At 39.0% G+C, this 121,896-nt stretch overlaps 3 protein-coding genes and 1 long non-coding RNA gene across 5 annotated transcripts in view; all 4 read left to right on the forward strand.

Annotated features, from left to right (window-relative positions):
* pold1 (polymerase (DNA directed), delta 1, catalytic subunit) overlaps positions 1-55,163 on the forward strand; it is a 118,865-nt gene extending 63,702 nt beyond the window's left edge. Inside the window, exons 19-27 of the mRNA XM_028813535.2 lie at positions 1,296-1,433; positions 2,349-2,524; positions 2,917-3,069; positions 19,579-19,681; positions 27,014-27,146; positions 43,468-43,581; positions 44,099-44,151; positions 46,351-46,448; positions 54,876-55,163. Of these exons, the coding sequence (XP_028669368.1) occupies positions 1,296-1,433; positions 2,349-2,524; positions 2,917-3,069; positions 19,579-19,681; positions 27,014-27,146; positions 43,468-43,581; positions 44,099-44,151; positions 46,351-46,448; positions 54,876-54,972 (1,065 nt within the window). The 3' untranslated portion in view covers positions 54,973-55,163. The remainder of the gene's footprint in view (positions 1-1,295; positions 1,434-2,348; positions 2,525-2,916; positions 3,070-19,578; positions 19,682-27,013; positions 27,147-43,467; positions 43,582-44,098; positions 44,152-46,350; positions 46,449-54,875) is intronic.
* A 6,193-nt stretch (positions 55,164-61,356) lies between these two features.
* Positions 61,357-116,544, forward strand: LOC127529649 (uncharacterized). Its single transcript, XR_007936268.1, has 2 exons — positions 61,357-61,465; positions 115,338-116,544. It is a non-coding gene; the product is annotated as an uncharacterized LOC127529649 (long non-coding RNA).
* On the forward strand, positions 71,782-85,420 carry LOC114660682 (transcription factor Spi-B-like). Its single transcript, XM_028813536.2, has 6 exons — positions 71,782-72,054; positions 73,905-73,932; positions 79,257-79,347; positions 83,679-83,875; positions 83,992-84,148; positions 84,285-85,420. Exons 1-6 carry the CDS (start codon positions 72,032-72,034, stop codon positions 84,602-84,604), a joined length of 816 nt encoding a protein of 271 aa, XP_028669369.1. The 5' UTR covers positions 71,782-72,031; the 3' UTR covers positions 84,605-85,420.
* LOC114661337 (uncharacterized) lies at positions 102,294-116,544 on the forward strand. Of its 2 annotated transcripts, none has more exons than XM_051933885.1 (3): positions 102,294-102,936; positions 112,723-113,301; positions 113,504-116,544. In XM_051933885.1, exons 1-3 carry the CDS (start codon positions 102,510-102,512, stop codon positions 113,848-113,850), a joined length of 1,353 nt encoding a protein of 450 aa, XP_051789845.1. In that variant the 5' UTR covers positions 102,294-102,509; the 3' UTR covers positions 113,851-116,544. The 2 variants fall into 2 exon arrangements, with proteins under 2 accessions (XP_051789845.1, XP_051789844.1); XM_051933884.1 differs by having other exon boundaries at positions 102,295-102,996.
* Positions 116,545-121,896: the final 5,352 nt, after the last annotated feature.

The raw sequence follows: 121,896 nt of genomic DNA on the forward strand, positions 1-121,896 counted from the left end.
ATCTGATAATGAATATATGATCTGTTCTTGATTGGTTATGATGACGTCTGCACTGATATTCTCTGAGAATTTTCTTAATGTTGTCCTCTAAGTAACTGATTAGTTCTTTCAAGAAAATCTTATGTACAGTGCAGGGAGGGTATATCATGTTAAATTGAAAAGCCTAGTTTTGACCTCTTTTTGTTGAATGGAGCACCAAGGATAACTCTTGATTTGTCCATAATATTTTTCCCCACTCATAATCTACTTAATAGCTTGTTTAGACTGTTCATCATTTGGGTAATTCCATGTTAAATCATCACACTTTTTGACCTTGTTGTCACAGATTTTAGCGAAACTTGGCTTGCTGATATTGTCATATGACTAACCCACGGAACCTATGGGGTTTGAGTGGGGATTATGACTTAGACTGGCTATATCTCCCTAAAAATATATTGCACAGAAGTGGGTCTCATATCGTTTAAGTTATTTTCCAACTCTATATTTTGCATAAATACTATGCTATCCCCACAATCAAAAATTACCATGTTATGAGTGATTACAATATTAAATATTGAATAGCGAAAAAAGCTGTTTTTTAAAATTGGTCAGTTTTTCCCTAAAGCTAGCATATAAAGTCATGAACATCTCCAGAAAATTTGGTCTTTGGTTTTTGAGTTGTTGCTGAGATATCATTACTTATCTAAAGTGTGCATCAAAACCACAATTCCTTACAATGCTGTTGAATATCATTGATCAGTTGGCACCACTTCAGAGCATGCTTGTTACTTTTCACCAGACGTATGACTTTACTTATTAGAAAAAAATCTCACTGTCATTATTTTGGGATACTTGTCTGTACTACATTTTGAATAGCTTACCATTCATTGTAGAATACTAGACTTTCACTGAGTTTTAGAGGATTATTTAGTAGAATATCAGATCATCTGTGTTTAAGGTAATCCTAAATTGCACCTGGGTTGTGCAGCAAGACAATGTGCCAAAACATGCATCTAAGTCTACTTTAGAAGAAGAAAATTTTTCTACCACATATAGATGGATGTATCAATGATTTCAGCAACTGTGTGGGTGCAGTTATTACTGCTCCAAAACCCGCATAAGCAATTGTTGAATCAAATGTGATAATTGTTTAACACATTTTTTTAATGTTGCATCAATGTATTTAATATATTCATGTAATAAGTATCAGTTTTGTGTTATTTATTTGCTTAAGTTTATGGTGTTTAATATTTTGTGTTCAGTTTAATCTCGGGCACAAGAATTTGCCATAACAATTGTGGATTGTATTCTTGCAGGTGATCTATGGCGATACAGATTCAGTCATGTGTAATTTAGGAGTAGAGACTGTTCAAGAAGCTATGAAGCTGGGAAGGGAAGCTGCAGAGTGGGTGTCTGGTCATTTTGTCCCTCCCATTAAACTTGAATTTGAAAAGGTTTGTAATGCAATCTTCCCTTTTTTCCCACATGAGCTTTTTCATTAATTCTACAGTATTAGATCTGAGTGGCTACATTTCATTTTTATACACACATGTATAGCATCAACAAGCTTAACCAGATCAAAATTAACAAAATAGCAGATGTACAAAAATTAAATGTAGCCACTCGAATCTAGTATTGTAGAATTAATGAAAAAGCTCATATATGTGTGTGTGTGTATGTATGTATGTGTGTGTAACCTCTTTCCTTTACTGTCTTTTATAGAAAAGTTCCTCAGCACAGTTTGAATTCTGTTGTTGTGTGGGAGATTACATAAACCTGGCCTTGGCCTACAGTATTACATGTTTTGGAAATTTTCCAGAGTTACATTTTCATGATTGTTGACTTTGCTTTGGTGACATCAGTTTCTAATGCAGGTGATGCAAGAGATACTGCTGAATCCTGCTTCTCTAATTTAATTACTGCATGTCCTCTGGTCTTGAATGTTTATTTCTTAGCACACCAAACTGTATTCAGACTTAACAAAGGAATATGGAATGTTGCAGTTGCTTGGCTGTAATCCTTTTTGCATAGACTGTCAGTTGTAGTACACACTAACTCTTCTTTCAGTTAAGTTGCATGATCCTCACAGGCTTTGGGTAGTTCTTTCTCCAGTATGATTTTCTGGAAACTATGAGATCTGTTTGCTGTTAGACAGTTGCAGTTTACCTGTGTATTTCCATTGCAGTGCATTTGTTGTTTGGAAAACTAGAGAACATCCAGATGATGGCTGAGACTTTTTCAATCAGTAATTTAAGTTCAGTTCTTAAATTTGTTTAGAAGTAATAATGACAAGGTATATATTGAAATAAAATTAACTTCATTTCCTCCCCTTTTCCAAGGTAACTCACGTTGAGCCTTTGTGTTTTTAGGTTTATTTCCCCTATCTTCTTATCAACAAGAAGCGCTATGCTGGCCTGTATTTTTCCTCAAGTGCTAACATGCATGATAAAATGGACTGTAAGGGAATTGAAACTGTGAGGAGGGACAACTGTCCACTGGTGGCCAATCTTATCAATACATGTCTTCAGAAGATCTTGATTAACAAGTAAGGTCCAAATTGAGATGTTTTATAAATATTGCACTTGTGCTGTCTTTTGTACTTTTTAAATTTTGGTGAGCACTGAGTAGTCTCTTTACTGTGACTTTATTGTAGTTTTGCTGTCCATTATTTTCTTGCCATTTTTTATCATTAAAATAAGATTACAAAATCATTCTAATACTCTTATTGCTTTTTATTATATTTTATGGCAAACGTAGAATTCTTCTGAATTCTTATGTATTTTACGTTCAAAAAACCTTGTAGACATTCTAGTCCCTGGAACAGCTGTAAAAATTGTGAATATTTTGTTTATAGCTAGTTTGTGGTATTCCATGTCACTAAATATAATTAAGATTCACTCACATTTTCTGTGTTGGATGTGCCTCCTGTCTCTACAGAGATCCAATGGGAGCAGTAGAACATGCAAAAGAAGTAATTTCTGACCTGCTCTGCAATCGAATTGATATCTCTCAACTGGTGATCACTAAAGAGCTAACACGCACTGCTGATGAATATGCAGGAAAGCAGGCACATGTTGAGCTGGCAGAAAGGTACATGAGGAAATGCCATTGTCTAATTATTTTTAATTGTGTTTTTGTCCAGTAGGGGGAAGTAGCAGGTTATTTAGAAAAAAAATGAAGCACCAATAATGGTAGCAATCACCTTCCCTCCCCGAACCCCCACGTATAGTTTTAGTATTGTAGTTCTGCTTTCAGTGCTGATGATTAGCTGTACATGTATTGAGGAAGGAAATCACATGATTCCTTACACCAGTTTAAAATTAAGCTTTACTAAAATGAAATATTTTTACAGGAAATAGCAGAAAGGGAGAAACTTGTTATGTCCGTTAGACCTTAAGATTGATCCTTTTACTTGATTCTATTTGCTCCCTTTTATATTACCTTTTCTGCAATCCAGTTAATATTTCACAAAGTGTGGGTAAAACATTCTATAGCCATACAGAAATAGTCCTGGATTTTTTAATTTTTTTGTTGCACATTATTTTAGTAAGCTATGGTTTATGGCAGCAGCATAGACTCCTATGGGGCAGAGAAATAACACTCTTTTGTGACGCATCTTTAGGTTTTCACAGGGGTAGCATGTGTTTATGTTGGAGGCGTTTTGTGCAGCTGCTAAACCTCAGTTATCGTCATGGAGACGAGCATTTATTAATATTACACTTCCTGTGATCTTTCTGTTTTTCACTGTCTATTGACCAACCATACATAGCAAATGGAGCTGAAACCTCAAAATATGCCAGTTTATCCATGCACAATTATAGCTGATTGAGCATCTTGACTTGTCTCATGGACTGTAGCAGCGTTGCCTGTAAATAATTGTTACTGTGTGCATTGTTAATTTTTGAGGTCCTTTGAACTGATACTGTGCCTTTTCAAAGTAGGTTCAAGAATATACAACTGTATTCTGAACTTAACATGCATTTCCCATTTCTAATTATTTTGCTGCTGTGTCATACAAACATACTTGGCTGTAAAATGGCTATTAAATGGCACAAGTTACGCAAAGTGAGAGGTATTCATTATTTATGTAGACACTCTGGGTGAATAATTTGCAAGTGTCAACTTCTCAACTAGTAGGGTTATTTCTTTTTTAATTTCTTTACAATGGGTTTCCTCTGCAGCTGCAGATTTCTGTTTTTCTGAGGTGGGGGGACGGGGGGGGGGGCAATCCAATGGATCATTATTGCTTCTTCACACATGATGAAGCACTATTGATGAACAGGCTTCTGTATTTCTTCTTTTCCTCATTGTAGCTGCTGGTAAGTAAGGCAGGATCAAGCATGGGTCAGATGCTTACCAAAAGAAATCTCTCAGTCCAGAAAGGATTCGTTTTAAAAAGGTTTAGTGAAAATTCAAGCAAAAAGTCCACACAAGAATAGAGAGAAGTTTTTACACGCCCAGAATAAAAGGCAAAATAAGGAAACATGTTTCTTATTTTTAAACTTCAATTGTTTCTATACTTAAGGATTAATTATTTCACTAGGCTTTACTTCACATTCAGTACTTTCTAAACTTAAAACTCTGCACATACAACTGTGCATGTTAAGGCACGGTTTGAAACCGTGTGCCTTCCATGCCTTACACAAACTAACGCAGGTCACTAACTGAGACTAATCTACGGAAAAGAAATAGAATATATCAATTCAGTTCAGCTTGTGGGATTATAAGAACCTCCCATAGACTATGCACTAATATATAGGCAAACATTTAATATAACTGAAATAACTAGCAAATGGCTCTTACACTCATTATTATGTTTTGATTTTCTCTCACCCATTTTAAACCAGGTCTTTGGGTTGAAAAATGAGCTAGAGTGAGCGAGAAAACTTCATTGTCATTATACTTAAAACTTTATTTGACACCTCTGCCTTTACTGCCAAGTACCGTATATCTATCTATCTCTCTCTCTCTCTCTCTCTCTCGCGCGCACGTGTGTGCGTGTCTCTCTCTCTTGCGCGCCTGTCTGTCTGTCTGTGTCTCTCTCTTTCTCGCGCGCTCTCTCGCTCACAGGGGGCCCTGACTCGAATATAAGCCGAGGGTGACGTTTTTCAGCACATTTTGGGTGCTGAAAAACTCGCCTTATATTCGAGTATATAAGGTATATGTAAAAAGTTGTTATACAAATAGAAATTGAAATAGACCTAAGCATTACAAGCAATAAAGAGAGATTCCAATAAAATGGCTATTGAAAAGAGATATTTCCAAAGTATAAGTAACAATGTACAATAAGGTGCTTACTCAAATATACAGTATTTATTAAAAAGCAGCATTTTTGGCAGTTGAGTATGATGTAGACTTCTAAGTCCTTACGAAAATATTAGTCTGCTGCTTTGCTGTTCATTTCCTTCCTTATTTCTAAGCTTTAGTTTTCCTTTTAAGATCATACTGTTACCTTGTTCTGTTTTCTCACATCCAACATCATCCCATTTATGCTCTTTCAACAACTTCTTCATGTACCGCTTCCAGGTGTTCTCCATTACATTAGTCAGTCACAATATTTTTCTATCCTAAATCATTTCACACCCACTTTACCCTTTCCTGAACAGTCTGTTTTACTATTCTGAACAGTTTATTTTTTGCTTTCTAATTATTAGCTCAGTTGAAAATTCCTGCCCATTGGCTTTTTACATTGGTACTACTACAGTGATCCCTCCTCGATCGCGGGAGTTGTGTTCCAGAGCCCCCCGCGAAAGGTGAAAATCCATGAAGTAGAAACCATATGTTTATATGGTTATTTTTATATTGTCACACACAGAAACACAGGAGGTTGTAGAGAGACAGGAACTTTATTCAAACACTGCAAACAAACATTTGTTTCTTTTTCAAAAGTTTAAACGTGGTCCATGACAAGACAGAGATGACAGTTCCGTCTCACAATTAAAAGAATACAAACATATCTTCCTCTTCAAAGGACTGTGCGTCAGGAGCAGAGAATGTGAGAGAGAGAGAGAGAGAGAGACAAACAATCAGAAATCAATAGGTGCTTTTTGGGCTTTTAAGCATGTCGCTTGACAAAGCAGATGCAAGGAAGGTAGTCTTTCAGCATTTTTTAGACGAGCGTCTGTATCCTCTAGAGGTGCAAACGGACCCCTGCTCACACCCCCTCCACCAGGAGCAGAGAATGTCAGAGCGAGAGAGAGAGAAAAGCAAACAATCAAAAATCAATAGGGCTGTTTGAGCTTTTAAGTATGCGAAGTACCGTGCGCGAAGCATATCGCGTAACAAAGTAACTACAAGTAAGCCCAGCAAGGAAGGGAGCAATGTAAAGGTAGTCTTTCAGCGTTTTTTAGATGAGCAGCCGTATCCTCTAGGGGTGCGAACAGCCCCCGTGCTCACAATATATTTGAGGAGTTTTATTTAATATGTAATACGTGCTCTGATTGGGTAGCTTCTCAGCCATCTGCTAATAGCGTCCATTGTATGAAATCAGCTGGGCAAGCCAACTGAGGAAGCATGTACCAGAAATTAAAAGACCCATTGTCCACTGAAACCACACGAACCAGCGAAAAATCCGTGATATATATTTAAATCTGCTTACATATAAAATCCGCGATAGAGTGAAGCCGCGAAAGTCGAAGCACGATATAGTGAGGGATTACTGTATTTTGCACTTACGTAAGTGCATAACTGTAAATTACCTTTGCCTTTTTAACTTTTTGCTTTTTTCTTAAAGCATCTTTGCATTTGTTTACTTTCCCCTCCCTTTGTTAGCATGTTGCTATCAGTCACAATCTCCGCTATATTTTTATTTAACCACCAAACTACTCCTTATTTTAACCAGCTATTCATTACTTTCCAATTATGCCTAATTCTTATAAAACCTCAGCATCTCTGCAGATTTATTTCTCATACTGTCCTAAATAATATATCAAACTATTACCATCTTCTGTATGTTTATATCCTCTTACTTTTTCACATATTTCTGACAGAAGGCTTACTCAGTATGAGCAGCTGCTGTGACAGACATCCTGCTGTAGGAAATATTTTAACATTTTTCGTTAGACCTCGATCAGTTCCTCTCAGTAAATCATTTTTGTCATGCTTTTTCATAGACTGTATATTTTTACAGGTGTATTCCAAAGGCTATGTTTCGTAAATCTAGTTAGTGCTCCCAGCCAGGGCACTACATAGGACCCCTACTAGTAATTAAATACATTTTAAGCATATAGAGACATTGTAGTGCCAGTGGAGATGCACCGATCAGGTGTTTTATTTTTTTTTTCTTTCTTTTTTTATAATGTATTTTTTGCCGAAACCAATCACCAACATCATGTACGTGAATTGGCCAATACTGATTCAGAATTTTTTTTTTATTTTTGTGGGGTTTTTTTTCTCTCTTTAAAAAAAAAAAAAAAAAACTTTTACATTAAGATCTTGCATAGCCTGATGCAGAGAAGCCTAGTGTTCTATATTAATGCTGATATTTTTATAATTTAGCTATAGACCACAGGTGCTACCTATTCATTTTTAATTAACAAAATTGAATTCTATAGGTTTATTGTTCGGTGACCATAAAAATACTAAAATAAATAAAATTACTTTAAAATACATACTTTCTTGACTAATAAAATATAGAGAAAAAATAGTTATCCATAATACATATAGTATTAAAGAAAATAAAATGCTTCTCATAATTACAAACTGTCATATTGCTTCATTTTTTTATGTAATTTACATATGTGAGCCAAAGCTTGATTTAAAAAAAAAAAAAAAAAAAAGTCATTTTCACCATTTCTATAACTAAAAACATACTTACACATTGATCCATTTATTTGATATTGGCAGTTAAACACTACTTAGACATAAATATACAAGGATTTATACATTTTGATTATTTTTAATCATTAATTGAACTCAAGCTTTTTTGCTGGTAAAATATATTACTATATTTATGTACTTTTTTCAGTGTAGTATGCAGATATTACTAATTTTTGAGATGTAATTATAAATATGGATTACCGTATTTTATTATGCAGTACTTGTTTTTTTACCAAAACCATTACTGTATGACACTGTAGCAAGAAGATTATTTTCTGCCAATGTATTTTGTGAAATTTATTTCAAAGCCATGTAATTCATCTGAGAGAGACAGATTGGTAGAAAACAGGTAAAAGACACACAATCTGATTAATTTAAATAGTGCTGATAGACCAAAACAGAGCCACCGTCTGCAGAAGCCATAAATGATAAGAACGGGTAAAGATGTTATTTTGGCAAACAGCCCTTCTGGTAGTTGCCTATATCTGACATGAATTCTATGAATACTGTATATAATTATGTAAGTGTTTATAATGACGTGAATCCAGCACGATGTCAGAAGCATCTCACTGTACTGTCGACATTCCTTGCTGTTGTAAGGAACATCTGATTTGTAAGCATTCTCCCACTTGGCTATGATTTCCCTTTGCTATTCGCTGGCCTGATTATATATGTATACAGGATTTGCATAATAATCTTGATATGAATGTTATCTTTTAAAGTAAGTTAAATACATATATCACTTTTTGTACCATATTTCTCTCGTGTAATTATTTTCCGCCATGGTTACAAAAGGGATGGTATTGGTTCTAGTCAGTTCTACATCAAGAAACACATCCCAGGGAGAAAGAACACCCCCTGCTGGATACAGACACACACAGATAAACAAATAAATGCAGTACAGTGATCCCTCACTATATCGCGCTTCGCCTTTCGCGGCTTCACTCCATCGCGGATTTTATATGTAAGCATATTTAAATATATATCGCGGATTTTTCGCTGCTTCGCGGGTTTCTGCGGACAATAGGTCTTTTAATTTCTGGTGCATGCTTCCTCAGTTGGTTTGCCCAGTTGATTTCATACAAGGGACGCTATTGGCAGATGGCTGAGAAGCTATCCAGCTTACTTTCTCTCTCTCTCTCTCTTGCGCTGACGTAGGGGGGTGTGAGCAGGGGGGCTGTGTGCAGCTGCTTCCTGAAAGGACATGCTGCACGGAGCTTCGCATACTTAAAAGCTCAAAGGGCACGTATTGATTTTTTTATCTGTCTCTCTATCTCGCTCTATCTCTCTCTCTCTCTCTCTCTCTCTCTTCCTCTCTCTTCCTGCTCCTGACAGAGGGGGTGTGAGCTGCCGCCTTCAACAGCTTTGTACCGGCGGTGCTTCGCATACTTAAAAGCCAAAAAGCCCTATTGATTTTTTTTTTGACTGCTTGCTTTGCACTCCTTTGAAAAGGAAGATATGTTTGCATTCTTTTAATTGTGAGACAGAACTGTCATCTCTGTCTTGTCATGGAGCACAGTTTAAACTTTTGAAAAAGAGACAAATGTTTGTTTGCAGTGTTTGAATAACGTTCCTGTCTCTCTACAACCTCCTGTGTTTCTGCGCAAATCTGTGACCCAAGCATGACATTCTAAAAATAACCATATAAACATATGGTTTCTACTTCGCGGATTTTCTTATTTCGCGGGTGGCTCTGGAACGCAACCCCCGCGATGGAGGAGGGATTACTGTACAAACTTTTAAAAAAGCAGCAAATCTATCAAATCTTAATAATAAGTTTATTAAGAAGATACAAGGCTAACATGTTTACAAGTAAAATACACTAATGTTGCTGTTAACACTAAAAAACCTATTGTTTAGTAAGCAGCAATTTCAAATTCCTTTTTATCTTGTCTTTTTCTAATTGAACATGTGAGCTTCTGTATTTAATACAAGCTCCCTCACTGTCTGAACACAGACAGGCAGTTTTCGTTTGAATTAAAAAATAAAAGAAACAGGTCTGAATTCATTAAAGTAGCTTTTCTTGTTATTCGGCTAATTGCACAGGATGACTTCACAGATTGCTTTTTCTCAGTTTATTACTCCACTTTCTTTAAAGGCTAATACTCCAATCTTCTCTCTCTAGTAAAGTCTGACTTACTGCTCTCTGTTTAAAGGAGGTTCCATGCAAAAAAGAGCTGTGCTAGTTCTGCCACAGTATTACTTGTGTAAAGGTGTACTAAAAGTAAATTACTGTAAAGCTTAGAAAAGCAGATGCTGAAAAGTGTTTTTGTGATTGACCAATTTACTGCTCACTGATCGAGCATCTTGCAGTGAGATATTGGCTGATTTAGATCAGTGGACAATTGATCGAACAATTGATCCCTGAGCACCAAGATGAAGAAATGTTGTAATGGTACTCAGTATTGTGATGCTGTTTGTGTTTCCTTACAATGAAGTTTACTTTGCTTTCCTGGTGGGTGCTTTTGAATATATTTTTCCTAGTCTTTCTTTGAAAGCTCTTTGGTCTTTACAATGTAGAATTGATTTTGTTAGAGTTGTAGAATGTTAAGAGAACTGGAGTACATCTGAAACACTGTAACTACATTCAGATGGATTCATTTCAAAAAGTGTTTAATATCTAACCACATCTATTAGCAGAATAGCTGATTTAGTTTATAATTATTGTAATACTCTCAACAGTACTATTAAAGTCCACCTGGATTGCATACAGAAAATTGAATAGAATAGACTAAACAATTGGCAGGAGAAAAGAAAAGCATCTTGTATGCCAAAAAAGCATGATGGTCTTCATGGAATGAGAGGGACTGAGGTGCTTATATACAAAACCTGTTCATGGTATGTTCTAAATATTGGAACCATCTAAAAACTTGTTTTCACTTTGTCATTGTGGGTTAGTGGTGGTTGATTAATGGGCAAAATGGCAAATTTGTCCATTTTATATAACTCTATAATACAAAGTGCGTAGAAAGTGAAGGAATCTGAATGCTTTCTGAATCCACAGAAGAAATTGAAATGTGCATGTTCTAAATATTTAATTTTCTTTCACATTTTCATTCAACACATGCAAGAACTGACCAATTAAATGTCCTTTAATTGAGAAACTTATGGCAAAGTCAATGTGTGGTTTTTCAGATAACTTGCACATATCGACACTATGAAAGATCATGAAAAATATGGCCCTCAGATAATGAACAGCTCAGCATTTCCTGCAAAGAAACAACATTTGTAAAAACTCTAGTTTTGTATAGCACAGTCCCCAGTAATGCTGTTGATAACATGGTTGACATGGTTTTGATATAACATTTTAATGTGTGTGATTGGTGGTTTGAACCCTTCGCATTTTTTTTATATTATAGTGTAGCAAGGCTACATAACGGACAGTCGGGTTAGCCTTCTGGATTGTCCGTCACTTTATAATGTTGGCTGGGATGGTGTTTTAAATAGCCCTTCAGGCACCTTTGGTGACGTCCCAGTCTGGGAGGATCCCGCCCGAGTAACTTTTCCAGCTGCCTGTTGCCGGCATGAGGTTTCCATAACAACCGAGAGGGGCAAGGATTTTCGGCAGGGAAACTTTTTCTTTTTAAGGGGAATGGCGGATCAAGGAGGAGAGAGAAAAAAGGAAGGATAAGGCTGAAGGCAACGCAGCGACTATCCATGCTCAAAGAATTATTCAGGATCTTACTTCACCCAGAGACGTCTGCTATTTATGAGTGGCCACCCCGAAGAAATAATCAAGTGACGAATCCCAGAGAAGAGGCCAGGTACTGGTGTTCTCCGGGTGCTCCCGTCTGGTGAGTCGGATCCCTGAGTTTGCATTTTTCGTGATAGTCCGCGGAGAAGCCGTTTCGCCAAAGGACTGTTGTGTTTCCTCCTGCCATACAGGAGGAACTGAACTGCAGGGTTTCTTGTTTTCTTATATTGTGGACTAAATTAAATCTTTCTTTTGCGTTCTCAAAGAACAGTTTTTTTTTATTATTTACTTTTTTTTTTATATTGTCTGTGTCAAACCGGGGGTTAGGATTTGGGCGCTAGGGAGGGCGTCTGGGGAAGGGGTTCACTAATGAGCACTCAGGCACCGGGCAAGTAAATATAAACAGCAAATGTTAATATATTTATCAGTCCCACTTCCTGTTGCGTTTTATTTTTTGCCAATTATTTAAGGGGGCAAGAGGGAACGAGGACCAAATATGGTAATGCTATTGTAATCTTCAAACATCGTCCACTCCCCTGTTGGGTTTTGAAGTGTAGGAATCGCGTTCCCATATTTTGCGGTTGCTACAATAGATAGATACTTTATTAAGTACCAAGGGGAAATTTACTGAAAGCAGTGTTAACATGGTAAAAAGTAAAACTGTGTTCATATACCAGAATTGTAGCAGATAATTCAGTAATATGAAAAACAAAAACTGCTTAAACAGCCTTATAAGCTAAACAGTTACAACACCTTTCCCCATTTCTGCACCCTAATTAAAAGCTAAGCTGTGAAACCAATGAACTTTGTTAACTGAATGGTTCACATATACAAGAGAATGTAACAAGAACTAGGAGCAATGATTAGTAGCTCATGGGTGTTTGCACCATGATTAAGTCAAAATGTTCAAAAAAATCTGCTGATAATTAAGTATTGTAACTAGATGTATTGAAGATCTTTCACAGTATATTGCATAGTAGCAAAAGTATAATAGTTTAATGACTATTTCTTAGAGACTCTTAAGTGTTTGATGGAAGTGTTCTGTCATACCTTTCAGTGAAGCTGATGGTTTGTTGCTCACTTTGCGTCACCTTGCTTGAGTGCTTTTTTGGAAAAAACTGATTCATTGCTGACACATAACATATTTGTCAATTTGCTCTTTTAAAACTAGTTAAAATGTGAATCTGTTTTGATATATTTTCAAACAGTGTCTAGAAATTTTTAAATGGGCAGAAAGAGCTCAACCACCCATACAACCACCCAACCTTCTAAACCATATCACCCCCACACCAGCCCCATAAACCACCAAAATCTTGCTTAAGTTAACCCTAGTAAATTACATTTAGGCTACCTATGGACCAGAAGCATTATGCACTTTTGGGATAACCTGAATGAGTGTTGCTTATACAGTAGTTTCAATAACATAAATGAGGTTGACTTCTGAAAATCTAAATGATTGCATTAGGTTTTAATCTCATTTGCATGTTATTCCACATTTGTAAATTAATTTAAAGTTGGAAAATCCATCCATCCATTTTCCAACCCGCTGAATCCGAACACAGGGTCACGGGGGGTCTGCTGGAGCCAATCCCAGCCAACACAGGGCACAAGGCAGGAACCAATCCCAGGCAGGGTGCCAACCCACCGCAGGACACACACAAACACACCCACACACCAAGCACACATTAGGACCAATTTCGAATCGGCAATCCACCTAACCTGCATGTCTTTGGACTGTGGGAGGAAACCGGAGCGCCCGGAGGAAACCCACGCAGACACGGGGAGAACATGCAAACTCCAAGCAGGGAGGACCCAGGAAGCGAACCCAGATCTCCTAACTGCGAGGCAGCAGTGCTACCACTGCGCCACCGTGCCGCCCAGTTGGAAAATCATTAATCAGAAATAAAAAAAAAACAAGAACCCTGGAAATGTTAAGTATTAGGATTGTGATTTAACATTTTTTGTTGCTTGAAGTTGGTTATGTCTCTTACATATTTATGGGTCCGATATTCTCATGAAAAAATGCATAATGGGAAAATGTGCTTCTGAATGGCAAGGTAACTTGGAACAGAAAATTTAACATGAACAAATCCCTTTTTTTTTTTTTTCTTGAAATACTTACAAAGCATAATTGAATATATTAAATGCACAACCAAGAAAATGATAATCTGATTATTTTTAAACCATACACCCCCCTTTTTTAAGTAGCAAATTCACATTTAATTATTTTAATGTCCATGGATCTTAATAAATGTTTTGAATATGTACTGGGCATCATGCAGATGATTCCCTTATATACAGTGCATATATAGAAGTAAGAGTTTTCTGTGTTTTTTTAAAATGGAGTAATGTAATGTAGTAATCTGATAATATTTCCTTTTTGAATCTGGCTTATTTGAATTTTGGACTTTTGCATTACTGAGTCATGAGTCCATTTTGTAAGTTAATTTTTCCATTTTGTGTCTGTGCAAGGCAGACTAGGCAATCTGGGAAGCATACATTTCAAAGACTGAATGGCAAGCAATGCAATTTAACTTGTTGGAATGTGTAACAAATTAGCCGAGCAGCATATTTAATGAGTCTGTGATTTTCATCACTCTGTAATGTTGACAATATTAGAGTAATGATCCAAGCTGACATATTTAATATTGAAAGTGCATAATTCTAATAGTACTGAATTTAGTAGCTCTCTCTGCATAGAATAAAAACAGTCATTTTCTTTTTCCTTCTAAAGTTTAAATGCAGTAATCTGGTTTTTGAAATAATTTACATTATAAACTAGAAATTGTTTTAGCCCTGTTTTCTAGAATTCATCAGCAAGTTGCCAAGTTTAATAGTTAAAGATGTTGCCTAGCTTTTGAAATGGATGCTTGTTTTAATTTAGAATGCCACAGTGATTTTAACAGACAACCTATTCTGTTCCTCAATTCTAGCTGTGCAGTACTTTTTGGAAAAAAAACAGAGGTCTAAGAAATCTGTTTCTTTTGAATGTATTGAATGTTGCTAAGAAGCACCATACATTCTTAATGATAAAGTCCACATCAATATTTAGTGTTTTGTCATGTTATAATGTATGCTGCTTTTGTATTTTTTGTTTTTATTATCATATGTTTCTATTCTCTCACATTGTGATACAAACTAACATTCCCCGAACAATGTCAGGCATTGGAGAGATATTATGCAATTTTTTGCAATTTTTATAGATGTCCTTGGTTTTGTTTTTCCAGGGGCCTCATGTATAAATGGTGCGTACGCACAAAAATGTAGCGTAAGAATGTTTCCACTTTCAAATCGCGATGTATAAAACCTAAACTTGGCATAAAGCCACACACATTTCCATGGTAGCTCAAACTCTGTCGTACGCAAATTCTGCGTTCGGTTTTGCAGACTGGCGGCATTCAGCGTCAAAGCAGTGCTACTGTTCCTGTGTGGTTACCCTTTCTTTTTTAGATCCACATCCCTGACGCGGCTTTATAAATACACTGAAATTAACCGCATATTGTTTATTAGTTTAATGCATCTGATTGTAATTAACCTGTAACAATATAATGGTCCACAGAATGGTCAAACTATTCCAAATACCATAACTTCTTTAGTGTTGTTACTCTCACTGCACCTTCTTTTTCTTCTTTCAGCTGCTCCCGTTAAGGGTTGCCACATTGGATCATCTTTTTCCATATTACTCTCACTGCACCACTCAGAGTATTTATATCACTGTATCTGAGTGTGAATCACAGCTGTACAGCGGCTGATTGGAAAGAGAATTATCGGTATACAGCATCAAGCACAAGCTGCCTCAGCCATACGCTATTTGAACTGCTCTCATCCGACAAACGCTTCAGAGCCCCTCCTGTACGGAACTCGCGGTTCACAAACAACAGTTTCATACCAATAACTATAAACACATTCAATCAGTCCATCAAGTGCTCCTTGTAGAACTGTTTGTACTTTTAAGTACAATTACCTCACTGTAAACTTGCGATACAGTTATAATATTGTACAACCTGAGCCACTTTATAAAGTGCATATTTACATATGATGACGATATCATTTTTAAGAAGAAATGCAGCAAAATATGTTTATTATTATTATACGGTGCTGCAGTGCTAGCGAGGAGCTGGAGCTTCGTTCACGGATTGTTCCTGCCTTGCACTGTATTCTTGCTGGTGCTAGATGGATAGAATAATTAAACATATACTATGAAGATATTTCAATGTTTCTTAAAAGTTTTGAAGAATCGGCGTTCTAAGCTTACAGCTGGCTTAATGTCTATTACAGAGCTGATTGTGTGGCGATTGGTATTTGAAGAAAGAAAAGTAAGGACAGGAATTCGGGGTTAGTACGTTTGAAAGAGACAGTACTTCTGTAATAAAGTATTTCATCGAAGGTCGCACATGGCGCAGCAAACATCTTGAGTGAGACATGAACAGTCACTGCACCACTGTGTTCCCATGTTTAATAACATGCTTTAACTCGTATCATCATGAAAATTATATCACGTATACTTCTCAGTATTTTATTTATTCAGAGAGCTGTAAAATTACGAATGTAATGGATTCTGTGTCCTGTCAGAGGAAGACAAAGCCTGGAAGCACATAGTGATTCACGCATATAGAGCACATAGAAGATCAAACACAAAACAAAGCATTTAACGTGCTACTTTAGTTACGATGGGATTTGAGAAACTAGTAAATTAAATGATTTTAAGATGAAGTTTATGATGTTGTACTTTAATGACAAAATAAACTGATTAAAGTTGACATTTTGTGCTTTTTTCCCACTCTGTGCCTTTTTTTTTTTTCTCTGTACCCTAATAAGCTTTCATGTAACACTCAGACGGTGGGCTACGACTCACCTTTTCACAGCGACTTTGATATGTGACAACTTCTTTTTTTATTTCGGGCACTGTGCGACTTTGTGTACTTGAACTTTTGAGTTTCTCCAACACGCTATGTCACTCGATCAACTTCCTTTTGTTGTTTATACCACTGTTTAAACCAACAAAAAGTAAGTTTTTCCTTGCCTCCACTTGGTATTCGCTGATATTCTTCTATTTTCACTCGTACTTTTGCCCATTGTCTTTTCACAGAAGGCTGAGCTTAAGGGCTATTTATATTGATATGCATATTCAAAGAGGCGTAATCCTGGGAGGAGTTGGGGCGGGACAGCAGGCGCATGCACGTGCGTTAATTTTCACGCTGACTGGGATTTATGCAGCGGAAGAACTTGGAAGTTGGAGTTCGCACAGATTTATGCATTTGGATTTTTTTCTGTGTAAGCACATTTCCGCTTTTGTGCTTACGTCATGTTATAGTGCGAATTCTACGCTTGGTGTTATGCATGAGGCCCCAGGTCATGTTTTCAAATACCCAAAGTAGCAAACAGTTTACATTGTTGGACTCATTAAGCACAAACAATGTGCCACTACTGTATGATGAAATCCACTGATGTAATTTTCTGTCTCTTGTATGTGTAGTTACATACAAAGAGAACATTTGGTTGTTTAAAGGTTAATAATTATCTATCTTTACTACCTACGGTCATCTTATATGGAAATCTGGTATGCAGTTTCAGATGAAGCCGACTATGCCTGTATCTCTGAGTTTAAAAATTAGTGTCAAAGATGTCAATGTTTGAAGGCTGAGCTGTAATAAGTAACATTCAGCACATGGTAGATTACAGTAATATTGTTTCACATTCAGTTGTGGATGTTAAGTTCCCAAAAAAAGTGTTGTCGCTATGAGTCATTTAGGCATGCTAGTTTAATTTTTTTAGGCAACAGAATTCTTTTAGATGTGACAGAGAGGCACAATCTCCAAATTTCTTGAAACTACTGCAGCTGAATTTGTTGCTGTCTTTTAAATGCTTTGCTCTCTTGCCTGTGACACAGAGGTCAACCCGTTGCTGTTAATATTTACAGATTTGCTAAAGTCCTGTTTTCATGTTCACTTTCTTTAGGCCTCTGTCTTGGGTCCCACCTTACTTTTTTCTAAACCCTTTCTATAAATTGTCAAGGAAATATGTTGCAACTGATGTAATTTAGAAGTTGATTTTTAAGATGGGCATTGATGTGGTCTTAATCTGTTTTAGGTCTTTTGAGCTTCTCCAGGTTGCTTTTTAGATGTTTCTGCTGCTGAAACAACTGTTTATGCCTTTAATGTGTTGTGTATAGCCTTTTGAAACACTTTTTTATGAAAATCCTTCAAGCTATTGTTCTTTAAACTCCAGAGCGCATAAATTAGTAGCTCAAGAAAAACCTGCAGTGCATTGTTAACATTATAACAGTTAATTATGTTTTATATTGGATTCTTCTTGATCAGCATATCACTTTAAAATTTTCATCTTTAAATTTCAAAATTTTTCATGGTAAATCTCTGTGCTATTTGACTGCTTTCATAATTAATTTTAAATGTAGTACAGCTCTTTTGCTGTGCTGTTGCCTCTTGAGCCTCTAGTTTTTAACAATTATCCCAACTTAGATACTTGGTTTGTAAGGCATGGGTTTTGCTTCGATCGAGGCTCCAAAAGATTGTTTTTTAGGTATTCGAGAAGTGAAAATCTTTAATAAGCTTATAAGCCTTGTATTAAAGATATGCAGTAGAGGCATTCAGGTCAAAGACATTCTCTTAAATTTCTTTTAAGCATTTTATTCTAAAATTAAAAAATAAAGTAAGATGTAATTTGAACCAACTGTAATGTTGCCAGTTTTTGCTTAGCTTCCTGTGCTGATTTGTCAGCTATCATCGCACGTTATATGTTTAACAGACTGTGGAGTCCAGCTAAGTATTTTCAATGTTGCCTACTCAGTATCCATCAGATGTCAAAACTGCAGTCTTCACAAATTCATTAATCTGTTTCAATTTCACTAAAAGTACAATAAAGCTGAAAATCTAATTTGCGCTGTGGTGGATGGATGGATGCAGATATATCTTGGGGGACATTTCCTCTGTTCATTTAGTTTAAGAATTGTGTTTTAAACAAAATATTGTTACTGTTTGAGTGGGAGGGGAAGAATTAAGGGTGGGTACTGTCAAGAACAAACATCTGGTCATGCTGTTAACATTCATACATTATCTTGCTGACTTGAAAGGTGAACTATCTAGTTGTCAGACAATCGAAGGTGAACACCTTTTTCTTATTTGCAAATATTTCATAACACCCATTTGACTTTCAAAGTATGTTTCCTACTGATTTACATGCATTCAGGGGGATATGTTAATGAAATTTAAAATTTGTGACAAATGCAAAGAGAATAGTTTTATTTCTTTAGCACCTCTTTTAAGTCGTTGTTTCCAAATCTTGTGTTATCAGCCTTACTTCAGTATTTGCTCTGACTTGGAAGCTACCTATTTGTATATAGTTTCACTGTGTGTATATATTTGGGATCGTTTCAAGATACTGTATATTACAGTGTTGTAATAGCTAAAATCTGCACTGGAAGCTACAGTTTGTAAAATGCCCGTTACATAACCACATTCCTCCACATCATTGCTCTTTTTTTTAAAAACTGAGATTTTTTTCTGTTATACATGTAATGTATTTGTGTGAAGTGCAGATTAGTTACTTTAAATAAACTGTCTAATCTTGAAGCCCACCTAACGTGCTGTTTGGCACTAAGGCTGTTAATGCTCTTTTTCTACAGACTTTTAAAATAGAGACAAAATTTCTGCATTCTTCACTAAACATGTATATAGACTTGGTTTGTAGTAACAGAAGCACAACTGTTGATCAGAAAAATACACTTTTGTTGTGCTTCATTTTTTGAAACTGGCCTCAATCTGGAGCTGTAAATCCACTTTCTGGTTAGGGTAATGCATCCATGATTCGGTTTCCTTTTATGAGTGAAACTGGCCACAAATCTGGAACTGTAAATTAGCTGTTTGGTCAGGGGTAATATTCTCAATTAAAAACAGAAAAAAGTATGTTATAGAAGCAATTCTCTTTACTTTACAGTGAGACATGCTACTTAATGATCACTTATAGGGTTTTGAGTCCCTGGTAAATTCTCAGGTATGAGTAATAATTTAAAATGTGGGCTTTCCTATTTATCCTTATCGTGCACGATTTTTCCCTTTCATGTACCTCAGGATGAGAAAACGAGATGCTGGAAGTGCTCCTAATCTGGGGGACAGAGTTCCATATGTCATCATCAAAGCAACAAAGGGTGTGGCTGCTTACATGAAGTCTGAGGTGAATTTCATGATCTTCTTTAACGTGAACTTTGCACATTATCTGTTCAGTCTCTGAGCAAGCCTGGTGGTCTTTAACTTCTCCCTGCTGTTCTCTCTCTCTCTCTCTCTCTCTCTCTCTCTCTCTCTCTCTCTCTCTCTCTCTCTCTCTCTCTCTCTCTCTCTCTCTCTCTCTCTCTCTCTCTCTCTCTCTCTCTCTCTCTCTCTCTCTCTCTCTCTCTCTCTCTCTCTCTCTCTCTCTCTCTCTCTCTCTCTCTCTCTCTCTCTCTCTCTCTCTCTCTCTCTCTCTCTCTCTCTCTCTCTCTCTCTCTCTCTCTCTCTCTCTCTCTCTCTCTCTCTCTCAAGTCCCTGTGTAATGAATTGTTGTTTAGGTCAGATTTGCCATTTCAGTGTATCCATTCATCAACTGTCGTCTTACAGTGGGAACTCTGCCTGACTGGCCAGTTGGGATTGCAGAAGTGAATCTGAAAATTACATTGTGGTTTTGTTGGGCATGGTTGTGAAATATCCAAACGAACTGCTTCAGTTAGCTCAAAACTTCAGCTGTTTGTGCATTTCTTCATGCTCTTAATCACTTTGTCTGAGTATAACTATTTATTCTACTTTATTTAAAGATACCTATGAGTTCCTTCATCTATTGTCTTACGCACATCACCCATTCCTCGGCCTTTACTAACCTTTTGCCACTTTGTCCTAATAATTTCTTTCAGATGTTTTATTATGGATGATAAGATATTACTTCATTGGTATGGTAGCATTCATGATATGATATTATTGTAATAAATAAGATATATACATTAAATTTATTTTAAAAATAAAAGCACCCGACCAAACAAAAACACTTTTTTTTTTTTTTTTTTTTTTACTTTTAATTTCTAGGCTAAAGCGAACACAGCATTGCACAGTAACAATGTTATATAACAGCCAAATAATATCATAGTGGGTTTGGCTCCAGCAGACCCCCGTGACCCTGTAGTTAGGATATAGCGGGTTGGATAATGGATGGATGGATAATATCATAGTAGTGTGGTGATAGTTTGAAACTACAGGACCTAGATGACTTGCCATAGTTGGGTCATATAGCAAGGCAGGGATCCAAAACACAAAAGCAAGTTTACATGTATATGGCTAAAAAGAAGCCAAATTACAGTTTTGTAACGGTATATTCAAAAACTTAATGGAAATGTTGTGGCAGGACTTGAATCAAGCATTTCAGGCTTTAAAACCTACCAGCATTTCTAACTTAAAGCATTTTTGCTAGGAACAATGAGCAGACATTCTTCCATGGAAATGTAAAAGGCTGATACTGAATTACAGGGATCATTTTGCTACAAGAATTGCAGCTGAATATTGCACAGCCAACTTATTTAAATATGTGTTGACAATTACATACAGTACTAGTTGGTATTGGATATTGGATAATTTTACTAATTCAATTAGCGACTTAAGTATTAAAAAAATGTTTGATCACACAGGTGCCCCTTTAACTTTTGGGTAAGGAAACCATGAAGGGTTCAAATACTTTTTTATCAAACTGTTTTTGTTGGGAAGTAATATTGGCAATCATGTGCTCAAATTGTTAAAAAAAAATAAAGGACAAAAATAAAAGTATAATTTCTAAAACAAAACTTTTTTTGGAAAATGTAGCAAAGGGGAGGCAATTTCCTGTGTAGCTGTGGAAAATTTGAAATGTTTTTAAAAAGGTGCCTTCTGAACATCAGTAATATATGTTTTAGCTCTTTAAAACCCCATAGTATCCTTTCCACCCCATTACAGATGTTTTTTAAATGGTTGATTGATTGCATCTGTCTATAGAACAACTGATTGAAATGGTACTAAGAGGTAAGCACAATAATAGGGCTGCAACTATTAAATATTTTCATATTCAGTTATTGCATGCGACATAGAATGTTTAAGTGTTGAGAATTTGAAAAAAATCTGAGTCATGCATGGTAATTTTGACTGAAAAATGTCAGACTGCACTCATTTGTCCACCACAACTAGTGGGGGTTATTCTTCTTTAGTTCTGTCAAGGCGAATACATGTAAAAGGAGAGAACCAGAGCTTTCCAGATGCTATGAAACTAAACCACAAAAGACTAGGTTTAACTTGAAGGATTAACTCTTTGTGGCCGCAGAAGAACATCCAAATATAAGATAGGGTTGTAAATGTCCTGTCAGAAATGCTGATCCCTGCTGCACCATTTAAGAAGCAGAAAAAGCTGAAAAAATGTTGAAAATGTCATGTCCCTTCCTGAATGTGCAGTCAACAGAGAAGCACAACTCCTTCTCCAAATTCTGTGTTTATAGAAATGTAGGTGACATTTTGGCATGCCCAGAGGTGTGTCTGCTTTTACTTTATCATTCTTTAATATATCCGAGCAACCTTTTAAAACCTAACATGTTCTGAGTTGTCACATTGTAGCTTTGAGGTCACATTAATGCATATCATGGATATTTTCTGTATTTTTTATTTTTCTTCACAATATTGGAAATGCCACACATCAGCAAAGCAATCGCAAAAGTGTTTCTTACTTTGAAGCGGTACGCACACACACAAGCTGTGATCCTTGAAATAGCCACCATCAAACAGGAATCCCACAGATTCCTATTTAGCACTTTGACCATCAGGTTTTGTATGAAGTTGTGCTACTAAAATAAGTAGTAATGTTGATTATATACAGTAATGGCTGGTCCATAAGTATTTGGATAATGACACAATTTTCATCATTTTGGTTCTGTACGACACCACAATGGATTTGAAATAAAGGAATGTGATTGTAGTGTAGACTTTAAGCTTTAATTTAAGGGGTTCACCAAAGTATTGTATGACCCGTTTAGGAATGACAGACATTTTTCTCCATAGCCTCCACCAACCCCCACCGAAAATTTCCATGGGCTTAAATTTATATGGCCATTAGACTAGTAAGCTGTTCCATAGCCAGATGGGAGCAGTTCCCTCATTATTTCATTAACTATTAAATAGGTAAAAGGTATGGAATTTGCATTTGGAAGCTGTCACTGTGAACTCTCAGTATGAGGTCCAAAGAGCTGTCCATGCAAGTAAAAACAGTCCATCATTAGGTTGAGAAAACAAAACAAACCCTTTTGAGAGATAGCAGAAACACGAGGAGTGGTAAAATCAACCATTTGGTACATTCTTAAAAAAATGGAATGCACTGGTTAACTCGGCAACACCAGAAGGTGTGGAGAATCGGCGAATACAACTGTGCTGGATGATTGCAGAATTCTGTCCTTGGTGAAGAACTCCTTCATAACATTTACCCAAACCAAGAACATTTTTTCGGGAGGCAGACCTATCATTGCCAAAGTTTACAATCAAGAGTCTTTCTTGAAAGTAAAGCAAAGGAAAGGACATATTAGTCTTTGCCAGAAAACATTTTATAAGTCTGTCCAGTTCTGGAGTGAATTTCTTTCGACAAAGGAAACTAAGATTAATATATACCAGAATGTTAGATATATTAGAGTATGGAGAAGAGAAGAAATGGATCATGATCTCATGAATACCACATCGTCTGTGAAACATGTGGAGGCAATTTTATGGCATAAACATGCATGGCTGCGAATGGAAGTCAGTCAGTAGTGTTTATTGATGATATGACTGCTAGCGGAAGTAGCAAGACGAATTCTGAAGTGTATAGACCTATAGTATAGTATAGCCACTATACTGTCTGCTCAGATTCAGTCAAATGCTGCAAAACTGATATTACAGCACTTCACAATACAAAGGGACAATGAGCTAAATCAGTGAATAATCTGATTGTGGCCATTTAAACTCTTAACTAGGTTACTTTTAAGGATTTTTGTACTCATAATGCTTGTCTGTTCCTATTTCAGCTTGCTTTTTTTGCACACACTTTCAGCAGCTATGAGTAGAAGCGTCCACAAAATTTCCAGAGGAAAATTTTTGGGCAATTCCTTGTCCTGACTGAAATAGTCTGTCAGAAATCTTTAAATTTATGCTGATCAGTGCTGTGCGTTCAGCTCAATTGAGCAACACAATCTCGAGGGCTGTAAAGTAACAGATTAAAAGTAATGTGTATTATGTGGTCTGAATACTTTTTAAAGTAACAAGTAATCCAACACAATACTTACTGAATTAAAAATGTGGGTTACTGTTATTCCAGCAGTGCTTGGTGTAAGCCAAGAAGCACACATACCAGGGCCTCATACATAACGGTGTGCATAAAATTCACACTAAAACATGGCACAAGTGGAAATGCGTGTGCGCACAAAAAATTCAGATGCAAAAGACTGTGCATAATCGAACTTCCATGTACTTCCACTACATAAATCCTGGTCAGCGTGAAAAGTAACATTTGCATATTGCATATTTTAATAGGCAAATCAATATAAATAGCTCTTTCCTTTCAGTGTTCGGTTAAAAGACCATGGAAAAAGCACGTGGAAAAAAAAGAATTTCAGCGAATGCGAAGCAGAGGCGTGGAAAAACGTTCTATTTGTTGGGTTAAGCAGTGGTATAAACAACAAAATAAAGTTGATTAAGTGGTGGAGAAACTTGAAAGTTCGAGTTCAGAAAGTTGCACTGTACCCAAAATAATAAAGAAGTGGTCAGATATCAATGTCGTAGTGAAAAGGAGAGTTGTAGCCTACTGTCTGAGTGTCATATGGAAGTGTATTAGGGTACAGCGAAAAAGAAATTAAAAAAATGGACACAGTTGGGGCTCAAAATTTCCACTTTAATTATGTAGTTTATTTTGTCATTAAAGTAGAACGTCAAACTTCATCTTAAAATCATTTAATTTACTAGTTTCTCAAATCCCATCATAACTTTAAGGAACATTGAAATATCTTTGTAGTACATGTTTAATTATTCCATCCATCTATTCATCCAGGGTTGCACAAGTCCCAGCAAGCATACAGCGTGAGGCATGAACATTCCCTGAATGGGGTGCCAGTTCATTGCTACCACTCTCCACCGTGTCCACACGTTTAATTATTAACAGTATACATTATTTAAATTAAGTTAAAAATGTATCTGTATATTGTAATACTGTATATATACTTTACTGCATTTCATCTTAGAAAAGATATCAAGAGCTCCAAGAAGATAGCACTTGGAAAGCTAAATCTACTTAGAAGCCAGTCACCATCATCTGTAAATACAGTAATCCCTCGCTACTTTGCGGTTTACTTTTCGCGGATTCACGACTTTGCGGATTTTATATGTAAGCATATCTAAATATATAATGCGGATTTTTCGCTGCTTCGCAGGTTTCTGCGGACAATGGGTCTTTTTACTTCTGGTATTTGCTTCCTCAGTTAGTTTGCCCAGTTGATTTCATACAAGAGATGCTATTGGCGGATGGCCGAGAAGCTACCCAATCAGAGCACGCAGTTAAGTTCCTGTGTGCTGCTGATTGGCTCAGCGACGGAGTGCTGCATTAACCAGGAAGTCTCATCTCACTCATTCAGCATTAACGTGCTCTTGCTACTGCATTCAGGGGATTATCACCTTCATCGTCATCATTTTTACTGCGCAGCATATTCATCACGTCATATATAACTACGTGTACTTCGCTATACAGTAAGTGTAAACTTATCTACCGATTTCATATTGCTTAGCAGTTATCCCTGTTATTAATAGAGTAAAGGGTGGGTTGTAAACAATACAGGGAGGGTTTAAAAACATCCAAATACACGTTAAATAATTAAATAAATATGGTGTCCCTACTTCGCGGAAATTCAGTTATCGCGGTCGGCCTTGGAACCTCCATCGCGGGGGTTGCGTTCCAGAGCCACCCGCGAAATAAGAAAATCCGCGAAGTAGAAACCATATGTTTATATGATTATTTTTATATTGTCATGCTTGGGTCACAGATTTGCACAGAAACACAGGAGGTTGTAGAAAGACAGGAACGTTATTCAAACACTGCAAACAAACATTTGTCTCTTTTTCAAAAGTTTAAACTGTGCTCCATGACAAGACAGAGATGACAGTTCCGTCTCACAATTAAAAGAATGCAAACATATTTTCCTCTTCAAAGGAGTATGCGTCAGGAGCAGAGTCTGTCAGAAAGACAGGAAAGCAAACAAATCAATAGGGCTGTTTGCTTTTAAGTATGCGAAGCACCGCGGCACAAAGCTGTTGAAGGCGGCAGCACACACCCCCTCCGTCAGGAGCAGGAAGAGAGAGAGAGAGACAGAGTTTGTTTTTCAATCAAAAATCAATTCGTGCCCTTCGAGCTTTTAAGTATGCGAAGCACCGTGCAGCATGTCATTTCAGGAAGCAGCTGCACAAAAGATAGCAACGTGAAGATAATCTTTCAGCATTTTTAGACGAGCGTCCGTATCGTCTAGGTGTGCGAACAGCCCCCCTGCTCAATCCTCCTACGTCAGGATCAGAGAAAGTCAGCGCAAGAGAGACAGAAAAGTAAGCCGGGTAGCTTCTCAGCCATCTGCCGATAGCGTCCCTTGTATGAAATCAACTGGGCAAACCAACTGAGGAAGCATGTACCAGAAATTAAGACCCATTGTCCGCAGAAATCCGCGAACCAGCAAAAAATCCGCGATATATATTTAAATATGCTTACATATAAAATCTGCGATGGATTGAAGCCGCGAAAGGCGAAGCGCGATATAGCGAGGGATTACTGTATACCTGTCAAAAAACATGTTGCAGCTGACATTATGGTACTGTATATTGCCACTGGTACTGGTTGAAACACCTTTTCTTGTCTTTTTTGAATAAATAAACCCTCAGTGTACCATTGCATGTAGAAAGTGTATTGTGCATGTCTGCAAGAGACATACTGTACATCAGGCCCGCACAAGTGAAGCAACTCCATGTGGCAGTGCGATCAATGGCTAATGTATACCCTTCACTGGTCCAAAAAAAAAAAAAAAGCTTACAACTGCAAGGGGTGCCACTTAAGTTATAGTCTGGAGCTAAACTATCTTTTCCTGTATAGGTGTGCTATTTTTGGAGGAGTTGAAAGCAGACATGTGGCTTACAAAGAAAAGTACATATACTGTAAAATGGTCCTTTAGAGAAAATGCTTAAAGAAGACAACTTATTCAAATAAGTAATGTGAGACGGCTGTGGTACCATTTTGCACATGTTCTGCTGCCCTGCTTATATTTTGTGCATTTCCTATATCCAGAAGCACCAATAATTAATAGCTGGTGAAATTCATTTTTAACTCTTGTTCTGAGAGCATTGGCTAAACTTGCAAACTTCACTGGATGAGATTGTGCAAATGACTATGTGTTCCTTCCTGGTGAGATCAGCCAATCTGCTTTGTAGATGATGATACTATCATTAGTGTTTTTCTTGTTTTTTTGTTTCACAGGACCCAATCTTTGTGCTTGAGAATAACATCCCAATTGATACAGAATACTATTTGGAGCAGCAACTGTCTAAACCCCTTTTAAGGATATTTGAGCCCATTCTTGGGGAAGCCAAAGCAGAGAGCACTTTACTTAGTAAGTACCTTTAGTCTGATATATTTATATAGTAGTTATATATAGGTACTGAATGAGACATGCTGACATCATCCTTGCTAATGGAAGAGATGCAACTGGGAGTTTTGCATTCTGAGGTATAAGAGTGAGTTTAAAAAATACATTTTGCTTCTAAAAACTTTGTGTTTTGGGTGCCACTAAGGAGCAGTGTGAGGCTTTTTAAAGCTTATTTTCGGTGTAGTTTTCCCACACAGCAGCAAATGCAGTGGAGTGTTTGGGGGGGTGTTTGGCAGAGATACTTGTTACTTGTACTTGTTGCTGTTGTAGTGTCTGGGAGGCAGGGAACTAAACAGCAGTAGCTGATACCGGCATCTCTGTAAGTAAATAACTGGCATTATAGTGATGTATAGTTATAGGTAACAGAAACCTTAGATTCCTTAGTGGGAGAAAAAGGCAGTGGCTGACTTCAGAATGGTAAAGAGAAGTGCTCCACGGTACATAGGCAGGGGGCTAGCGTTAAGGTGCGGATTGGGCACAAGCAGCTGTAGGAGCAGACAAGACAGTAAGAAATGAACTACCAGTGGATATTCAGTAAGCAAGTTTTTCTTAGTAAGAAGGAAAAAAATGTACAGTATATACATTTTGCTAGATTGAACAGTTCTTAGTGTTCAGGAAAGCAGAGCATTTAAGTGGGCAACAACGTAAGGGTTTATTAATACAAAGAAATACAAACATTACAAGTGGGGAGATTTTAAGGAAGGCATAAGCTACAGTAAGTGGGGTGCAAAGTTAGCAGGACAGAGAAAAGTAAAGTTAACCTCTTTGTTATTTCATTAGCTTAAGGGGTCAGGAGGTGTAAAATAAGTGTAGTACTTCTTTACTCTAATATTTTGGCTTAATTTCTTGAGTTTTAACATTTAAGTTAAATCATTTCATTTTAATAAAAGAAGTAAAAGTTGAGCAGTTGTAATAATAATAATAATTCATTACATTTATATAGCGCTTTTCTCAGTACTCAAAGCGCTATCCACACAGGGAGGAACCGGGAAGCGAACCCACAATCTTCCACAGTTGTAGTAATCCAAAATCTAATTTTGATAATGAGGCCAGTGCAATGCAAGTCTTGTTCGATGTTGGACGTTTTAAGAGGATGGCTTGGAGAAGCCAGTCTTCTATGAGGGCTACATTTGCAGAAGATGCCAGCTGATCCTGCACCTCAAGCTCAGGGTCGCTGAACTGGAGGAGGAGTTGGCTGGAGCACTTTGCAGTAGAAAATTGGTAGACCTGACCTGGATGTCCTTTAAAGAGAGAGTCTGCACCATTCAGGTGGTGGTTGGAAACTCCAGACCAGACAGGTAGAAATATGTGAGTCACGGTCAAAAAGTGAAAACTAAAGTGGGCACATGGTCTGGAGGCATCAACCCCAAAATTGGCAGTGTCAAAGCATTCTCAGGTCGCTGCAGAGCTGGGACAGTGTCTCTGAAGATTGAAGTGATAGGCAGGCACTGAGAGCCCCACCGGGCTACCTCAAAACTAGTTCCCAGAAAAAGAGAGGTAGTGATAGTTGGGGAGTCCATCATTAGGGGGATTGAAGCACAGGTTTGCTCCAAAGACAGAGTCTTGCACAGTGTGTTGCCTTCTTGGGTGCACAGGTGGGTGACCTCCCTGGATGGCTTAATAGGCTCTTGGCCAGAGTGGGGGTGGATCCAGTTGTCATTGTCCGTATTGAAACAAATGATATATATAAAGATAGTCTGTCAATTCTACGATCCAAATTTAAAGAGTTGGGTGCCAGGCTGAGGAGCAGAAGTTACAAGGTAGTCTTCTCTGAAGTTCTGCTTGTGCCATGCACCAGTCCAGGTAAGACTGAGGAGATTAGACAGATTAATGTGTGGCTCAATTCTTGGTGTAGAGTAGAAGGGTATAGGTTTATGGGTCATTAGGACTCCTTTTAGAACAGATGGGACCTGTTCTGCCATGATGGGTTACATATGAACCAGAGAGGCACCAGTGTGATCAAGAGGTGTATGAATATGTTAGTTGAGGATTGTTTAAACTACAGTGGGGGAGTCCACTGCATTTAGGACAGGCCAGGTTTAGAATTTTACTGTACATAAAGGACCAAACAATAGTTTAAAAATACATAATAATGTAAGTACTAATCCAACGTTTAAATGCAAAAGTAAAATACGAGGTGTGATCAAAAAGTACGGTGAATGTTGATGCAGAGCACTGTCCAAGAGCAACACAAAACCACGGTTGAGTTTAAGTGTATTTTTAAAGTTTGTCGTTAATAATAGATATCAAGCAATGCATTAACATTAAATTTTGTTTCAAATTTCAAAAAGCTCAGGAAACCCATCAGATGTTAAAATCGCTTTATGGTGACACTGCACCAACAATTAAGACTGTTTACAAGTGGTTTGATCGATTTTGTAATGTATCTGACTCGGTTGAAGATGAGAAAAGATTAGGACATCCTTAAACATCAATAACTAAGGAAAATATTGAAACAATTTTATTCTTCATCATGACAACGCTCCTTGTCACACATCCCTTCTAGTACAACAATTTCTGTTGAATATAAGCATTATGCTGTGTCCACATCCACCTTATTCGCTAGATCTGGCACCATGCGACTTCTAGCTGTTCCCTAAATTGAAAATGACCATGTAAGGAAAACAATTTCAATCCATTGAGGACATTCAGGCAGCCACGACAGCCCAACTAAAGACACTCTCGAAAGAAAACTTCCAGAACTGCTGCACAAAGTGGCAGGAGTGTTGGGATAAGTGCATTCGAAGTGGAGGAGAGTATTTTGAGGGTGACTAATAGTTGTAAATCTTTTACTGCAGTAAATGTTTTTTTTTTTTTTTTTTTTTTTTTTACATTCACTATATTTTTTGATTATACCTCGTAAGTAACACATTAAAAGTAGCTTGCCTTAATACTGGAAGTAACAAAAATAAAGCAAGCGAGTCGGAGTTGTGTATCAGAGAATAATTATAGCAATAACTGAAACTTGGCTAAATTAAAGATGGGAATGAGTATAACATAGAGGAGTACGCATTTTTTGGAAGGATAGACAGACTAGAAAAGGAGGTGGGTTTGCTGTTAATGTCAAACAGAATTTAAACACATGTCCTCTTCAATTCTACGATGAGCCCCATCTTAGTGAGGACATCTGGCTTCATCTGGAAAGCATTAGGGAAGAGGCCTCATTTTAGATGTGTGTTATTGACTGCCAATTGCAGACAGTAATTTCAACGCTCATCTTATTAATATAAAAAGGCAAGTTTACAGGGGGATATTATAGACATGGAGGATGTTAACTACCCGAATATTAACTAGTACTCCCTTGCAAATAGCAGAGCACAAGAGCAAGAGTTTTTAGAAGTAATCAGTGACTGTTTTTTAACACAGTATGTTAAAGCACCAACACTGGGGGAAATCTGTCTAGAATTAATATTTAGTAATAATCAGGATATAATTGAGGGTGTAGAGATGATAGAACCACTTGGGTTAAGTGACCATAGTATAATACAGTTCTCAGTGTTTTGGAAGAGTATCGATGCAAAGTATAAAACTGTTTGTTTAATTTTAGTAGGGAAAATCTTGAGCAGATGAGGCAAAGTCTATGGAGGATAGACTGGGATAAGCTTTTAAGTGTAGAAACAGTTGAGGAGTAGTGGAACAGGTTTTAAAATGTTTTACATAATGCAGGACAGGTACATACAAAAATTTGGAATTAGTTGGAGATTAAAAAAAACTTCCACAGCAGAGTAATTAAGAGTTGAAAAAGAAGCTGCAAAGGAAAAAACAGTTATGTATGGAGTATAAAAATGCTGGAGTTCTATGACGAAGCAACAAAAGGATATGATCAAAGTGGAGCATATATTATTTATCTTGACTTTCAGAAAGCATTTGATGAGGTGCCACATGAGAGGTTAGGTATCAAACTGTAAAAGAAGTGGGAGTTCAGGGTGTTTGTAGATGGGTGCAAACTTGGCTCAGGTGCAGGAAGCAGAGGGTAATGGTTCGAGGAATCCAATGAGAATAGGCTAATGGTAAGAGTTGTATTGCACAGGGGTCAGGGCTAGGGCTGTGGCTGTTGCTATTTTTAACATATATAAATGATTTGGATAGGAGTATAAGTAACAAGCTGGTTAAGTTTGGAGATGATACCAAGCTAGATGGATTGGCAGATACTGTAATCTGAAGTCCATTGAATTGTTACAGAGGGAGTTGGACAGCATACTGGTTTGGGCAGATTTGTGGAAGATGAAATTTAATGTAAGTAATTCTAAATTATTAAATGTTGGAAGTAAACATATTATATTTGAGTACACAATGGAAGGTCTGAGAATTGAAAATATAGCTTATGAGAATGAGTTTAGGAGTTGTACTGGATTCAACACTATCAACTGCCAGACAGTTAACAGAATATTAGGTTATATAGAACGATGTGTAGAGTACAAGTCCAAGGCGGTAATGCTCAAGCTTTATAATGCACTGGTGAGGCCTCATCTGTAGTATTGTGTACAGTTTTGGTTGCTAGGCTACATAAAGGCCGTAGGAACTTTAGAAATAGTCCAGAGAAAAATGACTAGGCTGATTCCAGGGCTACAGGGGTTGATTTATGAGAAAAGATTGTAGAAGCTGATCCATTTCAGTTCAAGCAAATGAAGATTAAGAGGAGACATGATTGAAGTGTTTAAAATTATGAATGGAATTAATACAGTGGATCAAGACTGTTAAATTGAGATCATCAAGAACACGGAGACACAGTTGGAAACTTGTTCATGGTACATTTTGCAAGAACATTACGAAGTTTTCCTCCACACAGAGGCCCATAGACATGTGGAATAAGTTACCAGGTAGTGTGGTAGACAGTAGTACTTTAGGGACTTTTGAAACTAGGCTTGATGTTATTTTGGAAGAGTTAAGTCGATAGGACTGGCAAACTTTGTTGGACTGAATGGCCTGTTCTAGTCTAGATTGTTTTAATGTTGTAATATCCGTATGACAGAGCACTCTAGACCAGTATAATCAAAAAATTCAAGAATCAGTAACAAGTGTGGTCTGGTGTCATTTGTTACTTTAACCTACAACAAGTTTAAGAAAATGCTTATTGAATTCTTAATTTCTTTTTTATTGCAGAGATTCCCTTTGCGAGGGTTTAAGATCAACATACAAATATATACTCTTATATGTGGATGATACTGTATGTCACCTACCCATTTCGACACTTTGAAAGTTTTTCTTTTCCCTCCAGGAAATTCTTATTTTGCTCATTTTTTTAATTACAGAAGAAGTCACAATTTTAACAGTGTTAAAAGCAGCATAAATAGAGAAGATTTTCCATGTGTATTCTGCATTTCTTTAAGCATACCATTTGCGTTAAATACTGAACATCTGTTATAGCAACAGCTCAGATATTTCACTTATTAAGCAACGTGCAAAATCTGGGGAGTTCCCTGTGAGCCTAAACTCAGAGAATATAATTTAACAAAATCTGAAGTTATGCACACTTAGTTCATATTCACAAGGGGAGAACATGCAGACTCCGCTTCAACATGCAGACACTGACCAGGTTAGCAATAATACCAAATCAATTAATAATAATAGTAATACATTTTATTATAAAACTCTAAGCTTGAGAAATAATCAAAGGAAATAAAACAGAACAGCAATAAAATCAAAGATGACATTAATAACACAGGTTACAAACTAATATCAAACATTAATAAATATTTAAAAGTCAACATTTTGGATTAGGTTTAAAAATCAAGCAGGAAAAAAAGAACACCATGAACAAATAACACAATTTTTATACATTTACAGGCCGAAATATAGAATGGATTTTATCAGTTTTATAGCCATACACTGGATGGACATTGAAAATTGAATACCTTTTCATTTGCTAGACCTCCGCACCATTGCATATTAAACACTAAGATGGAGATTTCCTGTTAATAACTTAATACTGTGTCAGTCTAAACATAATAAGATTATTGCAGTCCATCCATTTGCTATCAGCGGAGCATTTAAAATAGAAAAGTTCATCATGATAGTGTGTCAGGAATGTGCTCTGTGATACTCCACCACCCATATTTAAAAAAACATCAGTACTAATAATCTGATTAAGCTAACGTATACATATAATGTCAGTTTGGATGATAACATTACCTGCATGCTACGCATCTGTCTAATCTGTCACTGCAAAGACAGCATCAATAAATAAGGTATATCTGTGGGATGTTATTTCTACATTCTTTCCGTTTGAATGTAACATTATTCCCAGTCTGAATACTATCTGAATTTGAAGCTTTGCGTGGCTATTTGAGCTTGACTAATCCACCGTGGTGCTAATGTTAAAACTATTTAGCTGTGTCTTCCAAAGTAATTTGTGGCACATTTTAATTTAAGAACCTTTTCAATACTAAATACTCAGGTGTGATGTGACATTTTAAACAATGCTCAATTGGTACTAAAAGGCCAAAGCGTGCCAAGAAAATATCTCCCACACCATAATACCACCTCCACCAGCATATATTGCTGATACAATGCTTTCACGTTGTTGACTCCAAATTCTGACATTACCTTTTGAATGTGGCAGCAGAATTCAAGACTCATCAGACCAGATAACGTTTTTCAGTCTTCAATTCTCCCATTTTGGTGAACCAATGCAAATTGTAGCCTCAGTTGCCTGTTCATAGCTGACAGGAGAGGCACCCAGTGTGCACTCCTGGTGCTGTAGCCCATCTGCTTGAGCGTTTAACATGTTATGTGTTCAGAGGTGCTCTTCTGCATACCTCAGTTGTAATGAGTGGTTATTTGAGTTACTGTTGCCTTTGTATCAGCTTGAACCAGTCTGGCCTTTCTCTGCTGACATCTGGAATCAATAAGGCATTTTCACCCAGAGAATAGCCGTTCCCCAGATAGTTTTCCTTTTTCTGACCGTTCTGTATAAACCCTAGAGATGGTTGTGTGTGAATATCCCAGTAGTTTAGCAGTTTCTGAAATACTCGGACCAGCCCGTCTGACACCAACGACCATGCCGCATTCAAAGTCATTTAAATCGCCTTTCATCCCCATTCTTATGCTTGGTTTCCTACATTGTTCCAATAGGCTGTCCTGGGTCTTCCTTAATGTCCTACTGATCTTTCATCCGTCACTTCCTTTTCTAATATGTCCTCTTGCATCCATATTACATATCTAAACCATTTTAGCTCTTTTTCCATGACAGTCCTAGCCAACACCATGAATGGTCAGTTGTGAATTTGTATATTTAATTTTAATTGATGTTATTTAACTTTCACTTGGTTGTTTTTCTTTTTGTAAATTCATGCTAAAGCAGTTCTGTTTTATAGTTGTGTTTTCTGCAATCCATCATTTTGCTTCTAAGTGATCTCTGCATCACTTTTTCTCTTCCTGGCTTAGGTCTTATAAACCCTATGCTTTAAGAATTTTTTCTTTAATTAAAAGGCATTTCTAGGAAAATACAACTGCTACAGGGTCATTCTGAAGGGATTCATCAACAACAGTGTATTTGTTGTACAAGGAGTGCCGCAATGGGGTTTAACTGGCCATGTTTTTTGATAGCCTCTAGACATGACTCCCCAAGAAGACAAGAAAAAACTCCTAACCAATACCCTTTTAGGGAAAAACAAAATGGAAGAAATCTTGGGAAAAGCAATTCAGATAGAGACCCCTTTCCAGGGAGGCTGAGCTTGCAATAGGTGACAAAAAATGGGGTAAAAATAATACACACAACAGAGCAAAAGTAATCCTCTTCACAGAGCTAAATGGACAATCTGTCATTGCCACCTCATGAGTACAATAAAACAGTACAGTACAATAGTAATTGTACAAACTACAAAGCAAAGTGCATGAATAGATTATATCACTCACTATCAGTGGTGCGCTGTCCAGAGTTTGTTCCTGTCTTGTGCCCTGTGCTAGCTGGGATAGGGTCCTGCAGACCCCCATGACCCCTGTTCAGGACTAAGCGAGTTAGAAAACGACTGACTGTCACTCCTGAAATTAAACACATAATGCTTTAACTTGGATCAGTGAAGGTGGAAGTTTCTCCTTTATCAGATTTTGTAAAAACTCCGCTCTCTGTCATTTAAAATTACCTTTTATCATCAGAATAGATTAAATACCTAGGGGTAAAAATCACAAGTTAACATAAAGCTCTTTATCAACAAAATTTTGCTGTCTGTATGGAAAAAAGTAAGCAAGACTTGCATAGATGGTCAACTCTTCATCTCACTTTAGCTGGAAGAATTAACATTGTTAAGATGAATATCCTTCCTATGCTTCTTTTTCTATTTCAAAACATACCAATGTACATTAATAGATCTTTTTTTTAAGAAATTAGATTCAACCATAACCTCATTTGTTTGGAATTCTAAACATCCATGTATCCAAAGGGCAACCCTACAAAGACCTAAGGCGGCATGGCTCTACCTAACTTTCAATTTTATTACTGGGCAGCAAATATACAAGCTATAAAAACATGGACATGGACACAAATAGATGAATATACACAGGCTGTGTCCGCAATAGAAATCCTGCAGTGTTTCTTGCTTTGCACCCCAATTAATATAAGTTATCGCCAATATACTATCAACCCAATTGTGCTTCACTCACTCAGAATATGGAACCAATGTAGGAAGTATTTTAAGACAGAAGCTTTTATCTACGGCACCTCTGCATGAGAACCACCTTTTTCCACCCTCTCAAATATTCGCAGTTTTTAATGTCTGGAAAATATTCGGGGTTAAATCACTTAGAGATCTGTACATAGACCACGTCTTTGCATCTTACGAACAATTACACTCTATATTTTACCATCCAGCAACACATTTCTTTCACTACCTTCAAATTAGAAACTTTGTTAAACAGAAATTGCCCAGTTTTTCTCACCTCCCACCTATCTCTACGCCAGAAAAAATATTGATCAGTCTTGAGGACTCAGACAGCTCCTCCATAATATATAAAACCTTTTTACAGTCCCACCCTTTCAAAGATCCAAGAGTACAGTGGGGAAAAGGATCTCTCACTCCACATCTCAGAAAAGGAGTGGAAAGTAGCAATGCACATAATTCACTTGAGCTCCATAAAGTCAAAGTGAACTTTATTATCAACTCAACCATATACAAGTACAGTGATCCCTCGCTATATCACGCTTCGACTTTCACGGCTTCACTCCATCGCGGATTTTAAATGTAAGCATATCTAAATATATATATCAGATTTTTTGCTGGTTCGCGGATTTCTGCTGACAATGGGTCTTTAAAATCGGGGTACATGCCTCCTCAGTTGGTTTGCCCAGTTGATTTCATACAAGGGACGCTATTGGCAGATGGCTGAGAAGCTACCCAACCAGAGCATGTATTACGTATTAAATAAAACTCCTCAATGATATACGATATGCTTCCCACGAGGTGCTTCGCATACTTGAAAGCCCGAACAGCACGTATTGATGTCTGATTGTTTGCTTCTCTCTCTCTCTCTCTCTCTCTCTCTCTCTCTCTCTCTCTCTCTCTCTCTCTGACATTCCCTGACAGAGGGGCTGTTCGCACACGGACCTAGAGGATACGGACGCTCCTCTAAAAAATGCTGAAAGACTACCTTCACATTGCTTCCTTCCTTGCAGCTGCTTTGTCCGGCGGTGCTTCGCATACTTAAAAGCTCGAACAGCCCTATTGATTTTTGATTGTTTGCTTCTCTCTGTCTCTGACATTCTCTGCTCCTGACACACACTCCTTTAAAGAGGAAGATATGTTTGCATTCTTTTAATTGTGAGATGGAAGTGTCATCTCTGTCTTGTCATGGGACACAGTTTAAACTCTTGACTAAAGGGTGCTATTTCATGTCTAGAGGGCTCTAATAATGTTAAAAAAACGTATTTAGAAGGCTGTAAATAGGTTTTCTATCCTCTAACTGCAAAAATATTTGATTTATAACTTAAGAATCCTACTTCACGGAAATTCATTTATCGCGGTAGTCTGGAACGGATTAACTGTGATAAACGAGCGTTTACTGTATACAGATAGACGAAATTGCGATGCTCAGGATCCACAGTGTAACAACATCAAGTGCAAATAATAAATTAAAAATAGAATTAAAATCAAGATTTAAATTTAAGATTAAAACGCAAACAAGACAAGACATTGTGCAAAGACGAGACAAAGAAGTAGCAGCAATATTGATGTGTAGTTAGCAATATGAACATTGATGCAATGTATGGTATTTGCAATGTAGATACATAAATACAGTCAATAGATATGTAATATAATAAATAATACAGAAATTATCAGTGTATGCTAATAGTTGTTTAAGACGTGTAAACAATGACAGGTCAGAATGTTTCACAGCAGAAGGATATTAAGAGTGTCAAAATACTTAAAGGTCAGTATGAGATTTTCAGTTCTTCTCTACATGCACACTAGTCTTTGCAGGAAAGTGGTTTGCATGTATAAAAGTTCTGTTTTTTGAGGTGGTTGAGGCAGTGTGGAAGATCCCAGGTGACAGCATGGTGTTAAGGAGTCTGACAGCTTGGGGGTAAAAACTATCCTGCAGCCTGGCAGATCTGGCTTTGATGCTGCAGTATCTTCTCTTGGATGGCAAAAGTGTGAAAAGTCCATGTGAGGGGTGTAAGGGGTCCTGCACAATGCTGCAGGCCTTGCAGACACTACGTTTGTAAAATATGTCCTGTAATGAAGAGAGAGGCACCCCAATAATGTTCTCTGCTGTCTTCACTATCCTTTGCAGGCGCCTGCGGTCGGATATGTTGCAGTTGCCATACCAGACAGTGATGTAGCTGGTCAGAATACTCTCAGTGGTGCCTCTGTAGAACATGGTGAGGATGGAAGGGGGAAGACTTGCTTGCTTCAGCCGCCTCAGGAAATGTAGTCTCTGCAGGGCTTTCTTGATTAATGATGAGGTGTTATGCGTCCACGATATGTGCAAAGCATAGAATTATTCAACTCAAAATTATATATCGAGCACATCTCTCTCGTTTAAAATTGTCCAAAATGTTTCCAGGGCAAGATCCAACCTGCGAATGCTGCAATCAAGTTCCCGCCTCACTGGGCCACATGTTTTGGGTGTGCACCAAATTAACATCAGTTTGGACCAAAATCTTTAAATGTCTTTCAGACAGTCTTGGTGTCATAATCCCTCCTAATCCACTGACAGCTGTATTTGGTGTACTTCCAGATGAGCTTAAAGTGGAGAAGGACGAACAAATTATAATCGCCTTTACTACACTATTGGCACGTAGACTTATCTTGCTCAACTGGAAGAATCCTAACTCTCATATTCTAAGTCAGTAGCTAGCTGATGTTATATACTACTTGAAATTGGAAAAAATTAAATACTCGCTTAGAGGATCTGTACAAAACTTTTTCAAAACCTGGCAGGATCTAATCAATAACATTTTAGAATAAGCATTTAAATTGAGGAAGCATGGTTCTCTCCCATCTTTTACTCCATTTATCTTTATTCATTTATTAATTTATCTATTTACTTATTTTTACTAGCTTGAAGTTTTATTCTTCTGGCCTTGCTCTCTTTCCCAGGGGTGGGGTTGATTTGTTTTAAATCTTTTTTTTTTTTTTTTTTTTTTTTGCAAAACCCAAGTTATTTGTATGGAATGTTATAGGATTTTCCATCCATCCATCCATCCGTTTCCCAACCCACTATATCCTAATACAGGGTCACGGGGGTCTGCTGGAGCCAATCCCAGCCAGCACAGGGCACAAAGCAGGAACAAATCCCGGGCATGGCACACACACACCAAGCACACACTAGGGACAATTTAGGATCGCCAATGCACCTAACATACATGTCTTTGTACTGTGGAGGGAAACCCACACAGACATGGGGAGAACATGCAAACTCCATGCAGGGAGGACCCGGGAAGCGAACCCAGGTCTCCTTATTGCGAGGCAGCAGCGCTACCACTCTGCCACCGTGCCGCCACTATACGATTTTAATAAAATTAAATCAAAAAATTAAAATAAAAAAAAAACATGAAAAAAGTACAATGCCGTATAATTAATTCAATTCAGATTTATTGTTATTTGTACATCCATCCATTGTCCAACCCGCTGAATCTGAACACAGGGTCACGGGGGTCTGCTGGAGCCAATCCCAGCCAACACAGGGCACAAGGCAGGAACCAATCCCGGGCAGGGTGCCAACCCACCGCAGGACACACACAAACACACCCACCCACACTCCAAGCATATACTAGGGCCAATTTAGAATCACCAATCCACCTAACCAGCATGTCTTTGGACTGTGGGAGGAAACCGGAGCGCCCGGAGGAAACCCACGCAGACATGGGGAGAACATGCAAACTCCACGCAGGGAGGACCCAGGAAGCGAACCCAGGTCTCCTTACTGTGAGGCAGCAGCGCTACCACTCCGCCACCATGCCGGCACTATACGATTTTAATAAAATTAAATCAAAAAATTAAAATAAAAAAAAAACATGAAAAAAGTACAATGCCGTATAATTAATTCAATTCAGATTTATTGTTATTTGTACAAAGTACAATAAAACTCTCATGAGCTCTTTTTACTCCGCTGCCTATTGGCATGATTTGTGCTGTTTAGGCTATGTAAAATAGCAACACAAAATGTTATGTGCAAAAAATAATCATGGGTACACCTGTCTGTTACAAGTCATAAATACTGAAGAAACAGAATTGCAGAAGTAAAAGTAGGATATTAAGCATAATATAGCTTGGCAAAAGAGGGTTGGGGAAGGCTGAAATAACTTTACTTATGATGGTGGCTGTGAGCAGACAAGCAAACAGTATAAATGTATTTTTACCTGGAGAAAAATAGGACCAGGGTTCTGTGATATTTGTAGTCTCCTTTTGTTATCACAAGAAGGCCTCATAAATGCAGAAAGCATGTTTTCTTGAATTGAAACCTTTTCTGCTTCAAAGTGGACATATATGGTTTATTTTCAGCTTTTTATGTAGCTTCTGGACCAGTGTACCCTCCATCCCCATTGTAAGCTGTAAGAATAGACAAGGTATTTTTAAAATTTATTTAAAGTATGCTTCACTTTAGAACACTATTTTATGTGACAAAGGAATACTGTACTGTATATACCATGATTTTGAATAAATAAGTTTGAATTTAAAAATACTGAAGTTATCCTTTAACAATCAGTACTCCTAATAATTTGTAGTATAGATGAGTCTTTGAACATACTGTATACATTGTACAGTATATTATCTTGAGAATGTTACTTAATTAAAACAATGACCGAACACTCAAAAAGTAAAAGAAAATAATAATAGAGTAAATGTATTAAATGTTCTGTTATTAATTTAATGCTTGCAAGTATTTCATCCAGTGTTAAAAATGTGACTAATTTGGAAAAAAAAACTAACTTTTTTGAATATTTTTTTTATAATACAGCTATATAAGAGCTAAATGCTGGCATGTGTTGCTGTTAAGTTGCCATTTTTTCCCAGTTACTGTAAGTAAATTCACACTAGAGTGTCAGGCAGGGTCTAATATATAAGAATGTATTTGTGCCTCTTTATTCTTTATTTCAAATGAAAATTTGATTCTCTTGCTACATTATTTCCATCTTCTGCTTGTTATGTATTCACTGAACAATGCAGTTATTTATACGATGGCATCTATAGATTCACAGTGGTCAAATATTATTGAACCTCCAAGCACTTTGTCAAGTGCTCTGATTTATGAAAATGAATAAAATGCAGGATGTGTACTCAATTTAATTATATGCTATGTTTTGCCAGTTGAATGTTGTTCAGTGTTGAAAAGGAACAAAATTTTAAAAAGCACTATCACCTGCAATGCATTGGCTCCTAAAAATCTTCGTTTTCATCAGTCCATATCATGCAAAAACATACTCTGTCCTCTTTGCAAGAGAAATGTAGACATCAGTCACCCAGCATCAATTGAACAAATTCAGCTTTATATAAGCAAGAAATAATTATAAAATACTAGTGCTTCATAAAGTATGAGTCAGCTTTGCCATTGAAATTGTGGATGTATTGAATGCCTTGGTTTAGGAGTAAAAGCAGTAGTGGTACTACACTCCATATGTGCATAGTTGCAATTTATAGGTAAGTGTTTTTCTTCTGTAAGTCCAGTTATGTAAATGGTTTTCTAAACAAGCGATTGTATGTGAATATATACCCAATAAATGTTTTATGAGAGTTTGGTTAGTAAATTTTGACTAGAAAAAATAATAGTCATTCAGTCATTGTCTAATCTGCTTTGTCCTGAACAGGGTCACGGGGGTCTGCTGGAGCCTATCCCAGCTATCATAAAGCTCAAGACAGAAACAAACCCTGTCCAAGACGCAGAGAAATTTCAAGAGCTTACTTAGTGATTTAAGCAAACTAGATTTGTCCACCAATACTAATTGTGCATATAAAGTCTTGTATTTAAAAATATTTCATGTTAGGCAATTAAGGTTTTTGTACCATTTAGCCAAAATATAAACTTTCTGAGACACTTCCCTAAGTCAATTGAAGTGCAAAGTTGTAATACGATTTCTTTAGATGTTTAACATTTAGAGTACTGGCAAATTAAAGAACTTGCTAAAGTTCACACAAATCTGAAATGCTTTATTTGCCAGGCACTGTTTCTTAAACCTATCATGGAATATCTCCAATGTGGTTAAAGGTGATAGACTATATATGCTTTAAGTGCCCAAGAGTAATTTGTACGTGGGCATTAGAGTAAGCAAGAGTAGCCTGAAGCTTGGAAGAATTTGCCCAAACCATTGGGTGGCATTTGAGATCCTTTGTGTAACAACTGAAATGCCGGTTAAAGTCTGAGGACAGGAAGTCTTGAAGCCACAATACTACTAGACCCTTTAGCTATTAATTAGGGTGCAGGGATGCCTAGTGCTGCTAGGGTTTTCTGAGGAGATGACCCCAGGACTTGAGAAGTGAATATGTGTGTTTAAAGGCAACTTTTTTCAGTAACTGAGTTTTGATTCATTGTGGCTGGTGAAAAGGCTTCAGCAGATAGGGAAGACAGTGTGACCGGAGTTAAGTAAGAGCGCAGGTGGAAAGTGAGAGTGTATTTTGTGGTAGACACACTGTGATTGTGAATAGTAACAGAGTGGCTAAGCCTCAACACCTGGCAGACAAGAACTCTAAACATTAGAGTGAGAACTAGAACTTGGTTAGACTGCCTTTTTAAATACTGTTGGTTCTGCCTTTGATCCTCCATCTCCTGTGTGTTTTATTTAGTATATAAACTTTTTTACGGTTCTTTGTATTGCGATGCTAGTGTGGTACACATTAAGATTATGAAGATCTTGACACATGGCCAACTTTTTTAGGGAGACTGCTGTGAATGTTGAAGTATTAATTGAAATGGTTAATTTTATTTTTAGCAGCAGGGCATGATATAAATATGTTCACTTTTCTCCAGCATGTCAAGAGATTATTTTACAAACAAAGGTTTGCTTTTCCATACCTAGAATCAGAAAACACCTTGAAAGATTTGCTAAAACATTGATAAGCATCACTGTCAATATATTTGTGAGTTTGGAAACTGAAACAATTTCTTATTTTTTGGTGTATGAGTGCTTTATAATTGGGCATTGGGTAAATACTTGGTTCAGACTCAGATTATCAGCTCTACAGTTTATTAAAATAGTGACTTTGTGGCCTGAAATCTCTAATATATTATTATATCATGTAGTGTTTTAGAGTTTGTGCAGGGGGTTATGTTTATTAAGTTTCCTTAAGAGTTTTTATGACCAGTCTTAAGAAATTGATGCTGTGTGGAAACCCAAAAAACTGATATCAGATCTACATGTTGCCCTTTTTCATATATTGCTGACTTTTTTATTTCATACTGAGTGCATGTTGTGCTATGAAATTTATAAATACTCTTCTTTATATGTACGATGAGAAATTGTTTCTTTAAGAACCAGCATTAAGCCAGATGTATCTATTTTTCATACCTGTCTATTTTCTGTCAGCCATGTTTACTCAATACATAAGGCATACTTGCATAAGATTCTGCATACCTTATTAAAAAATAATCATGATTCTTATGTTATATATTTCACATTTTGTTTAATACAGAATACAGAATAATCTAGGACTTTTTTATTCCTAGATTATGATTTCATGATATATAATTTGTATTCCTTTAGGAAGTTAAGGCCTTAAACTATCCTAGAGGCTGTTGATTCAGCCCCTATTACTATGTTTCTCCTAAATTGGGTCCTTGTAAAGTATATTAACTCACTGGGATTAATTTAAGAACATATAACACATTCCATTTGTGCTTCCTTACTTTACAGAGGGCGATCATACACGATGCAAAACTGTTCTTACATCAAAGGTTGGGGGTCTGATGGCTTTTGCAAAGAAGAGAAGTACCTGCATTGGCTGCAAAGCAGTTCTGAATAATGATGGTAAGCTGTCCTAGTGAAAGCAGTGAAATATCATGTGTAAGGCGGGCTCAGTAATTCTTAAGCTTTCAGAGCATAGCTGCAGGTTCTGTGACCTGCTACTAGTCCAGAACCTTCTTTTGATCAGGTTGCAATGCAGGAAATAAACATGCAATTTCATTTCCTCAATTTACAAGGAAAAAATCTGTCACAATGTTATTGCATAAGCTTTTTCCACTGTTCATTTAGTCTGATATGCTTTAGTGACTTTATCAAAACCACATACATTGGAAATACTATTTTTGAAATGTAACGAATCACTTTTATTTTTATAGAAAATCCCAGAATAATGAAGAGATAAAAATACACTACTCAAGTCATAGGTGTTTGTTTTGCATGCTGTTTTATGTCTATTGCGTTTAGTATTTATTTGTTGAATATTAGACAAAAAAAAAAAAATTAAATATCCTATTGCCATACACTTGATTGTATCATTTTATCATCTTACGTAACTTTTCAATTCACATTTGTCTGTCTGTAGGAGCTGTATGTACCTACTGCAGAAACAGAGAGTCAGAACTTTATCAGAAAGAGGTGCGTATTTTTGCGTTTCGCTTATTTGACTGAAAATATTGTTGGCTCTGCAGAGTTTATATCATTTGTGTTTGTTTTGCTGGTTGATGTACACTTATCTCACTAGGAATGAGCTTAAAAATATCTTTGTAGTCTCATAACCAAAATAGCATTCTGTCACTTTTTGTTCCTTTAAATCTTGAAGTCGTGATTATAATTATTCAAGAATAACCAAAATGTCATGATCTTACATGTATCCATTTTCTGTTTAAATCCTGATTACGTCATATGCTCAACAGACAAGTACTTAAATATCCATGCAGTTAAGTATACTTTGGGTTTAACCTATAGTAGTGATTCTCATTTTTTCAGAATAATTGTGTGTAAGCATTCAGCCTTGAATTTCAATGAGTTTTCATAGAAAGTCCAGGATGCAGATTCTGATAATTATAATTCACTGCAAATTTCAAAAATTGTGAAAATCTGTGTATACACTATCAACTTAGTCCTAATGATATTAAAAGAGGATTGCTCCACCAAAAAAGAAGAAAGAAAATAATCATTTTTGCCTTTCAATAAGTTTGCCCTATAGTGTGAAGTTTGTATAAACTTGATACTAGGCCATGTTCTTCACTTGTTTAGTTTGAGTCCTTATTTTAATCTTATTTAAAAGTCGTGGCAGAAAGAGTTTTAAAGCTGCTATTTTCAAACCTTTCCAAAGCAACTTGCCAAAGTTTAAGTACATTTTATTTGAATAACTGCCAAAACTGGATCTGGGGCCTTTTCCTGGTAGACTGATCTACAGTGTGTAGAAATTGCATACTAATTCACCTGTTGATCTCCCTTTTAATATAATGTGTTATAGGCTGTGCATTGGACACATTTTATAAAAATGGGACTGATGTAACTGGTTAAAACAGACAGGAGGGATAATGTTTGTTTTTTATTGTTTTTACACAAATGGCTTATCTTTGATTTTTGCTGTTATGCATTCTTACATTATCTTGTCCTTGGAAGTCTTAAGTTTGAATAAAATATGCAAGTATATTTTAGTTATTACACACAAGGAGATTTCATCAGAAGAGGCCTACTTTTGCAGAGCTAGTGATATTTTACGTTTAAATAATTGTATATTTCAGAATGTACCTGATGCATACTCTTTCCTGTGAAAACTGTATATTTAAATGAAATAACCAAGCCGTTAGGTTATGGCTTTGCTGATAATTTTTTTTTGTCATTTAGTTATTAGTAACCTAAAAGCAACTAATCAGACCCTTGCAAAAAGTCCTCTTTTGACAGAATGTCCAAATTCCTTAATTTTTGTGAAGCTTCGTAAGCCTGAAGGAAGCTTCATATTGTAATGTAAAAACAAAAGGTTACATATCTGTTGCAATTGTTCTATGGACATTTGAACCATTCGTTATACTGGGGGATTTTAACTTAAAGCTGCTGTCACCTACTCCAACAGCGTGTCTAGAGTGTTACATTTTGGTAAACATGTGATTAACACTTCTGCTGTTGTGACAATTATTTTCTGAAAAATTAATGAATAAAATGCTTCAATCTTTTTGCATAATATGCAGTGCAAATTCAACATTAACATGGTCAACCATTTGATTACTAATTAGATTATGAAACATAATTCCTTTTATGGACAGAGTGCAAGTGCTTGACTTTAGTATGCTCAGACTTATCAAGCAGCGTTTTAAGAAATATAAAATTCTGTAGCCATCAACCCAGAAATGCACATCTAATTTTGATTTTAGATTATACTTTTAAAGAATATTTACACATTGCTTTTCATCTTTGACTTTTGATAAGCCCTATCAAGAAGAATTACATTTTGGGTCCTCAGCACTGTACTACACAAAGGCAAACCATTGCTATTAGAAGAAAAATCAAGTTTTAAAGAAATTATTAACTTGCTAGTATTCAAAATTACTTTCAAGGATTTAATATCTTGCTTTGTGCAAATAAATGTTCAACGTTATATGTGTCTTAAGCATTGTAGAAAATGTTTGTTTTTCTTTTGGGTATATTAAACTAAAGTTGTTTGTAAGTTCTTTAATATCATCATAGTGGTACTAATTATAAACCTTACCAAGCATGTGTGTTACTGTTTATAGTATCACAACTGTTTCTGATTTTCTGGGCAATATGTAGTGATTGCTTTTTGATTTAATTCTATAGAAGATTGTTGTTCCTCTACCTTTCTCTTAGAATTCACACAGGAGTGCCCTAGAAGAAAAATTCTCTCGCTTATGGACACAATGTCAGCGATGCCAGGGAAGTCTGCATGAAGATGTCCTGTGCACCAGGTATTGGCTAGCTAGTTAAAACATTTACTGCTCCAACGGATCCATCTTTATTGTATAGTAAAATACAGTATTATATTCTTTCATTTTTATTCTGCTTATCTAATCCAGGGTCGTAATTGTCTGAAACCGGTTGTTCAGTATGGTATTAATTAAAATCTTACAAATATCAAATAAACATCAAGGAGGTTATGTGTTTTAAACGCTTGTGCTATGCTGCCACACTAATAGATACAGTATTCAATAGATTAATATTTCACGATAAAGGATTATTTTAAATGGATATTATCAGCTTGTTGATCTATTTTTTACCATAAAATACCATATTGAGTCAGATTTTCTTAAATCTGTATTTATCTAATTGTATTCAGCTTGAAAAGTTTTGCTTTGTGTTAGACAAAGTTTTAAATTGATATGAGTCTCTCTTGAAGTAATGTAATTCACCATGTAGAAATAGTAAATGTTTTTTTTAACCATGTTAGCCTTTCAGTTTGTTTTCTGAATTGCTACTAGGTCTTTTGGCACCCCCTTACAATACTCCCTAAGGTATTATTTATTTGTTTATAAATCTATTTTTCTAAACTCACAATGGAAACTGCAAACCCAAAGGATGTTTTTGGCTGGTAAAATGGTATACTAATTAGCCACAGAATTCTCATAGGTATGAATTTATCTGACTACGCCATGATTAGAGAACAACTGGTAAATTAACTGTAATTTTGTAGTTAACGTTTTAATGAACATCGTAAGACAAGGGTTAAACCTGATTACTCGGTTAATTAATTATCAGCTTTGCCTTTGGCAATGCTGACAATTAAATAATTAACAAGATGCCTACCAAAGAATGCCAAATCAATGAAGATTGAGTGAGGGACCTTTGGTTCACTTTCCAGCTGGGATGCCAGCGATATAACAAGATCGGTACAATTTATGAATGAAGTCTAAATTAAACACTTAACTGTTGTGATCCTGATTTGACAATACTTATTTTCAACAAATAACCCAAACACACTTGCTGCAGTAAATCAAATAAAGCAATATGTTTCCAGCATAAAGATAATAAAAGATGGATCTATGCAAGATGTATAGATATATGTAAAGATGAAGAACAATTAAAAACAACACAAAACACAAAATTACAACCGTTTAGTAGGAACTGGCACACATCTTGTGAATTCTGATCTTGTAATTCATTTGATCAAGATGGATAAGTTCTTTAGATAGTTATTATATTTGAAGTGTGTCGTTGATTTACTAACGGCTGGTCTGCACTGGATTACCTCCTCACAAACACAGTATATGTGTATACAAGATGCAGCTCTACAGTTTCTTACTTTATTTAGGAAGAGATTTATAACAGCTAGAGTTTATCCTTCACAAGGTTATTACCTCTCAGTTACACAGACTCCAGTACCATAATATTAGTTGTATAATTAGTTGGCTTTATCCTATTAAGTTACAATTAATAGTTCTTGGAATCAAAGCAGCTGTGCTTTCACTTTGATGTAAGCAATGCTTTGTTACATACCTGGTCGTGCTTACGTAGAAGAATGTTCAGCATGCTTTTTCTTTCATTGTTTTAGGAGCTTGTCTTCTTCTTTGCCTTAATTGCAACCCCTTAGTTGCCAGCAGTATTGCAGTTTCTATCTGAGGTTCAAACACATCATGTTGGTCCTGTTGTTGCTAGCAAAATCACAACTGTTGAGTCAGCTGGTGAACAGTCAACTACCGTTTTCAGTAATACAAATGCGTGGCTTTACATATGGTCTTCCTCACTTTCTGTCTAAGCAAGGTTTGGACTAATGGCATCCCTACTCCAAAATTTTACAGACGGTCTTCCATTTTCCAGTCTAGCACTGGTTACACTTTGGAGTACTGTAAAAGGGACTGATCTAGCCTTTCTTATGACCACAGCCTATAAGCACTGGACTCTCTGATATGAGCAGAAGTTACAGCCATGTTGAGAACAGTGAAATGATAAGAGGAAGCAAAGATATCTAAGATGTGCATTGGGTTTTTAAATGAAGGAGCAGAGGTATTGCCATTTGTTTCTTGGGGGCACATAAGCTCATCCTTTTTGGTTGACTATTGGAAGAAAGTTTAGTCCGTTAAGGGTGGTAATCATTGAGTTATAGTTCTGTTTGAGTTTGTGTATTTAGATGGCATCTTGGCGTGCTGTCTCTTTGATGTCACATTGCTTATAATTGATCACTTGATTTTAGATAAGGCACAGAGGCTGCATTCCAAAGGAAGGTCCAGTCAAGATTAAACTGATGTTAAAAGTGTCTGCCATCTTTGACAAGCCTGGAACACAAGTTCTTGGCTTGGTACGCTGCTGCCAAATGTTGGTCTGTCCTACAAAATTCTATGTTATTTCATTCTCGGAGATCTGAGAAAATTACTTCTAAAATTTAATGCACAAGAAATTTGGTTATTTTTGATTACACTGATGGTTTTAGATTAGCAAGTTACATTTACAGTTTCTACATCATGTTCCCCAAGAGTTGTATTTTTGCTGTTGAAACATTTAACTGTCCTAAACTTTGTCACTACTACTCAGGTTGAAGGATTAATTGCGTTTTTTTTTTTTCTTTTTTTTTTTTTAAATAGGTCTTCATATTCCATCGCCAGGTTTTTGTTGGCTTACAATTTTTTTGCATATTGTACCAAGAAGAGTTCTTAGCAGAAAGGCCACATTTCTAAAAATACCTAAATATGTTTAGCAGGCCCACCCCTTTGGTGTTTTTTTTTTAAATAAAGGACTTGCTCATTTTTCACACTACAGCTTGGGCGGGGAGAGGTTTAAAAAGAAAATAAAACAAAAACTATTTCTTTTTTAAAATTGCAAACATTTACAGTGCATCCAGGAAAGTATTCACAGTGCATCACTTTTTCCACATTTTGTTATGTTACAGCCTTATTCCAAAATGGATTAAATTCATTTTTTCCTCAGAATTCTACACACAACACCCCATAATGACAACGTGAAAAAAGTTTACTTGAGGTTTTTGCAAATTTATTAAAAATAAAAAAATTGAGAAATCACATGTACATAAGTATTCACAGCCTTTGCTCAATACTTTGTCGATGCACCTTTGGCAGCAATTACAGCCTCAAGTCTTTTTGAATATGATGCCACAAGCTTGGCACACCTATCCTTGGCGAGTTTCGCCTATTTCTCTTTGCAGCACCTCTCAAGCTCCATCAGGTTGGATGGGAAGCGTCGGTGCACAGCCATTTTAAGATCTCTCCAGAGATGTTCAATCGGATTCAAGTCTGGCCTCTGGCTGGGCCACTCAAGGACATTCACAGAGTTGTCCTGAAGCCACTCCTTCGATATCTTGGCTGTGTGCTTGGGGTCGTTGTCCTGCTGAAAGATGAACTGTCGCCCCAGTCTGAGGTCAAGAGCGCTCTGGAGCAGGTTTTCATCCAGGATGTCTCTGTACATTGCTGCAGTCATCTTTTCCTTTATCTTGACTAGTCTCCCAGTTCCTGCCGCTGAAAAACATCCCCACAGCATGATGCTGCCACCACCATGCTTCACTGTGGGGATGGTGCCAGGTTTCCCCTAAATGTGACGCCTGGCATTCACACCAAAGAGTTCAATCTTTGTTTCATCAGACCAGAGAATTGTGTTTCTCATGGTCTGAGAGTCCTTCAGGTGCCTTTTGGCAAACTCTCTCGGCAGGCTGCCATGTGCCTTTTACTAAGGAGTGGCTTCCGTCTGGCCACTCTAACATACAGGCCTGATTGGTGGATTGCTGCAGAGATGGTTGTCCTTCTGGAAGGTTCTCCTCTCTCCACAGAGGACCTCTGGAGCTTTGACAGAGTGACAATCGGGTTCTTGGTCACCTCCCTGACTGAGGCCCTTCTCCCCCGATCGCTTTGTTTAGATGGCCGGCCAGCTCTACGAAGAGTCCTGGTGGTTTCGAACTTCTTCCACTTATGGATGATGGAGGCCACTGTGCTCATTGGGACCTTCAAAGCAGCAGAAATTTTTCTGTGACCTTCCCCAGATTTGTGCCTCGAGACAATCCTGTCTCTGAGGTCTACAGACAATTCCTTTGACTTAATGCTTGGTTTGTGTTCTGACATGAACTGTCAACTGTGGGGCCTTATATAGACAGGTGTGTGCCTTTCCAAATCATGTCCAATCAACTGAATTTACCACAGGTGGACTCCAATTAAGCTGCAGAAACAAACATCTCAAGGGTGATCAGGGGAAACAGGATGCACCTGAGCTCAATTTTGAGATCTCTGGAGAGATCTTAAAATGGCTGTGCACCGACGCTTCCCATCCAACCTGATGGAGCTTGAGAGATGCTGCAAAGAGAAATGGGCGAAACTGGCCAAGGATAGGTGTGCCAAGCTTGTGGCATCATATTCAAAAAAACTTGAGGCTGTAATTGCTGCCAAAGGTGCATCGACAAAGTATTAAGCAAAGGCTGTGAATACTTATGTACATGTGCTTTCTCACTTTTTTTTTTTTTAATAAATTTGCAAAAACCTCAAGTAAACTTTTTTCACGTTGTCATTATGGGGTGTTGTGTGTAGAATTCAGAGGAAAAAAATGAGTTTAATCCATTTTGGAATAAGGCTGTAACATAACAAAATGTGGAAAAAGTGATGCTCTGTGAATACTTTCCGGATGCACTTGTATATGTGTGTATGTATGTATGTATATGTATGTATGTATGTATATCAAAAAACGAGTAGTCATCAAAAAGTGAATCATACCATGACTGATTTGGATGAGTGGAGGTCTTTGCTTTAGACATGCTTGGTAGGAAGAGGCGGGGATATGTGCAGAAATTAGATCGGCAGAAGGGTGTGGTGTGGTGCTGGAAGTTGGTGGAACTTTACTTGGTCTTCCCTTCTACAGGTCTGCGGAATATTGAGAAAAGGCATTAGCGCGATTCATCAACCCCTGACTTTGAAGCTCATGCTCAGTTAAACCCTTAGACTGTCTCCATATTACAGTGGTGTGAAAAACTATTTGCCCCCTTCCTGATTTCTTATTCTTTTGCATGTTTGTCACACAAAATGTTTCTGATCATCAAACACATTTAACCATTAGTCAAATATAACACAAGTAAACACAAAATGCAGTTTGTAAATGGTGGTTTTTATTATTTAGGGAGAAAAAAAAATCCAAACCTACATGGCCCTGTGTGAAAAAGTAATTGCCCCCTGAACCTAATAACTGGTTGGGCCACCCTTAGCAGCAATAACTGCAATCAAGCGTTTGCGATAACTTGCAATGAGTCTTTTACAGCGCTCTGGAGGAATTTTGGCCCACTCATCTTTGCAAAATTGTTGTAATTCAGCTTTATTTGAGGGTTTTCTAGCATGAACCGCCTTTTTAAGGTCATGCCATAGCATCTCAATTGGATTCAGGTCAGGACTTTGACTAGGCCACTCCAAAGTCTTCATTTTGTTTTTCTTCAGCCATTCAGAGGTGGATTTGCTGGTGTGTTTTGGGTCATTGTCCTGTTGCAGCACCCAAGATCGCTTCAGCTTGAGTTGACGAACAGATGGCCGGACATTCTCCTTCAGGATTTTTTGGTAGACAGTAGAATTCATGGTTCCATCTATCACAGCAAGCCTTCCAGGTCCTGAAGCAGCAAAACAACCCCAGACCATCACACTACCACCACCATATTTTACTGTTGGTATGATGTTCTTTTTCTGAAATGCTGTGTTCCTTTTACGCCAGATGTAACGGGACATTTGCCTTCCAAAAAGTTCAACTTTTGACTCATCAGTCCACAAGGTATTTTCCCAAAAGTCTTGGCAATCATTGAGATGTTTCTTAGCAAAATTGAGACGAGCCCTAATGTTCTTTTTGCTTAACAATGGTTTGCGTCTTGGAAATCTGCCATGCGGGCCGTTTTTGCCCAGTCTCTTTCTTATGGTGGAGTCGTGAACACTGACCTTAATTGAGGCAAGTGAGGCCTGCAGTTCTTTAGACGTTGTCCTGGGGTCTTTTGTGACCTCTCGGATGAGTCGTCTCTGCGCTCTTGGGGTAATTTTGGTCGGCCGGCCACTCCTGGGAAGGTTCACCACTGTTCCATGTTTTTGCCATTTGTGGATAATGGCTCTCACTGTGGTTCGCTGGAGTCCCAAAGCTTTAGAAATGGCTTTATAACCTTTACCAGACTGATAGATCTCAATTACTTCTGTTCTCATTTGTTCCTGAATTTCTTTGGATCTTGGCATGATGTCTAGCTTTTGAGGTGCTTTTGGTCTACTTCTCTGTGTCAGGCAGCTCCTATTTAAGTGATTTCTTGATTGAAACAGGTGTGGCAGTAATCAGGCCTGGGGGTGGCTACGGAAATTGAACTCAGGTGTGATACACCACAGTTAGGTTATTTTTTAACAAGGGGGCAATTACTTTTTCACACAGGGCCATGTAGGTTTGGATTTTTTTTCTCCCTAAATAATAAACACCATCACTTAAAAACTGCATTTTGTGTTTACTTGTGTTATATTTGACTAATGGTTAAATGTGTTTGATAATCAGAAACATTTTGTGTGACAAACATGCAAAAGAATAAGAAATCAGGAAGGGGGCAAATAGTTTTTCACACCACTGTATATATGAGTGTGTTTACAGTTCAACGGAAAAAGTTTATATTCCTTTTTATTATCTTAGACAGCAATATAGTACAGCACTGTCCTTTCTGTCACTGGATTGTCCTTTTTTCACTTTTGTGGTCCCGCTTTCTTGTGAACTTAAAACCCAATGTTGCTATTTTTTCTCTGTAGTAATGGCACAAATGTGAAGCATGTGATACATTTTTTATGATGACAGAAGGTGAGAGCATATTTCAGACTAAGTCTTGCCACAGCAGTTGATGGTGAAATGGAGTATTGACAGACATTTCAGTAATGTAATGTAACAATCATTTAGTTGTCCAACGCCGACTCCAAGGCTATTTTTTTTAAAGTAGTCTGCTGCACTTTGGCAGTAGAATGAGTCTGCTCGCCCATTTCTAATGCCATGTTATTCTTAATCTGGCCCAGGGCATCTGTTTTTGGACATTTGTGCTGGTATAGATGTATGGTCCTTTTCCATTTGTCAATTACAGATGCATCTGAAGAAAGTACATCCTAAAGAGACTTTCTAAAGTGTCTGCAATATGCCTTGCATTTCCTAATATATCAAAGTTTATTTTCCTCTGTGCTTAAATTGCATTTAACTGCAATTAAGTACAAACATAGCCTGCTGGCACAGTGGTTATTGTTGATACTCCACTGTTCTCAGTCCTGCATGTGAATCCCCATTTGGTCTTGGTCTGTGTACGGTTTACACATTCTTTGTATATCTCTGTACTGATACCTTGCTGGTTCTTGGCTTTTTCCTTGCATCCATTGTGGTTAGTTTCAAGCAGTGGGCCCCCTCTTTTACTGGAAATGATTGCAGCTGCTTAGGTGTCTAAGGTATACAGCTCAGCATACATTAAATTTTTAAAAAGGAAAAAATGTCAGTTTATTATAGTAGTCTTTTAACGATCCTTGATAAATGGCATGACATAGGCAGAGGTCAGGAGAAATGCCTGTCTTGTATAAAACTCTTTTTAAATCTTTGATTGCAATGAAATTTGGACTACTAATTTTACATAATATATTTGAAGAGTCTGCATAATAATGGAGTTGGGTAGATATTTGTATTAACATTACTTACAATGTGCAGAGTAGATGATAAATTAAGTGACACAGAAATGAAGATATCCTAATATAAAAATGTTACTAGGTCACTGTTTTAAAATTATTGGAATGTTATTCTGTCTGTTATAAAAAATGCCTATATAAATCCACTTTAGTAACAAAAGATTTGCCTTTCTGTCTGCCTTATTACATATTTTAGCACAAAGCAAAGAGCATTTAATTTCCATTCTAGTACCTCATTTTTCTAATTTGCCTACTGAGTAATAAATGCAGAGGAGTCCTTCTACAGAATAGCACCTGCCTGGCAAACACAATAGGCTCTCTATGTCTGTGCTGTAAATCTTTGGGAGTTGATCCATGCTCTGCCTAAGGTGTGGCTCTACTTTTTTTTTTTTTTTTTTAAAGTTTCATTAAAGGAACAACTAAGCTAAATTTTCAATTACATTGTATCCAGTCATATCTGTGAATAAAATAGCCACACATCAGGCACTCAATGTGTTATGAGCCCCACTATTGATATTCACCTCTCCAAAATGTGTTATTTGTCTACAGTTCAGCACTTTTTATGTTTATTGTTGAAAACTTCGCTGACTTTCTCCTGTACTGCATGTTATTTTTATTCTGGTACTTGAGCCACTAAGAACACTGTCTGTTTCTGAGTTGAGTTTATCTGAATTGTAGAACCATATAATAAGGATGGACTTCCCACTAGTCTAAGTTTATATTAACTAAGTCAGTTTTGTGTTTCTTTGCTTTCAGCCGGGACTGTCCTATATTCTATATGAGGAAAAAAGTACAGAAAGACCTGGATGACCAGGAGAGACTGATGCAAAGATTTGGCCTGCCAACCTGGTGAATAAGATGGTGCTGTAGGCAGATTGTCCCTTTTTTGTGTGCTTGATGCGTTGTGCAAGCATTCTTTTGTAAATTTGTTTATACTTATATTTTTATAGGTAGAAATAATTTTCTTTAATCTCCTTGGTTTCTGGTAACTGTATGCATAAACTTCTGGATCCAGTGTCAATAAAATATTTTGCAAAAAACATTGTGTGTTTTTTTTTCACTAAATTGACTGTCCTTGTGCAGTCTTTTAGTACAGGTGTCTGGTACTCATTGTAACCATCTTTTATTGCTCTTTTGCCAAGTGAAGTGTAAACAAAGAACCAGTTTGTTTCTTCTGTCGTTACCTTAAAGAGCTAGTACAGTATATCAAGGGTCCCCAGAATGACAGAGCTCAGCAGGGAAGAAACCCTTTAGGTGTTCCAGTTTGTCGTAGCATATCGGTAACGAATTTTACAAAGCCTTTTGAACTGTTGCAAGAATCTGGAATGTCCGTGCAGCAACGCAATGACTGCAAAGTAGTAAGCAACCTGAATATATGCTGTGTTGAAACTTTGTAACCAATAAAAGGAAGTGAAAGGAATGAACTGCTTAGCCAACAATTTCAAATGACTTGCCTACTCAGAAGCTAAGACTCCTGTAAATGTAAGGAATTCTTTAGACGTCTGTGGTTGTTCATAAACACTATTGTACACTCACTACCGAGCCACTTAAGAATTTACGTCGTTATTTTGTATTTCATGTGAATAGTTAGCCATGTCAGGCCTGGAACTTCAAGAGAATAATGTTTAGGTATTGTAGAAATTCCCCTTATCTTCATTTCCCCAAAAGTAAGTTTCTGATTCAGTGCTGCTTTGGAAATTGTCTTGTCTTTTTTTGTGAAGTGTTTACCACTCCTGGCAGGGCAAAACAGTCTCCAAGGATCCACTTGTTTTGCCATCCTTTTCACATCTGCGGTGGTTTGCATTATTTTTCTTAGCTTGCTTTGCCATTTTCATAGCAGGTAAATTGTAATTCCTCAGTGGGCACTTGCAATTCTAATGCTTGTTGATAAAATCCCCATACTAAAGTGGTGTGTGTTTGTGTGGTTTTTGTGAATTTTGTTCTCTTCATTGCAAAAAAAAGAAAAGAAAACACGGGCATCATGGGTACCAGCTCTACATCTGCCATCTTTGAAGTGTTTTGAGATGCTCTCCCATTTGTAAAGTCATCTATTTGCTCTTGTTCAATGTTGGCTGTTTATTCTGGATTGATTTTGTTTTCTGACAGTCCTCTTCCAGAACCTTTTACAGTGCAACAGGAGAGAGAGATTTAAAAGAAGCAAATGGACGGTGGGCTGACACAGTGGTAAGCAGCACTGCCTCAAAGCTCCATTTTTTTTTGGTTCGAATCACACTTTTGGTTTCTGTGTGAGGGTTTACATGTGTCTACAGCTAGGACAGTTGGATTGCTTCTTGACATGGTTGTGCTGGGAATTGAGTCCTGTCTGCTTGTGCAACAGTATGCTTGAGGATATTGTTTTATATGCATTAGTCAGTGTCAGGAAGCACTGACTAACACTTTTTAACAATAGTAGCTGAATTGCTTGGAATTAAGTCGAGATATTTTTGGTAGTAATTGCTATGTATGATATGTAAACATTACGTTGTTTGTTTTAGCATGTGTGCCGTTTGATGGACAAGGGCCCCATTCAGGGCTAGTTTTCTTTAAGCTTGATGCTGCTGCAACCTTAAACTGAATTAATTAAGCTTCATAATGCTGAATATTTACATATTTCAGTTGTTAACATACATTGGTGTTTCATGTATCCAACTGTGTAACCCCTGAGCAAAGATACCTACTGTTCCAACAGAATCTTGGAGTGTATTGACAAAACCATAAGAACTATTTATCCTTCACAAGAAAGACACAAATTAACCTTAAAAAGAAAATGATTTGATTGAATAACCAGTAGAAAGTGTGTTTTAAAGTATTTGGATTGGATGGAAAATTGTTTTATGCTGTATGTAGCCTAATATCAAACTGAAACATTCAAGCTTTTATGTGTTTGTCAGGAAGACAGCCTTCCCAGCATGGCTTCTGCTGCTGTTTGTATTGGACTATATCGAGTCCTTATCCTTCGTAAACCACTTCACACTAGATAAAGATGCAGTCACTGATTTGCTGAAAAAGGTCCACTCTCAGCAAATTCACTGGGATATCAATGTACCCTAATCTCGTTTTGGTCCTGTTTATTAATATTTTCTCTTAGTTAAGCCATTCTGAAAGTGTGGTTTGAGATGGGGGCTGCAAAGAAATGCCACGAGTTACTGGTTCCCATTTTTTGATATTGGGCCCCACTCATTTATAATCTACGTTCAAATTCTTAATCTTACCAGCACTGCCAGAAATCATTCACTTACTTTTGCTTTCATTTAAATAAAATAAAACCCTGGAATGATCTGTTTCTTAACCTTTTACTTAATTTTTTTTTTTTTATATTTTTATTTTATTAATTTTCATTGTAATCATTCCATACAAACAGATCCATTTATAACCCAACAAATTTGAAAACAAATCAAACCCCATCCCTGAGAAGGAGAGCTTAGCTAAAGGAAAATTTCTTTAAGCTTTTTAATAAGGCAACATTAGACAAAAGAAGGGGAGAAGTAAATATCTATATAAATAAGAGATGGAGAAGGGAGTTAAATACAATAATAGTTAATTCTCTTATTCTAAAATAATATTGATTAAATCCTGCCAAGTTTTGAAAAAATTTTGTACAGATCCTCTAACTGAAAATTTGATTTTTTCCAATTTCAAATAATATAAAACATCAGTTTCCCACTGACTTATAAGAGGAGAATTAGGATTCTTCCAATTTAACAAAATAAGTCTGCGTGCCAAGAGTGTAGTGAATGCAATCACCGTTTGTTTGTCCTTCTCCAATTCAAGTCCATCTGGAAGGACACCAAACACAGCTGTTAGTGGGTTAGGAGGGATTGTGATACTAAGGCTGTCTGAGAGGCACTTAAAAATTTTTGTCCAAAATGATGTTAGTTTGGTGCAGGCCCAGAACATGTGACCCAGTGAGGCAGGAGCTTGGTTGCAGCGCTCGCAGGTTGGATCCTGGCCTGGAAACATTTTGGACAGTTTTAAGCGAGACAGATGAGCTCGATATATAATTTTTAGTTGAATAATTCTATGCTTTGCGCATATAGAACTCGAGTGAATTCTCTGCTTTGCTACCTTCCACTCCTTTTCTGATATATTGATTAAGAGATCTTCTTCCCAATGTCCTCTTGGATCTTTGAAAGGTAGGGACTCTAATAAGATTTTATATATTGCGGAAATAGTGTTTGTTTCCTCGGAATTGAGCAGTATTTTTTCCAGCATTGTGGAGGGTGCAAGGTGGGGGAAATCGGGCAATTTCTGTTTAACAAAATTTCTAATTTGAAGATAGTAAAAGAAATGTGTAGCTGGGAGGTTAAATTTTGAACGTAATTGTTCAAAAGATGTAAATATGTTGTCTATATAAAGATCTCTGAGCATTTTAATCCCAAAACTTTTCCAGGTATTAAAAACTGGATATACTTGCGAAGGTTGAAAGAGGTGGTTCCCTTGCAAAGGTGCCACTGATAAAAGATTTTCCATCTTAAAATGCTTCCTAATTTGGTTCCATATTCTGAGTGAGTAAAGCACAATTGGGTTATTAGTATATTTGCGATAACTTTCATTTATTGGAGAGCAAAGCAGGGAATATAAAGAAGTACTACAGGATTTTACTTCTATTACAGACCAAGCCTGTGTATGTGCATTTATTTGTGTCCAGGTTTTTATGGCTTGTATGCTTGCTGCCCAGTAATAAAACTGAAAATTAGGTAAAGCCATGCCACCTTCTGCCTGAGGTCTTTGTAGGGTCGCTCTTCGGATACGTGGGTGTTTTGAGTTCCAAATGAATGAGGTTATTATTGAATCTAACTGTTTAAAAAACGATTTATTGATATATATTGAAATGTTTTGAAATAAAAAGAGAAGTTTAGGAAGGATATTCATCTTAACACTGTTAATTCTTCCGGCTAGAGTGAGATGAAGGGTTGACCATCTATGCAAGTCTTGCTTAATTTTTTCCATACAGACGCCAAAATTTTGTTGATAAAGAGCTTTATGTTTACTTGTGATATTTACCCCTAGGTATTTAAACTGATCTGCTATGGTAAAAGGTAGGGTGTCTAATTTAATATTATATGCTTGTGAGTTCACTGGAAAGAGTATACTTTTATTCAGACTAATTCTAAGACCAGATATCTTTTGAAATTCTGTTAGTGCTGTTAAAACAGCAGGGACAGTGTTTTCTGGGTCCGATATATATAAGACCATATCATCTGCATATAGAGAAATTTTCTGTTCCAGTCCTTCTCTGACAATCCCCTTTATCTGATGAGAATTTCGGCAGTGAACCGCCAGTGGTTCAATAGCGATTGCAAACAACAGTGGCGACAAGGGACATCCTTGTCTGGTACCACGTTCTAGTTTAAAGTAGTCTGAGCAAATTTTATTAATACAAACTGAAGCTTCTGGACTGGTATACAGTAGTTTAATCCAAGCACAAATATTCGGGCCAAACCCAAATTTCTCCAATGCAGTGAAAAGGTAATTCCATTCGATCATGTCAAATGCCTTTTCTGCGTCTAATGATAGTAATATCTCTGGGGTGTTTGATTTTGCTGGTGAATATATAACATTAAACAAGCGTCGGAGATTTGAAGATAGATGTCGGCCTTTAATAAATCCAGTTTGATCTTGTGATATTACCGAGGGCAGCACTTTCTCCATCCTTCTAGCTAGGATTTTTGAGAGTATCTTAACATCATTATTCAGGAGTGAAATTGGTCTATATGATGCACATTGTAACAAGTCCTTATTTTGTTTAGGAAAGACGGTGATTAATGCTTGTCGAAATGTTTGAGGTAGTATTTGGTGGTCTTTAGCTTCTGTAAATGTTACCAATAAGAGTGGAGCTAGCTGAGTGGAGAATTTCTTATAAAACTCTACGGGGTAACCATCAGGGCCTGATGATTTCCCGCTTTGTAGTGACTTTATAGCGTCTAGTAATTCTGTTAGCGTTAGAGGTTTATCTAGTTCCTCAGCACTTAAAGCATCTATTTGTGGTATTTGTGAATTATCCAGAAATGCATTAGATTGCGTGTTGTCTTCTTTGGGCTCAGTGGAATATAAAGACTTATAGTAATCTCTAAATGTGTGCATTATTTTATTATGGTCGATGATTTCTTCTCCATTCTTGTTGGTGATTACTGGTATTGCATTGTGAACTTCTTGTTTATGAATTTGTTGAGCTAAAAGCTTATTAGCTTTTTCTCCGTGTTCATAGTAATGCTGTCTAGACTTATAAATAAGTTGTTCAGTTTCTTTAGTTGTTAAGATGTTAAGTTCTGTATGCAAGGCCTGCCTTTTCCTGTGAAGAGCTTCACTTGGACGCCTGGCTTGTTCTTCATCTATTCTAGTAATTTCATTTCTTAGCTTTTACTTAATTTGATTCCTTTTTTAGTGACTGTTAGGTTTTCTTGTGGGAAACTTCTTTTACAACAAAATAAGTGATAAATCATTGCATTGTCACCCACTCCTACAAATGTTATGAAACTGAAGGTTCGCCACTGAATCGTTATTGTTGGATTAAAAGTTTAGGATTAACGGTGGCTTGGCCAAGGGGGGGCTGTGCTAGAACCTGAGTGGTTTATTTGCAGCCACGTTCTATGTTTCAGTTCAATTCTTGCCTCAATCGGACCTCCACTTTTTTGTGTTTATGTGCATTGTAGCAGACTTGCAGCACTCATAGGTGCATGAGCGCACGTGTTAAAATTTTGCTGCACTGTTTTTGTTTGATTCTAAACTGCAGTGACATCTACAAAATGGAGCAAATGATGGAATAAGATGTGATTCAATGAAAAATAATTGAAATTGACCTCGGCACATCATATATAATACGCTACTGTGGCTGTCTTTTTGTCTGTCTAGGATTTTAAATCACCTGTAGCTCGTAAACCGTTTGACCTATTGACCTGACATTTGGTACGCATATACTACGTGACCTCTACTGTCCGCCTTTGGGTGATGATTTTTATACTTTATTTTATTTTTATTGTAGTATCAACTCTCGGCAGCGGCCAGCAGGGCAGCCGTGCAGTACATGCGTATGGGCGCCGTTCTCATCCCTACCACCTTCGCCATCACTTCCTCTGCCTCTTCATATCTTAAGTCTTCAATCTGCCTCAAGAATGATTTAAGTGCCAGCTTACGTGGAAAATTAAAAACGTACTAAGTAATTGCAACACAAACACTGACTTAATCACTTTTATAGTGAAAAGATGCGGATGAAAGAAGATTTGAAGCGAGCCGCTAGGGTGGTGAAAAGAAGAGCTGCTCAGGAAGCAGCAAGTGCATCAACCTCTGAGCAAACGAATGCTAAACGTACAGAGAAAGAGGATGAAAACTATGAATGCTCAAGTCAAGTGTATTCGTGCAGTGCACCGTTACTGGTTATGAGATAATACATGACTACAGTGATCCGCCTAAGTAAGCAGTTAATTCCCATAAGTGTGGTGTCTTATATTAATCATCATGACCTGCTACTGAGAGATTGCAGTTAGCACAGTGGTTACATCCAGTTGCCACAAGAAGGGAATTTGTCCTTACTTTCAATGGTATCAGCTGGAAGAATCAAAACAGAACTAAAGGCTAATCCATTGTCCACACCCAAATCAAACACCAAAGTCCTTGATTAGGTTTCATGCTTCAAGAAGCAGGTGACTATATCTCCTTCTGATTGTAGCAAGAGAAGAAACCAGTGCTTGCCTGATGACCACTAACAGGGACCACTGAGTGAATGTTGCATCCACTAATAATCACTTTGCAATCCACCTTAAAACCAAATAAAAGTCCATTTCAAGATCAATGGCAGGGTTTGGACCTTGTCCCACTAGCATGAGGACCACAACATAATCGCCTCTGGGTTAGGTGCCTGGCCCAATGCCAATTAACAAACCCACCAGCATTTAAGGACATTGGAGGAAAGTGTAAACACCACACAGGTGACTGGGTGTGTAACTGGATCTATGTGCCAACAGTGCTAGCCATAATCGTAACCAATGAGATATGAATTTTGGCTTAGTAGTCAATGTGCACATAGTACTTGTTCTGTGGCTGACACGGTTTTAATGACATATTAAGTACGCTCACCGACATTTAAGAGCCAAAGTTCACTTTCTGTGGTGGTTTTAAGTCCTTAACCCCACCCCCCCCAAAAAAAGGGAATTGTTTTTTACCTTTTATGTTCAACATAAGCTCAGCTTGGAGTTGAACCACACTCAGCCTCATTCCTTGAGGAATCTTCTGGATTGCCTCTTTATGATTGTGCATTATTTACAAGGTTCATGATACTGTTAGCAGCAGGTTCTCATCATTTTTAACTTTTTTTAATTTGTCATTACTCTGACGTGTATGGGGGAATGTGTGGTGGGAGCTAGGATGTCACATTGCCTGGGAACTGCATGTGGAGAGCTGTGCTGCGTGATGTTGATGTTGCGTAAAACGTGTATTGACTTGACCACTCACGCATTTCAGCTGACCACATATGACTTATAAAGCATCAGGGCTCTTCTGCTTTTTCAAAATGAGGGACTGGGTGGGATGCTTACTCAACGCTACTATTGGTCAGTCTTCTGGTAGGTGACCAAGGGCCACTGTATCAGACATGCTGTCCTTATGTTGTACTGGGTGTGTTGGAGAAGCTGAAGACCTTGGGTTTTTGTTTGGTAAAACCCCTTGCCAACATGCTTGAGCTGAGTCAAATTTGGACCTATGGATTTGAAGACCCTGAAATAAGAGTAGGAAAATAAGATCATGTGTAAGAAGTGGCGACATCCCTGTGCCCCATCCCTCAGGGGCTTTTTGTGCAGCAGGCTTTACTGGTACTGTATATGCCTGAGTGGGATCCAACACCTGCCCCGTTATCAAGTGGCCCCCCCTGCGGATTGAGGATGTGCTCGCCTGCTGCTCTTGAGCACAGCATGCAGTCTGCTTTGTTGCTGAATACAGGCCATTTTATCTCTGCTTATCTAACAAGGAAGACTATATTGTGACAGGCATGCAAGTCTGGTGGTGCTGTCACATCATCTTCACACCAAGTCACTCTGCATTACAGTTTGTTACTCAAGAGCTCCTCAGGAACAGGATATTGCATTCGACCAGGACTTGAGCCGCAGTGCTGCTGATAAGCCCCATGCTGAAAGATAGTGTGAAGTAATGAACGGGCAACTGTCTGCCCGGAACTATGTTGGTAGTGGAGTGGAGTTTGGAGGCACATCAGCATAGCCACATCTGTGAGGAATGTGTGCCCCCCCTTGGCTTGGGCCACAATATCGACTTATGCTTTCTGGGTACTTTCGATGGCACACTGATTTGTACCATGTTGAGGACTAAACTAAAACTCCAGTTTTCATTCATAATGACAGTCTGGCGTATGAAGGTGTGATATGGAAATGTATGCTATCTGCTTCTGGCATCTCCTGTTTTTAAAAAGTAAATCAAATTTATAACTGATCTGATTAATAAAAAGTGGGACACAAAATCAGTGCTGTAGCCTCACAGCTCTGGAGTCCCGTACGCTCTTTGTGTTCTCCCTGTGTCTCCGTAGGTTTTTCTCCCACATCCTAAAAGTCTGCCTTTTACGTCAGCTCAAGACTCTAAATAGACCTGCTATGAGTGAGAGTAGGCGTGTGCCCTCAAGCAGACCGGCACCTGCAGCTGCTTCAACTTCCTGCAGCCTTATACTGAATTATGAGGCCAGACAAATCTAAAAATGGCACCATTCATGCACTTTTCTAAATGTGTTTTAGCAGGACTCTGTCACTGAGAACCTACTATGGAAGCAACAGGTGAAGATGGGAGGCCTGAGGGTGCATCCACAGGGATACTTTGAATTGTGCAGTAGCCTTTGGGTCAATCTGCAAGCATTAGCAGGAGGGTTAGTCATTTGTTCAGATGACGAGAGATGTTGTGTTCTCATTAGGACATGGCGTTGTAATAATTTTCAGTGCCATCATGCACACACCAACTGTTGGCTTGAATAGCTTTCGGTTGCATTTGGTGATAACACCCATTTGGATCTCCGTATGTTGGGCAACTAATAAAGCAGACATTATGAGGAAAAGAGACACCTGTTACAGACAATCACAAAAAAATGTTTTTTGCTTTTGTGTGGAAACATTAACATTGTCATACACTCAGTGATCATCTCTGATTGGCTGAAAGCATGTCCACTTACCAAAAACATTACCAGACATGATTGCTCTAACTGAGGCCTCCACAACCTTAGCTGGTTGAGTGGGTTCTGGGATGAGCCTGGATGCCACCGGAGTTCAGAGATGAATGGCTTGACACTCAAATGGAGTGGCCTTCAGAAGATGGACAAGCATTCTGGTGTAGTGGTTAGGGACTTCAAACCCTGAAGTTGTATGACGATGAGCAAATCACTTCACTTCTCTGTACACCAGCTGGAAAAACAAAAGAAACGTTAACAGTTGTATCGCAAATGGTGTGAGATGCCTTAGATAAAGGTGTAAGCCAAAAAAATAAATGTAAGATGGTCCTCTTTGAGAAAACAGCAGAATCAATGCATTATTGGGATGTGAGGAGCTATATAATTACATAAAATGTTTAGAAAATTTTGTCCTGTAATGCTAATCCAAATCCTGTTTCTTGGCCTTCCAGTTCGTATTAACGTAAGACAAACTGTAAAAGAGCCAAAGCCTCTCAAACCTGTTTAATCCAATTCAGGGTCCTGGGGCTGGAGGGTGTAAAGCAGGGTCCAGACCTAGAAAAGGTGCTAGTTCATTGCAGGTCATTTGCACTCGCCCACTTTGGATTTGCCATTTAGCCAAAACTGTACACCTTTAAGGCATGTCGAAGGAAACCCCACAACAACACAGGGAGAACATGCAAATAGTAAAATAACATTCTCTAAACAGCTTAGTCATTGATAGTATAGTTCTTTACTTGTCTTGCACTTGGCCTGTGTTTATACATAAGCGGGCCTAGAAAGCATTGTTTCATACCACTGTATGCTGCAATATGGTGTATGGATGGCATGACATTAAAATTGTCCAATTGTCCAATTAAGGATCACAGGATGCCAGAGACTAGTCTGTTCCCTGTTATACACATTATTAGTAGGCTATCAGACCAAAGCTGCCCAGCAAACCCGAAGGTTTAAAGTGCTTAGAAATAAGGCAGGAGCCAACTCTACAAGGATGTCAGCCCATCATACAGCACCCCTACATTCACACAGTGACAGTTCAGAATCACCACTTAACTCAACCTGCACATCTTTGAGGGAAGGAAGATCTACACTAATACGGGGAGAACATGTACACTCTGCACAGGCAATAAGCTGGCATGCAATCCATGAGGCAAACAGGCTTACCAAAGTGCAAGTTTTGTGCCATGGAAATGGGAAACTTCACCCGTTTAATCCTGGTGGTTCATTGTGTGGTGGGTGCGGCAATGCACTGTATCAGCGCATGCTCCCAAACGCCCCCCATAGAATGCAGGGAAGCACCAGCACCATGTTTAGTGAGTATATCTACCTTATCTTGAAATGTCTGCCGCCTTTACCTGAACAAAACACGGTTTACAACACTAACTACCATTTTTTATGCAATGAAAAATGACTGAATGTACCATAAAGGCAGTTTGTACGGCACTGAATGGAAAAATGTTAATAGGAAGTTCAGTGTGGAACGAGCTGTCATATCACACAACCAGAGCTACGAGAGCAATTTACAGTAACATACAAGTTCAGATTTTTTGTAATTCTTGTGTGGGTTAGAGGGGTGATGGTGTTGTTTTTATTTGATATGATATTTATTGATAATCTTTAAAAAGATACATTTGCCCCTTAGGACAAATAAAGTTATCTATCTATCTATCTATCTATCTATCTATCTATCTATCTATCTATCTATCTATCTATCTATCTATCTGTCTATCTTCTTGAACTGTGTTGACATGCATTCCCCACATGGCATTGGCAACACGACCTTGAGAACTGCAATAAGTCAGCCTGTCGTCATAACCCAGTATTATGGGAGTCTTAGCCTGCAAGGTTCACTCCCTTTTTATATTATGAACGCCTGACCAAAAGACTCACTGAATACTGGATGCTCCATCTGTTGGGCCAGTGGTGTGCTTGCTGTTACACACATTATTAGGTGGGCTATCAATCCAAAGATGCTCAGAAAACCTGAAAGTTTAAAATGCCTTTAGTCAGAGAAGATTGCCTTTTGCCTGCTGCCCAGCTGATGAAGTCGGCCTTTTACTGTTTAACATGCAAAAAGTCACATTTCAGATTCTCACGGAGTGCCTCCTTCTCTTCATTAAAGCCACAGCCTAAAGAGTGACGGTGTGGCAGAGGTGGTCAATACCTTTGAGTCCAGTGATCCTAAATATTCTTCTTAATCTCATTCAGGCTCCTACTATCATGAGACCCAGTCCTTCATGGGCCTGCCAGGGCCATGTAACCTAAAACACATTTCTTTGAAGTAGAGACAGTATCCAAGGTGGGATTTGAACCGTGGGCACTGGAGCTATGCAGCAGCAACACTAACCACTGGCCTTTACAAAATGTTGTCACCTTATCCTTGTGTGCAGCACACAACACAATATCAGAATTTTTATTTTAAGAAGTCATTGCATTTAGTCATCCCTCGGCTGGCTAATAAGAGGCCACCACGAGATCTGCAGCAGTCTGAGGGCCGATTACTCATGTCTTGTATCAACAGCCCACTTCTAGAACGTCTGGAAAAATGTGGGTGGGGATTTGAATCTCATTTGATTTATGAAAAAATAGCATGAATGTCATTGTTCACAGCCAGCAGTGTCCGAGGCGTCACCTCAGATACCATCTGAAGAGTGTGAGGCACTGGCCTGCGCAGAGTGTGGTACCATGCTTTACCCACTGGTATACAGGGCCCCATCTTTCCATGACACCTCTTTGAATGTGAAAATGGATGGATTCTATTTTTTACAGGTTTTTTTTACTGCCATTCTCATGAGTTGATTTCTCAGTCACTGCCCATCCTGCCTTGTGACTTTCATTCCAACTGAGCCTCGTAAGCCCAGTCAGAATGCGTTCAGCATTGAGGTGGAAGTGGAGGGCAGAGGAGTCAGTCATGGCATGATGAGCAGTCTGAATATCAGCTAATGCTCTCCCCGTCATTCCTTTTGAACCACACCAGATGCCCCAGCTGACCTGCGACTCCGACATTGCTGCTTGCAGCCGAGGGTCTCTGCATTTTATTCAACATTTCAATGATTTCAGTCACTTGTCCCGTCTGAATTGCAGTATTTTGACTGGGTACTGGCAGGGGCTAGGTATGGTAAAGGGGCTAAGTGTCATTTTCTTTTTAAACTTTTTTAACAAGAAAAAACTTGTTGTTGCTTGTATATTTTTTATAGCTTCTTTCAACAAGTTAATTGCAACCCTCCACTGCGAAGCTGACCACTAAGCCAAGGCGAGATGAGCGCAGCTGAGAGGAAGGAGAGTTCACAATCAGATCTTCGATCTTCGCTCTTGTATTCTACCATTGGCTGCAGTGAGTCACATGTAATAGTTTGGAGTGCATTTTACTTTCTTTGAATGGTGCTATATTATTTCACCACTTCAAATCAATTTTTAAACTACTAAAATTATATTGTGTTTCTCAATGTTGTCTGTTATATAGCTGGCCACCTGCTGAACTGCTGGCTGAACTTTCAACCTGTGATCTTTTAGTTCAATCTCCCAAATTCTGTCTCTCTCTTTGAAATGGGGGCACATTAAGTTTAAAGTCACTATATACAGCAAGGAGCCTTAGCTGAGCATATACTGTACCCACTAGCATCCATGGCCAATCGTGTGCCATTGCTCTGCTGCACCATCATTTAAATTGTTGTCTCAAAATGCTAAGGAAAAAGCTGCATCTCCATCCATTTTCTGAAATCAGGCTCTGTAATACGGACCTTGAGAAGCATACTCTGGCACCAAACTGGGAGCCGCCATCCCCAGGCATGCTGACACACTTGGTGAAATGAAGAGCAGTGAATATCAGAAGCAGTGTAACTCCAGTTGTGCCACCATGCTGCTCTCAATATGTGCATTTAAAAAGCAACCAGTAGCTGAAGCAGAAATAAAGAAGAGGTGATCCTCGAGGTGCTTCTGTGCTGCAGACTAACTATAGATGGATGGATACACATTATGCTAGCAGACCTTGTAAATATGCAGCCTACATACAGCCTCCATGGTGTTACAGCGCGAGGACCAGAGTGGGGAGAGGCTTGGCTTCATAAGTGTGGTTTTAAAAGTATAGAGGGGCACTGAGAAGTGTCATTTGACTACAAACACTTGTCAATATGTATGGAAAAGCTCCAAACGGAAAGATCTAGAAGTGTTGGTATACTGTACTACAAGCACTGATAGTGACTCCAGCCTCTCAGCCTGGACTTTAGTGGCCAAAGGGATGGGTGGTCTGACTGTAGGTTCAGCAGTCTTTCCACATCCACCATGAAACCCCAAGCATGTCAGTTTACGCGCCTGTGGTCAGACTGTATGACTGTGTGAAATGAGTGAAGCCCACTCTAAACTGACATTTGCAAGTGGACATGTTCTTGTTTGTTTTTGCTGACGCTTGTATATAATTGCAGCATAGCTGTGTTAACATGCTGAATGAGACTTTAGACCAGATGCTCTTACTTTGTTCATCTTGAAGACCTTTGAGAGGCTGGTCTTAAAATAGCTCAGAATGTTGGTTTCAGAACATCTCGAACCTCTGCAGTTTGCCTGTCAGACACATCAGTGCGGAAGATTCTCTGATCTACACACTCCACAGACCCTAAACATACTTGGACAAAGCCTGCCCCACAGTCAAGATAAAGTTGATTTTTTTCAGCACCTTTAACGCCATTCTGCCTCACTGACTTAGGAAAAAAGCTCAAGGCTTTGGATCTTGATACCCCAGCAGTTTTCTGGATCAGGGAGAACCTGACCAAGAGAGAGCAGTTTGTGAGGTGGAGGGACTGTGTGTCAGAAATGGTGGTGTGTAATACTGGAGCACTTCAGGGCACTGTCCTGTCCCCCTTCCTGTTCACCCTCTACACAACCGACTTCCAGTACAAAACCAGCACTTTCCATCTACAGAAATTATCAGATGACTCCTCCATCATAGGCTGCATTAATAATGGAGAAGAATCTGAGTACAGGAAACCTATGGAGGACTGTCTTATGGTGCAAGGAGAACGAGCCCAACATCAGCACAACATAAGAGCTGGTGGTAGACTTCTGGTGTGCCTCTCAGACCAGTCACCATTCAGGGGTAGGACATGGATGTGGCGCAGAGCTACAAGCACATACGCAGCAAACTGAACTGGTCTGGCAACACAGTGGCACTGTTCAAGAAGAGCCAGAGCAGAATGGACTTCTCAAGTTGACTCAGATCTTTTGTTGTATGCAGGAAGCTGCTGGAAATGTTCTGCTAGTCCATAGTAGCCAGTGTGTTGTTCCATGCTGTGGTCTCCTGAGTGAAGCAACTTGATGTGCAATAATTGAACAAACTTACCAAGTAAGCCTACTCCATCATAACTCTAACACTGGACACCATGGAAGCTGTGGTGGAAAAGAGAGTGGAAGCAAAATTGGATGCCATCATGAAAATCCACTCCAGGAGGTGCTGTTTGGAGTACTTTTAGTCACAGGCTTGTTCCTCCACTGTGTGCTAAGAAATGCCTCTGGGTTCTTTTCTGTCCACTGCTATCGGGCAAGTCAATGCTTTCTCCTGAAGCCCCAAACCAATGCTTATATTCTTTAATTTTCTGTTTCTACATGATACTCTTTTATTATTTATTAATGTATCTGTGTATTCGTTGATTAATTTATTTGTCCTGTGAGTCTGCATCTTTGTTTTTCCATGTTTCTGCTGCTGTATGTGTCTAAATTTACCCTTAGGATTACTAAAGTTTATGTTATTATCTAATATTCTGAAACTGCATCCACAGAGTGGGATGCCAATCTATTAAAATCTATATGTGAGCATGTGAGATTGACTAAGCTCTTGGCATCCCATTCAGGGTGGGTTTCTGCTTTGTCCACACTGCTACGAGGACAGACTGAACTGGTTTAAGCCCCTGGTATTGAGGTTGGGAGGCTTTTGAGCCTTAGTCCCTGATCTTTTCATCAATTTATATCCCCAAGCCCAACTGTTCCTCAGTATTACTGTATATGTGAATATCAATGTTGTAGAGAACCCCTGCTCCAATGAGGACCCCTGCTCCAGTTTATAGCTTGACACTCATAAAGGGTCCTGCAGCCCCTGCTACAATCAAAACTGATTCACTGAATTTAGGGAAGTGTTCATGTAAATGGGTGTTAATTGGTGGATTGGCTTCCTGTCACGGATTGGCTCCTGCTTAGCACCTGATGCTGCCAGGATTGGCTGCTGCACCTTTACCCTTACAGACAGAATGATAAGTGTGTGCATGTAAAACTCTCTGACAGGCTTAGGGACATGTTCACCTTGCACTTGTGCTTCGCATCTCTCATCCTTGCCACTCTTTTGAAAATGAATAGTGCTAAGAAACTTTCTGAAGAATTAACACATTTTGAAAAAGGTTAAGTAAAGCGTCACATAATGCTAAACGTCCACAGCAGATGGGAGAGGTCAGTTAATCACTGGGCTCAGTTTAGAACGGCAGTTCACTTCTCACCCACGTGCAGATGGGACGACAGCGACCCCGAAGGGGTGACCATTATTCATCAATTCCTGAGATGACCACATCCTGTCCTCTCCGGTGCGTGGCCACTTCTGGACAATTTGAAAAAAAAACGTCCATATAGTTCTGCAGCAGGACTGCTTTCAGTCAGTCAGTGAAAGCGAGTGACATTTACTCACTAGGAGTGTCCAGAAAGCAAAGGAGGCCGAGTCTTGGGGGCTTCCACCTTTGTTCGCCGGCTTTCTGGCTTCGGTGTTCTTTCTGCGCGGACCCAAGGGGTCGAGCTGCCGTTTAGATCTTTCTTAGCCAGAAAGTTAAGAATTTGCAAATGACCTGAACCATTCATATCAGATGTTGACTTGTTTTGCAGCTACTGATGTATCTTTATTCTTTATCGCTCAGAGAAAATGCGTCTCTCTCTCTCTCTCTCTCTCTTTATATATATAGAATGAGTTGAAGTAGTGCTGCGTCAGCATGTATCTGCATGAACTAAAAAATGAAAAAGTGTCAGTTCTTTGCTGACATCTAAAACAAAACAACATGCACGTCTTTTCGACGCTCAAATTGATTTCATTCTTACCTATCAGAATCTTGTGAGCGCAAGAACCAACCCGGGATGGGACGCCAACTTAGCTGTTTTAATGTTACATTAGCGCCTAGGCACACAAATATTATCCAGTCAGAGTGCCTGTGATATTGCACCTCGCACACGGACCATTTAATTAACAGGAAGAATCGCCTGGTAAATTGAACTCTCAAGCTAATCGATTTTTTTTGCAGGTGATTGGTACAGTGATTGGCGCATCGATAACATTTTAAATATCTCCAGTCCGGGGTGCTGGGTGTGAGTCCAGGCTGGGAGGGTTGGAGCAGTAATTTCACCCCTCAGTCCTGACTGTTCCTGGCATTAGTGGTTACGCAACGCAGGGGATTTTCTTACCGAGAATGAAGGGGGGTGGGGTTGGAGGGGGGACCGGCTAGGCGCCACCCATCCTGAAGGATAGTCTATAAAAGCGCGCGATCCGACTATTCGCAAAGTGCATTTGGGGTCAAAGTGGACAACAGCGAATCTCGGAAAACTTGCTTTGTAGCGTGTTCTTTTTTTTTCATTTTTGCTGTGTTTTCTTGGAACGTAACAGTTTATGCGTTCACCTTCCTCGGCGGTTAGACGGAGTGAGCTGTCACTTTGTTCAGTGTGCGTTCGCTTTCCTTCGCATCCGACCTGTAGGATTACTGCTCGGCCAGCATTTCCTTGGAATTAAGCATTTTGTTTCGGCATGCGCATCCTGGAACCTCCGCAGTAAGTAGCAACTACATTGCGATTGTCTGGCGGGTTAATGTCAAGTCGCTCTCTGGTTCTGCACGCAGGTCCCTGTCCCATCCCAAGAAACGACCAAAAAGTGCACCTTGCGCTGCTAACCAAGCTTCTGCAGCATCTTAGGCAGCTCGCGACCCTGCTTGGACAGGTCAGCGGAGCTGAAGTCTCAGACCGTGCGCTCTCACTTTAGGACTTTTCATTTCGCCGACTTTATGTGCAGCAGTCTCTTATCTTTAACTTTTCACAACTCGAAGCGCCAAAGCCTTTTAGAAACTCGGCAGCTGGGGGTGGGGTCTAACAGAGAGCTATAGGGGGCAAAGCTTTCCAGTAAGCGGAGATCTAAGCCAAAACGAGACATGCCAATTGTCGAGCGGGCGAGCAGAAAGATCTCGGGAAGAAGACAAGTTAACTGACAAGTATCCCGCGTGCTGGCTTTGGCAGTCGGTGCTCTGCAAAACATGGGGCTTACCTTTAAAGGCGTCATACTAGTTAGACATTGATCGAATTTTAGCGTTCATCATAATTTATCTGTCAGATCAGGACATCTGTCGCGCATGTCATCTTAAAATTGCTGCTCTGGAGTTACAACATTGTACTGTATAATAAAGACACCAGAAAACCCATCTTTCAAGCAGCTTCTCTCAGATCTGTCCTGTAACGGTCTATCTTGCTATCTCAGTCGGTGACCCAACGCCAAACCAGTTCCAGTAAACCAGTGATGGGCCGCTGGAGAGGCGGACAGCCTTTCACTGAAGGGAATGGAAAAGTAAATCAGAAGTGTAGTTTGATAAAAAGTGTGGAATGCCTGAAGAATATTAAACGATCAGTTCTAGTGGTAAAGATGTCAGATCCTGCAAATGCAGCAAGTGATGCCATTGTCTTTCTGTCGTTATGTGATATGTCTTTTTCCATCTATTGACCTATTTAACAGAATTGTGTCAAGAAACGCAGCTGGGGTCCTTCATACCTTCAGCAATACACCTGTGCAATGTCTTGCTGTGAACCAACCTCTTATCATTAGTATTAATATAGTGATAGTATATATTTTTTTCTTTTTGTAATTCATGTGTGTATGGGGGCTGGCATTTGTTATAATATTTCTTGGGTTTCTGTAAAAATTTAATTTCCCCTGGGGACAATAAATCGTAAATATCTATCTATCTATCTATCTATCTATCTATCTATCTATCTATCTATCTATCTATCTATCTATCTATCTATCTATCTATCTATCTTACATTTTTCCTTTCACATTTACACATGGGTCTGTCTAGATCTGCTTGAGGCACTTAGAGACCTGTATGTTTCTGTCTCTTTCCTTTTCTGATTCTGTCTGACTGAAAACTGCTAGATTTACACACTGTATTGTTCTTTTGTGCCATATTTTGCTCTATGATTGACCTGTTTATTTTTAAACATGGAATTCTTGTGCAAGAATAAATAAAGTAAGCTGGAAGAAGCTACAGTGTGTGCATAAAGAGTTCGGACAACATACATATTAAATGGAAAAAGGTATTAACTCTAGGGCTATCTTAACATATGGGCACAATGGGCACTGGCCAGAGGCCACAGGAGCATAGGAGCCCATGATGTTTCTGATGTCTATGTATGTTTCTGTTTTGCTATCAAAATAGGGGCACTAGCACACTCCTTTGCCTGGGAGCCTATGAATTTGGAAATGGCTAGCAAGACATGTAGAAATTCATAGTGGACTTGTGGATCCTAGAGTTGTGGGGCTGTCCTCTGTCAGGCTTATAGTGGTATTAATGCACTTTACATGGCAAATGCAGTGTATCACAAAGTACAAAAATAACAGTTTTCTCTTTTCACAGGATTGAAACTCATCAGATGCCGTTTGTGGTGAGTTCTATCTATCTATCTATCTATCTATCTATCTATCTATCTATCTATCTATCTATCTATCTATCTATCTATCTATCTATCTATCTATCTATCTATCTATCTATCTATCTATCTATCTATCTATCTATCTATCTAAAACCTTGATCTTAACTCTTTTTATTTAGTGAAATAGCACCTCCAAGTGTTCAGAGTCTTTCTACTTCTGTGTAACTTCATACAACAATTCACACCATCCATTTTCTGATCATAAGGAGATCCTTTCCTGACATTAGGAGTTGTTCAGTAGGATCAAACACAGAAGGCCAGTCCAACACAATGCATTCAGACTCACACATTGCACGCTCTCAGAGTGAGCCAGTTTTATGTCTACTAGTCCCTCTAAATACTGTACATTGGGTCTGGACTTCAGGAAGAAGCCATCACAAGCACAAGGCAAACATGCTTTACAAAGTCCACACATCTGAAGAAGGATGGTCCAGTAGTACTGATTCAGGATCTTTCACTGTGGTGTTTTCTTGGTCTTCCATATTTGGATCGATTGTCCTGTGTTTCCCGTTTTTTGCTAAAGTAAGCATCAGCGATTGGATGAGTCTAAATAATTCTGGGGTGAGTGGAGCAACTTGGGCTGCAGGCTGGCATCCTGTCCAGGGTTGGTTCCTACCTTGAGCCCCTCATTGTTAGGAAAGAGTCCAGTTCCCTTGAACAAGCAGGTGTACATTCAAAAAGTGTTTTATCAAAATGTGAAAATGTTAAATGAAGTGTAATACTGTGTAATCAAAATGTAGTGAAATACGTAACTAGGAAAACTAATCCAAGTACCTCTTTAATTTCTTTTTTTCCTTTCCCCCTCCTCTCCTCCTCCTGCCTCCACTTCCAGCCTCTTCCATCCCCGTCCCTGCTTCAACTCAGACACAGCATAACACATTAGTACAGATGGGAAGTAAACTGTTTTGTAAATGGATGAAAGCAAATTGGCCTGAACAATATCTTATAATGATATTTTGGGGAAAAAAAAATGCAGGCTTGCTTGTAGGACTTTGTACCCCATCTGGTTTGCCATCGGTGTATTCTCCTTCTTCAGGCCAGGTCTCATGGAAGAGTTCATCCTGAGTATAGTGGGTTTCCTTAATGGTGTCCTTTTTGGTGTGAAATCAACTCATGAATATTTGTCTTTTGGATTTCATAACCTGATTTATTTTAGAAGAAGATAGGCATTTAGATCTTGACACAGAGGACATGACATGAAATGAAAATGCACTCTTATCACTAACAAATATATTAAAATAAGATTAAATTGCTTAGAATTGAAGGAATAAAAACTTCTATTACATAAAACAAGACAGAAATGGTTATAAAGAGTTGCTAAAACTGCCAGGATCAAGTTGGACAGATTGACTAACTGACCAAACCAACATCTCAATTCTGCATCTTGCAAGACAGAAAAAAAAGCAAAAAAACAAAACTACACTTATGATATTAGGATTTTTAAGCACATGATATTGCACTGCAGGTGGGGTACAGATATCATGAATTCTGTATCTGAGTTGGGATGGCACAAATAAAGCTATCGGTGATAGACATTGACATCGTGCACAATGGATATCATATTTAAATTTAAATTAATTGCACCAAAAACTGTGGCATTCATTCTCCTAAAATGGTGGTGTTCAGTTAAAATGCAAATAGAAAATGTTAGCAATCTGCACAATTAAAAAAATAATTAAAGTAAAAACCTTGATACTGGTGTGGCCCTATGATGCACTTTTAGTGTTAACACACATGCCTGTTGGCCTGCACACTGGGCATCAGCTGCTCAGCCTTGGCAGTCAAGGATGTTTAGGGAGAAGGATATTTCTATGATTTTTAATAATAAAAATACTATTTTTTTTTTTTACATTTATATTGAGCTTTTCTCACTACTCAAAGTGCTGTCCGTGTATTGAGGACCTGGGACGTGAACCCACAGTCCCCTTACTGCGAGGGTTAGGGTTACACTTAAATTGAAACTTTCTTTCTTTCTTTCTTTCTTTCTTTCTTTCTTTCTTTCCCTGACCATATGTTACCACGGAAGTTCCTCGATCTTTCTTTCTTTCTTTCTTTCTTTCTTTCTTTCTTTCTTTCTTTCTTTCTTTCTTTCCCTGACCATATATTACCAAGGAAGTTCCTCGATTTTTCTTTCTTTCTTTCTTTCTTTCTTTCTTTCTTTCTTTCTTTCTTTCTTTCCCATACCATATGTTATCAAGGAAGTTCCTCGATCTTTCTTTCTTTCTTTCTTTCTTTCTTTCTTTCTTTCTTTCTTTCTTTCTTTCTTTCTTTCCCTGACCATATGTTACCACGGAAGTTCCTCAATCTTTCTTTCTTTCTTTCTTTCTTTCTTTCTTTCTTTCTTTCTTTCTTTCTTTCTTTCTTTCTTTCTTTCTTTCTTTCTTTCTTTCTTTCCCTGACCATATGTTACCAAGGAAGTTCCTCAATCTTTCTTTCTTTGACTTTATGTTACCAAGGAAGTTCCTCGATTTTCTTTCTTTCTTTCTTTCTTTCTTTCTTTCTTTCTTTCTTTCTTTCTTTCTTTCTTTCTTTCTTTCTTTCTTTCTTTCTTTCTTTCTTTCTTTCCCTGACCGTATGTTACCAAGGAAGTTCCTCTTTCTTTCTTTCTTTCTTTCTTTCTTTCTTTCTTTCTTTCTTTCTTTCCCTGACCATATGTTACCAAGGAAGTTCCTCAATCTTTTTTCTTTCTTTCTTTCTTTCTTTCTTTCTTTCTTTCTTTCTTTGACTGTATGTTACCAAGGAAGTTCCTCGACTTTCTTTCTTTCTTTCTTTCTTTCTTTCTTTCTTTCTTTCTTTCTTTCTTTCTTTCTTTCTTTCTTTCTTTCTTTCCCTGACCATATGTTACCAAGGAAGTTCCTCAATCTTCCTTCTTTCTTTCTTTCTTTCTTTCTTTCTTTCTTTCTTTGACTGTATGTTACCAAGGAAGTTCCTCGATTTTCTTTCTTTCTTTCTTTCTTTCTTTCTTTCTTTCTTTCTTTCTTTCTTTCTTTCTTTCTTTCTTTCCCTGACCATATGTTACCAAGGAAGTTCCTCAATCTTTCTTTCTTTCTTTCTTTGACTTTGTTACCAAGGAAGTTCCTCGACTTTCTTTCTTTCTTTCTTTCTTTCTTTCTTTCTTTCTTTCTTTCTTTCTTTCTTTCTTTCTTTCTTTCTTTCTTTCTTTCTTTCTTTCTTTCTTTCTTTCCCTGACCGTATGTTACCAAGGAAGTTCCTCTTTCTTTCTTTCTTTCTTTCTTTCTTTCTTTCTTTCTTTCTTTCTTTCTTTCTTTCTTTCTTTCCCTGACCATATGTTACCAAGGAAGTTCCTCAATCTTTGACTGTATGTTACCAAGGAAGTTCCTCGATTTTCTTTCTTTCTTTCTTTCTTTCTTTCTTTCTTTCTTTCTTTCTTTCTTTCTTTCTTTCTTTCTTTCTTTCTTTCTTTCTTTCTTTCTTTCTTTCTTTCTTTGACTGTATGTTACCAAGGAAGTTCCTCGATTTTCTTTCTTTCTTTCTTTCTTTCTTTCTTTCTTTCTTTCTTTCTTTCTTTCTTTCTTTCTTTCTTTCTTTCTTTCTTTCTTTCTTTCTTTCTTTCTTTCCCATACCATATGTTTACCAAGGAAGTTCCTCGATCTTCCTTGACAAAGGCTGCAGTCTCTAGTGTGGTGCCATTGTCTCTGAAGCGGTGGGTGGCGTCCTGGCTGAGCAGTGCCTCAGCATTGCGAGAACGGCTTTGCGAGGCTTGCCAAAGCTGGCATATCTGAAAGATTTGCACACACACGCTGGGCTCTGAGATTACTATCACATGCAAATCTGCTCCAACTTGTTTAACCAGGCACTAACAGTCTCTACAATACTTTTACTGTTTTGCATCGCTTGCCATTCACTCTCTCTGCTTCTCTAGTACTCACATTCTCGTTCCTTTCCAAAGGTGTTTACTGGCCTGACATACAATATGCACAGTCTTAGCAAAGTTTTAAAAAGAAAAGATGTCTATGATTTTGTATTGCTATATTTATTATATACACATATATGTTGAAAATTCAAAACTAGTCAGAGGCTGCTGCTGGAGTACTTCTGCTTATCTGTTGGATGTGCTTTAAAAAGTCACTGTGGACCAATCTGGTGCCATTTAGAGACACTTTAGGACGCTATGTACATCTGTTCATTCTGATTGCTTGCTGGCAGGTTAAGCCAGGCAATCCTGCCGACATTTTCTGATTAAGTTTGTGAACTGGCCGATGTGTTCCTCGTTCAGTCCTTCATATTCTGAATATAAAGAGGATCTCTGTTTATATGTCTTCTGATTCCCACTTCACCACCACTGTTCTGTGGGCTGCCATGTCTGAATGACCAGTTATGGCCACTAAACCAGCTTCCGATCAGCATGGGTATCTGCCTTGCTTCTTTCATGGAGATCAGTTATTTTCATGTTTTCTCCTTCTTCAGGCCGGGTCTCATGGAAGAGCTCATCCTGAGTATAGTGGGTTTCCTTAATGTTGTCCTTTTTGGTGTTCTTAACTCCAGAACCAAATGTGAAATCAACTCATGAAAATTTGCCTTCTCGATTTCATGCCCAGATTTATTTTAGAAGAAGAGAGGTGTGTAGATCTTGATAGGATGTGAGATGAAAATACACTCTTATTACTAACAAATGTATTAAAATAAGATTACATTGTTTACAATTGAAGGAATGAAAACTTCTGTTACATAAAACAAAACAGAAATGGATATAAAGAGTTGCTAAAACTGCCAGGATCAAGCTGGGCAGATTGACAAACTATCCAAACCAGCATTTTCATTTATTTTGTTCCAGTCTTCCTCTGTCAGTATTTGATCATCTAGCCACCCATTTTATAAACCTGCTTATTTCATTGTAGGGTTCATCTCAGTAGCATCCAGCATAAGGAAAAACCTTGCAGACTCCAGGCAAACAGTGACTCCAGCTTAGCTTTCTGCGAGGCAGCAGCGCTAACCACCATGCTGCCCTGCTATTTATTTTAAATTTTCTTGACCGGTCGTTGATGGACTTAGCCACAAGAACAGCTTTTAATGTAAGGCTTTGTTTTGTGGTTAGCATGTGGCACCTTGTTGTGCCAGTGCCCCTCACTCTTTAGTCTGGTGGGCTGTGTGACATTTCCTCTAATGGTATGGAGACCTTTGCAAACTTTTAGCTCCGTTCTCACTTTATCTGTTCTACCCTGTTTTTCCATCCTTCCTTTCTCATGCTCAATTGCCTCTTTTTTGTGCTCAGCGGACAGGTCTTAAGTTTGTCTGTCCCCTTTTTTTTTTTACAGTTCCCAGATAGCTTGGCATGCGAAATGGATGTCTTTGTGAAATCAGAAGGAGGCTTCTCGTCATTGCTGAGTGGTCCTGAACCTCATATCGGTGAGTGCACCCCCGCACCTACTAAGTTTGCAAATGCTGCAGGCGACCTTTGCCTCTTATTTTCATCTTTTCAGTTTCTCGTATTGTTTGGCCTACTGCACAGCATGCAAATCAGCCCGGCTCATTTGCATTGCTTTCAGGTTCATGGACTCAGGTGTGAGTGACACTTTCTCAAACAAAAAAATGGCTATTGTGAAGACAACAAAGGGGCTTGTTTGTGGTGTGTGTTTGTGTGAGTTGTAGGTCATCCAAATTCCTGTTAGCCTAACTGTGTGCTTTCAGTTAAAAGCAGCTTGTAAATTAGAGTCCAGTTCTTTTACTAACAAATTTTCGTGGTTTGTCTGGGAACACATCCTCATTGCTCTTAAGCTCAAGTGACAGTTTGCTGCAACCTGAGAACAATAGTTTGAGCTGGGAAATGAGATAGCAGTCATGGCAAATGACACCTTCTTCACTATAGTGCAGACATTTACAGGTTACAGGGACGACTGGCCCCCAGCTCACACAACTAGCCGTTTGGTGCTGGCACAGTTTCCACCATTTCTGGCTGGATTAGTGACCCACATCTCTCAGGGACATAATCAGCCATGGGGTACATGAACATTGACAGCCATATCTGAGAGATGTGGGCAGTTAGAGGGTGTGCGCACCTGGTTAGCTCCAGAAGTGAGAAGGCTAACTGGGTGTGTGACATTAACCAAGAACAGAACATCTAAAGGACCTAAAATAGCATAAAGATATAATGTGAAGATAAATTGGAGGAATGAGTCTAGGAGGAACTCAAACTCAGAACTCAGAAAATGAATCCTTGCAGCCATACTGGGCCTTTCGACGACTATGGTACTTCAAGTCGCTGCCTTTCTCACCTCCACCCACCACAATGTCCTTCCTCTAGTCACCTCAAGGCCCTCTCCTTAATACTTTGGTCTTTTTTTCTCCCTGCCTTATGAGCCACTCATCTTTTAACTTAAGAATTTCTTAATGTCTGACAGAGATCAGCTTTTCAAGCTCACGTTCAAGGCCAGAATTCAGAGGCCACCAGCTTAGGGTGCCTGTATTGGCCATTGAATCATAAATCCTCAAGCCCACTCATCTGTTTCAAGCTGCTGTTACTGCCCTGTTGGCTGTCCTTTGTAATGAGCAATGGATACCCATGAGCTCCAAGGGAGACCGGCTTGCTGCTATGCTGTGGCATGGAGGAGTTCAACTGACATCTTCTAGCACAGTGAGGCTGTTCTTTTACTTTGATTTTCCCCAAATGTCTCATTCTGAGGAATCTTCTGCTGGACACCCAGTGGCTCCCAATCGCTCCTACTGGTTTTAAGGGAGCACTATGGTCACTGCTGTGGGCTTTTCTCTATTATACTAAGTTTTCCATACATCCATGAGGATTTTTCAGTAGGTACTTCAGATTCCATTCTTCGTCCGAAATGATGAATAAGTTCAGTTAATTGACAACCCTGAAATTGGTCCTGTGTGGTTAAGGGTGGTGCAGCAGATGCCACAGGGTAGATCCGAATGCGAGCTTTGAAGTAACACTGCAGACAAGCACCCTGTGGATGCGAGACAGACGGCATCAATATTTAACATGATTTGCTTGGGAGAGTGCAGAGGTTTTGAGTAGTGAGAAGCCCTGACGTAAGAAGATCTTGGGTATCTCACAAGCTTGTAGTGGGAGTCGATTACAAAGGTTTGACGGAGAACAGCAGAGTCTTCATCACAACTTCAAATCGAGGCAGGTAGGCCAGTTAAGGAGTTACTAGTTTATGGCATTTGATTATGTTGCAGGACATTAGCAGCAACATTTTGGATGACTTGGTGTTTTTGCTGCTGTTGTGACCTACGTATTCTGCCATGGAAGGGTTGACGTAAAATGTGTTTTAAGAGACCAGGAGAAGAGATGTGAGCCAAGAGTCAACTAACCATTTATAATTGGAAGTCAAATGTACACTTTATACACATACGCATAATTTCATTGTAGAAAATATGTATAGCAAAGGTCATTTTACCAGGAACACTAACTAACTAAACAGACACTACTCTTTTTGTTATTGCTCCGTCAGTGTTGTAGAACATTACTTTCAGTTACAGGGCTCATTACTTACAAAAAAAAGTAAATATATATGTTAAATAGTTACTTATTATAAAATGTAATGTGTGACAAGCATTGCATTACTTTTTCTTCTTTTGTATGAAAAACTGCACATTTAACTGGGCAGTATTTGGTATTAAATCCTAAATCCTTGAACCTTCATGAAGATGATCAGAAACAGAGGTAGATTTTATAATTGTCTTATGTTTTATAAATACTGTAGCACCCCAGGGTCCACACTCCACAAGTGACCAAGGCCTGTGAGGGGCTGGAAATACCTGGAGAAGCTGGCTATTCTATAAGAAGCAGCCCCCTCAGCAGCATTGCAGACACAGCACACAGAGAGCACTTTGATGTTGTTTCCTGACTGATAAAGCCCATTGGCTTCTTGCCTTACTCCCAATGCTGCTGCAGTGACCCTAAACTGGGCAGATTAAATTTATCCCTCAGCACATGCAGGATTAAATGTATACTTATAACTTTTGGTTAGTTCTTTTCACTTGAGATCATGCTATGCACGTGCTTAACCTCTTTCTGACTAGCTGTCACCAGACGGCTGGAGTGCACGCAACAGCAGCAGGCAACATCTTTGTGAAAAAAGGCAATACTTCAGCGAAATAACGAAGTCATTTTTTTTTTTAGAGTGGTTGGAATAATCTTTGGTAGTGATGTACTAATGCATATCTGTTTTTTTTAAGTAACACAAGTATATTTTTACTTCAATAAAATAAGTATTGCGTTATGTAACTTGCTACTTTAAAAAGTAATCTGACGACGTAACACATGCTACTGTACTTTTAACATGTTGCTCCCAACACTGTTGGGAGGAATAGGAAGCAGTAGTTATGACCTTTATACCTACCGGCTGATGATGTCACTGACCTCACACTTCCAGATCAAATACCTAAAATGACAGAATTCTCTATAAACAAAATGGTGACAAAAATGATGTAAACAAAAATTCAATGAAATCCTAAAGTTCTAAAATCTAGCAGGATGATTATAAGGATTACCAAAAATGAGAAAGTGACAAAAAAATACATTTGTAACCAAATTGTAACATTATGCTGCTGGAAAATGAATGAACAAACAAATAATTAAACTGGGCCTGTTGGTCTGTCTTGTTGCTACTGTTGTGATAATTCTGCCACCATGTAGTGCAAAAACAGGTGCAGACATCAGAAAAGCCCAAGCCAGATCAGCCCTTCACAGAGTAGGCCTAACAACAGGCAGCCTAACCCCAACTCAAAAGACAGGCATCAGACCTGCCTAGGCCCAAAACGGAAACACAGTTCCTTTAATATTTAAGTATTTATTGAAAGGATTCCAACAAAACAAAGACAGAAGAAAAAAAATGTCAAAACAATGTAGCCTTGTCTAAAAGGAAACTCTGAAGCAAACACATCTAAAGACAGAACCACAGTATAAAGCAGAGGACCAAAGCTAGTAAACCCAATGTTAAAAAGAAGCAAAAAACTAGGAATCGGAAACAAAGATGCAGTGCTGAAGCTGCTGATCCTACTTTAACTTTGGCTTAAATCCTCCTGGGGCCAGTAGCTCAGCCACCTAATTAGGTGGCCCCAAATCCTTGGGCCCCACCTATTGGAGACAGGGCAGATAACAAAGAACACTAATATACAATAGAAGTAAACACATTACAGATCACACAAAATTCAATACACAGAATATAACCCAACCAAAAACAGAATTGATAACATAATATGAAATATTACACTGAAGTAGCCCTAAGGCTACTCTTAGGAAAGAATGGAGTAGTAGGCAGGATTCAAGGCAAAGTCTCAAGCTCTGTCAGCTAAGTAATAAGCTGAAGATGATTAACCACAAAGCTAGATTGGTACCATGGGTTGGAGAATGCAGAGAGCAGAGTTCATTTGCAAAGAAAACTGAGTTCAGGTAGGAGTGGCGGTTGTGGCTGATGATGAAGAGAAAACAATCAATGAGATCATGAAGAACAAGCATGAAATATTTCTGGAAATTGCTGCTGCTGGTGGACTTAGAGTTTAGATAGAAAGGAATAAAACAATGTCTATCAGGGCTGCAGACGCTTGACCCTTTTTAGACAAAAAGTATCCAGAATTAGGAGGAAAATGAGAATAAAACTTGAATAGCAAGACAAAGAAGATAATGCATGAACTAATACCGTATGTGAGAGTGGTCAGTCACACGATCCTTATATTTACCATTTAAAGCACTTTTTTTTTTTTTTTTTTTTTGGCAGAATCAGTGTGGAACTGGGGAGATACCGCCGATGGCATGTTTGACACTTTTGGGGTGAGCCATTTCACTCCACTGCAGAATGTGACATACATCCAGCCTACTGTCTACCAGCCGACCTTCATGGCCGAAAGCCTGCAGGTGCCAGACACACACCTGACGTATCAGAGCAGTCAGGTGGACATTGATCAGAATACACAGGTATGTCTGAGTTCTGCCGAGTCATTAAACTGACCACCATCTTGCACCAACCCCATTTCAGCACTCCAGGCAGTCAACTTTGGTAAAAACAAATCCACTTTCTTCATTTATTTCAGCCTTTTGCATCTTTTCAAACCTCCCTCAGTGACCAGTTAAGCTCCGCTCCCTCAGAGGAAGACGACTTCCACAATCTGAACAGCCCTGCCCTTGAAGTTTCAGACTGTGAATCAGAGGAGACTTTTTCTCCAGGAACTTCGCCCACCTCTCGTAGAGGTATTTTTTAGGATTACTCTGTGACATTCCAATTCTAAAACTTAAACTAGAATGGGGATTAAAGTGCCCATTAATCTGAATTTCTTCTGTTCTATGGATGGCTGATTATTAACTTTCTCCCTTTGCTGTTTCTCAGGTTCCAGCATCGGCGGCAGCAGTAGCAACAAGAAGCTTCGACTCTACCAGTTCTTGCTGACTCTGTTGCGCTCTGGTGAGATGCGAGACTGTGTGTGGTGGGTTGACCGGGAACGAGGAACTTTCCAGTTCTCCTCCAAGCATAAAGAGGAGCTGGCACATCGCTGGGGGCAGCAAAAAGGCAACCGCAAGACCATGACTTACCAGAAGATGGCACGAGCACTCCGCAACTATGGCAAGACAGGAGAGATCCTGAAAGTGAAGAAGAAATTAACATATCAGTTTGACAAAACCTTGCTGCTAAGAAGCTTGCATAAGTGAGCCATCGTGGGCATCCCGTCCACCTGATTCAGTTGTCACTCCTCAAATCCCAGATCTTTGCACCACTGCAGTTGCTACTTTCACACCCCATTAAGACCACTATCCTCCATTGTGTTCCTGATAATTAGTATCACTCATGAGTCTTCCTGCTGCTGGTATCACATCCTACTGAAGACATTTGCAAAAAGGGTAGACATTTATGCATTTAGGATGGGAAAATCCATACTTGCTGAAGGGCTGAATGGACTTTCAGGCCTCTTAAGTTTCACATGTGCCATTGTATTGCATTTAATGTGACTGGGAATCCTTGCTCAGTGAGATTTATGTAGCGTGCCGGCGCCCTCGAAACTGCAATGGACAAACTGAGCGCTTGGGACCTGGCTGTCACACCACACACACAACTGAATCCTATTTCTGACATTGTTAGAATCAAGGTCTCAGATTTCAATATTCGGAAAGTGACATTAACTTAGCACCATGAATGGAAGATAAGGGCCGAGTGGAATCCTGAAATAGGATTACAAGAAACCGCGGACCTTGCAAAGCAGCAAAAGGTGAGGGAGAGTCAGCCACCAATGGTGCACAAACCTCCAGTGCCTGCAAGATACACAGCTAAGTTACTGCTGCATGTGGCTCTAGCCCACAACTGGAATAAAAGTGCTCTTTGGAGTCGAGATGTAATATATTGTGTTGACAGTTATGTGTTTTTTAACATTAATATTTTGTAACTTTTCTATTCTTTTTCACTGAGGTTTTTTTGTATATACTTTAAATAAAATGTTTTTATTCAATAAATTTGAAATGTTTAAGCTCAAACATGTGCAATATGGAAGCCATAAAGAGATAATCAGACTCAAGCTAATGGTAGCGATGATGCTTCTACTTTCGGGAATCTTCACACAAAAGTCGGGTCCGTAGAACAAAATCCAGGAAGTCATTTTATTGTCAAGTGTGTCACACCTGCACATGGACAGGGAAGGAGGACACACACATGCTGCCACTCCCTGGTGCCTGTCGTTTCTAAACTTTCTATTAAAGTTTTTTGCCTCTTTCATTATAAAGTGGACTAGGAGTCCAGTAGTGTAGAAGAGGATGCTGACTTTTATTAGCCTTACATAAAGAGAAGACGTGCTGGAACTGAGAAGATTTCATCTCAATGCTTTCCATAGATCGATAGGTAGATATGGTGCCTGACGTGAAAACAAATAAGTGCTGATACTGTAACTCTCTGTTTTTGTCGGCTTCTTGGTTCTCCTTCCAATGCTTTGATTCAGACATGGAGTAAAATTTGTAATCAGAGAGTGAAGGTGGGGAGGCCTCGGAGTTTCGAGCCCAGTGATATTTGTAACATTGGATCACAAGCTCCTTGAGGGTCAGAGCAGCAGATGCCAGCGCACACCCATTAACTGCTAGTATGCTGTGGCAATAAATGGAAAACTGCAGATAGATAGATAGGTAGATAGATAGATAGATATAATGAACTTTATTTGTCTCTGGGGGAAATTTGTCTTTTACAGAATCTCTTTAAATAAATATGTACATATATAGATAGATAAATACATATATATATATATATATATACACACACACACTATGATCTGAACACACCCCAGGATGACTAAAAAGGAAGAACATTAAAAAGAAAGAAAAGACTGATTTGGCTGTCACTGTCACAGTAAGACATTATGCAGATGTATTGCTGTTGGTATAAAGGAGCCCCCAATACCATTTCTTGACACACTTCTGCTGAATAATTCTTTGTCTGAAACTACTCAGTGTCAGCGTGTCAGACAGGGAATATTTGGCATTGTTCAGAATGACAATCAGTTTTGTTTTAATTCTCCTCTTTGCTACTACCTCTAGGGGGTCCAGAGTGTGTCCCATAACTGAGCTTGCCCTTTTAATTCGCTGGTTGATTTGGTGGGCTCTCTTGAAGTGATGTAACCAGGCCAGCACAACACAGTGTTTTCCTAAGAGCCTGCTTGGCCCTTTCTTATCTGGTTCCTCTGTGTTATGAGACCAGTCCAACATATCACTGATGTGGACCACCTTGACATCCACTCCTCGATTAGTGACTGGACATAGAGGATGCTTGGTGTGTCAAACGTCAATGACCAGTTCCTTGGTTTTGGTGATGTGAAGTTGAAGGCAATTTTCTTTGCACCAAGAAACAAAGTTCTCCACCTGACTCCTATACTCTGTCTCATCCCCTTTGGTGTTATATTTGTAGTCAGAGGTGTAGAGAAAAGGAGACAGGACTGTTCCTTGTGGTGCTCAAGTGTTGCTCACATTTGTATCAGAGAGTCTCACAAACTGCGGTCTGCCCAACAGATAGTCCATTATCCAGGACACCATAGGCTCATCCACCAGCCTGTCTCTGACTTTACCCCATAATAAGGATGTCTGGATGGTATTGAAAGCACTGGAAAAATCAAAAAACAGAATCCTCACAGTGCTGACAGCTTTGTTGAAGTGAGAAAAACCCTTGTAGCAGTTAGATAACTGCATCCTCCACTCAAGTCTTTGCCCAACTGGCAAACTGCAATGGGTCCAGGTGTTCTACCACAACAAGAATCATATAGTCCAGGACTATCTCTCAAAGGTGTTCATGATGTCAGTTGTAAGTGCCACTGATCTGTAGTCATTAGGTGAAGTGACACCTTCCTTCTTTTGAAACAGGAACAATGCAGGAAGTTTTCCACAGCAGCGGCACTTTCTGAGGCCTTAGGGACAGACTGAACAGGTGGCAGAGGACACCACAAAACTGGTCAGCACAGGCCTTAAGAACTCTGACTGATTCCATCTGGCCCTGTGGCTCTTCCAGTGTCTAGTGTCCTCAGTTATCTCCCTCCTTGGTCTTCAGAGGTGGTCAGAGGTGGACTCGTCAGTTGATATGGTAGGAGTTGTTGATGTAGTAAAGATGGTCTGGGGAGGTTGATCATTGGAAGAAGGTGGCAGTGGGAGGAAAAATCTTAAAAAAAAAAACGGTTCAAGGCATTAATGTTGTCCACATCCTCTTGTTTCACCTGATCCCTGGATTGATTGAATCCAGTAATTATGCCCAGTCCATTCCAGACATCTTTCATGTTATTTTGAATGTGTTTGTTTTCTTGTATCTTTGTAAGCCTCCCTAAACTCTATAAAACAAGTTTGTCTGAAATGTTTCACCCTCAAATGGTTTGTAAAGAAAGTTGTGTTAATTCTGACAGAACATGATACATTTAGGATTTCATTACATCTGAGTTTAAAAACACAAAGCAGAAACCAACAACTTTCACCATTCTTTCATTCTAAACTCTTGCAGCCTTGTCAATAAAGTTCATTTAAAAGCTGCCAGTCTAACTCATGCCCTTATATGTATCATGCCTAGTAAGTATTTGTCCAACATTTATTTTGGTCAATGTGAAGACCTGTATACAGTAGTTACTACTACATGCAACATTTTACAATATACTGACCAAGTGGCTGATGTCCTCACAGACACCTTTAACATCTCTCTGAGCCAGGCTGTGGTCCCCATGAGCTTCAAAAAGACAACTATTATTCAAACGGTGAAGAAGTCAACGGTGACATGTCTCAATGACTACCACCCTGTAGCACTGACTCCTGTCATGATGAAGTGCCTTGAGTGGCTGGTCAAAAGACACATCAACTCCACCCTCCTCACCTCTCTGCACCCACACCAGTTCGCTTACCATCCAAACCACTCCACTGATGACGCCATCTCCTGTTCTTTGCAGGTTGTACTGTCTCACCTGAACACCAGGGATACGCATGTCAGAATGCTGTTTGTTGATTTCACCTCAGCGTTCAACACAATCATTCTCCAGCAGTTGGTAAGGAAACTCTCTCTGATGGGCCTTGACACTCCACTGTGTAAATGGATTCTAGACTTTTTGATAGAGAGGCCACAGTCAGTGCGCATTGGCAGCAGAACATCAAATACCATCAGGCTGAGCGCAGGCGATCCCCAAGGCTGTGTGCTAAAACCAATATTGTTCATGCTGCTCACCCATAACCACACCACCAAGTCTGAGTCCAATGTCAAATCTGAAATCCATAGTGGGACTCATCACCAATGATGATGACACATCCTACAGAAAGGAGGCTGAACATTTGGTGAGGAAGTGTAGTGAAAATAATCTGTCTCTAAATGTCAATGTCACATTACATGACTTCTATTTGGAGGGGATGTCAAACTTGACAACTGCTGCTGCTGATCTTGTCGGTGGAGGATAGCAGATTGCATGTATAGAAATAGCCGGGCTTTGCAAGTGACATGACTCCATAATGATTTTCCAGTACAGTTTCACATTGCCAAAGTATCACATCCTTGACCTTTTCTCTGACAGCCATTAATGTTCTGCTTGACAAAGCCAGTGCCCGTGTGAAGGCTTTCCAGGTATGGTGGCTTCAGAAATAATCTCTGTGCTGTTTTTTTTTCTTTCTTTCTTTTTTCCAGCCTTATTGGCTGTCAGCTCTCATGCACACAAGCTCCCCCTTACGACTTGCAACTTGAGGTCAGTCGTACCCTGGCTGGACTTAGTCACTGGGAATGTCGGTATCATGTCTCAGCCAGGGGAGTTCAAATACATGTTTTATGTCTCTTTTGTTAATTTTCGACTCTTTGATTTATGTTAATCATATTAATGTTACTTTTTGGATTATGTGCATTATTCTTTGTTTCTGATTATGTATACGTCAGTAAGCTGCCTGTGTTATGTTCCGTGTGTTTTGTGGATGGTCCCCCAGGAACCTGCCGGGAACTGCCCTCTGACCTATAAATGTAGAGGTCTCCCACAGTTCCTGATGGTTCATTTCAAATGTGCCTGGGAATGGGTGGGTTTACTTGTGTTTTGCTGTGCTTATTGTGGTGACAAGTATTTTTGACTTCTTGCTCTGCTTTTGACTTCCCCTTTGCATTGTGTTTTTGGGACATTGTTTGCCTGGGATTGTCTTGCTGGCAACTCAATTATGCCTTTAGTGCTCATCAGAGCTTCTTAGTGAGACAGAGCACTTTTATAAAGACTCTGTGTTTGCCCTTACTACTAGCCAGGATTTGATAGTGATATCCCCCTCTAGTGGGCATTCTTAGGAAGTGCTTTTGGAACATATTGAGACTTAACGTGCATTTGGGACTTCACGTTCACAACAGTCAGACTACACGGATAGTGGTCATGGGAGTGTGCCGCAACTGTCTCCGACTTGGTAATGTTATATAAATGAAGTGTGCGACTGAAAATAGCAGGAAGAATCGTGTAATGTAACAGGGCCTTACATTTTGCTTATATTGCAAGAAAGCAAGGAACAAATGTGCAGTACAGAGGTGGGACCAGTTCATGATTTAAGTGGGAATTTCACACAAGAAACAGATATGTAATGGACTGCTATCCAAAGAAAATATATGGCTAATAGCAATCTTGGTAGGAAACAGACTATTGAATAAAGGGGCTGACGGACATGAGTAGAGGAGAATAAAAAATGGGGTTTGGCTGGTTAGCTAAGAGCAAACAACAAATGTGTCAAAAGAGGACCCTGGGAATACATGGCCCAGTGCAACAGAACATGATAGTTGATGATTAGAGCAATATCCACTTCTGTTAAAGGCAAAACAAGAACTTGTGGTGGAAGTTTGCTAATGAACACAGACACAGAACACTGATGGATTGGAAAATCATCACCTAGTCAGATGAATCTCGGTTTCTGTTCATTCTACTTTTTCTTAATTAGACTTCTTTTAGATTTTAGTTTTTTCTTTAAATCAGGGCTCATTTTTTTTCCAATGGAAAAATGATGATCTGCTGTGGCAACCACTAATGGGATCAGCTGAAAGAAGAAGAAGAAGAAGAGTGTCAGCAGAAGGAAGTGGACCTGACGCATGACATTTCTCAGATATGTCCATTATAAGGAACTAGCCATTGTACCAGTCAGAGACAGGTAATAGAATAATTCTAAAAATATTTGCTATTTCTTGCCCTATATGTACCTTCAGTGCCTTTTGTCTGTATTTGCACATGTGAACATCTCTTAAGCGGTGCTCCATCTCTTGCTCGCATTCTCGTAAAGCCTGCTTCAAAGACTTTGTTGTTATTTTTGAGGCGTATTTCTGGACAGTTTTATACTTGCCACCTTTGAAGGCGACTCTATCAGTGTGGCTCATACACCATTACAGTGATCCCCCACCTATCATGGAAGTTACGTTCCAGACCCATCAGCGATAGGTGAAAATCCACGATATAGAAGACCATATAAATAAACATTTTATTATAGTTTAAGCCTTAAAGTACCCCTCCCACATGTAAACTTATTAAAACACACTTTGTAAACACATATGATATGTGGATGTCGGGCTAAGGATATGAGTAACATAATAATAATCTATATATATAATTCACTAAGCCGCCAGCGAGCAAGACACCCATGGAGCACGCAGAACGGTGCCACGCCCACCAACTCTAAGACCATTGGATACGACGACAACTCGCAGAGCCACACCCACCAACTCGGACACAGCAAATCACAAAACACGGCGTCATTCGCGTTCGTCTCTGCTACAGTCCACATGCACCTCTGAGCCACGTTGACTTTTCGGTTATGACGCACGACCGCATCCACCATCGCAAACTGTTTTACATGCTACATACAGCGAGTCGCATTCACGACAAACATGCTTCTTCTTAGATGGTCCTGCAGGAACACAGAAAATGTTTGTCTACACACAACTCCTTATTCCTCTCGCTCTCCAGGCAACAAACACCACGAAAGTCGCTTTCGTCTCCATGGCACATGCACGACAGAGCCCCATCCACCAACAATTAGCGCGAGGGCGAAAGCATTTGCCAAGAATGTTTTCATTAATCAAGAACGAAAGTCGGAGGTTCGAAGACGATCACATACCTTCGTAATTCTGACCATAAATGATGCCGACTGGCGATCCAGCAGCGTTATTCCCATGACCCTCTGAGCAGCCGGCATGTTTGTCATGGATGTGAATCGCTGTATGCAGTGTGTAAAACAGTTTGTTTATCGACCAGGGCACGCAAGAAGCAGCACGCAAGACAGACCGTGTGATACGCACGATGGAGCCACGCACGCCAACTCACAGAGCTCCGCCCACCAACAATTCACTAAGCAGCCGACCATGGCACACGCACGTCAGAGCTCCGCCCACCAACAATTCGCCCGAGACTGAAAGCATTTGCCAAGAATGTTTTCATTAATCAAGAACGAAAGTTGGAGGTTCGAAGACGATCACATACCGTCGTAGTTCCGACCATAAACGATGCCGACTGGCGATCTGGTGGCATTATTCCCATGATCTGCCGGGCAACCAAAGTCTTTGGGTTCCGGGGGGAGTATGGTTGCAAAGCTGAAACTTAAAGGAATTGATGGAAGGGCACCACCAGGTGTGGAGCCTTTGGCTTAATTAGCCTCAGCACGGGAAACCTCACCCGGCCCAGACAAACAGAACAATGAAAAGTCAACGTGGCTCAGAGGTGCATGTGGACTGTAGCAGATGCAAAACCGACTGAGGCGGTATTTGGAAAATGAATAGTCAACGTGACTCACAAGTGCATGTGGACTGTACACAGATGAAAGCAATTCAGGTGAGGAGTTGGGGGTGGACACATGAGCAGGCAGTGCGTACTGAACGATGACTAAGAGATGACTGTTCACCCATCAATACATCGTCCTCACTGGATGTTCTTCCTCTCACACCCCGTTCTGCCCTCCGCGTGCGACTGCCGCTCTGGGAGGTTGGGGTGCGGCGGCGGTCCTCCAGTTTTCAGTCACGGACAATTGTATGTTGCTCTCTCCAGAGTTCCCTTACAGTTGTATCCTCAAACCCACCCCATAAGAAGAAGCATGTTTGTTGCGGATGTGAATCGCTGTATGCAGCATGTAAAACAGTTTGTTTGGTGCAGATGTGAATCGCTGTATGTGGCGTGTAAAACAGTTTGCGAGGGGTATCCCATGGTCTTACAGTTGGTGGGTGGGTCTCTGTTAGTTGCTCTTGTGAGCGGGCACATGACCAGGCAGTGTGTATGCTTCGAGAGCGAGGGTGGACGCGACAGGACCATCTAAGAAGAATCATATTTGTCGCGGATGTGAATCGCTGTATGCAGTGTGTAAAACAGTTTGCGAGGGGTATCCCATGGTCTTAGCAGTGTCTATGCTTCGATGTGAATCGCTGTATGCAGCGTGTAAAATGCTGTATTGTATGTTGCCCTCTCCAGAGTTCCATCTTTTCATTCACCTATAGTCGTATGCTCAAAAACAAACCCAATTTGGACAACTGTGTCTTTCAGGAAGTGTTCACCCATCAATACATAATTATGCGGTGTATGCTACGCCGCGGGTTGGCTAATAATAATATAATACAGTAATAATGATGTAGCATACTGTTGATTCATTCAAGCTGTAATGGCGAGCAACATCCGCGTAATGCTTTCCTTCCCTTCTTAGAAGATGCAGGACACATGGGAGCCATCGTAGGGCTTAAAACAAAATGAAAAGTTCACAAAAAGTTTGCTCACAACAATCGGACCACAACCAAGGTACGTGAAACGCAGAGAACTGATATGCGCTGGGGACCCACACTCACTGTTCTTGCAAGATTACACCACATTAGCAGCAGCCAATCAGAGCCCAAGAGAATGAAAATCCCGCTCCGATTGGTTGAGTCTCCTCTTTCAGCCAATAACGGGCCTTATAAGAAATCATCTGGGTACTGTAACGCAAAACTCTTTGTCTACCATAGTGACTGTTGAAAACTGTATGCTTTGTTAGGAACTGGCTGCAAAGTACACTACAGGTAGGATGTACATATTGAATTTTTCCGCGATATAGCAGGGGCGCGATAGCTGAATGGCTATAGAGTGGGGTATCACTGTACATCTCCTTGTGTGTCTCACTATCGCACTTCCTCTGTCATTGCGTCACCAAAGCCAAACTGACCAATCACAACAATGCCAAGCCAACCAATCAGATTGCTCACAGGACCTGGACACATAGAGTGTTTTATTATATAGTAACTAGATAGACTGGTTTGGATTACCTTTCTAACTTGGTGGGGGTTTCAACTTCAGTCTTGGGGCCCCCATGTGGCTGCAGGTTTTTGTCCCAATCGACATAACAATCAGTGAGTCATTTTTACTTTTGTCAGTGTCAGTGTTAACTTAGTTCCTTCCCTTATTATGCATTCAGTAAACAGCAGTAGTGTGAGATTTTCTGTACATTTTCAAGAAATTAAGATATTTGTGCTGTATCTTTAAATACTTCACACTATTTTTAATTTTATTTTCATTGTTTTTCTGTGGAGTTTGCTTTTTTTTTTTTTTACTTGCATCCAAATACAAGAAATGAATGATCATTAGAGTGGATGCGGGTGCAAATAACACTGAATGCTACTTTGGTAGTATCCACTTGTGTGTTTATTAGCAAATAATAGCTTATAAAATTTAAACATTAACAAAGAACCAAATACAAAACAGCAAGATGAAAAAACAAATGCATCACTGGCTAACACAGGTAAATGGTTACTCCATCCGGTAATCATTCAGCATAACTATTTTGTGGTTTCTGGAATAAAACCAGAAAACAGAAACTGGGAAATGACAGCTTGCTTAATTAATCTAAGAGGCCAATAAAAAGAAGAAATGGATTGGGATAAAAACCTGCGGCCATGAGGGGCCCCAGGACTGAACTTGAAAACCCCTGCTGTGACTTGCTTCATTTTAAATTTTCTCTCATTACTGTCTGAATGGATTGGGAGGAGAAGGCAGTTTACACAAAGGAAGCTGTGACGCTTCAGCTAAGATGAGGATATGAGTCTGTACCTGTTCACCTGCTTCGGCATTACAAAATTGTACTGTAATATTAATTGCCAAGCCTGAGGGATAAATGTAACATACAGTAGTATCATTTGTAATTCTTCACCACAATGAGTCTTATTAACCCTGCTGAGTATACCACAAGGGCTAAATGGCACGGTATGCATAGTCACAGAGGGATGGAATGGTGGTGTAGTGATTAGCTCCAGGACACTAGACACGCAAATCTGGCTTTACACATTTTCCCTGTATCCACTGTCTTTTTTTCTTTTCTTCACATACTTTCTTTTTCCTTCCACATCCCAAACATGTGTATGTTATGTGAACTGCAGACACTGATTTGGCTCCGTATGGATGCCTTTGGATGTGTTAGTGAGTGGGCACTGATGTGGACTGATGCCCTGTCCTGCTTTTGTACCAATTACAGCCAGTGCATTAGTAACAGGGCTCCAAAGTTGTGGAATGATCTGCTTCTTATATTAGAGGTCTCCCTTTAGTCTCACCTTTTAAATCCAGGTTAGAGATGTGCTAATTTATTCTAACATACCCTGACTAGAGCTGCTGATTAGCTGTGCATATTCCATCTCTATTTGTTATTCATCTGCACAAAAACATAAGTCTCTCTATTATAAAAAAAAATCTTGGGAGGGAGACTAGGGAGACGAGACGTGATCTTCTCGGAAGATAGTTTGACATCCCGCAAGAGACACTTTAACGTCACGCAAGACAAGGCAGTGAGACAACATTTAAAACAAGTTCACGGACATCTAACCTAGAAGTTGTTGGAATGCTTTTGGCAGACACACTTCATGTGCTCCAAGCTCTTAAAAGAACGACAAGCAACAAGCAGAACACGCAGCTTGCCAACAACAGCAACAAGCCAGAATGCTTCTACTTAGCATGCATTAAACCCCCCCCCCCCATTGCGAGTGGCAGAGATGTGATGTGGCAAAAGGACAGCTGCTATACAGGCTTTTAAATGATCGACGCGCAGCACAACAAGCAGAACACGCAGCTCGCCAGCAGCAGCAGCAAGACAGCAGATGATCCGACACCATCTCTTTAGCGTGCGTTCAGCTGCCCCCCCTTCACAATGCAGGCAGCATTATACGTCCTGTGAGACAGAGATTTAACCACGTACAGGACAAGTATTGTTTTTACAAAAGTTTGAAAGTAAAAGTGAAAATAATGCATATGTAACAATTCCCATGAAAATAACAATCTCTTTAAATTGTATATTCGGTAAACCAAACCCGGGGATAAGCGAGCGAAGCGAGCAGGTAATACAATAATTATGAACCATTACTAACCCTCCTCTGTCCTATTTCTCTTCTCGCTATCTGGATGTGGCACTTGGTACCACTGCTCAATTGACAAGCTGCTCTCCTGCATATGAAAAAGTCATCTCAAGTAAAGGAGCATTGGAATCATCAGATGAAAAGATTCTCTCATCAGATTGGACGGCCCATCAAACACTCCACTATAGAATGCCAAAAAGAGGGAGGGCAGCTACTTGGCCAAGGTCTTCAGGGTTCAAATTTATAAAAGCTGTGTACACAGAAAAAGAGGCCCAAAATGTGTATATGCAACTTTCCATGCAAAAGTCGGGATTTACAAAAGAAACCAAGGGGACCAACACAACCCCCCCCCCCCAACCAAGGGGAACCTGACTGAAATGATTGTGTGTCTGTACGCCATTAATAGTGGGAATTACCATGCTGCAGTAAACGGCTAGGTGAACACGTGCTGCACTCTTTAACTCTTTGTTAAGGAGCTCTATTTCTCAAGTCACCCAGGGGTGCAGGAGGATCTTAATCCAGCCTTGGTTACTGTATCGGGTGACAGCAACCATAGTGATGCCAATGCCATCATGCTGTCTGTGCCAAAAGCCATTAACCTCTACATTCATTTTCCACATGGTGTAGGTGTACATAGATAAAATGTAACATGTTGTTTTGCCAACATTAAAAACTGCCAACATAAAATTTATAGCAGTGTCCAGTTTTCCTAACTTAGTCACGGTAATTGACTGCAGTCATATTGCAATAAGTGCACCAAGAATAACACTGCTTTTGTTAACCAAAAACAGTTATATACAATTACTGTACAAGTCATGCCAAGATGAGACTGACAAACACTGTGATTAAGTGGTCTGTGTCAGCCCAGGAGTCATTTATTTTGAGGCATGGTTGCTTTGGCAGACGACTTGCTGATGGTGCTGTACATGATGTTTGACACGTTGGTAGGGTATCTGGCTGAACATTTCAGTGTTTCATATGACCTATACTATTCATTGTAACAGTGATCATATCACTACATGTGCTAGGTGATAGTGGCTACCTGCTGGTGCCTTATGTCTTTCCTCATCCTTCAGAACACAGAGGAGAGTTGCTACAATGCTGCACTCAGTTGCAGAGGGCACCATGGGCTCCTTAAATACAGGCAGTGATGTCTTGATGCATAAGGTGGGAAGCTGTTCTGCCAGCCAATGGAGGTCTGCAGCATTGTGATTGCATATAGTATGTACGCGGTTCATTAGCATAGTCCATATATTGTTGTTTCAGGGTGACAACTGGGTGCACACACATTTATAAGATGATTGTGATTTATAAAAGGTAAATTGTGTAGAGATTTTTGGAATATACATACTTTCACATTCTAATCCATGCAAAGCTTTCTGAATGAGTTCCCCAGGACTTTGACTGTGTCTGACGTTGTCTTCTTGATGTTCTCTCTTACAATTGGCCATGGATCCCCAGAAGGTTATTTTGTCCTTGGAAGCTGCTATGTGGAGTTTTTAGTTTCCTCCCCACCACTGTCACGTTTTCACAGTTCAACAGCTAATTAACTGACAGATATTGATGGCTTCTTTTTATGTTAATCAGTTTCAAGCTACTTTATTTTCCTGTGTGTTTAAACAAATCATTGTTTTTAAAACAAAATAAATGAATGTAAAAGTTCTGTTATTTAGTAATTTGTAAAATTTATATCTGCATTTTAAATGAAAACTTACAGAGCTCTGCATATTAATTAAGTCAATAGGATTATACAAAATTAAACCAAATTGAACTGAATTGTTCCTCTTACATTCCTGCCACTTGATTTTATCCATTTCTAATTTCTTTCTTCCTTAATGTGTATGTCACAAAACTTTATAATGCTCGACTTGACAATTTTTTTTAGTAACTGTCTTTTTGAACTCAGTAGGAGTTCTTCTTTTGTTCAATGAATTGTTCACTGTAGAGATTCTGACCTACAGGACCTTCCATTGACTCTTTGTCTTTTGTAGTCTTCTTAATGAACTCTCTCTACTGTGATATTCTACATATTAATAAATCTTTACATCCTACATCCTCTATATAGCTGTAACTACACTCTTTTACTGTAGTTATGTTTAGAGTCTGCCTCTGGGTCTCAGTCATCATCAGACAATTCCCCCTTAACAGTTCGTCTGTATCATGGTGGATGTCCTCCCTGTATTGAAGAGGTTTGGAACACGCACTGACGTTTGGAGCACATATTGAAGTTAGGAAAAATTCAATCAGGCTCACTGGTACCACTGGTGTGAAGGTGCAAGAGTGAATATTTTGTGCAATGGCCTGGTATACCATTATGGACTAGTTCCTGCATTACACATTTTGCATATGGGATAAGCACAGGGTCTCACAACTCTGTGCTGGAAAAATACTAACTGTGAAAAAGAATAGATGGAGAGCTGCAACTTACAGAGATATACCTGGTTATGTAAAGTACAGTCAGATTGCTAGAGTGAGGCAAAGAATTCAAACTTCAATCCTTGTGATTCAATGAGAAGTCACGCAAAATGACACTTTTTATTGGCTAACTGAACCCACTGTAATTAGTTTCGCTTAACTCCTCATTTCATCCATAATTGCTAACATGGTACAACTACCTTCTCTTCTTCTTCTTTTGGCTGCTCCCATTAGGGGTTGCCACAGAGGATCATCTTCTTCCATATCTTTCTGTCCTCTGCATCTTGTTCTGTTACACCCATCACCTGCATGTCTTCTCTCACCACATCCATAAACCTTTGCTTAGGCCTTCCTCTTTTCCTCTTCCCTGACAGCTCTATCCTTAGCATCCTTCTCCCATTATACCCACCATCTCTCCTCTGCACATGTCCAAACCAAAGCAATCTCGCCTCTCTGACTTTGTCTCCCAACTGTCCAACTTGAGCTGACCCTCTAATGTACTCATTTCTAATCCTATCCATCCTCGTCACACCCAGTGCAAATCTTAGCATCTTTAACTCTGCTACATCCAGCTCTATCTCCTGCTTCTGGTCAGTCCCACCGTCTCCAACCCATATAACATAGCTGGCCTCTCTACCGTCCTGTAGACCTTCCCTTTCATTCTTGCTGATACCTGTCTGTCACAAATGACTTCTGACACTCTTCTCCACCCATTCCACCCTGCCTGCACTCTCTTTTTCACCTCTCTTCCACAATCCCCATTACTCTGTACTGTTGATCCCAAGTATTTAAACTCATCCACCTTCGCCAACTCTACTCCCTGCATCCTCACCATTCCACATGACCTCCCTCTCATTTACACACATGTATTCTGTCTTGTTCCTACTGACCTTCATTCCTCTCCTCTCTAGAGCATATCTCCACCTCTCCAGGGTCTCCTCAACCTGCTCCCTACTATCGCTACAGATCACAATGTCATCAGCAAACATCATAGTCCACGGGGACTCCTGTCTATTGTCGTCTGTTAACCTGTCCATCACCATTGCAAATAAGAAAGGGCTCAGAGCCGGTCCCTGATGTAATCCCACCTCCAACCTGAATGCATCCATCACTCCTACCGCAGACCTCACCACTGTCACACTTCCCTCGTAAATATCCTGTACAACTCTTACGTACTTCTCTGCCACTCCCAACAATACAATACCACAGCTCCTCTCGAGGCACTCTGTCACATGCTTTCTCCAGGTCCACAAAGACACAATGCAACTCCTTCTGGCCTTCTCTAAACTTCTCCATCAACATCCTCAGAGCAAACATTGCCTCTGTGATGCTCTTTCTTGGCAAGAAACCATACTGCTGCCAACTAATCATCATCTCACTTCTTAACCTAGCTTCCAGTACTCTTTCCCATAATTTCATGCTGTGGCTCATCAATTTTATTCCGCTGTAGTTACTGCAGTCTTGCACATCCCCCATATTCTTAAATATCGGCACCAGTACACTTCTTCTCCACTCCTCAGGCATCCTCTCACTTTCCAAGATTCCATTAAACAATCTGGTTAAAAACTCCACTGCCATCTCTCCTAAACACCTCCATGCTTCCATAGGTATGTCATCTGAACCAATGGCCTTTCCATTTTTCATTGTCTTCATAGCTGATCTTACTTCCTCCTTGCTAATCTGTTGCACTTCCTGATTCACTATCTCCACATCATCCAACCTCTTCTCTCTCTCGTTCTCTTCATTCATCAGCCTCTCAAAGTACTCTTTCCAAATGCTCAACACACTCTCCTCGCTTGTGAGTATGTTTCCATCTTTACCCTTTATCACCCTAACCTGCTGCACATCTTTCCCAGCTCGGTCCCTCTGTCTAGCCAATTGGTACAGGTCCTTTTCTCCCTCCTTAGTGTCCAACCTCTCATACAACTCATCATACACCTTTTCTTTAGCCTTCGCCACCTCTCTCTTCACCTTGCGCCTTATCTCCTTGTACTCTTGTCTACTTTCTGCATCTCTCTGACTATCCCACTTCTTCTTTGCCATCCTCTTCCTCTGTATACTCCCCTGTATTTCCTCATTCCACCACCAGGTTTCCTTTTCCTCCTTCCTTTTTCCAGATGTCACGCCAAGCACCCTTCTTGCTGTCACCCTTACTACATCTGCTGTAGTTTCCCAGCTGTCCGGTAACTCTTCACTGCCACCCAGTGCCTGTCTCACCTCCTCCCTAAACTCAACCTTGCAATATTCCATTTTCAACTTCCACCATTTGATCCTTGGCTCTGCCTTCACTCTCTTCCTCTTCTTGATCTCCAACATCATCCTACAGACCACCATCCTATGCTGCTTAACTACACTTTCCCCTGCCACCACTTGCAGCCTTCAATCTCCTTCAGATTGACTTTTCTGCATAGGATGTAATCTACCTGTGTGCATCTTCCTCCACTCTTGTACGTAACCCTATGTTCCTCCCTCTTCTTAAAATACCTTTTCACCACAGCCATGTCCATCCTTTTGGCAAAATCCACTATCCTCTGACCTTCTTCATTCCTCTCCTTGACACCATACCTACCCATCACCTCCTCATCTCCACTGTTCCCTTCACCAAGATGCCCATTGAAATCCGCTCCAATCACCTCTTTCTGTCCCTTGGGTACACTGTTCATCACTTCATCCAACTCACTCCAAAAATCTTCTTTCTCACCCATTACACACCCAACTTACGGCGCATATGCACTAACAACATTCATCATCACACCTCCAATTTCCAGCTTCATAATCATTGCTCTGCCTGACACTCTTTTCACCTCCAAAACACTCTTGACATACTGTTCCTTCAGAATAACTCCTAACCCATTTCTCCTCCCATCCACACCATGATAGAACAATTTGATTCCACCTCCAGTCCACCTGGCCTTACTCCCCTTCCATTTAGTCTCTTGCACGCACAATATATCAACCTTCCTTCTCTCCATTATATCTGCTAACTCTCTCCCCTTACCAGTCATACTGCCAACATTCAAAGTCCCTACCCTCAGTTCCACTCTCTTTACTTTCCTCCACTCCTCCTGCCTCCGGACACATCTCCACCCTCTTCTTCGCCTTCTTCTTCTTCGCCCAACAGTAGCCCAACTTCTGCCAGCACCCTGTTGGCTAACAGTACTGGTGGCGGTCGTTGTTAACTCGGGGCTCGACCAATCCGGTATGGAAATTTGTATTGTTGTCCGCATATTGATTTGGCAAAATTTTACACCGGATGCCCTTCCTGATGTAACCCTCCCCATTTATCCGGGCTTGGGACCAGCACGAAGAAACACACTGGTTTCTGCATCTCCTGTGGCTGGGTTATGGTACAACTCCCTTCTGCTATATCCTAATGATTCCAATTTCAATCTTATAACCTTCGATCATCCTGGCCATTGGAATAAAAATGGGGGCAACCAGTGTCTGAGCTAATTAAGATGCTACTGGTTTGAAGGTATTAGAACAGTGAATTACAGATGAACGTATTGAATGATTCCTGCTTAGAAGCCTACTTCATTCACGCATCCATCTTCTTTTTAAACTGGTTATGCAGTTTAGGGGTGTGAGGAATCTGTGCCAACACTTCTAGTACCGGGCATATTGCAGACCACATTCAAGCACACACCTTCACTCATTCACGCAGAACTAATTTACTAACTAGTTAACCTCACATCCACATATTCGGGATATGGAAATAAAACGGCAGTATCTGGGGTAAGAAAAATCACAAGAACACGTGAAGAATAAATACACTTAACACAAACTGAATGAAATCGGGTCCTACTCGGGTATTCTACTCAATCGGTCACATTCTTTATTCTTGACAAATTACTTGTGTGAGAATAGAAATAAAAGTAAGTAAACACGGCAAATGTAGAATACAAAACATATGAATACAAAAACGGGGAACGATGAAATACACTACCGATTTTATTCAGAAGTAAACTCAGTTTCGGTCTGGAATGTTTTCTTCGTTCTGTCTTTACAGATCATTAAGTATCTTTTTTAACTAACTCACTCTCTGCAAATCTCTGAGCCTTTGGCGTAGATTTGGCTTGCTGTTCATTGGTTGTTTTCGCAAAGTAAACTGAGCGTAAATTGGTTGAAACCACCAATCCATTGGCAGTTCTGGTTTACGTCACGGCCCGGTCGCACTGTGGTAGGCGGGCTTCAGACGCGAGTCTTGTGTCGCTGGCGCTGTTGTTTTCGTGATGGTCTCACTTAGCGTTGTTAGAACACTGGCATTTGCTCAGTGACGGGTCAGTTTGTGAAGGAGGAGTGGTCGCCTAAATCCAAGCCTTGGTACTGCACTATTCCGTCACTGAAGGCCTGGGAAAGATGGATCCTGCCCTGTCATCTCCATTCCTTAATGACGAGCTGAGCTTAACCGTGGAGCAGGCGGTGAAGACAGCCGTGCAGACAGTGTTGTGTGAGGTGACCGTGTTCCTCAGCAGACAGCTGGCTGCTTTACGTCTAGGCTTATCGGAGAAAGAACACGAAATCGTCCGGCTCACCGCAAGGTTGGAAGCGCTGCAGAGCAGAAGTAGCTGCGGCCTAGACGTTCACGTTGTTTCGGGGTTCGGTGACTCAAGGCGGCCGCTTGAGGATGTTCGCGTCCACCCAGAACCTGTGGAAGTCAACCGGCCTGGGTCTCCAGCGAAAAGCAGACGGACACCACCGCGAACGCTGGAGAGGATGCGCCCTCGGGTTCGGCTGTCTGCCTACAAGCTTCCTGCTGGACTCCGAGCACCACTAGCCAACAGCGGTACGTGTGGAGTGCGTCTGGAGCAGCGCTGGCCGAGTCGGCGGACAGCGGGAAGGAGAGGTCGGTGAGCTCGTCAACCGAGTTAACTCACTGGTCCACTGGAACTGACGAGACATCCAGCTCCGAGTGGCTTGGCGGTGATAAATACGTGTAAAAGTGAAGGAGGAAAGTCCACATATATGTCTATATCCTACTTAAAGACATGACACGCATAATCATAGGTCTGAGTGCCTTGCCGGTTGATTTTTTGTTTGGCTCAGATTATTTTCTTTAAGCTCCTAGTGTAGTGCTCGTTGTTTGATTTGAAAAAATTCTACTAGCAGAATGTGAAATTGTTGAGGGATGTGAGGATGTAGACGGCCAGAACAAGCTACCCTTTAGTCTCCGTCCCCAGTAGTGCCCTCTCTTTTCCTCTCTGTGGTTTATTGAATTTTTTGTGGAGGAGTGTGTCCATTAGTTTTTTAGTTCACCAAAACCACAGCTTAGTCACAGAACAAAAGTGTATCAATGTGTTTATTTGGACGGGATTAGTTTTACACCTGGAAATACCCAAGTCAGACTGCCACTCTCAAAAAAAATTTCCAATCTTTTTTATCTTTAATTTATTGGGAGGGGAGTGGACCCTGAGAATCTTTGTTTTGGGGCCTTAGAATTAAATAGTTTGAGAAGCATGGTGCTACTGTATTTATGCAACTTTAACTTATCTTAATATATGTATTAGATATGCTTCAAAAGTATTTCTTTGGCTAGGGCTATCCTACATTTTTAGTAGTAAAGGCAGTAGAAGTTTTAGGGGTCTTCAAAGCAATGTCAAGGCACACAGATTGATGCAGGTTATCTACAGTGCTACACATTTTACGACATTCAAAACAAAATTTAATTTGCACTTGCACTAGTAGTACTAGGTAATACTTATCAAAGCTTGTTTTGATCATACTAGTGTGGTTACTTCAGTTTGGCTGTAACTTGTATTGTTTTCCAGCATTTAACAAATATTTGTGCAGTTTTTCCACCTTGTAAAAAAGAATATAAATTTACTCCACTACTTATTTACTAACTGTATCAATGTGGGACCACCATGGTATATACAATGATCTGTAGAATTAGGTCTTTACGATAAAAATTAGTTTGATACAATACATAATTTTCAGTTTTATGTTTAAAAACACTCAGATAATTTCGTCTATTATACATTTGTGAATGTTTATTAATGACTGATCTTTTCTATATTCCTCATTTGAATTCCAATATACTTGTATGTGGTCACTCTCCACTGTCGAATAGTCAGATCCAGTACACAAATGCCAGCATGAAAAGTACTAAATCCATTGAGCATTAATGACCACATAAAACCTACCATCCTGAACAGGGGTATCTTGCAGCTTTCTTTACTTGACTTCTCTATATTACCACTTCAGACATCACTTACTTTATTTTCAGATGCCTAGGTTTTATTACTAAGGCAGGCAGGGGTCATTGATTAATTGAAAACTAACCTGACACAGTAAGACTGAGTAAAAGTGCATTTTAGAGTGTTAGAAACATGTTAGAAGTCGGTTCCCTGTCCAGTACTGTTCGGATAGAGGGAGAGGCAAAAATTCCTGGAAATGTTTTTTGAGAGAAAATAAAAACTTTATAATAAAACTTTCACAAATTCCTCCTCCTCCTTCCTTGAAATGCAATACACATGTCCCAGCACTTCTTCCATTCCTGTTAACATTTCCTGTACTCATCTTTTGTTACTATCTCTAGAGGCTCCAATGTTTTTTCATATACTTCTTCCATGATAACAAATCCCCCTCTCCCCTCTCAATTTCAGTTTTACTTTTGGAAAACAAGGAGAAGCCACAGAGAGTAAGATCTGGCAAACACAACTGGTACTAGGGTAACAACATTGTTTTTGATCCAAAACTTGTTTGCTGACAACATGGTGCATACAGGTGTGCTGTCACGGTTTTTCCTAATGCTTTCTTGAAGACATGTACTGTCACTCTTTAACAGTTTGTTCATAAGGAAACAAACTCCTTATGAACAAGTCTGTTAATGTTGAAAAACACAATAATCATTGGTTTTCGAAATTTTGCCCTGGTGGCTTGGAGAAAAAAAAAAAATGACCGAACCTGTGTAATTGTAGAATAAACACCAGAAACACACACTTGATCAACTCCGCACAATAGCACTTGGCGGACTGATTCACCTGACATTATAGGCATATTATACCTCGCAGCATATTCGATAACTACACCATACTTCTTTGCTATTGACCTATTCTGGCTAATTTTGGGTCCCCCCTCATGTATTAGAACATAATAATAACTTTTCATTTATGTAGCGCTTTTCTCACTATAGCGCTTTTCTCACTACTCAATGCGCTCAGCAATTGCAGGTTAAGGGTCTTGCTCAAGGGTCCAACAGAGCAGAGTCCCTGTTGGCATTTACGGGATTCGAACCGGCAACCTTCTGATTACCAGTGCAGATCTCTAGCTTCAGAGCCACCACTCTGCCTAACATAGGAAAAACACGAATGGTACACGGAAAATGTGAGGGGTTGGCATCATTAAAACGGTGCAGTTTAGGAGAACCTCAGAAAATCAGAGTTCCCTTGTACAATGTGTACATGTACATTAGAACAGTCAGTTGCTAACTGATTGCTCCACTGCTGAACAATCATATTGGCATACATGTTTGTATTAATTCATCTATTTTTTGAGAGTGGATAGCAGCAGAAACTAGCCCTGGATACAACACTATTATATGCATTTTAGTATATTCATTTGCACTTAAACAAACTGGGCACACCAGGTACCTTTTTAGAGGGTGTTAGTACCAGAAGGAATGCAAACATAGGGGTCACACAATTCACATAGAAGAAACAAACAGGAATCAGCCTGTTACCTGAGCACTTTGTGTGTGTATTGAAGCTGTCAAGGCAGCACTTGAGCTGAAACAAAATCTGTAAGCGATGTTATTTAGTGTTTAAGGCATGCTGTGATAAAATTAAAGAAGTTTGCTACAAAAGCCACATGATAGGCTCAAATTCTTCTTCATATAGAGAGTGTACCACAGCCAATTTTACTGGCTGAGGCAAAGATAAGCATTTCACTCAGTTGACTATCCATGATTTTAACTGTGAGTGCTCATTCTGCAAAACACTCATTTTACTTTAGCCCTGTTGCATGCAATACATCTGCCTTAAAATTCTCATAATTTGTGTGCAAAACCAATTCACACGATGAACAAGTCTTTTATAGCATTCAACACTGATTTTTGTTTTTATTTTGTATTTGTGCAATTCTTTACTGTATTGCTGCTTTACCTTAAATTTTGTACCACCCATTAATGTTGTCATTCCTTGTATTTTGTGTATGCTGTCCCTAAATTACAGTTAGGTCCATAAATATTTGGACAGAGGCAACTTTTTTCTAATTTTGGCTCTGTACATTACCACAATGAATTTTAAATGAAACAACTCAGATGCAGTTGAAGTGCAGACTTTCAGCTTTAATTCAGTGGGGTGAACAAAACGATTGCATAAAAATGTGAGGCAACTAAAGCATTTTTTTAACACAATCCCTTCATTTCAGGGGCTCAAAAGTAATTGGACAAATTTAATAACTGGAAATAAAATGTTCATTTCTAATACTTGGTTGAAAACCCTTTGCTGACAATGACAGCCTGAAGTCTTGAACTCATGGACATCACCAGATGCTGGGTTTCCTCCTTTTTAATGCTCTGCCAAGCCTTTACTGCAGCGGCTTTCAGTTGTTGTTTGTTTGCGGGCCTTTCTGTCTGAAGTTTAGTCTTCAACAAGTGAAATGCATGCTCAATTGGGTTAAGATCAGGTGACTGACTTGGCCATTCAAGAATTTTCCACTTCTTTGCTTTAATAAACTCCTGGGTTGCTTTGGCTGTATGTTTTGGGTCATTGTCCATCTGTATCATGAAACGCAGCCCAATCAATTTTACTGCATTTAGCTGGATTTGAGCAGACAGTGGTGGCTCTGAGGCTAGGGATCTGCACTGGCAATCAGAAGGTTGCCGGTTCGAATCCCGTAAAATGCCAATAGGGACTCTGCTCTGTTGGGCCCTTGAGCAAGGCCCTTAACCTGCAATTGCTGAGCGCTTTGAGTAGTGAGAAAAGCGCTATATAAATGCAAAGAATTATTATTATTATTAGTATGTCTCTGAACACCTCAGAATTCATTTGGCTGCTTCTGTCCTGTGTCATGCCATGCACGCCCAAGCCATCACACTGCCACCACCGTGTTTTACAGATGATGTGGTATGCTTTGGATAGTGATCATTCTGGTAGAGGATGATCTTGGTTTCATTTGTCCAAAGAATGTTTTTCCAGAACTGTGCCGGCTTTTTTAGATATTCTTTAGCAAAGTCCAATCTAGCCTTTCTATTCTTGAGGCTTATGAGTGGCTTGCACCTTGTAGTGCACCCTCTGTATTTACTTTCATGCAGACTTCTCTTTATGGTAGACTTGGATATCGATACTCCTACCCCCTGGAGAGTGTTGTTCACTTAGTTGGCTGTTGTGAAGGGGTTTCTCTTCACCGTGGAAATGATTCTGCGATCATCTACCACTGTTGTCTTCCGTGGATGTCCAGGTCTTTTTGCGTTGCTGAGTTCACCAGTGCCTGCTTTCTTTTTCAGGATGTAACACACTGTAGATTTTGCCACTCATAATATTGTAGCAATTTCTTGGATGGGTTTTTTCTGTTTTTGCAGCTTAAGGATTGCTTCTTTCACCTGCATGGAGAGCTCCTTTGACTGCATGTTGTCTGTTCACAGCAAAATCTTCCACATGCAAGCACCACACCTCAAATCAACTCCAGGCCTTTTATCTGCTTAATTGATAATGACATAACGATGGACTTGCGCACCTGCCCATGAAATAGCCTTTGAGTCAATTGTCCAATTACTTTTGAGCCCCTGAAATGAAGGGATTGTGTTAAAAAAATGCTTTAGTTACCTCACATTTTTATGCAATCGTTTTGTTCACCCCACTGAATTAAAGTTGAAAGTCTGCACTTCAACTGCATCTGAGTTGTTTCATTTAAAATTCATTGCGGTAATGTACAGAACCAAAATTAGAAAAAAGTTGTCTCTGTCCAAATATTTATGGACCTAACTGTATGTGTTGCTTACACTTTGAGCCACTGTGGAAATCGCATAAAATAACAACATACGACACTGATAGGTTGATCATACAACAGAAGCATTGTGTTCTTATGTGTATTTTGTATTGTTACGAATAATTTCTTTTATTACTCACTGGAAGTCAAATGACACAGTTGTATACAGATTAGGCACAAACGTGGGTATTTAATAAAAACTGCACAGTTAAAATAGTGACTATAGATCATGTTGTTTAGCTATGGCCTGACACTCAAGTTCTACTATATACTTTTCAACATGATGGTGTACCCTTTCACTTAAATTACAATCAAATTTTTGGAAGTTGTCATGCAGTTTGATCAGTTTAAAGACAGTTTCACACTCATAGTCTGTTTGCTTTGGGCAGAATCAAAATATGATTAGTTACTTTGTTTTGATCTCCAGTTTTTTTGATTGCATTACACACAGCAAACTTTCATACAAACCAGAAGTAAAAATAAACACATCATGGGTGTGTCATGGACTTGTTTTTATGGGTAGAAACAATTTTTTTCCTTGGAAAAATCATCATGGTGGGTCACCACAGTATGCAGTAATGATGTGGTAGGTAGTTTGTCAAATGGAGCTTAGTGAACAGAATGCCTATTATTAATAAGTAGAAGTGTACATGACAATTATACATTACTTTGTATGCTATGGAAAGGACACATTTTATCAGGACAGCGGGAAAGAGAGGTTGGTGAGCTGGTCTACCGAGTTAACTCACTGGTCCACTGGAACTGACGAGGCACACAGTGATATTCTTCAGTTTCATTTAGATAATAGAGGTCTCTGGTGAGTTTAATTTCACTATATGATTTTGCATATTTGTTCTCCATTATCCTCCTATATGAACGTAACCTCAACTTAGTTAATCTCAAATCACATGTCTAATGAATTTAGGTCTGTAAATAATTATTAATGATGTTCATTTTTGAATGCTTAATTAATAATTCCTACATAATGTCAAAGCTGATGTGCCTCCTGTGTTCACATTGTGCTCAAAGAGTAATTGCATTGAAGACTCCCACCTGTGAAAATCACTCTTGCAATTTAAAATGAAAGGGTTTGGTCATCAGTTGGATGGGGCACTAATATTCTTATTAGTGTGGGCATTTGTGGCCCTGTAGTGCTGGTCAGAGGGCAAGATATCAAACATGCAGTGTCCTTGGGTGAAGCGGATCTCTAATGAAATGCAGGGTCTTGTAGCATCAATGTTGTCCAAATTTGTGAGTTTGACGCTGATGATGTACCGTGCCACCTTTACCATTCTTTGTTAAACTTTCAAATTTATTACAGTGCAGTCAGCATACCATATTGTACAGCAGTAAGTTAGGATGTTTTGTAGTGCTATGATAAAATTTGATCATAACCTGGGGCCTCATGGATAATGAGCGGTGTGTTTACAGAGAAAAAAATTCAGATGCACAAAACCATGCATAAGCCAGCTTCCATGATGGCACAGCGGTAGCGATGAGCTGGCACCCCATCCAGGGATTGTCAATGTTTCTTGCGAGATGCTTGTTGGGATACGTCCGGCCCTGAATGGAATAACTTAATGCAACAGTACTGTCTGTGTCAAAAGTACCAACCCCCAATTCCTGTCCTTCCATCTTCTTTCTCCACATTACTAATTGCCACCTAATGAGCTGTGTAATAAATGTAAAACCAGCTGTAAGCTTAGAATGCAGATTCTTTGAAACGTTTATGGAACATTATTTGTAATACATGTTTAATTATTTTATCCATCCAGGGTTGCACTATCAACTCATCAACTCGCGAGGAAGGAATAATCCCTGGATGGGGCACCAGCTCATCGCTACTGCTGCACACCATACCCTCACATGTTTAATTATTAACAGTATACATTATTTAAATGAAGCTAATGATTTATCTGTAAAATGTAATATGCCTGCTTTATTGGACTTCATCTTAAAAATGAAATCAAGAATACATCCTAGTATTCTAACGGCACACAACTCCAAGAGGATAGCTCTTGGAAATCATCATCTGTAAATACGCGCTCTCTTCTATTGAATTGAACTGAATTCCTTTCTTGTCATTGTATGGTACAATGAGATTCAATATGCAGAATCTACATAAACTTATTTTCCTATAAAATGATAAAATAACAATAATACAATGAAAAATATACAATATGAAAGCATAAGTACAATAAACATGTACATACAATGCAGATAGTGTAAATGGTTCGTAAAGTGGCTCAGGTTGTGTAATGTTACAGTTGTAGTGCAAGTTTACTGTGAGGTAATTGTAATTATAAGTGCAAGCAGTTCTACTGGGAGCACTTGATCCACTGATTGAGTGTATTTATAGCTCTTGGGATTAAACTGTTTCTGAGCCTCGAGGTCCACACTGGAAAGGCTCTGAAGCATTTGCCTGAGTTCAAACAGACTATGCCATTGTCTGAGTGGAATCCATGTGGATGCTGGTGGCTTTCCTTAGGCAGCATGTGCTATAAATGTTCTCCAGGGCTGGAAGTTGTATACCAATAATTCTCTGTGTTCTTGACACAACCCGCCTTAGAGCTTTCCGATCAGCTGCTGTGCAGCTATGATACCACATGCACACACAATAGGTTAAAATACTCTTTTGAGTGGTGCACTGAAAGTCACAACGCTAAAGCAGCGGTGGTATTTTGAATAGTTAGTTCATTCCATGTACCATTATAATGTTACAGAATGATTACAATCAAGTGAATTACATTTGTAAATGACACTTCGTTAACTTTGGTGTATTTGATAATTCCCACGTCAATGATGTGAATCTGAAAAAAGGGAGACCACAGAAACAGTAGCACTGCTATGACTCTGGGTGTCGCCAGTTTGCAAAACAGCAGAATAGTGTGTACACAAGGGTGGATGATGCTATGAGTATGTGCATGGCTTTACCATCCATCCATCCATTATCCAACCCGCTGAATCCGAACACAGGGTCACGGGGGTCTGCTGGAGCCAATCCCAGCCAACACAGGGCACAAGGCAGGAACCAATCCCGGGCAGGGTGCCAACCCACCGCAGGACACACACAAACACACCCACATACCAAACATACACTAGGGCCAATTTAGAATCGCCAGTCCACCTAACCTGCAGGTCTTTGGACTGTGGGAGGAAACCCACGCAGACACGGGAAGAACATGCAAACTCCACGCAGGGAGGACCCGGGAAGCGAACCCAGGTCTCCCAACTGCGAGGCAGCAGCGCTACCCACTGCGCGTGGCTTTACACCAAGCTTAATTTTTATACATCATGATGTGAGTATAGAAACCTGTGTACACATCATTTATACATGAGGCCCCTGGTCAGGTAAGTTAGAGCTTTTCAGTCACTTTATGAAGAAAAGATGTTGATGGGCCTTCTTCACAAGGTATGTAGTTCTCTAGAATGTGCAATGTGACAAATTTAAAGTGGGTTAACTTTTTCCACTTGCTTATTGTTTATTATTAGGGATTTTTTCTTCTGTCTTTTGTTCTTCCCTGTAATCAATTATTTATTTAGTTTTTGTACAGTGAATGAAAAATAGTTTTCTGCACACTATTTGGTTAAATTTTGTCCTCCTTCTCTGTAGCTAGTCTCATCATTACCGAAGATTAATCCTAGTATACTGGTATCATCCGCAACTTTGACAATAAAATTTGTGCCGTGGATAGGTAAGCAGTCATGAGTAATGGTGAATAAAGTATGGGACTTGGCACACATCCTTCTTGAACCCCAGTGTTGAGGACCCTAGTGGAAGAGATGCACGTGTCCAGCCTTCCATGCTGTAGTCTGATAGAAAGAAAGTTATTAGGGTGCTTAGTCCCAGGTGGATGAGTTTAGAGATCAGTTTATTGGTGCTCACAGTGTTAATATACCTCATGTAAACCTCTCCTGGGTTCGCTTGGCACCGTGCAGAGAGAAATATTTCTAAATGGTGTTTGTCCTGTTGTTTTGGTTTGCACCAGAGTGTGATTGACGTGTTCACATCTACCTGAAACAAACTGGACTATGGGGGAAATCACTCCAAGGTTAAAAAAAAGAGTGGTCTAAACAACCTAGGTGTGGAAACCCCTTTAGTCTTAAATTATTACAGGTCAACAAATAAGTCATAAAAAACATACATTTTCATGTTGTCTTGGAACACTTTAAAGATGTTGAAAAATGTACATTAGTTTTAGCAACTGTTGGCTAACCTTTGGTGATTTTGAGTAAGTTATCTGAAATGTTACAATCGAGTAATTTTCATATTCACAATTAAAATAGTAAAGAAAAAGACTAGCATTTTTTCATTAGTCCCTCTTCTGGAAATAAAAAAAAAAATAAAAACACATGACATATCTTCTTTTAATTGTTTAGTTTTAAATGAATGTTGAGGGCACAAAAATAGGAAATTGAGATTGAACTGTAATTTTTTGTACTTTTATTGAAACTATGTAAATGTATTAAAGGAATATAATACAAAAAATTCCAGTTTGCTTCCTCCCCTTAATACATCCATCATATATCTGTTACAAGGTATGTTTGGAAAAACTGATATTTAAAATGCATATTAATAAAAATGCATACTGTATACATAAATTTATGTATAAACATGTTACATGTTTTCTTTCATATGTAGGTAGTGAAGGCTTCAAAGAAAACTTGCCTTGTCCCCCAGAAGCTAGCGAAACTTTGAAGGCTTCACCCATCACCATTGTGGATGATGCTGAAAGATTAGAAATATATCATATTAAACAAGAAGTCTCTGAACATTTCAGAACTAATTCTTCAAAGTTGGAAAATAATGCTAAGTCACAGACAAGCCTCCACAATCAAGAAGGAGTTGGAGGAGCCTGCATTCTTATTAAAGAAGAGGACTCTGATATAGAGCCAGTTTATATTGGTGAGGAAGGTTCAGAATTAGCATCTATAGATGTGAAAAAGGAGATCTCTAAACAGATGCATATTTGTAGGAACACAGAAGAACCTGAGCAACAGTGCAATGGGAACTGTGATGTGGAATTTTGCTCATTTAAGGAGGATGATGTCAAGCCTTTGAATACTGCTGATTTGTATCAAGCACCATTAGGTGAACAACTGTGCTGCATCCTTTCAGAAGACCATGACTACCAGAGTCTTAAATTTTCTGGCTTTGAGATTTCTGATAGTGAATCAGAGGACATGTGTACTCCAACTAACTCTCCCACCTCTTATCAGGGTGAGTGTTTCCATCATTTTTGTCAGGTTTGTAGGCATTGAAAATTGACATATGATTATAATCTTAAGATCCTGTCTCAAAAAATTTGCTTTGGGCATTATTGAATAAATATTTGAAGAGAACTTAGTAAATTTACATAATTTGTTCTGCCTTACTAACTTAATTATGTTTCTTTCCTCTTCTCACTATCAATTCACTATAGGTCCTGGCATCAACACAAGTAATGCTAGTAGAAAACTTCGGCTCTATCAGTTCTTGCTTTCTGTACTGCATGCTGGTGAGATGCGTGACTGCATTTGGTGGGTCAATCAAGAGCGAGGAATCTTCCAGTTTTCTTCTAACCATAAAGAACAACTTGCACATAGATGGGGACAGCAGAAAGGAAACCGCAAAACCATGACATATGAGAAAATGGCACGAGCACTCCGCAACTATGGAAAGACGGGTGAGATCCTAAAAGTGAAGAAGAAGCTCACTTACCAATTTGATAAGACTTTACTGCTGAAGAGTTTACAAAACTGCACTGATTCTGTTTTACATCACACTTGATCATGTGCCATCACTCAGGGTTAATTCCCTTCTTTAGCAGTCTGCAGGCTAGCTTTAGTCTTGACTGTAATGGTTCATCAGCTAACCTATACTGTTTACATCTAAAATAATGCTGTCATACAGTGGTGGATAGTTGTTAATATAGGGAGCAAAGCAACAACCAACTAAAGTCATTAGGTCTTAAAATTTATTTCTTTTAATTACAGCGATTCTCAACAGAAAAGTGGATTAAAATAAACAAATGCAACAGTTTTTAATTATACATTTTTGTTATTGTATGCAGCATATTTAAAACTGTTGGAAAAATAGCAAAAAAGTAGTAGTTAATTAAAGGATTGTGAATTTATAAAACTGGGAATTCCTCATAAACATATTTCTATGTTGCATATTTTGTAGTATTTAGTGATGAGCATTATACTGTCACAAGACATGACACGTTTCTAGTTATCAGCATTATCACTCCATAGAATCACTTCAACTGAGGATTACTTAAAATGGCAAGTTTTTTAAGTGTGGATGTTCCCCTACACAAGCATGAGGAGAACAAGCAAACTCCACACTGTGAGTACCACAACCTGAAATTGAAACTTGGTCTGATTGCAAAGAGGTGGTTGTGTTTTGTAAGTGGAACAGATTTGTAATTTAAGCAATTGCAATTTTAACAGTATTTTCCATAATGCTAATGTCTATCTATTTAATGTTAAAATGTTAATCACATTTTCCATAAACATTTTTCAAATGATGCTGACATTTTGTTTTATTTATACATTTTGATTATTTGTTGCAGCATCATGCTGCTTTTTCATTAGTCCTTTAAATGTTTATTTTATTTTCTAATTCATAAATCTTAATTTTATATTTATTTATTTGTAGTTCTTTACTATGGAAAATGGAGCGATGAAATGCTTTTCCCACCATCTTTATATATAATATGCTACCGTGGCTGTCCGTTTGTCTGTCCAGGATTTTAAATCACCTGGAGCTCGCAAACCGTTTGACCTATTGACCTGGAATTTGGAACACATATACTACGTGACGTCTACTGTCTGCTTTCGGGGTGATGATTGACCTCCAAGGTTATTCCTCTTTTTATTTTTAATTTTATTTTATTGTAGAATCAACTTTCGACAGCGGCCAGCAGGGCGGCCGTGCAGCACATGCGTACGGGCGCCATTCTCATCCCTACCACCTTCAGCGTCACTTCATCTACCTCTTCATATCTTAAATCATTCTTGAGGCAGATTGAAGACTTAAGTGCCAGCTTAGGTGAAAAATTAAAGAAAACATACTAAGTAATTGCAACACAAAAACTGACAATCAGTTTTAATGCAGAAAGCTGCCGACAAAAGAAAAGAAAAGAAGCGGGCCAATAGGGTGGAGAAAAGAAGAGCTGCTCACGAAGCAGCAAGCACATCAACCTCTGAGCAAATGAGTGCTAAACGTACAGAGAAAGAAAGAGTATGAAAACTATGAATGCTCAAGTCAAGTTGTATTCACTGCATGTTATTGTGCAGTGTGCCGTTACTGGTGTTAAATATTGTTAGATTGTGTTTCATAAAAAGTAACATCATATGAGACAGTTCTGACAAAGTAAATTAAAGTTTTATTAATTGAACTTTAGAAACCAACCCAGTATCAGCACTAAAATAATTATGAGGTAGTTCTAAACAAAAAGGATTTAATGAATAGAATGATCAGCTCAGCCATGTTGGTTATCTTCGCTAAAAAGTCTAATGGGGCACTGGGACTTGTGTTACCACGTAAACAAGTATAACTGCTTCTTGCATTCTATGTTTTAGAGCTGAGCGATCTCTACTGGAAATGGTAACAAGGAGACATATGCAAGTGTAGACATACTGACAAAGTCGCGGTGAAGCATGCAGACACGATGTTCTATCCAGCATCTGACCTGTGGCCTTAACATTTATTTGACTGACACTCTGTGTCATTAGAATGATTAGCATTGGTGGAATATCACCCTCAAGTAAGAGCTGCATTCATGACAGGACTGAGTACCGTATCGGCCTGCAATTCTGACCTCAAAATGGGTGAAGCTATACAGTAAGATTGCTTCTCCCTTGCAAATTCACTTTGAGGAAAGTTGAGCTCACAGTTTCCAAGGAGGAAGTGGAAGAGAGGCAGGGGTACATAACTGTTAGAAAAGCTTTAAGCACTTTAATGTGAGAAGAACTTTTATGTGAATAAGACACACAACTGGCATACAAATACAGTTTATTCATGGATATATCAATTCCAAAAAAGTTGCTTGTACTTTAAATGATTTTATTTTTTTAAATGTCTGTTTATGGTGTAAACATGTTGGTATATACATTTAATAGAAAATGAATCCATGTATTTGCATGTGGTGATTTCATTTATTTGTATTTGTTGTTGTATCCATATTTTTTTAATAACATGGTGCTTCTTTTCCACCCCATCAACATAGGTTTGACTGCTTAGTGTTGCAGTAATTATAAAAAATAAAAGGAGAAAGTAATTTGGAACATAACAGTATCAAGAGAAAGAACTAAACGCACATAGAGTTACCAGTTAGGCTGGTAACAGTAGTGCTTTGGGGTCCTTCAAAAGTCAACTGGTTGCAAATTTAGGTAAATAGAGATTGTTGGGCTAATGGCTTGTTCTTGTCAAAACTGTTGTAATGATGAAATAATAAAAATAACTTTTTGTATGCCGTATTTGTACACTAGCATCTTCTTATATAATACGCTACCATGGCTGTCCGTTTGTCTGTCCAGGATTTTAAATCGCCTGTGGCTCACAAACCGTTTGATCTATTGACTTGAAATTTGGTACACAGATTCTGCCTCTGCTGTCCACTTTTGGGGTGATGATTTTTATTACTCTTTTTATTTTTATTTTATTTTATTGTAGAATCAACTCTCGGCAGGGCGGCCGTGTGGTGCATGCGTATGGGTTCCGTTCTCAACCCTACCAGCTTCGCCGTCACTTCTTTTTCATATCTTAAATCATTCTTGAGGCACATTGAAGACTTAAGTGCCAGCTTAAGTGAAGAATTAAGAAAAATGTAGTAAGTAATTGCAACACAAACATTGACTTAATCAGTTTTAACACGAAAAGATGCCGACGAAAGAAGAGAAGAAGCGGGCCGCTAGGGTGGAGAAAACAAGAGCTGCTCAAGAAGCAGCAGGCACATCAACCTCTGAGCAAACAAATGCTAAACATACAGAGAATGAGTATGAAAACTATAAATGCTCAAGTCAAGTGTATTCACTGCACATTATAATGCAGTGCGCCGTTACTGGTTGATTTATATTACTGTCATTTTGTCCATGGTTGATTTGCACCTTGCACATGATTCTTGCTCTCTGCATCACTGAACTACAGTAGACAAAGCAGTTTTGCGAATGGATGAACTGATTCAAATTTTGAAGTTTGCAGATATAGTAGAACTTCCAAAAATCTAAATACTCATCCAGAACATAAAGAATCATTTTGGTTATTGTTACTTATAAATAGCCCTAACACCTGATATTAGATACCGAATATCGGAAGATTACAAGTTACCTATTTGGCGTGACACAGAAAAAGACACTGCTCCAATGTCAAGAAAAATGAAGCCATAAAACTTTATATTTTTTGTGACTGTAAAGGCTGGTACTGTGTATTTACTGTTTGTTTTTGAGTGATGATGTGAGAATGAAAAGAACTGTATACAGCAAATGTCTTGAGGTCCTCAAGTATTCCTCTGGATACTCAGTAGCTTTTGCCTGAACTAGGTGGTGGATTTTTTTTTTTTTTTTTAAGGTAATCAGGGCTGAATTATATCTTTAAATGTATTTTCTTTTATTTAGACTTCATGTTTGTTCCTATGGTTCATAGTCAGAAATGGCAAATAATTTAGATTGTCATTTTGGGGAGCAGAGGATTAAATTCCAGAAGTGTGGTTGTGTTTTATAGTGGAGGGTTACATATCTCCCAAAACTGATAAGTAGGGTTTTGCCCTGTTTTATGTTTTAAGCGGACTAATTTGATGATAGACACACTCACACAAATGCCAATGTCTTAGAACAGGTGACTTATTAGTAGGATTTAATGTTTGTTGCTTCTTCTTTTCACGTAGTAATTTAAGAACACTCTTAATTGTTCTTTAAGTAGTTATGCATAAGTCAGGTGAAATACAGTCATTTTCTAACCTGCTTAGTCTTGAACAGGTTGCAGGGGCCTGCTGGAGCCTATCCCAACAAGCATCGGGTGCAAGGCAGGGAACAAACCCTGGACAGGGCACCAGTTAATTGCAGGTGCAAACTCGCTCACACACACATCAACCCCAACCATACACTAGGGCCATTTTAGAGTTCTCAGTTTACCTAGCCTGCATGTCTTTGGAGAGTAGGAGGAAGCCCATGCAGACACTGGAAGAACATGTAAACTTCATGCAGGGAGGACCCTTACTGGTCTCCTTAGTGCGAGGTAGCATTGCTCCGTGCCACCCTGAAGTGAAATGCAGGTAAGTTGTAAGTCTGAAAGGCACTGATTGATCTTTTGTTTCTGAATTTTTAATATGCAGGAATCACAGTGGTAAAACATTTTTAAAAAATGAATACAGTGCATCCGGAAAGTATTCACAGCGCATCACTTTTTCCACATTTTATGATGTTACAGCCTTATTCCAAAATGGATTAAATTCATTTTTTTCCTCTGAATTCTACACACAACACCCCATAATGACAACATGAAAAAAGTTTACTTGAGGTTTTTGCAAATTAATTAAAAATAAAAAAATTGAGAAAGCACATGTACATAAGTATTCACAGCCTTTGCCATGAAGCTCAAAATTGAGCTCAGATGCATCCTGTTTCCCCTGATCATCCCTGAGATGTTTCTGCAGCTTAATTGGAGTCCACCTGTGGTAAATTCAGTTGATTGGACATGATTTGGAAAGGCACACACCTGTCTATATAAGGTCCCACAGTTCATGTCAGAGCACAAACCAAGCATGAAGTCAAAGGAATTGTCTGTAGACCTCCGAGACAGGATTGCTGTGAATACTTTCTGGATGCACTGTATATAACTGATTATAAAAAATAAATGAATAAATCACCTAATGTGGCTTTCAAGCAGTTGAATGTACTGAAAATTCATTTGTGATTCTGGAGGATGTGATATGCAGAATAATAGACAGCTGACATTTTATTTTATAAAACAGCAGGGGACTCCTGTATAAACGGTGCGTACGCACAGAAATGTTGCGTACGAACGTTTCCACGCTCAAATCGCAATGTATAAAACCTAAACTTGGCGTAAAGCCACACACATTTCCACGGTACCTCATACCTTGGTGTACGCAATTTCTCTGCTCGGTTTTGCAGACTGGTGGCACCCAGCGTCAAAGCAGTGCTATTGTTCCTGTGTGGTTACCCTTTCTTTCTTAGATCCACGTTCCTGACTCGGCTTTATAAATACACTGAAACTAACTGCATATTGTTTATTAGTGTAATGCATCTGATTGTAATTAACCTGCAGCAATATAATGGTCCAGGGAATAGCCATAGTATTCCAAATACCATAACTGCTTTAGCGTTGTAACTCTCACTGCATCTTCTTCTTCTTTCAGCTGCTCCCGTTAAGGGATGCCACAGCAGATCATCTTTTTCCATATTACTCTCACTGCACCACTCGGAGTATTGATATCACTGTAGCTGAGTGGGGAATCACAGCAGCAGCTGATCGGAAAGAGAATTATCGGTATACAGCATGAAGCAGACGCTGCATCAGCCACGGCAAAATGCTTTAGAGACTTCCCTGTACGGACTTCGCGGTTTAGAAAAAGTTTCATCCCAAGAACTATAAATGCACTCAATCAGTCCATCAAGTGCTCCTTGTAGAACTGTCTGTACTTATAAGTACAATCACCTCACTGTAAACTAGCACTACAGTTATAATATTGCACAACATATGCCACTTTATGAAGCACGTATTTACATATGACGATATCATTTTTAAGATGAAATGCAGCAAAATATGTTGATTATATTATACAGATAAAACTTTAACTTCATTTAAATAATCTGTATTGTTAATAATTAAACGTGAGGACACGGTGCCGCAGCGCTAGCTAGTTCAGGGATTGTTCCTTCATTGCGTTGTATTCTTGCTCTGACGCGACACTGGAAGGATAGACGGATAAAATAATTAAATACATACTACGAAGATATTTCAATGTTCCTTAAAAGTTTTGAAGAATCGGCGTTCTAAGCTTACAAATGGCTTCACGTCTATTACATAGCTGATTGTGTGGCGATAGGGTATTTGGAGAAAGAAAAGTAAGGACAGGAATTGGAGGTTAGTACGTTTGAAAGAGGCAGTACTGCTGTGATAAATTATTTCATTGAAGGTTGCGCATGGCGCAGCAAGCCTCTTGTGTGAGACATGAACAAGCACTGCGCCACCGTGTTCCCATGTTTAATAACATGCTTTCATTCCTATCATCACGAAAAAGATATGACGTATACATCTCAGTATTTTAATTATTCAGAGAGATGTAACATTACGAATGTAATGGATTCTGTGTCCTGTCGGAGAAAGAGAAAGCCCGGAAGCACAAAGTGATTCACACACATAGAGCACATAGAAGATCAAATACAGAACAAAGCATTTAATGGGATTTGAGAAACTAGTAAATTAAACAATTTTAAGCTGAAGTTTATGATGTTCTACTTTAATGGCAAAAATAAACTACGTGATTAAAGTGGAAATTTCAAGATTAAAGTTGACATTTCATGCTTTTTTCCCCACTGTGTGCCAATTGTTTTTGTCTGTACCCTAATAAGCTTTCATATGACACTCAGACAGTGGGCTATGACTTGCCTTTTCACGGCGACTTTGATATGTGATTTCTTTTTTATTTCGGGCGCTGTGCGACTTTGTGAACTTGAGCTTTCGAGTTTCTCCGACACTCTGTCACTCGATCAACTTCCTTTTGTTGATCATACCACTGTTTAAACCAACAAATAGTACGTTTTTCCTTTGCCTCCACTTGGTATTCGCTGAAATTCTTATATTTTCCCCTGTGCTTTTCCCATTGTCTTTTCACAGAAGGCTATTTATATTGATTTGCATATTCAAAGAGGCGTAATTCTGGGAGGAGTTGGGGCGGGACAGAAGGCGCGTGCACGTGCGTTACTTTTCACGCTGATCAGGATTTATGTAGTGGAAGAACGTGGAAGTTTGCGTACGTACAGATTCCTGCATCTGGATTTTTCTGTGCGTACGCACATTCCCGCTTTTGTGCTTACGCTGTGTTATAGTGTGAGTTCTACGCTCGGCATTATACATGAGGCCCCAGGAATGCCCTAATGAAGGATGATTAATTGTAAAATGATCTTGTAGGTTACTTTTAAGGTTGGACTTTTAAAGCAAAGCCAAATGCACCCATTTGTACGTGCAGCCATGCAGATTAAGAAAACTGTGTTTCATTTTCCAACCCCACTACCTCTGTTACATTCATACATAAGTTCTCCACACTCGTAATCCAATTAAGGGTTGTGGAGGGACTGCCCCTACTGCACAGGCAAAATCAAAACTCACCACTTTTAGCTCAGTCTGTACAGTCATATGAAAAAGTTTGGGAACCCCTCTCAGCCTGCATAATAATTGACTCTACTTTCAGCAAAAAAGATAACAGTGGTATGTATTTCATTTCCTAGGAACATCTGAGTAATGGGGTGTTTTCCGAACAAAGATTTTTAGTGAAGCAGTATTTAGTTGTATGAAATTAAATCAAATGTGAAAAAAAATGTGGGTACCCATGTAATTTTGCTGATTTGAATGCATGTAATGGCTCAATACTGATTACTTGTAACACCAAATTGGTTGGATTAGCTCGTTAAGCCTTGAACTTCATAGACAGGTGTGTCCAATCATGAGAAAAGGTATTTAAGGTGGTCAATTGCAAGTTGTGCTTCCCTTTGACTCTCTTCTGAAGAGTGACAGCATGGCATCCTCAAAGCAACTCTCAAAAGATCTGAAAACAAAGATTGTTCAGTATCATGGTTTAGGGGAAGG

Source organism: Erpetoichthys calabaricus, chromosome 11 (assembly GCF_900747795.2).
Source record: "Erpetoichthys calabaricus chromosome 11, fErpCal1.3, whole genome shotgun sequence".
Classification (NCBI taxonomy): domain Eukaryota; kingdom Metazoa; phylum Chordata; class Cladistia; order Polypteriformes; family Polypteridae; genus Erpetoichthys; species Erpetoichthys calabaricus.

Excerpts from the sequence above, each read along its gene's own strand:
- LOC114660682 (XM_028813536.2), top strand. The coding sequence starts at position 72,032 with ATGCGCATCCTGGAACCTCCGCA. Across the intron at positions 83,876-83,991 it reads ACATTGATCAGAATACACAG|CCTTTTGCATCTTTTCAAAC; the intron begins GTATGTCTGAGT and ends CATTTATTTCAG. Across the intron at positions 84,149-84,284 it reads TTCGCCCACCTCTCGTAGAG|GTTCCAGCATCGGCGGCAGC; the intron begins GTATTTTTTAGG and ends GCTGTTTCTCAG.
- LOC114661337 (XM_051933884.1), top strand. The coding sequence starts at position 102,510 with ATGGATCCTGCCCTGTCATCTCCATTCCTTAATGACGAGCTGAGCTTA. Across the intron at positions 102,997-112,722 it reads GCGGACAGCGGGAAGGAGAG|GTAGTGAAGGCTTCAAAGAA; the intron begins GTCGGTGAGCTC and ends TTTCATATGTAG. Across the intron at positions 113,302-113,503 it reads CTCTCCCACCTCTTATCAGG|GTCCTGGCATCAACACAAGT; the intron begins GTGAGTGTTTCC and ends AATTCACTATAG.